This window comes from Antedon bifida, chromosome 10, assembly GCF_963402885.1.
Source record: "Antedon bifida chromosome 10, ecAntBifi1.1, whole genome shotgun sequence".
Classification (NCBI taxonomy): domain Eukaryota; kingdom Metazoa; phylum Echinodermata; class Crinoidea; order Comatulida; family Antedonidae; genus Antedon; species Antedon bifida.
Genome location: NC_136235.1, coordinates 1 through 121,569, shown reverse-complemented (window position 1 = coordinate 121,569; position 121,569 = coordinate 1). Strand labels below are relative to the sequence as shown.

Below are 121,569 nucleotides of genomic sequence, written 5' to 3'. Positions count from 1 at the left end.
TAAATCGACTTTCAATTTGAAAGGAGTTATTTTTGTGTTTGCCGAAACCAACATGTATTGTACACTCAATTCACAGCGTTACAATGTTCAGAACGTTTAGGATTGCCAACAGCAGCATGATACTCATACAAAATAACTTTTCTGAAAAAGCGTTTTATAATCTGATGCTTCCAGTTTATCAAAGGATTGACTTATAGATGCTGAATTAATAATGCAGAAGTTTTTATACATTTAAAGAAAATAATATATTCTTTAGAAATGGCGGAACAAGCTGAAACTGAAGTGAAACAAAGTAGTCAATTATGGGCACAAGCGGTGCGAAAAGCCTTAGAAAGTGTACCACAAGAACAACCTACGGCATCACCACTAACATCACTTATTAATGAAGCCGTAGAAAACAAAGGTGATATACAAAAATGGGACAAAAAAAGAAAAGAAATTGAAGATTGGAAAGACAAAAGACTTAATGCATCTGCAAAGGTATGGTTGGAGCTTATTTAATTTTAAAGTGTATAATCATTTATTAACTTTCAGTGAGTGTTTTATGACAACATGCCTATCTATTGTAAGCAAGCACACATTTTTAAATTTATTTTTTTATTTCAATATTATTATCCTGTGTAGTAAAAACATTCTTTCTGCAGATACGATAGTAGTTAAGCTAATCTTAATATCATTGCGTAGGCAATTGTCTGCAATACTTCTGGAATTCCCGAGTAAACAGTATAATTTGTTTACAATTATTTTTTGCTTCAATAATGGTGAAGATGAGAAGAAATCGACAACAATTGTTTAGAATTTCGTCATTTAACTAGCTTTAAATGGACCTCGATTTGTATACTGAACTGGTTCAAAATTGTCTCCTCCAATTCTTGTTGGATATTTCGACATTTACCTTATTGCCAAAATTTAGTAAAAGTCGTCAATGTCGTCTGACAAAATTGATCAAAACGTTTTTTTACGAACGAGTTGCGATAACCTCAGGTTTACGTCATGCTTTGTGGAAGTACAACTAATAAGTAATAATAAATTGCCATTAATGTGTTGCCATGGTAATATACTAAACTAAAACTAACCTATATAGCTATGTTGAACAATTTACTTAATAATAAATAAGATGATTCTATCCATTGTTGTAATTATTATGAGACATGATAGTTATTGAGCTAATTTTGTTCTAATCATGTCATTACAAATATTAAGTAGAGTAAAAGCGTGTCTCAGCAGTTGACTATTATTATTATTCCTTATAATTATGGGCAGAAATAAGTTAGGAACATGTTCCTATGCTGCATTATTCTCAACTTTAACAAATATATAAAGCAATCAACAAACATTCTCTCTCATCTTATCGTTTAATTTGGTTTTCACTTATTATTATCATCAGATACTCTCTTTATGCATTCCACGTGTTTAGAGTGAATGGTAAGGAGTGTCCATAAGAACCACCCTTAAAAGTCATAGTTTTCCAATTATCACAGAATGAACTTCAAGCGATTAAAGCATTTCAGAGAATGTTAACCAAACTTAAGGAATACTATTTTTTTCAGAGTGTGTTCATTATTATATAATTGATTTATTTGAAACACTCGCCTTTTTCCTGAAAGGAATAATTCAATACTGATTCTTCTTCGGAAACGAAATTTAGTGCCTTTGCCATTTCACTCTTTACTACCAATGTAAACGACAATTCTTTGTTGAGAATCAAAAAGGTTTTAGGAATGAAAAAAAATTAAAATGTCCACTTCACTTCCTTTTCATCACCATCATCACTATCAATCGATCGATCATATCAGTTTTAATCGTTCCTTGTAGTAATGGTAAAAACGTATGCTAGTACTTTTCCCCTTACGTTTCATCATCACTATCAATCGATCGATCATATCAGTTTTAATCTTTCCTAGTAGTAATAGTAAAAACGTATGCTAGTACTTTTCCCCTTCGGTTTCATCATCACTATCAATCGATCGATCATATCAGTTTTAATCGTTCCTAGTAGTAATAGTAAAAACGTATCCTACCTTACATTTCATCATCACTATTAATCGATCCTTAATTTGTATACACAAAATCATGTTAAATAGACAGATGTTTTGTTCAACATTATTGAACCAACATCGAACATTTAATAAATACTAATTATCTTAATTATTATAATAATGATTGCCATTATGTGTGTTAATTAATGATTGCCATTATGTGTGTTAATTACACAAATCCTGGACAAAAACATGCAAGAAGTAGGTGATGAGATAATGTTGCCATACACCGTACCAATGATATACTTGTTTGTTTTATCGTCAAATATAATTTAGTATATTTTTATAAATTATTTTAATTTTAATAATCACCCGTTACTTTATTTATATAGGCCCTATATATCTTTTATTTCCTAATTAATTGCTCCCGTTTGTTTTTGTTGTGTTGTAAATTTGTAGATTTGTAAATCACAGGTTTGCCCGCTTGGATTGTGTTGTTTTTTATATACCGAATAAAAAAAAAAATAAATAAAAAAATATATATACGTTACAATCCGAGTGAAGTAGTAGATTTGAATACGTTTTTTCTAAAGCGATTGGGGTATTGTTGCACATGCTTCGCTGGGATTACTATACATTTTGTATCATTTAATTATAGCTTCAACTATGAAATATAATTACATCTTTGATCGTGATAACAATAGGTATTATGCTAGATAATCAGTTCAATTATTTATCATTAACTGAAAAGTATTGAATATATGAATAATAGAATCACTAAATGAGATTGAATGGATGCAGGATTTTATCGTCATTATTATAATAAGGAACGGTGCAAATAATTAATATCAAAGTAGACGTCGGTTAGTATTTACAAAGTTACCGTCTTTTGCGTCATTATTATAATAAGGAACGGTGCAAATAATTAATATCAAAGTAGACGTCGGTTAGTATTTACAAAGTTACCGTCTTTTGCGTCATTATTATAATAAGGAACGGCAATATCAAAGCGGTTAATAGTAATGTAATCATGGATGACGAAGCGTCGTTCTTAAACAATTCATTTTGAGTATTACTAAGTATTATATAGGCCTCCCTATTGAGTTTCAAAATAAAATTGTTTTTCTGTCTAAATTTATTCAGTTGTAGCCTAGGCTAAGTTCCGGTCATTCGTCGTTTTTCATCAAACCTACATTTTATTTTCTAAATAATATATTTCTGTCTCATCAAATTGTAATTCACAACTGCACCTTACCTCACTTTTGATTTATTTCGTTTATTCTGAAACATCGCAATCGCAGTATTTAAAAAAAAGACCAATAAAAAAAACCATAACAATTCAAATATCAATATTTTATACGGTTGAAAAATGACGAAAACAAAAAATAATTATTTTATTTGCACTTAAATCAGTAGTGTGTTAATGAAGAAGAGTCCACATAACTTATAAATTAATTATATTAATGAGAAGAGGAGTATAATATAATATTTTGTTTTCCGGACAAATAAAAGGAAATCCAATATAGACTCAACTCTTCTGACAGGTGGTGGTAGAATCTGACCATACCCCTTTCGCAAGGCCGCCCTCTATAAGTCACCACCACCTTTTACAGAGTCAATCTTGGTATTCAAAGGAACAATCGAACCGTGACTAATAAATAAGCAGAGTAAAGTTACCAAATCAACTTCATTTAAGGTGTTATCTGTTATTAAAGTGGTTGTGTGATTCTACGACAATTGTATTCCATCGATTATTCTATTTGATTTAATCGAAGTTTAAACATCTTTACGGATTTTGCTTTGCTCTGTTTTTTCCATCACCGATTTACATCCCACCAGTGTTCCACAGACGTTAATTTGATACCTCTCAACCTCATTGTTTAGTGGTAGCTACCCACTTCCGATTTCGAAGATTCTGTCATTTTTGCGATGAATTCTTCAGCAGAGTTGTTGTAGGAAATTACTTGTTTATCGTCGTTATGACGTAGTCTCAAAGGACATACATCTAGATATTTGTTATTTTAACCCCTGATTTTACTTATACCATTAGTAATCAAGTAAGTACTTAATTTGTATTCCTCTTCTTTTCGTTTAATTGACAAATGCTTTATGTTCCAGTTGCCTGCCATGTTGATAAGTGTTGAATTTGACCTTTTCATAGATGTTATGCTAGTTTTAATATTCCATATAATACAAAGTATTTTTTATAGTAATGGGATTTAAGTTAATAAAGTAATTTTGTGTAAGATATTTTTCATTTTCAGACAATTTTATTTATCTTTTTTCGGTTGATATTAATTAAGCCAACTCATATATTAAAAGATGTATTGTCCCCTAAAAAAATGAAAAATAAAGATTAATAAAATCAGATTTTGAATAGGCCATTTTGCAGTTTTATTAAATAAAAATCAACAAAAATAATTATTTCACTTATAAAAAGACAAAAGAAATGGTTAATTTTAACCAAAAACCATTGTCTGACAGACAATTGTAAGTATATTTTGCTTTAATTTAAGATAAATTTTTTTCAGGGAAATTTTTTTTTCCGATCCAGTTGTTGGTCAAAGTAAATAACTATTATGTGACATTAAAATGGCATATTCCACAAAAAGAAATTATTTTTTAAGGGGACAATATATCTTTAATTATGATTATAAGTGGATTCGAATAAGTGGTTCATTTAATTTTTGTGCACTTTAGTTAATTTCTGGAGAGTCACTACCTATCAGTATCAACTGAAAAAAGAAGGTTTTATAGCAGAATTTCATGTTTGTGTTTTATGTTGAGCCGTTTTCATTAAAAAATGTACATTTTCTGAAATTCATGACTTTAGCTGTGCAGTACTTAAATTATATTAATCTTTTTTTATAATTTTGTTATTTTATTTTATTAAATTCATGACCAACAGAGACAAAACAAAGAATACAAAGAAATACAAACAAAGCCCCAAAACTCTGGAACACTCTACCCCTCGAAATACGCTCATCAAAATCTGTTTTCACATTTAAAACTAAACTCAAAACTCATCTCTTCAGAGAAGCATAATCACACGCTACTACTTGCACAGATCTTGGAAACACAGCGCTTTGAAACCTTTGTCTCTTGCGCTTTATAAATGTTATTTATTATTATTATTATTATTAATACAATAAGCATTAGAAGAACTTTTCGAAATTTTGGTTTTTACAACGGATAAACTACTAAAAATATTATAACAATATCATTATAAAATTCAAATCAAAGCTGAAATAAACCTCTTTTAATAACGTCTTTCTACTGCTCGCCCAAAAAGTACATGAATTAGATAACTTGAGCAAGTACGACCAGGAACATTGAATTTCAACCAAGAAATTGGGTCACAATCAAAAATAGATTATTACTCATTCAAATTCATACATTTATAAAAGACAACATGTTAGTGTCTGCTTACTTAATGAATCTAAATAAACATTGGACATGTTTAGCTGTTTCTGGATTCTGTCTTTTTCGTATTAAAAATGTGTGAATGCACCATTTGTGATCTGCATACAAAGCATGCATTCAATTCACCTGATTTGTTAGTAGACTTAAACTGTACAATACATTTTAATTAAGACCAAAATTAATCAAGTTCAAATTATTGTTAGAATTTAATAAGAATGTAATTATAAATCTTGAAAGTCCCAAAGATATGCAAGTCCCCTTGTAAATTAACTTAATGTTGGTATTATAGGACTTGAGGAAGATGTCAGCCAGTGCAAACCTTTCAGATACTGCATCTTTAGCATCAAGCGGTAGTGTACCAGGCGCTCCTGTAATGAACAGATTACTGTCACTTTGTTTCCGTGGTGAATGGAATAGTGTAGATCAAATGCTTAGATCCATGGAAAAAGGTGATGCTGATCTCTCTAAACCAGATGAGGTACGTACTACGTCATTTTTGTTCGTGTGTCTCTTCAGAAATAATAGCTATTAAAAATTGATTTTTCTGAATACAAATAGTATTTACATATTCTATTCTTTAAATTCAATAGCGTTCATAGCAATAAAATCCCTACCAAGAAAGAATGGACTATTGATGTTTTAAAAACAAAATAGTACTATTTAATTATTTTACACATCCATAATTTGCCAAAGCAATAATGATGAATTTGAAAGGTACCTTAATGGTGGGCTTTTATGTTTTATGATATTCACAATATCTGTTTTTGGGAATTCCTAGGATACTGAAGTTACACCGTTAATGTTAGCAGCAAAGGATAACAAGTTTTTTGCAGTAGAAAAACTTCTGGAATTAGGAGCTCCAGTCAATGACAAAGCAAAGGTAAAACCTAAATCTTTACTTTAGAGCTAATTTATTTTAGAACCAATCAATTTTTAAACCAATATTTTACCTGACCCACAAAACCAAGTGACAGAGGAAATGGCAACAAAATAGTGGAAAGCATCATAAGTTTTTATACAGGAATGAGTTTGGCTGCAGAATACCATAAACAAAAGTATGTTGTAATTCTTTATAACAAATCCAAATACCAAGCGGCATATATGTACATGTACTTCCCATTTCATAAGACAAGACACGTATAGAGGAAAACGTCATTTAGCAAGATGAGAGGCGATGATGATTATTTATTTCAAAAATATTGTATTTATGTTTTTTTGTTTATTTAAATATATATTACATTATGCAAATGGTTTTTTTGTCAATAACAGTTTATCAATTTATATTTATAAATTTTAATATTTTAATGCTAAACTTGTTGAATGTTCCTGTATTGTATTTCTTGTGTAAATTGCCTCCTTTTTTATATATAATTATCATTGGTTTTATACTTTTATACAAATTTTAATATTGAGAAAATGTAAATATCTTTGTAATTCAGCTAAGGCTGCGATGATGATAGTGAAATAAATGAAATGAAATGAAATGAAAAATCAATCAGCTTTAGATCTCAATTCATTAAAAATGAATTTAAATACTTAAATTACTAGATAAATCCAAACTATTGTATTTTAATAAAAAATAAATTAGATGTTTTAATATTTTTCATCTACAATTACTAATGAAAGAGATTAAAACAGTTATCATATTTCAAATTATTTACGCTCTGATCACTTTTCTATTATGACTGATGCAACAATTACAATGAGGAGTGTTTTAGTCATTAAGATCTTTCATTTGACTGTTGGTTGTGTAACAATTACAATTGTTAAAGATCTTTCATTTCTCATCAATATCGCATCTTCTTCCTTTTGTGGAAATTAGAAGTTTAGATTATATCATATTCAAATGAAATAACAAGTATATTTAAATTCTAATAACATTTTTGTATGCTTACTCGTTTTATTGAGAAAAACAAATTATGTGCATACAATGGAAACAATTGCTTTGGTAAGAGTGACACTATCAAAAAGATACTGAACAAAAAGTGCAAACACACTGTAGTGTAGGCTTACTGATTGACTCAATAATTGCTTTGGTAAGAGTGCTATCAAAAAGAAACAAAAAGTGCACTGTTTGCGTAGGCTTACTGATTGACTCAATAATTGTAATTATCTTCAATAAAAAATCTTCTAAAAACAAAAATTAATTTTTTTAGAATTATATCTGTACATTTGACCACTGAAATTTAATTAATTTTCTGTAGAATAATAATTCTGTGCATCGCTGACTGATTTACTATATGCATTTTGTGGTATTTATTAAATTTGTAATATCAAAAGTGTTTGAACAACCATTTAATAACATATTTTATTGATATTTCCAATGTTGATATAACATATAAAATGAATTATTAAAAAACGTAATTATTAATTATAATTAATTATGATCATAAATTAATTGCATTATTATTATTTTGATAACTTTCATAATTCATGCATTTTTAACAGGAAAACATGAATAAAAATGGTAGAAAGGATCAAATAGATGTACAAGAATGAACATTTAGTCAATAAAACCCTTTTAAGCACTTTGTTTAAAAAAAATGGCAAACTAATACTAATAGTTGTGGAATTTGAACCTAATTTGCATTTTCCAATCATCATAATATAAATGTGTTGTTATGGATGGATATTTACATATGGCTGTGTAAAGTTGGTATCCAGGTAATTTGGTTGAAATTATGGCTTCAGTATGCATTTATAAACAATGACGTAGTGTGCATATTGTTTGTAGATGGTTTTACTTAGAATTCATATGTTAAATATTAACTGGTTGATTAAGTCAATGAGTAGCCAAATTCTATTATTATATACAAATTGAAATCTTTAATTAAGAATTGAACTTATTTACTGCGTCTACCCGGTACTACTAATGTTGTTGAAATGCATATACACAGTACTACAAAATAAAATTAACAAAAATGAAAAATTCTGATCTTTGTAGGCCTACACCCTCTAGTGCTTTGTAGTATCGTCTTTTGTATATTAATTTTAAGTTAATTTGTGTTTTATTTATAAAAAGATAGAAATAATTCAAACCAAAAATTATGCAAATTATCATTTTGTTTTGTTTTGCATATAGGATGCAATAATACTGCGTAGTGAAAGGATTAAATGACAATAAAAAAGATAAAATAGGTGAAGATATTTGACATTAGATCAATGGACATTGGAAAAAGTACAATATGAGCAATTAATACAATAATTGGTTTATTATGAAAAAATCCATGAGGATATGTTTTAATTGCATTGATTGTAGAAATTGTTGTTTGTAACAAATGGTATTGTATTAATGGTATATTAAATCTTGCCAGTAGACTGTTGCCTGTATTCCTACAAATCAAGCATTGATAGTGTTTACTGTAGCCATAGCAACATAGCTTGGTTGAGCAGTAGTAATGTGATGTTGAATGCATTTATATTACTCTGTTCCAACACACTGGCAATATTTACTGCCTAAATTAATTTTCTGTAAAGCTCAAATTAAATTTTTATAAATTGTCTATATCTGGTATATGATCTAATTTTGTTTTCTTACAAATTGTACTTTGTACATTGTATTTTAGTTTTTGTAAATTGTTTTGGAATACTTGCGTCATTATTATTGATAATAAATAGATTCAATATAATCTGTTAACTATCCTTCTTATTTTAATGAAACACTCCTTAAATATCTGTTTTAATTAAAATGTCCAGAAGTAAACCTACTGAAGCTTATATATTTGGTAACCAAGCTTTTATCCTAGGAAACAGCATGTATGCTCATATTGGTAACCAAGCTTTTATCCTAGGAAACAGCATGTATGCTCATATTGGTAACCAAGCTTTTATCCTAGGAAACAGCATGTATGCTCATATTGGTAACCAAGCTTTTATCCTAGGAAACAGTCATGTATGCTCATATTGGTATCGCAATGGACATTGTATTTCCATACAAACCTATTATTCGCTGAGCTACTTTATGTTAAGAAGTAGTTTGGCAGATTACACATAAATATAACAATATAGATACTTTTGAAAAAAATAATTTTGAGAAAAAAACTCACAAATCATTAATTAAACTTGTATAATGTTACAAATTTGTATCTTTGTTAAATTACTTAAAAATGTTACAAAATGTAGTAAAAGTACAGATAAGTCGTTGTTTGTTAAGATGATCCCTAGCATTCTTAGAGGGGGTAGTGAACACACAATTCAGTGTATGTTCTCCTATGGGGTATAATTGATAACAAATGTTCACAATGACAGACATGTGTTTTATCCTTTTTAGTAAGAATAATTACAAACTAAAACAAAGTACATTTTATTTAAATTTGTAGATGTTATGTATAAATATAGTAGTTTTATTAGCGCAATTGACCGATTGAAGTCGAGTCACAATAGTATTTTAATGTTTTAATACACATTTTCAGGATGGTAAGGCAGCCATACACTTTGCAGCAACGAGTGCAAAAGAAGATGTCATCAAATTACTTTTACAGAAGAAAGCTGATGCCACTTCACCAGGAGGGGTAAGCACATTCAATAACAAATAGCAGAAAGTACTGTAGAGTCCCACACAATAATATGATACTACTGTACTAAATAGAAAAACAGAAAGTACTTTTACGATTTAAACAATGTGTAATTCCTTGTTCTAATGTTTAGCCTAAAAAGCAGTTACCATTGCATATTGCTGCTTTGAGGTCAACTGGAGGCGTTGGGGTCATTCAATTGCTACTCAGAGTGTCTGGTAAAGAAGCTAGACTTGCAAAAGACAAGGTAGTATTGTTATGTTATTCTGTTGTTAGAGCTTCATTTGAGTGGGCTGTAGATAAATTGAATGTATTAATTGTAATTAATTGTATCATAACTATAAAAAGTGTCACCGCCCACCCTTGATTTTTTTAGCCACCTCTGTTAAAATAAAAATAAAAATGGTAAAATTTGATTATTGCAAGTGTATGTACAGAAACAATTTTATTGTATTATATGCAAATTCTTGAAGTTGAAAATGTATGTAGTGATTCTTTTGTTTTAAAGAAATGGTGTTGTTAAAACTATTAAAATATAGTACTTTTAAGAATAAAAAAACCCTACCTCTGAAAATATATAATACCAATAATAATTCTCATAGTTCAAACAATCTAATGTTTGTAATTGACTTCTAGGATGGCCTGCTGCCTATATTTCTTGCAATAGAAGCTGGCAACAGTGGAATATGTAAAGAACTTTTGCTGCATGTTAAAGATGAACAATTGAAAGCCAGAAAGGGAGAGAGTGGCGATACTTTATTACATTTAGCATGCCGTAAAAAAGATATGGATTTGATCAAGCTATTTATAGAAAATGGATCTCATATTGATGTACTCAATGTATGTTTTATTTGCCTTTTTGTTGTTTTAAGCTGTTTAAGTTATATGCAAAATTTAATATTCATGTTTTGTGAAAATAGTGTAAAAGATGATTAGTGTTATTATCATCTTGTAAATGTATGTTACAGGATGATGGACACACACCTTTACATCTTGCTGCCTCGTTTGGTGATGAACAAATCGTGAAATATTTCTACCAGATGAAAGCAAATCCAAATATCTATGACAAGGTATTGTTTTCTAAAACAGTGTTTTGCTAGAATAATAATAATATATCACACATTACAAATGTAAGCATTTTTAGTAAGACTGGGATAGGATTGGTTTTTGAATTGTTATATTAATTCAAAAGAACTACAATAATTCATTCAGTTTGTTGATTTTTCTTCAGCTTGACAGATCACCTTTACACATTGCAGCTGAGTTGGGTCACACAATAGTAGTTGAAATTCTTATAGATAAGTTCAAAGCTTCAGTAGCTGCTAGAACCAAAGATGGCAGTACATTAATGCACATAGCGTCACAATGTGGACACCCAGAAACTGCACTTATGTTTCTTAAAAAGGGTGTGCCTCTCCACATGCCTAATAAGGTAATTTAACACTTCTAGTTCTCAAGTAATTTGATAATAAACAAATGCATTTAATGTATGTTCTCTATTTCAAGATACTTGAATATCAACATTCTTCAATTAAATGTTTATGTGACATTACCAAAAAAAGCAACAATTGGTATTATTTTTTCAATTAATTAACTGGGATTGATTTAAAATATAAAACTCTTGGAGTCATTATTTGGAATCGTTTGTTTGGAAACTCTTGATTTCAACCCATTTGCCATTTTACTAATCTGAGATGATCCCTTCTTAACATTTAAACTCTCCCTCATTAATCTTACTGGAATGCCACAGAAAACCTTATTTTGATATCCAATTTAATGTGAACCAATAAAACTTTTGTATTACATCATGTTTATTGGAAAATACTGTTTGTTATTTTCTAATATCATATTTATTGGAACATGCCACTATACTAACTGTTTATTGCAACATGCAACTAATTCTAACTGTGTTTGTTGGAATGCCGCTAAATATACTGTTACCTTCTAATATCTGTTGGAATACCATTAAAACTACTTATTACTCATTCGTAATGTTTTATTTGTTCAGTCTGGTGCTGTTTGTCTTCATGCAGCAGCTAAAAGAGGCCATACTGCTGTCGTCAAATCTCTTCTACAGAAAGGTGCCATGGTAGATGCAAGGACCAAGGTCATTGAACTACTACTATTTTTTTCTTATTTTATTTGTTTCTTCGTTTACTTTTTGAGACTATAGTTTCAATTTAGTTTTGATAGATTTGTCTACAATAATAATTAATTGTATATGAAATGTTTTTTACAATTTAATAATTGTTGTATTAAAACAACAGGACAATTACACAGGCCTACATGTTGCAGTGCAACACTGCAAACCATTGGTTGTACAAACATTGCTAGGATATGGTGCCCAGGTACAATTAAAAGGAGGAACTTCAATGGAAACACCATTACATATTGCAGCTAGAATTAAAGAAGGAGAAAAGGTGGCAGAAATGTTGCTAAAGAGTGGTGCTGATGTTAATGCTATCATGGCGGTAAGTTTTCAAACTAATAATAATAATATTTGAACAGAACAAGAAAGACATTCGTTAAATATTGTTGTCATTTTCTTCACTTATATTTGAGATGTATCTTGTAGAACGGTGAAACTGCAATGCACATTGCAGCTAGGTACGGTCATTTAAAAATGATCCAAGCTTTACTAGAAGAAGGTGCAGACCCTGTTCATCAGTCTAATGTAAGTGTAACGCATTTATTTTGATAGTATTAAATTAATATTTTATATTTCCAGAAAAGTAACAACATTATATTTCTCTACTTTATCTAGGGGCTATGCTAATAATATTAAAACTTTCAAATTAAATAAATGGATACAATTTATTTGCTTCTTATTTATTCTTATTGTGTATTTATTATTAAATACTTTAATTTACTTCTACCTACCCTTACGTAGGCATTAGGACCATTAGATCTTGTGAATAAGGTAAAGTACAGACTTAAAACCATGTGTGATGACTTTTATATGCAGCTTTGTGTTAATATCCTAGTCTGATTTGTATTTACTTGTACTCCTTATAAGCTGTATGATGTGGTGATGATTTACTGTCCCTGAGTGGCTGTTAAATGCGAGGACACAGGTTCAAGAAAGTGTTAATAATATCACCAAGTCTATAAACAATAAAATGTTCACTGAACTACAAAAGAATCAATATTAAAAATGACAATTTAAGCAGCATTCATGTCTATATGTTAATATAATAACAATAATACATATATAATAAACATATTTGTCTATTACTAACAACTTGAACCCAATGAACATTTCCATTAATAGTTATCAATCTGATATTTAAATGCCTCATTTCAATGCAATGAAATGTCTATAGACTATAATTTGATGGTGCTTCAGTATGAATATATTGATTTTCAGTACAAGGGCATAATTAATTGACGAGTAAATGTGGTTTACTTAGTATATTGATCTTCCTCCATTCAAGTTAACCTAATCTACATTTTTATTTGACACATATCTTAAGTGTTAATAATATTTATTTATATTGTAAAAATAGCTTTTTTTTTCGTATTGATCTGTTTGTCACAATCAGCCATTCTGAATCCATACAAAGTAGCCTACTTACCCTAACCCTAACCCTAATCCATACAAAGTAGCCTACTTACCCTCAACTAACAATGCTTGGACACTGTTTTTTAAATTATTGCGTAATCCCATTGTTTTGATATTTTGCCTTTATAATATTTTATTAAATGTGATTTTAGGTTTATCACTCACCAATACTAATTTGTAAATATATTTTTTTGAATGAAAAGTAATTTACTATTTGATCTTGTTTGCCTCCAGAGTTGTTTTATTGTGTATGGTCATCCATTGTCAATTTATATTTTTACTCTCTATACTCCTCCATGTACTGTTATTATTATTATTATATTTATATATAAAAAAACCAATAGTAATAATAATTATATAATCTTATCATAGTATTCTCACTGTCCCAGTAGTATAGTATAATTTTGTGGGAAAAAAACAAACATAGTACTACATAAAACAAAGTCTTTGGGAGTAGAGTAATGTTAATGTTTTTAATTGTAGAATGGTGAGAATCCTCTACATATAGCAGTACGTCATTGCCACTATGTTATAATCAAGGAATTGTTGACTTTCCTGCGAGTGGAAAATAACCATGCTGATGCAGTTATGGTTGTTAATACACAAAGTAATGTAAGTTACAAATAATGACTTAACACTTTTCTTAAAAGTAAATTAAATGTTAATTTGGTATAACTTATTTTATTTATATTCAGTATGTTTGAGAATGATTTTTTAAAGATTGCAGGTTTTGCTATAAATACACAACAACTATTAAAGTGGATGTTTTTTCACATACAAACAATTTAAAATTGAATTTATATGTGTTATTATTGTCATTAAAATAATAAGAATATAGAATAAAAATTATATATTAAAATACTATCATTGCATACATTTTGAATGTATTCATGTTATTTTACTAAAAATGTTATTTTGATATTAGGAAGGTGAAACACCTTTACACTATTCATCAGAGATCACCAAGGAAATGACCCACTACAGCGGAGAAGATGTTGATATTGTCAAGAAATTATTGGAGTTTGAAGCTGACCCTTATGTTTCTACTAAATTGGTACAGTATATCAAATATAATGAATTACACCTTTACATCAACAAAAGAAATGAGTATTATTAACAATTCACTATTATTTCAGTGAATTTATTGTTTTATGTTTTACATAGACACAAGAGACCCCTTTGCACTACTGTGCTAGATCAGGAAATAAGAACATACTTATGGAAATGGTAAAATATCTTGGACAAGACTCACAATTGGCACTTAATAAGCAGAGTAAGGTAAGTGCATTGTACAATGACACAAATGTAAGTTATGACTTATTGTGCACAATGTGTAATAATTTAATAATTGAGTAAAAGTTAAAAGAATGTTTATTTTGTTTTAGAATGGCTGGAGTCCTTTGTTAGTTACAAGTGAACAGGGTCACGTGGAAATAGTGAAAATATTGCTTTCATATAACGCACGAGTAGATGTCTTTGACGAGGTAAGTGATCCTTAGTAAAATTTAAGATCATTCTTATGTTACTCTAGAATTAATCTGCAACATATTATTATTTGCTACTGATTACTACCACTTCTAATTTAGTCTTCTAAATACACAATGGATTAAATGTATTGTTATTACACTTGTAGCATGGTAAAGCAGCTCTACATCTTGCTGCAGAAAATGGTCACAAAGATGTAGCAGATGTGTTGTTGTGTCATAAGGCATTTGTTAATGCAAAATCCAAGATTGGTTTAACACCTCTCCACTTAGCAGCTAGAAGTGGTCACAACGATCTTGTTAAACTACTTATTCATGATCATCATGCTTCTATTGACGCTCTTTCATTGGTAAGAGCATTTCACTTGTTAAACTACTTTTCATGATCATCATACTTCTATTGATGCTCTTTCATTGGTAAGAGCATTTCACTCTTGTTAAACTACTTATTCATGATCATCATGCTTCTATTGATGCTCTTTCATTGGTAAGAGCATTTCACTCTTGTTAAACTACTTATTCATGATCATCATGCTTCTATTGATGCTCTTTCATTGGTAAGAGCATTTCACTCTTGTTAAACTACTTATTCATGATCATCATGCTACTATTGATGCTCTTTCATTGGTAAGAGCATTTCACTTGTTAAACTACTTATTCATGATCATCATGCTTCTATTGATGCTCTTTCATTGGTAAGAGCATTTCATTCTTGATTCCTACTTATTCATGATCATCATACTTCTATTGATGCTCTTTCATTGGTAAGAGCATTTCACTCTTGATTCCCTTATTTCAATATTATCTTAAAGCCCCCTTCCCTACGTTTTTTAGATCTAATTTAAGATCACAAACTATATTTAATGTAAAAATAATACTATATGGTCCTATTGCGATAACTTTTTTCGTCTTTAAACGGTTAAAAATGTGAAAAATAAGTCGATTCTAATAATTATAGCGGCCCGCTATAAATCCCAAAATGCATTGCGCGCGGATTGATATTTTTGTTTTTCACCTGTAATTCGCCCACTTTTCGATCGATCGTGAGGCCAAAACAAATGGAAGACTCCTAACTTTTCAGCGAAAATACCGGGTTTTCCCCAATTTGTACCAACGGAGTCTGGCAAAAATAGAAAGACAATTAATGCAGCAACTATACAACGTCAGGCTAGGTATATAGCTAGCGTACGATGTTCGTACGTTACCGATGTTTACCAGCTAGGCCTACAAAACTAAGCCTAGCTAGGCTAGGCCTAAGACCGTCCACGAGAGGTCGATCACCGCGAGCTACTTAGGTAGTGCATTGTTTCTCACTTTTTATCATAATTTACCATAAAACGTACATTTAAGACAAGGAATGACATGGTTTAATGTTTTTAAAGTGATATATATGTATTATTTTCCAAAAAACGTCCAAAATTGCAGGGAAGGGGTCTTTAATTGTCAAAGAAAATAAGAATATCTTTGTCTTAATCTATGATAATGATTTTACTATTAATAATACAGGCAAAAAAGACACCTCTTCACATGGCTGCACAGTTTGGACAACTTGAAGTTTGTGAAACTCTTCTCCAACTAAAAGCAGACTCAAATGCTACAGATAATGTAAGTATATGTTTTATGTTAGTGGACATTGCATGTTTATATTAACAATGACATTTGAATTACATTTATCCATTGATTATGTCTAACATTTTGTTTTCAACATGTTGTTTTAACATTTTGTTTTATAATTTCTTTTTCCAGTTAAGATATTTCTCATCGTTAAAATAAATTGATAAAGTCTAAATTGTGTAGCAAAGTTACAGTAATACCAACATCAACTAATTCCTAAATTGTGCAGTTAAATAACAATATGAAAATAAAATTTAGAAATGAAAATCGAATACTATCTAAAACTACCTATATTATATCAATCAAAAACAAACACTACTTCATACTAAAAAAAACCTACATTACTCTGCAGCATATTGACTTTTAAACAGACTGCTAGAATTTAATAATAGTTATAGTATTCATGGACTTAGTGTCTGATATGATATATTATATATGTACATAGAAGTAAACTCCATGGTATGTATGGTATAATTATATTATACACCATAAAAGTGTTTGTTTGTTATCAAATGATTAACAAAGTTTGCAATTACCTATTGACCACCAAAGCTAATGAAACAATCAAGGACATTGGAAGCAGCTATCAGTGTAAGCATAGAGATATCATAGAGATATTATAGTCATAATATCTCTATGGTGTAAGCCATAGCTATATTCACTTTTCCTTCCTTTGTTTGTTGATATTTCTCACCTAACCATTGCCTGATTTCACATCTTTTCAAAATAGAATTATATAGTTACTGATTTTTGTTTGCACTTTCTTTTAGTGCTTCAGTTTTGGCTCAATTTTGTTGTGTATTTTCATAGCTGATGATCCGAATTACCTTGAGTTGTCTTCAGATCAGCTCTCACCTCTACACACGCTTCTGCACCTAATTTTAAACAGTGTATCATGGGCCAGGACATATTTTAAGGGATGCTATTTTTAGATAATCAGTTCACTTTCTTTATTTCACTACCCTGTTTTTTATTTTTGCTCAAAATATTTGCATATTTACCTCTAAATCACATTGCCTCTCATGCATGAAAATAAAATGTATAAGAAAAAGACATTTATGCCAAATTACAATTAAGCATTGTTAATTTGAACATTATTAATACACAATGAGTCACAGGTTTGTTTATTATACAAACTAACTGTTATGTTGTACTCAGCTTGAATCAACATTGGATACTGTGTCTAAAACTATTTAATATCATTAAGTGTGTTTTTCTTTATAAAGATAATATTTTATATTATTCATTTTGCATTAAAAAAAAAAGTGTCATTACATTACATTGCGTATATAGCACCTAGAATAATAACTCATGTTATAATTGATCACCATTTCACAGACAATCAAATGTTTAGATTCTGTAAGTTGAAATCTTTCTTCAATTGTATTGTATCATAATAATGTGCAGTCTGCTCAATAATGCTGCTTCATTCTTGTATTCATATCTTTCCATACATTTAATGTGATATATTATACTTTTTCCTTTGAAGACATTTTTCTATCCCTAGTGTTTTAAGCTGAGTATGTATCTTAATGCTGTTATGTCCCATCTTGTTTAGTGATGATGATTTTTTTTAATTGTTATATGGTTGCTAAAACAAACTCCATGGATATTTGCTTGGTACAGTTATACAGTACAATTACGTAATTAATTATAAATGTTGCATATAAAATAATGTGAATTCATTAGCATAAATTGAAAGTTGCTCTAGAAATCAATTAATTTTGCATTATTGAATGTTCCCACTCATTTTGAGCCTCTTAAGGTGCCATTATAACATCAGCTTTCCCCCTCTTTTGGTTGCTTGTCATGAAACAATGCAATATTAGTTTTATGCTTAAAGGGAATTTTGTGTCCTTTAATAAGCCCTTGTAGCGGTATACTCTAATTATCTTGAGTGTTGTCTACTTAAGACTGCAGGTAAAGTACAGTATCAGTACAACAGTAAAATTACAATGGAACTAGAGAGACTTAAGTATGGGCAGTGGTATAGTACTCACTTTCTTGAGAGTTGTCTACATAAGTTTGCTCAGAATGTTTCTATAGTAAAATGTATAAGTATGAACAGTAGTATACTCACTCTCTCTGAAAGTATATACTGTAAAATTACAATGGAACTTGAGAGACTAAGTTTGCTTTGAATGTGTCTACAGTGCAATGACTATGGGGCTAGAGAGACTTAACTTTGAGCATTGGTATGCTCTCTTCCAGAAAAATAAATTTTGTGTTTTGAATGTATCTACAGTGCAATGAATATGAATGTAAAAATACAAATATACATGATACTTAATTTACTGATTGGTTTACTACTATAAATATAGAATTAACAGGTCTTATGTGTTGTCTTTTTTCAGCATGGGCAAACACCTTTACATTTAGCTGCAGAGAATGATCATGCAGACATTGTCAAATTGTTCTTGCAACATAAACCTGACCTTGTTACCATGGCAAATGCAGTAAGTAAATCACAAATGTCTATTTTCTGAGATTCCTACCAGATACTACAATTACCGTTGTTTTCAATATGGACATCCCTCAAAAGGAAAATGGAATAATCCAGGCGGACCACATGTCTGATGGTTTGTGTAATTATTTAAGATTCCTGCTACATAGGTTTTGAACAAGCTGTAGTTTGTTAGCTTTGATTATAATATTTGATATTTTGTTTTGAATACAGGATGGATCTACCTGTGCACATATTGCCGCTGCTAAAGGAAGTGTTGCCGTCACCAAAGAACTCTTACGTTTCAATAAAGCTGGTGTGTGTGGTGCAAGAAATAAGGTTAATTTAAATATTTCTAACTTCAATTTAAAACTTGTAAATAATTGTACATTAAAATGCAGTCTAATCGCTCATTAAAATTAAGGCAATTGTTGTCTTAGTATGGGTGTCTAGCCTACTGCAGCCATTGAGTGTGAAATGTGTATTCTTGTAATGTTATATTATGAAATCCTTAGATTAGTATGGGTGTCTAGCCTACTGCAGCCATTGAGTGTGAAATGTGTATTCTTCTAATGTTATATTATGAAATCCTTAGATTAGTATGGGTGTCTAGCCTACTGCAGCCATTGAGTGTGAAATGTGTATTCTTGTAATGTTATATTATGAAATCCTTTTTACAGACAAATGATTCAACAGCTTTACACCTTGCAGCAGAAGGTGGTCACACAGAAGTTGTGTCTGTGTTGTTGGATGCAGGAGCATTACCCAATGAAGAAAATGCTGTCAGTCTATTTGTCTTTTCTTTATTTAAATTTTCAAAAGTCATTTGTTTCTTGTTATTTACTACCTATAAACCTATAACATGTATTTATCCCAGCAGAATAGTATGCATAATAACTATTACTATTAGGAAACTTTCAATTTTCAATGACTGACTAGGATTGACACATTGATGTGTCGTTTATGGCATCTGTACCTGGAAATCATGTGTTAAAGAAATAGAGTGAGGAAGCAAATACTTGGTTCCTCGGTTGTCTCAAATTATAATGATGTAATTGTTTTTGATTATTTGTTTTCTCATAATATTAATAATATTATTGTTGTTACTAACCAGGATGGCATGACAGCAATTCACCTAGCTGCTAAATCTGGTCATGTTAAAGTTCTTGATGCTCTCAAGAATCGCATAGACTTCAAGAGCCCTAGCAGGATGACGGGTTTAGGAGCATTACACATCTCAGCTCAGTATGGACAGGTTGACTTTGTTCGTGAATTATTACAGAAGGTTCCTGCAACAATTAAAAGTGAGGCTCCCTCTGGAGCTCTGAACAAAGATATGCCTCTAAGTGATGTGAGTACCTTTTTAAAATTATTTAATTACAGTGTTATTTTGTGGCTGAATGGCTACTATTTTCCCCAGACTTTTGATACACTTGAGTGATTTGTATTACTTTTCTGTTATTAATATCCTTGTATTGATGTTTGTTGTAATCTTCTTTTAGAGTGGATTAACACCATTACATTTGGCATCGTTTTCTGGTCATGAGGGTGTCGTTCGTCTCTTATTGAATTCACCTAATGTTCAGCCTGACACTCCAACATATAATACAGTAAGTATCTAGCTAATTTGCTATTCTCATAGATAGATACTGTAGTATAAGTAATCCATTATGTAGGGTTTCTGACTATTTTTCCTTTTTATTCCATGATACATCAGTAAGTTGTATGTTTTTTTTCTAGGGAATTATTCCTCTGCATTTAGCTTCACAAAGTGGCCATCTTGCAGTTGCAGGGCTCTTACTAAGCAAGTCTACAAACCAACTTCACATAAAAGATAAGAAAGGTCGTACATGCTTGCACATAGCAGCGTCCAATGGACATTATGAGATGGTGGCACTTCTGTTGGGTCAGGGGTCAGATATCAATACATGTGATAAGGTATTAAGCTTTGATTAGTTTCTTTTAACTAACCTTTTGTCAATGATGATTGTTTATGTTGTTTTTGTTGGCAACCAAGTAAAGTGAAACGTGTATATATTATTAATGTAATAATGTTACTTGTTATTTGTGATAAACTGTACATTTTAAATCCATTGAAAGTTTTTTATACTTTTATATTAGAATGGCTTGACTGCTCTACACTATGCATCAAAAGTTGGTTTCTTAAAGGTTGTTAAGTTACTTGTTGAAAGCGGTGCATCTCCCAAGTTTGAGTCTAAGGTAAATATAATAAGTACAGCTTGTTCACTTGCCTCAATTACATGTTAACATTTTTAGGTGATTTCAAGCAATAATTCATATTCTAATCAAGACAATCAAGTTGACAGTAAAATATTGCAAAATAATTGAAACTGTAAATTGCATCTACAGAATTTGTTGACTTATTTTGTGCAAACTTGTTAATAAGAAGTATCAATCATCATCAAAATAAAATATTTTTACTGTATTTATTTTTTTCCAATCCAATAATTGTTTGTAATAATATGATTTCTTTTGTTTTAGGATGGCAAAGTACCTATTTGCTATGCTGCAACTGCTCAGCATTACGATGTTTTGAGTTACTTGATGAAAAAAGATTTCAACTCACAGAATCTAATGGATGACAAAAAGGTAGAGTTCACCTAAGCTACATAGATATGTTTTAAGTCATTTTACAATTAAATGTATACATTATATTTCTATAATATTATTGATTAATTTTAAATAGTGTAAATAGTATGCATTGAACTATTTTCAGTTTGTTTTTGATCTGATGGTATGTGGACGCTATACTCAAAATTCATCAATTCAAGAGTTTGTCCTTCGTTCCCCATCTCCAATTGAAATAGCAGTTCGACTGTCTCAAATATTTGTGCAACTTTCTGCAAAAGAAAAAGAACGAACAAAAGACATCCTGGCAGCGGCTGCTTTTTGTGAAGAGATTGCGGTTGATTTGCTGTCGGTTACGACATCGCTTAAAAGTCCTGGTCAATTACTTCATTCCACTGATAATCGTGGAATGCCATTCTTGGATGTTTTGATAGAGTGCGAGCAGAAAGAGGTCATTTCACATCCATCAGTTCAACGTTATTTATCTGTCATTTGGATGGGTGGACTTGAATGGGCAAGTTGGAGAATTATTCTACTCTTCTTTACGTTCATCTTTCTTCCTCCAGTCTGGATTGTGTTTTCTTTGCCTCTAAAACAACGTTTTAATCGTCTACCAATAATCAAGTACATGTCATACTTGGTTTCGCATATTTTCTTGATTGTTTTACTTGTTCTGACAACAGTTTATACACAAAATATTGAGAATTTTATTGAAAAGCCAACATGTGTACCGCGTTGGTATGAGTGGTTACTTTTAGCATGGTTTTCAGGACTATTGATGTCGGAAATCACGAATCCTGGAGATCGGCAAGGATTGGGTTGGATACGTGTCATCATTTTGATCATAGCTGCTATTGGTTCAACGGTTCATCTTGCTATTATTCCTGTTCAGGACGATAACACAAAACGAGAAATATTTTATGCTCGTAATCAGCTGTATGCATGGTGTTTATTGCTATCATTTGCTCAACTTCTTGAATTTCTCTCTGTACACCATTTATTTGGACCATGGGGTATTATCATAAGAGATTTGATGATGGATTTAGTGAAATTCATGGTAATCTTATGCATCTTTCTTTTTGGATTCATGTTCCACCTTGCAGCTGTATATCAACCAGTTTATACTGACCAAAAAAGTGAATATGGTTCTGTATCGGATGCCCGTAATCTGCTAGATATTTTGGAAATATTATTCTTTGCTGTTTTTGGATTAGTTGAACCAGATTCACTACCTCCAGTCACCAGAAATCCAGATTTTACATTGACTCTCACAAAAATAGTTTTTGGAACATACTTAATTGTGACTTTAATTGTCCTGATTAATCTACTTATTGCTATGATGAGTGACACGTATCAACGTATACAGGCACAATCAGACACTGAGTGGAAATTTGCTAGAGCTAAATTGATTCGTAAGATGAATAAAACATTTGCCACACCTGCTCCTCTAAATCTGTTTACTAAAGTGATAACGTATGGAAAGCTTATGATAAGACATAAAGGTAAGGTCTTTATTCTTAATTTCACATTTCAAAATTATCAGGCACAACAAATTTTTTATGAATTATACGTTGTCATTCAGTAGTAACCATATTGTATATATCAACTAATAATGTAATACTTTTATTTTAGGTAAAATCTGTGGACCTCAAGCACAGGCCCACTTTCAAGATGAGGAGCATGATTTTGATGATAACATGTCAGATACACGTTCAATTGATCACACCACTCATCAAGGACAAAATAATCGAGGTATTGGTGGATTTTTTCGTAAAGTTAGACGCAGTCCTCAAGTGGTTCCAGATCGAGGTAGGCTAAAGTCATTTACATCAAATTACTCATGTCAGTTATTGGTAATATCATTGACTTGGCTGAAATACTATTTAAGGGAAATACCGCCAATAAAAATGATATTTTCCCTAATATTGTATTTTTATCGAGTGGTTCCAGATCGAGGTAGGCTAAAGTCATTGCATACAATTACTCATGTCGGTTATTGGTAATATCATTGCGTTGGCTGAAATACTATTTAAGGGAAATACCACATTGATTTTAAAATACATGATAAAAATGATATTTTCACAAATATTGTATTTTTTAGCACATATTCCAGTGCAGCACTCTGGACCAAAACGGATAGAAGAAGTGATAGACTGGCACATGGTTGTCAAACGCTATCGTGCAATTAAAGGAATTGAAGAAGAAGACCAGAAGAGTAATGATAATGAAGATGATACAAACACCAACAATTGAATTATGTAGCTAAACAGCTATCAAATGGTTTTATTGAACTATATTGTTCAGAGTTTTAATAACAATAATCTTCATTTATCATGAGCAACTCAACCAATGTCAGATTCTAGATGCATGTGCCTTGTACAAATGATTGTAAATAACATGATTGCAATTTGTATTAATTGAACATATTAATAATATTGAACATTTATAAAGCGCTCTTTACTGGAGTCTCACAGCGCAACATGAAAAGAATAACTATTGAAATAGGTGAGTTTTTAGGAGAGATTTTAATTGAAAAGGGAATGGAGTGTAACGGATGGAAAGAGGATGGAGTGTAACGGATGGAAAGAGGATGGAGTGTAACGGATGGAACGAGGAAATTGGTTCCAGATCTCTGGTGCCTGGGCAAAGAAGACCATAGACACAGATTAAAGTATAGTTCTAGGTGATGTTGACATAAGAGGATTCTTTTCAGAACGAAGACCTTTGAGAAGTGGGACACATGGTTTAATAAGTTTTATAAGATAATGCAGAGCAGTGCCATAAAGACGAAAAGGTTGCAATCTTGTACTGTATATGCTGTAACAGGCAACCAGTGAAGTTGTGTAAGCAAAAGAGAGACATGATCAAATTTACCTTTCTGAAGTAGTTGGAGACGCTATTTATCTTTCTCAGAGCAATCACAGAGTTGATTGATTTGGAGAGAGTAATCTGTCGGACATAGTTAAGCCCCCATCAAAAACTACCCCAAAAACCTTGATAGATTTAGACTATTTTACGGTTAAATTGCCAATATAATAACAAATATTGTATATTGCTAAGTTTGTAATGTAAATAACTTGATTCAAAATTATTATAATTAACCTTTATTATTTTGTTATAGAAAAAAAAGTAAAATTGACTTAATAAAATAACAATGTTTATTATACAAATAATGAATGTTTATGAGTGTAATGGTACTAATACCTGATATTATATTGACGAGAACTCGTATATTTTTTTATCTTTATCCTAATTTAGATTGTCGTATAACACTTTGGTTTCAATTTTACATATTTTACAGTATCTACTACTTAACTGTATTTCTGATACTACATATAACTTTTATGTGATGAAATTATTGTGTGAAAATTCTATGAAAACAAAGTCTTTGCAAAGTTAGTAAGAAGTAAAATCAAAATAGTATAATTGTTACTAGTCAGGTGCCAAACTCTGATTAAATTTACCGGATACTCTGTATATTTGAGAATGCATGTGAAAACATTTTAATGGTAAACACATCAATGTATTAAATTAATCACATTTTAAACATTTATTTTAAATGATACCTCAGGCCAGGTTATTTGTTTGATCTGATTATATTTGTTTTCAATATAGAATATGTATTTTGTGTTATGTTCATGACAACTCATTGTATCCATAATTGTAGCATACAATAATAATAAAACTTTACTGAGAGAGAAATGGTAGCACTTCACTTACCATATTAGTTTTAGCCCTATTTAAAAATGAAATTGTATAGAACAAAATCTTCTAGAAATAAAAGTGAATTGCATAATTTCTTGCTGGTTTTAATACACAGTATAAAAGTGATGCACCTGCATCGTTACTGATGCAATTTGTCAAAAAATAAAAAGGCCGAAATTTGGTCATTTTTCAAAAAATTCCTTTTTTTTTCAAAAATAGGCAAAATATCGACTTTTTAAAATTCACTTATTATGCAATAATATTGCCATATATGCACATATATTGCATTACCAACATCTTATAGAGTCATAGTAACCAGTTACATCAAAAAATAAAAGGGTCAAAATTTGGTCATTTTTCGACAATTTCCCTGTACTATAGTACAGGGATTTTTCAAAAATGTCCAAAATATCGACTTTTTAATAACCGTTGTTAAGTCGTTGAATTTTGTTGCTATGTAATGTTATTGTATTAACCTTTTAACTTTGAGCAATTGTATGTCACATGAATTTCCGTATGGACAAATAAAATGAACTATAAACTATAATGGTGTGCAGTATAAGAGCATAATGAAATAGTATGAGAGCATGACGTCACCGCATGTGAAGAGATTACTGGCGTTCCATAATGTTCCTAGGAAAGAAAGACTTTCTATGCTCCACTGACACCAAATTGGTCCCACACCACGAGCATGCAGCTAGAGTAAGTTTTATTTCTTTTTTAGAAGTTATAAAAGGCATAAATGACGCTCCGTAGAAGAGCCGTATGGTGAATGAGCCAATGGTAAAGGGCTAAATGGTAAAAGAGCCGAAGAAGGCAGTAACGGCGTTCCATACTTCTCTCTATGTTTGTGTTTGTTGTTATGGATATGATGTTGCGACGTGACGTAGCCTAAAATATTAATTCAGTGATAATTCAATTTGTCTACATTGATTTACCTATAATAAGTTGTTAGGTAGTGTATATGTACATGTGGATATGTATTAACATGTATTCTTAATCTTCAAAATTCAAGTTCGATTCGATAAACGGCGATAGTAAGTAGCCTAGGCCTGCCTAGATAGCCTACTACTAGGCCCTACTACTACTACTAGGCCTAGGCCTAGCTAAGCTAGGCCGGCATAGGCCTAGGCCTTCTAGCTAGAGTCGAGTAGATAGGTTTGGCCTAGCTAGGCCTAGCTAGGTAGCTTTTTTCCTAGCCTACTAGGCCTAGTTAGTACAAAGGGTTATCAGACGATCGGGACCACGGACGATCGGGCCCAGACGATCGGGCCCACTTCAAGACGATCGGGCCCAAATCGTGAGACGATCGGGCCCATCGAGGGTGAAAGACGATCGGGCCCAGAGACGATCGGGCCCATCAAACAAGACGATCGGGCCCAAAACATTCTCGGAAAATTAAAAAAAATAAATACGCGAATACAAACAACACAATAATAACAATCAAATCAATCACATTTATTCATAAATTGAGAGTTTGGTAAGAAATTCTTAAAACCAGCAGTAGTGTTAATTAGCGGAAAATTATGATAAAATCAGAACAAAATCTAATTAACCTTTTTAATTAAAATCTTAATTACGCAAGAAAAGCACGTTGACACTAGCACTAGGAATTAAAAATGATGAAATGTGGCACATTATTTTATATAACACAAACGACTATCGGGCCCAACGCTAAGACGATCGGGACCAACTGGTAAGACGATCGGGACCAACTGGTAAGACGATCGGGCCCAACGTGGTTCTGAAAACACTGGACGATCGGGCCCAACTGGTATGACGATCGGGCCCAACGCTGAAGACGATCGGGACCACGTTTTCTGGGCCCGATCGTCTTGGGCCCGATCGTCCGTGGTCCCGATCGTCTGTTCCCCAGTACAAAGCTAGGCCTAAGTAAGTAGGCCTAGGCTAGGCCTAGTTCTTTTTTTTATTAGGCCAGCTAGCCTAGGCCAGCTAGCCTAGGCCTAGCTAGTTAGGCCTAACTAGGCCTAATAAATAAAAAGCATTGACAACATCTATTTCTACTATTTTTAAAATTATGCATAGGAGGCTAGCTAGGGCTAGGCCTAGATTCAATTAATAATCATCATACACCCGATCTTAACTCTTATGTCTTGTGATGTTAGGTTTTTACATAGGCCTAGGCCTATATTGTTTAGTGAATAACTAAAGAATTTATTTTTGCGGACGGCTGCCCTCCCAATATAAAGAATATTGATTTATGTTTACTTTCAGGTTTTTTAACATGCGATTGATGATATGGAAATAACATCTAATATTTATTAAAAGAGTGCATTATTTTGTAATAATGAATCGATATCAAACAATGAGGCAATTGGGAGATGGGACCTATGGCAGTGTTCTTCTCGGTAAAAGCAATGAAACTGGCGAAATGGTTGCTATTAAAAAGTAATAATTTATTTAAAATGTTTCTTACAGTAGTTAGGAAATGTAATAATGGTCATACTAATCTATGCCCGGGAGGGTTTTGTGATATAAAAAGTACATGCTCCATCTATCTATAAAGTATAATTATGATTATTATATATTTCCAACATAAATCCCAAACCGGATGGATATACAGTACTGTATATCAACAATTTGTGAACAGGGAAGCAAACTTTCTGTCTTTCTCTAACTTAATACAGTAAACCTACTGTATACACTTTATATGAGTTTCTTTACTACTGTAGGGTAGGAGGCGCTTGAGTCCGGGATGATCTAGCCACAACTGGTTCTAGTTTCAGTTTCTTTACTACTGTAGGGTAGGAGGCGCTTGAGTCCGGGATGATCTAACCACAACTGGTTCTATTTCAGTTTCTTTACTACTGTAGGGTAGGAGGCGCTTGAGTCCGGGATGATCTAGCCACAACTGGTTCTATTTCAGTTTCTTTACTACTGTAGGGTAGGAGGCGCTTGAGTCCGGGATGATCTAGCCACAACTGGTTCTAGTTTCAGTTTCTTTAGTACTGTAGGGTAGGAGGCGCTTGAGTCCGGGATGATCTAGCCACAACTGGTTCTAGTTTCAGTTTCTTTACTACTGTAGGGTAGGAGGCGCTTGAGTCCGGGATGATCTAGCCACAACTGGTTCTAGTTTCAGTTTCTTTAGTACTGTAGGGTAGGAGGCGCTTGAGTCCGGGATGATCTAGCCACAACTGGTTCTAGTTTCAGTTTCTTTACTACTGTAGGGTAGGAGGCGCTTGAGTCCGGGATGATCTAGCCACAACTGGTTCTAGTTTCAGTTTCTTTACTACTGTAGGGTAGGAGGCGCTTGAGTCCGGGATGATCTAGCCACAACTGGTTCTATTTCAGTTTCTTTACTACTGTAGGGTAGGAGGCGCTTGAGTCCGGGATGATCTAGCCACAACTGGTTCTATTTCAGTTTCTTTACTACTGTAGGGTAGGAGGCGCTTGAGTCCGGGATGATCTAGCCACAACTGGTTCTAGTTTCAGTTTCTTTACTACTGTAGGGTAGGATGCGCTTGAGTCCGGGATGATCTAGCCACAACTGGTTCTATTTCAGTTTCTTTACTACTGTAGGGTAGGAGGCGCTTGAGTCCGGGATGATCTAGCCACAACTGGTTCTATTTCAGTTTCTTTACTACTGTAGGGTAGGAGGCGCTTGAGTCCGGGATGATCTAGCCACAACTGGTTCTAGTTTCAGTTTCTTTACTACTGTAGGGTAGGAGGCGCTTGAGTCCGGGATGATCTAGCCACAACTGGTTCTGTTTCAGTTTCTTTACTACTGTAGGGTAGGAGGCGCTTGAGTCCGGGATGATCTAGCCACAACTGGTTCTATTTCAGTTTCTTTACTACTGTAGGGTAGGAGGCGCTTGAGTCCGGGATGATCTAGCCACAACTGGTTCTATTTCAGTTTCTTTACTACTGTAGGGTAGGAGGCGCTTGAGTCCGGGATGATCTAGCCACAACTGGTTCTAGTTTCAGTTTCTTTACTACTGTAGGGTAGGAGGCGCTTGAGTCCGGGATGATCTAGCCACAACTGGTTCTAGTTTCAGTTTCTTTACTACTGTAGGGTAGGAGGCGCTTGAGTCCGGGATGATCTAGCCACAACTGGTTCTAGTTTCAGTTTCTTTAGTACTGTAGGGTAGGAGGCGCTTGAGTCCGGGATGATCTAGCCACAACTGGTTCTAGTTTCAGTTTCTTTAGTACTGTAGGGTAGGAGGCGCTTGAGTCCGGGATGATCTAGCCACAACTGGTTCTAGTTTCAGTTTCTTTAGTACTGTAGGGTAGGAGGCGCTTGAGTCCGGGATGATCTAGCCACAACTGGTTCTGTTTCAGTTTCTTTACTACTGTAGGGTAGGAGGCGCTTGAGTCCGGGATGATCTAACCACAACTGGTTCTCACCAGGGTTAAATTTAGACCGAACCCTGGTTACCGACAAGGGTGTATCCCATTACTTTCATTTTGGTTTAGGTTTTTTCCCCCAGTTTCTACTGTATGATTAGCGCTTACAGAGGTTTCACACATTAAAGCGCTTTCTAAATCCAGGATATTTAATATACTGTTCTCTGCGTACTGTATTTGACTCTCACAATGACGAGCAATATATACTGTACATCCATTTCTACAACATGTGTGCACTTAATTTGTCATGTTGCCCGTCCATTGTTATTGTGATATTTACTTGTAATACTAATAACTTGATGAAAACTATAGAATTATTGTTTAAATCCTTTTAATTATTAAAATTACTGTAGCTGAAAAAAATATATACGCTGTACATTTGCCCTGCTCTATGATAAGTGATGTTTTGTGGCCTCAAAGCTAACAGACTGGCTGTTGAAGCTTTGTAACTGATTTTGGATTTGTTTCTATTCAAAGTTAAATTTATCACACTGTTATTAACATGTACTACTTGATATCATTTTATATCATAAAACCCTACAGGGGATACCGGGTATAGACATTAAATCATTTATAAAATCATTAATTCATTCATCTTTATTTCGGAAAAAAAAGTAATTCTGCATATTTGTTGATTTTTAATTACATATTTGTAATTCATTAAGTAATTATTGTAATTTAAATTTTTCCTTGTCTGTGAATGTTCCAAATATTTTTTTCATTTAATTATTTTCATTTTATTAATTTCAATTCATTTTATTAATTTACAGTATATATTTCTAATGTAGATAAATAAATAAAACTGTAAAATGTGAAAAATTAATTTTAGAATGAAGAAAAAGTACTATTCATGGGATGAATGCATGGAACTAAGAGAAGTAAAGGTAAGGTTAGTCAATAAGGTCAGTTAATCCAATGTTGTAAGATAAATGATGTTGGTGCATGGACACCTGAACACATGGATATGCATCAGCAGTAAGGTCAAACCCATTGTACTTGCCTACTAAAGCACTGCTGGCAAATGCGGTAAGGTCAAACGGTTACCCAACGTACTTGCCTACTAAAGCACTGCTGGCAAATGCGGTAATGTCAAACGGTTACCCAACGTACTTGCCTACTAAAGCACTGCTGGCAAATGCGGTAAGGTCAAACGGTTACCCAACGTACTTGCCTACTAAAGCACTGCTGGCAAATGCGGTAAGGTCAAACGGTTACCCAACGTACTTGCCTACTAAAGCACTGCTGGCAAATGCGGTAAGGTCAAACGGTTACCCATTGTACTTGCCTACTAAAGCACTGCTGGCAAATGCGGTAAGGTCAAACAGTTACCCAACGTACTTGCCTACTAAAGCACTGCTGGCAAATGCGGTAAGGTCAAACAGTTACCCAACGTACTTGCCTACTAAAGCACTGCTGGCAAATGCGGTAAGGTCAAACAGTTACCCAACTTACTTGCCTACTAAAGCACTGCTGGCAAATGCGGTAAGGTCAAACGGTTACCCAACGTACTTGCCTACTAAAGCACTGCTGGCAAATGCGGTAAGCTCAAACGGTTACCCAACTTACTTGCCTACTAAAGCACTGCTGGCAAATGCAGTAAGCTCAAACAGTTACCCAATGTACTTGCCTACTAAAGCACTGCTCGCAAATGCGGTAAGGTCAAACGGTTACCCAACGTACTTGCCTACTAAAGCACTGCTGGCAAACGCGGTAAGGTCAAACAGTTACCCAACGTACTTGCCTACTAAAGCACTGCTGGCAAATGCGGTAAGGTCAAACGGTTACCCATTGTACTTGCCTACTAAAGCACTGCTCGCAAATGCGGTAAGGTCAAACGGTTACCCATTGTACTTGCCTACTAAAGCACTGCTGGCAAACGCGGTAAGGTCAAACAGTTACCCAACGTACTTGCCTACTAAAGCACTGCTCACAAATGCGGTAAGGTCAAACGGTTACCCATTGTACTTGCCTACTAAAGCACTGCTGGCAAACGCGGTAAGGTCAAACAGTTACCCAACGTACTTGCCTACTAAAGCACTGCTCACAAATGCGGTAAGGTCAAACGGTTACCCATTGTACTTGCCTACTAAAGCACTGCTGGCAAATGCGGTAAGCTCAAACGGTTACCCAACGTACTTGCCTACTAAAGCACTGCTGGCAAATGCGGTAAGGTCAAACGGTTACCCATTGTACTTGCCTACTAAAGCACTGCTGGCAAATGGTAATCATGGTCTACATCCATGTTACTGTATGTTGGGCATCCTAGGCTTTTACTGTAATTCAATTCTTTAAATATATTCCACATTACCTGATTTTTGTTTAACCTAATACTGCAATTATATTCAGTTTGTTTCTAATAACAAATACAGTTTTATTAAATGTATTCTACTATATTTTGTTTGCATAATAATTATTCAGTATAATGTTTTTATACAGTCTTTACGGAAATTAAATCATGCGAATATTGTAAAATTGAAAGAAGTGATTCGAGAAAATGATCATCTATACTTTATTTTTGAATTCATGAAAGAAAATCTTTATCAGTTGATGAAAGATAGGTAAGTAAAAAAAAAATAAAACTTGACCCCAAGATTACACTTTAAATACTAGAGATATTTGAAGACCACTTAAATAATACTAAGCTTTTCCAGATTTTAATGTTTACTCTGTAAATTAACCTACAGATATTTCTTTAGTGCCTGCTACAAAATAATGCCTATATGCCTTTTTCCACGAAACGAAAGACATCTTCGAACGATGAAAAACAATGCTGTGCAGGAAAGCCTAACCAACAAAAAATCTTCGAACGATGAAAAACAATGCTGTGCAGGAAAGCCTAACCAACAAAAATAACATAGCTTTCATTTGATTTCAGGATACCATGTTAAAGATGTATTGTCCCTTTGTCAAATTCCAAAAAAATAAAAAATAAAAGATTTCGAAAAAAAGTGGGTCATTTTGAAGTATCCTAATAGTTATTAACTTTCACCAAAAATTAGTCGGAAAAAAATCATTTAACTGAAATACAGACGTCTTTTGGTTCAAAAAATAACTTTGACTTCCAGTCAAAGTTTTCAATCAAAGCATACCTCTTAATGCAACGCGCTTATTTGGCTACTCTGTATGCATAATCATAAAAATTCCTCGCGATCTGTGTGAAAACACCTTCTCAACCGTGAAGAGTTGTAAACAATCCTAATTAGCATCATGCATAATGTATACTCGTGGTTTGAAATCTTTGTTTACTTTCGCTCGCGACGATTTTCCAGACGAAATGTAATTAATGAATTTAGCTTTTAATTACGTAAAATTGTTGTTTGTGACTCGAATTTTCGACTTAAAGTGAATAACTTTAATATTACTTTGATATGGCCAATTTAAATTTAGAATATTTTGACCTTCATTTTTTTGTGTTTCAAGCATGGAGTATCCATGGTTTCAAGGGACAATACATCTTTAAATAAAAAATTGTAATTCCTGAACGAAAGGTTACTTAATGATTTTTAAACAAATTAGAAAAGAATCGCCTGAAATCCCACAGAAAAAAAGACACAGTGTTAAAGCATATGCACACTGTCCACACAGTGTTATCGCGGTGCAGTCGTGGTGCGTACAGTATGCTTATACACTGTGTTTTACTTATCATCTTTTTTCCGTTGGATTTTAGGTGATCAAAACAATTTATTTATACAGTGGTGTAGGCTAATCTTTTAGTTTGTCCACAAGACTGTCCATTAAGGAATTACCATTTTTTGTCCTGGGAAAACATGCTCACCACGTTATGTTATTTCTGTTGGTTACACTTTCCTGCACAGCATTGTTTGTCAACGATCAAGGATGTCTTCCATTTCATGAAAAAGGCATATTGTTCAGCCTTTTGTTTACCGTGATGTTTGAAGAATTTGTCTTGTTTTTCTTCATTACCCTTTTTATGTTATGTTGTGTTACACCAACCCATAAATTATCCTGTATTTTATTAATTTAAAAAGAATGAAAAATTATTTTTAAAACCAAACCAAGTGTAAGTAGAGACTTTTCAATTTCACATTCACTATCATCGAAACGATCATAGATAGAAGTACTGGTCAACTACTCAATAAATAAGCAGAAACTCTACTGGGCTTTCTGATAAGTCTGCATATTCACACGCGAGCCATAAATACTGTATCCTGTGTATGTTGGTCCTAAATAATATCTGGTTGAAATAAAAAGTAGTTGATTTGATGCAATGATGATGAAAATCAACTGGACTAGTTTATTTATTTTCAGAGGAATAAAAGTTCACCAATGAAACAAAGGATTGAGAGTGATACAAATTATTGCTTACAGTATATTTCAATAATATTTTTTTAGAGATCGTTTGCTACCAGAATCTGTAATTCGTAACATCTTATATCAAATATTGCAAGGATTGGCTTTTATTCACAAGCATGGTAAGAATTATATATTTAGTTTGAATCAATAATATCACAAATCAAGTTTAAATATCATAAAAGAGCGTACTGTGTTTGAGAAGATTGCTGACTCCGAAATGTTTGTTTTCATTCCATGAGAAATGTATGCCTGGTCCTCACATGACCGTGTGTAAATTACAATACCCTGTAATGGAATCTTATTCGGACTATGTTAAATATTGTTTTTTATTGAGCTACAGTAGCTGTCTGTACCAATAATTCATAATAGCAGCAGTAGTAGTAGCAGCAGCAGCAGTAATAACAGCAATAGCAACAGTAATAATAACTAAGATTTAATTATAGGTTATATGCATTGATTTAAATAAAGATAATTTTTAAAAGATATATTGATTGATTTTTAGTGGTTGATTTTTGTTACGTTAGTGATTAATGTTACCTTGGTGGTTAATTGTAAGGTGTGTGGGTGATACAGGTCTCACTACATTAAACAAAAATAAATGTATGAGATTTTAGGATACATTGAATGACTTTATTGTACAGTATGTTAATGGCAGGCCTCACTACATTTTTTCCCTATGAATCAGGAAGATGTTTATTTTGTTTTTCAGGATTTTTTCATAGAGACATGAAACCAGAAAATTTGTTATGCACTGGGCCAGAGTTAGTAAAAATAGCAGATTTTGGTCTTGTTAGAGAAATACGCTCACGACCCCCTTACACAGACTACGTGTCAACTAGATGGTATGTTCAAATAATCAGACAAATATGTTGAAATCTGCTTATTACTTATTTAATTATTAAGTAATATTAAATAATTATGGTTTCATTCAGGTATCGTGCCCCAGAAGTATTGCTACGTTCGACTAACTACAATTCCCCTATTGATATTTGGGCAGTTGGCTGCATAATGGCAGAATTATACACATTAAGACCATTGTTTCCAGGAACTAGTGAGGTGGATGAAATTTTTAAAGTGTGTTCAGTGTTAGGAACACCAAAAAAGGCAAGTCAATTATAGATTTTTTTTCCTCTAGTAAAACTGTGCCTATCAATTTATTTTTAAAATTATTTCTTTCACCACCCACCACGAACTGATGCATGACGTATCTCATTCTTTGAACACTCTCATATTTAGTCCATTTGGATGAGGGAACACCTTGAATTGAATACATCATTATTTAGGGGTTCTCTGCTCCATTAGTTACCAAGGTGGATTTTAAGATGATATTATACATCATTATTTAGGGGTTCTCTGCTCCACTAATTACCAAGGTGGATTTTAAGATGATATTATACATCATTATTTAGGGGTTCTCTGCTCCACTAGTTACCAAGGTGGATTTTAAGATGACATTTAAAACTAGTGTATAATAAATCAAAGAATTTTAGTGTATTCATCTTAATAACATTGGTGTTGTGCAATTAATCTTTCCAAATGTTCAGTTTCTAGGTTTCTGCAGTAATCTGACTAACGGCACTCTGAGCATTATATATCCTCAGATAACCTAATTTGAATCCTGCAATGAATCAGTAATGAAGAGATTTAACACCAATTTTATCAACTGATGTGATTCATGTTAATTTATGTATTTTGAAACAGGAGGATTGGAATGAAGGTTATCAATTAGCGAATAAAATGAATTTCAAGTTTCCACAGTGTGTTTCTACACCTCTTAAATCACTAATTGGAAATGCCAGTCCGGAAGCAATTAATCTACTGAAAGATATGCTTCATTGGAATCCTCAGAAACGGCCAACAGCAACACAGGTAACAAAATAATTAAGTACTTACCCACACCAGACGAAAATTAGCAACACAGTAAACATGTTTCTGTTTTACTGTGGTCCATAGGGAAACCAGTCTTTTAAGCAAATTTTTATAAATTTTAAACTCTTCCTGAATCTAATTTAAAACATTCAACAATACTTACTAGGACATGGACAAAAATGTTGGTGATTCCAGTATTTAGAGGTACAGGCTTCCTTTATTCCATTCATACTACTATTCATAATACATATTAATAACACAAGAACATTTATAACATTTAATATATATTTTTTGGGAGGCACATATTCACAGTTCAACTTCTTTACATGTTCATTATGATTACAGCTATCTCAATCCACTTGAATATAGTATCAACCCCACAGAAATCTCTCCTCAATAGTTAGGATGTTAGGCTTATATCGAGCAAAGGCATGAATCTTCTCTATGACTACAGTTTTATCAGTGTCCTTTTCCCTTGCGCACATCGAACAATTAAGTAACATGCATCAAACATGTCACCTTGTGATTTGTCCATTTGAGGGCGATTGATTTGCATGCGACACCTGCTGCACGTCACCTTGTGATTTGTCCACTTGAGGGCGATTGATTTGCATGCGACACCTGCTGCACGTCACCTTGTGATTTGTCCACTTGAGGACGATTGATTTGCATGCGACACCTGCTGCACGTCACCTTGTGATTTGTCCACTTGAGGACGATTGATTTGCATGCGACACCTGCTGCACGTCACCTTGTGATTTGTCCACTTGAGGACGATTGATTTGCATGCGACACCTGCTGCACGTCACCTTGTGATTTGTCCACTTGAGGGCGATTGATTTGCATGCGACACCTGCTGCACGTCACCTTGTGATTTGTCCACTTGAGGGCAATTGATTTGCATGCGACACCTGCTGCACGTCACCTTGTGATTTGTCCACTTGAGGGCGATTGATTTGCATGCGACACCTGCTGCACGTCACCTTGTGATTTTTCCACTTGAGGGCGATTGATTTGCATGCGACACCTGCTGCACGTCACCTTGTGATTTGTCCACTTGAGGGCGATTGATTTGCATGCGACACCTGCTGCACGTCACCTTGTGATTTGTCCACTTGAGGACGATTGATTTGCATGCGACACCTGCTGCACGTCACCTTGTGATTTGTCCACTTGAGGGCGATTGATTTGCATGCGACACCTGCTGCACGTCACCTTGTGATTTGTCCACTTGAGGGCGATTGATTTGCATGCGACACCTACTGCACGTCACCTTGTGATTTGTCCACTTGAGGGCGATTGGTTTGCATGCGACACCTGCTGCAAATTTGATGCAATATGGCACATACTGTTACACTACACCTCATCTCTATCTAAATTATTATCATTTAATATTTAATTCCGATTTGTTTTTACATACAGTGTTTGAAGTATTCTTATTTTCAAGTTGGTCAAAATCTTGGACCTAAGACTCCTGTTAATACTAAACATGTTGAGTCAAAGAAGTTTAGTTATGAACTTGACAAACTGCAACCAGTAGATAATATTCCATCAGAAGTTGCTAAAAAAGAAGAAAAAATTGATGAGTTGGACAACTTTTTGGCATCACTTGGAAAGAAGAAAGAGCTCCCAGTCCAACAATTTGGAGCAGGAAACAAAAGCAGACGCCATTGGGATAAATTAGAAGGTACAAACATGGACAAAATTGACATGAACAAGTCAAATACTACAAAAACAAACATTACAGATGATGATTTTGATTTTATTATGAGTTCTATTAAACAAAAACCAGCTACAAAAGTAAGCAGACAACCCAAAGTTAAATCATCGTTTGATTGGGATGATGACGATCTGTTTGATGTAAAAGAGAAACAATCACAAAACAATATCAACAAAGTGCAATCAACAACAACAACACGACGTTTACTTGAATCTGGCAACTCATCTGCATCATCTGCTAAACAGTTTTACTTTAGACAGTCACGTTACCTTCCTGGTAAACTTTGTTTATGTTTTCTTTTAGTTGAATATTAATAATAATCAGTAATTATTTTTTCTATCTCCATTTAATACTTATTAGGCTAATAATCCATATATGGCCATGCAATAACTAGTAGAATGTTGTAAAAACAAACATGGCCTTTGTTAATGTTGTTGCTTTCTGATATCTTGTTTGTCAAAATTAAATGTATGATTCTTTCTAAATTGGACAAAAATGTTTTTTTGCTTTATTTTACTTCTTTCATTTTTTCTTTTGTATTTTTATTTCTTTTATTTTAGGGATGAATTCGAAAAGTCCTTTGAAAGATTCTTCATCAGGCAGAACTGGACCCAAGGCAGGTTTAGCAAGAACTAACAATATATTTGGTAAGTTATCATCAATGACTGGTGTACAGATGGAGTACACCGTTTCATTTTTTTTTATAGTAATGATATAAGTTCATAAAAGTTATTATTCAAAATTTAGCTAGGTTAATTGGTTAAAGGAGTATATACACATATATATGTCTACAAATTGTGTGAGGAGGATGCATTACATCCAGACAAAAGTTGCCTTTGTCCTCCAATGCCTACATATTGTGTGAGGAGGATGCATTACATCCAGACAAAAGATGCCTTTGTCCTCCAATGTCTACAAATTGTGTGAGGAGGATGCATTACATCCAGACAAAAGATGCCTTTGTCCTCCAACGTCTACAAATTGTGTGAGGAGGATGCATTACATCCAGACAAAAGATGCCTTAAAGTATAATGTCCTCCAATGTCTACAAATTGTGTGAGGAGGATGCATTACATCCAGACAAAAGATGCCTTTGTCCTCCAATGTCTACAAATTGTGTGAGGAGGATGCATTACATCCAGACAAAAGATGCCTTTGTCCTCCAATGCCTACATATTGTGCGAGGAGGATGCATTACATCCAGACAAAAGATGCCTTTGTCCTCCAATGTCTACAAATTGTGTGAGGAGGATGCATTACATCCAGACAAAAGATGCCTTTGTCCTCCAACGTCTACAAATTGTGTGAGGAGGATGCATTACATCCAGACAAAAGATGCCTTAAAGTATAATGTCCTCCAATGTCTACAAATTGTGTGAGGAGGATGCATTACATCCAGACAAAAGATGCCTTTGTCCTCCAATGTCTACAAATTGTGTGAGGAGGATGCATTACATCCAGACAAAAGATGCCTTTGTCCTCCAATGTCTACAAATTGTGTGAGAAGGATGCATTATATCCAGACAAAAGATCCCTTTGTCCTCCAATGTCTACAAATTGTGTGAGGATGATGCATTATATCCAGACAAAAGATGCCTTTGTCCTCCAATGTCTACAAATTGTGTGAGGAGGATGCATTACATCCAGACAAAAGATGCCTTTGTCCTCCAATGCCAACAAAATGTAAAAATCAAGTGAACCACATTGCATCAATATATTGGCCCCATTCCAGTCATATAATATTTCATAGTATTGTTTGTATTACTGTATTGTGTGTGACATGCACTGTGCTTCTGCTAGTAATATATTGTGTGGTCTTTTTTATGCTGTTTGAAACAGGTCCCAGTTCTAATAGAAGAGAAAAAAGTGGTTATAGTGGTAACTTTGCTGCGGGTGGGGCAAGTTATGTACCAACTTTTGGTCAGAAAAGAGACTTACAAGGGGCAAGATTACAGGGAGTGAGTGGTAAGTAATTAGTTCAGTAAAAAATTATGTAATTAAAAAATGTTACTTATTGTGTTAATTACATACATGATTACCAAATGATTTTGTTGTAAACTAGATTATAGTGCATGGAGGTCAACCAGGCCTGGAGCAAGCAATAACTCAAGCGGTTTAAGACCAGCTGCTCAAGCAGTACATGGACGAACAGACTGGGTTTCAAAGTATGTCTTTTTTTTTAGTTTCAATATTTGAGATTGCAATAAAAGTATACATTAACACTTTTATTGTTTAGAAGCATTGATTCACAAGCATTGATTCACAAGCTTGTAGTGAATTATTTTAGTGTTTATATACAGTAACACCTTGTTCTATTGTTTAGAAGCATTGATTCACAAGCTTGTAGTGAATTATTTTGGTGTTTATATACAGTAACACCTTGTTCTATTGTTTAGAAGCATTGATTCACAAGCTTGTAGTGAATTATTTTAGTGTTTATATACAGTAACACCTTGTTCTATTGTTTAGAAGCATTGATTCACAAGCTTGTAGTGAATTATTTTAGTGTTTATATACAGTAACACCTTGTTCTATTGTTTAGAAGCATTGCTTCACAAGCTTGTAGTGAATTATTTTAGTGTTTATATACAGTAACACCTCGTATTGTTTAGAAGTATTGATTCACAAGCTTGTAGTGAATTATTTTAGTGTTTATATACAGTAACACCTTGTTCTATTGTTTAGAAGCATTGATTCACAAGCTTGTAGTGAATTATTTTAGTGTTTATATACAGTAACACCTTGTTCTATTGTTTAGAAGCATTGCTTCACAAGCTTGTAGTGAATTATTTTAGTGTTTATATACAGTAACACCTTGTATTGTTTAGAAGCATTGATTCACAAGCTTGTAGTGAATTATTTTAGTGTTTATATACAGTAACACCTTGTTCTATTGTTTAGAAGCATTGATTCACAAGCTTGTAGTGAATTATTTTAGTGTTTATATACAGTAACACCTCGTATTGTTTAGAAGTATTGATTCACAAGCTTGTAGTGAATTATTTTAGTGTTTATATACAGTAACACCTCGTATTGTTTAGAAGTATTGATTCACAAGTTTGTAGTGAATTATTTTAGTGTTTATATACAGTAACACCTTGTTCTATTGTTTAGAAGCATTGCTTCACAAGCTTGTAGTGAATTATTTTAGTGTTTATATACAGTAACACCTTGTATTGTTTAGAAGCATTGATTCACAAGCTTGTAGTGAATTATTGTAGTGTTTATATACAGTAACACCTTGTTCTATTGTTTAGAAGCATTGATTCACAAGCTTGTAGTGAATTATTTTTAATTTATTGGAATAATAACCTAATGGTTACTTTCTGCACTTTCAGACAAAAGTTAACAATTTGAAATTCTTCAAACATTATTTGTTTGTACTGCTATTTTGTTACATATATCTATTGTATGTGATTGTAAAACTGTACACTTGTACTAAAAGTGTTGGTTTGCTTAAAGCCTATTGTTTGTACTGCTATTTTGTTACATATATCTATTGTTTGTGATTGTAAAACTGTACACTTGTACTAAAAGTGTTGGTTTGCTTAAAGCCTATTGTTTCTGCTATGGACATTACCTGTAGTTTCTTTTTGTTTCAGATATGGAGGTCTACGCTGAAATATGAATATTAGCTGATAAAGAACACAACGCTCACATTTTAACAGTTAACTTAACAATACTGTGAAAACAGTAGATGTGTAACTATTTTATATATTATTGATCAAATATTAGAACTAAATGTTGTATGATTTGTGTCTAGTAAGAATTGTAAAAATATATTTTAATAATAATATCAAGACAAACATTCCTGAAGAACAAGAAATAAAATTTGCTATAATCATGCTGGTCTGGCATTGTTTTGGAGTTTTTGTCTATTAAAATGCTGTACTGTAAAATTATTAGTGGACCCATGATTTATTTTGTACTGCTAGTATTATTTCGAAACATAACCTCTTATTGCAATTGCAATCATCTACAGTATTCTGTTTTATTTGTTATTAAATTATTATGAATATCAATTATTTGAAAGCTCTAGTTAGATTTTAGCAAATGACAGTGTGGGTGGTATTAAAGTATAAAGGTTTTGAAAGCTCTAGTTAGATTTTAGCAAATGACAGTGTGGGTGGTATTAAAGTATAAAGGTTAAACTAAAAGTAATTACTTTAATATCATTATTTAGTATTATTTTAAAAATAATATAATTTGCACTTTATTTAGAGGAGAATTCAAGTATACCTAACTTGAAGAAAACTCCCCCCTCAAAGTTGTATAGACTTATGACAATTTATATGGAAGGCAGTTACCTAATCTGTGTATGAAGATGGATCAATTTTAGTAAGAAAACTCCCCCCTCAAAGTTGTATAGACTTATGACAATTTATATGGAATGCAGTTACCTAATCTGTGTATGAAGACAGATCAATTTTAGTAAGAAAACTCCCCCCTCAAAGTTGTATAGACTTATGACAATTTATATGGAAGGCAGTTACCTAATCTGTGTATGAAGACAGATCAATTTTAGTAAGAAAACTCCCCCCTCAAAGTTGTATAGACTTATGACAATTTATATGGAAGGCAGTTACCTAATCTGTGTATGAAGACAGATCAATTTTAGTCAATTAGAACCTCACATTTCAGATATAAACATGCTTTGTTCACCGTAATAAATTAAGATGTCTTGTAATTAAAAGTTTGGCGTATCTGCTTATAAAACGCATGTAATTAATTAACACTATCTGCCTATATGTCTCGCACAATCATAAATCCCTCAATATTGACAAACCAATGAATATTCAGATGGGTTTAGAGAAAATGTTGGTGATTAGAAATTTGTATAAATAGTATCTATATTGTTATTATTATATTTAATTAAAGAGTATTGCATTTATAATTGTTTTCGAATGTATATTATTTCCACCACAACAATCAAAAGAGTAAATTTTGTCACTGCAAAGTAGTCAATGTAGAACGGTCAACAGCTAATGTAGTAACGGAAATTGCCTCACAGCAAATGTAGGAAATAATATTTTACAAATGTATGTACCTGTATGGCCATACATAGTAAGCAACCAATTTATTATTTGTTTCATATAATTTAAAATCATGTAAAGTGCTATTTTTCGGGCAGGAACCTATAGCAGCTCTATTGTTCAAAATTGTCTTTGCTCAGCCCCAAGCATGGTGGGAGTACAAAATATAGGTGTCATATTCCGGGGACCTTGCAGCTCTATTTTAAACAGTTTGGTATGCCGTGCGTTGTTATGCAAATGAGTTTGTCCAGGTGTAGTGAAGTTGGTATTGTTAGTCATTTGCGGTCAACACGCCACACTGTAAAATTTTGATGTTGTTAATCTTTATGAAATTCAAATCATGTAAAGAAACAATTTTCCGGACGGGAACCCAGCAGCTTAGTTTGCAAAAGTAATCTCGTAAAGAAGTCCATCTGGAAAAGAAGCCCACCCAAGAGTACTAAAAAATGAAGGAGCACATGTGCTTCTTTTTTAGGTTTTATGGTAGTCTATTTAATGGATAAATGAATGCCATACAACTGGTTTCTGATTTACAGCTCACTATGTCGGTCGATGGTCGGTAAACACTAATTCAAATCACCTTAAAAACTTCGGTGTCAATCAAGGACTTACGAAAGTTGGAAAAACTCTCGAAAAATCCGTAAAAGCAGAGGCTGATATAAACTACTTCAAAAATTGTAAAACATTCGACGTATTTCCAAAATGTATAAAAAAAAATATCCGTAGAGGTTCGAACCCACTCTAGAGCTTAGAGCACTCAAACCTGAGCATTACAGAGTACATGACTAATCAGCTGATAATAGTCTATTTATACGTGTATTACGTAATTTATCATTACGTCATAAATATAGGCCTACATATTAACAAAGCAAGATGACCGGTTAGCTCAGGCGACTGAGCGTCGTGTTAATACACGAATGTCGTGGGTTCGATTCACACGCTTAGTCGGTGGAATGGAGTTAAAGCTATTTTAACGTATAGTTATCATATTATACGGTTGTAAAAAGATGAGCAAAAAGCTACCATGCCTTGTTTACACAGAAGAGTATACGGGTGACCAATCTGTATGGGATAATTCTATTACTGGTGCTCCTATCAAGAGCGGTTGTAAAAAGATGAGCAAAAAGCTACAATGCCTCGTTTACACAGAAGAGTATACGGGTGACCAATCTGTATGGGATAATTCTATTACTGGTGCTCCGATCAAGAGCGGTTGTAAAAAGATGATCAAAAAGCTATCATGCCTTGTTTACACAGAAGAGTATACGGGTGACCAATCAGTATGGGATAATCCATCATTGGTGCTCCTATTAAGAGCGGTTGTAAAAAGATGAGCAAAAAGCTACCATGCCTTGTTTACACAGAAGAGTATACGGGTGACCAATCTGTATGGGATAATTCTATTACTGGTGCTCCTATCAAGAGCGGTTGTAAAAAGATGAGCAAAAAGCTACAATGCCTCGTTTACACAGAAGAGTATACGGGTGACCAATCTGTATGGGATAATCCATCATTGGTGCTCCTATTAAGAGCGGTTGTAAAAAGATGAGCAAAAAGCTATCATGCCTTGTTTACACAGAAGAGTATACGGGTGACCAATCTGTATGGGATAATCCATTATTGGTGCTCCTATCAAGAGCGGTTGTAAAAAGATAAGCAAAAAGATAGAAAGGATCCTGACGTAGTGGGCAAAGATCATGTCACCCCAAAATATATACTAGTAGGCCTATCATTAGAAATTGTGTCAAGAACAGAATGGTTAAAACTGTTTGAGATAAAGTTAGGTAAGATTGTAGTTCTTGTGTGTGGCTCAGCATAATTTATAAATTTGTTTATAATAACCGTCGTGAGCGCATGAGTTGCATGCCTCGCTGGCTTACACTTTGGCAAAACTCATTTTGTTCTATAATTAGAGGTATATTCAGAACGTCATTCTGACGACTGGAGCATTCTCTACTTCTCTACGGAGCGCCATTTATGCCTTTATTAACTTCAGAAATAGAAATAGTACTACGGTAACTGGTCCAGTGGATCAAATTTGGCACCAGGGTGCTAAATTGGGTCCACTTGAGCAGTTACCGTAGTACTATTTCTATTATTGAAGTTAATAAAGGCATAAATGGCGCTCCGTAGAGAAGTAGAGAATGCTCCAGTCGTCAGAATGACGCTCTGTATACCTCATAATTGACATAATTATATGTATCGAACATAGCGCCCTCTTTGGTTGTATTACACAGCTGATTGCACAATGTAAATAACATTATGAACAAGCCTGATGTACAGTATATTAACTGTATTTATTATTGTTTATATTAGGTTACTAAGAACACCTTTTTTCGAACGATGTCGCCTTGTACTGTTTATACATAGATATTTCAAAATAGGCTATAAATGTGTAAGTCTGTTAATTTGATTTTTGCAATTAGGTTAGGGCTAGTCTACTATTAATATAATTTTATAAATATAAGGTTTTTCCAGGTTTTAACTTAATCAATCATTTTTTCTGCAAGCTGTTTTACGTACACTCCTGATCCGTCCTGTGTAGTATAGTATAGGCTGCCTAGTAGTAGGCTAGTACTTAGTAATGTACCACTGACTTTTGTATCTATGTTATGTAAGATTTGCACAATTTGAATGTTTTATGTGAAAAAGTAATAATAAATGGGGGTGCTGAGTATTGTCATGACAAGGTCCGGTTTTATTTTGGGGCGCAGGTTGCATTTTCATGCGCACCTACTACTGAGATTGTCTATCAAGGCCGTAGCAAGAGGTTAAAGATTCTTTAAAAATTAAATACAATTATTGATATAAAATATAACCATCTGTGCTGGGAAATTTGGGTAGGTGGTGAAAATTGAAAATGTCAGGAGACGAGTGCCTTGTCTGCCTCATGCTGACTACGGCACCCAGAATGTGTCCATCAAAACTGATCCAACATGGACTTCTTTATTTATATACCTGGTTGCCAAAATGAACTGTTTTGTCATGAGTTTTGTGCCATGACAGGCAAGTATGTTGTATATATTATTAATATAATTATCAACCTTGTTAACGTGAAATGAAAATTAATTGTTGCACAACTTCACAATATGTATATTTTGACCAAGTTTTAAAATGTTCTGTTTACTTTTTGTTTATTTTTTATTTATTTTTTTTATTTGCTTTTAGTTTTGAAATAGAAAAATTCTTCTACCATAATTTAACATGATCATAATCAATATACCATACATGTATTTGAAATTGTTTAATTGCTTCCATAGTCATAGTTTTATTCATCAATATCTCATAATTTATTTTTCTCTTCATTTTACACTTACCATCCTTCTACTTTAGGTAAATACACCTTTTTATCATTAGTTATTATTTTGTACATTTTACATGGATTAGACTCATTTTTTATAGATTTTGCACGTTTTAACAGATTTGTATGCATGTCAAATCCATTAAAAATATGTAAAATCTTATACCCTCTGTATTATTTTTCTTATTTATTTTAATTAGCTGGACAGTTGGGAGGTCTTGCCGCTTTGTGAAATGGTTTTACTTTATTATGAAAACAGTCAATAAGAAAACCAATAGTAACCAGGTCATAATTGTTCATACACTATTTGAAGTTCTGTAATTGATTTTCAATTGCCTTTCATTAGAATTTACTCATGCAAATTATCAATATCAGTATACACAAGTTATGTATCATTGCTGCTATGACAACTAAATTAAAGACTGATAATACACAGTGTAACTGTAATGGATTTAATTGTTTATTTGGTTATTGGTTCATCTGCAACTAGTATATAGCAAATGATCTTTATTCTCTCTTATTCATGGAATATTTCTTGAAGATATCAAATTGTTTAATTTTTTTTCTATGAGTCTATTTGACTTTATAAATAATACAGTGGTCTCTCAGGCATTTGTACAATTGTACATTTTCTGTATTTGCGGCCTTTTATTTGAATTTGAAAAACGGATTTTAAAATAGTTAATAAGCAGATCAATTGATAATAAAACTAAGGTTTATTTATACATACACATTGTTTTTCAGTAAAGCTACTGTAGGCTCAAAATGAAACATTCAGAGAGTAGCAACCTCAGTTTTTCAAGGTTATAAAACGTGAAAACACAACCAAAATTATGAATGTATGAATACTTAAAATGGTCTAAAAATAAATATGTCCTTTTTAATGTTATCAGAAAATAAAAATAACAACTACTTTTTAAACAATGAAAAAACATTACAAGTTTATTGAAACCGCTTTGAATAAATGCCCCACCTCGAATAAATGCCCACCTCGAATAACGCCCCCATAGAACATCATTTGGAAAAAATTCCCCACCTCGAATAATGCCCTCATAGAACATCATTTGGAATAAATGCCCCACCTCGAATAATTCCCCATAGAACATCATTTGGAATAAATGCCCCAGCTCGAATAACGCCCCCATAGAACATCATTTGGAATAAATGCCCCACCTCGAATAACGCCCCCATAGAACATCATTTGGAAAAAATTCCCCACCTCAATGCCCTCATAGAACATCATTTGGAATAAATGCCCCACCTCGAATAATGCCCCCATAGAACATCATTTGGAATAAATGCCCCACCTCGAATAATGCCCCCATAGAACATCATTTGGAATAAATGCCCCACCTCGAATAACGTCCCCATAGAACATCATTTGGAATAAATGCCCCACCTCGAAAAACGCCCCCATAGAACATCATTTGGAATAAATTTCCCACCTCGAATAACGCCCCCATAGAACATCATTTGGAATAAATGCCCCACCTCGAATAACGCCCCCATAGAACATCATTTGGAATAAATGCCCCACCTCGAATAATTATGCCCCCATAGAACATCATTTGGAATAAATGCCCCACCTCGAATAATGCCCCCATAAAACATCATTTGGAATAAATGCCCCACCTCGAATAACGCCCCCATAGAACATCATTTGGAATAAATGCCCCACCTCGAATAACGCCCCCATAGAACATCATTTGGAATAAATGCCCCACCTCTAATAATGCCCCCATAGAACATCATTTGGAATAAATGCCCCGTCACATGCATAACACAATATTGTATTCATTTCTATTTGTAGTAGAATTCATTGATGGACATGATCTATAGTTTTTCAAGCATTTTAAACAACTTTTTCCAGTAGTTTATCACTTCTTGATATTAATTGTGTTGTATTTTTTCATATTTTTTGGGGTATTTATTTATGTTACCATACACCGAAAGAAATAAACGCCACCACCGAATAAATGCCTCCCCCTGGGCATTTACTAAAAGAAATATGTTATCAATAATACAATTTGATCTAACTACAAAAAAACATACAGTAAATAGGCTTATCATTTAAACTGTTTACAGTAATATTTAATAAGTTTTAAATTTAACAGTAATTGTTTTAAATATAGATGTTACTATTCAAGCAAGCTCAATTTATTGTTTCTGTTTTCCAGGATGACAACTGATCAACTCAAATTATAACAAAATGTATCAACCAATACCACCAGGTAAGGCCAAGAAGATCAAATTCTTCAAGAGTGGGGACAGCAATTTTGGAGGATTACAGTTAGCTGTATCAAAAAGGAAATATGGAAGTTTTGATGGACTACTTAATGACTTGACTACTAAAGTGTCCTTGCCCTATGGAGTAAGAACCATTCATACACCAGGTGGTATCCACGGAGTTCATTCATTGGAAGATTTTGAAGATGGCAAGTCATATGTTGTGTCATCCAGTCGCAAGAAAAAACCAATGGACTTAGGTCGTGTACATAAACCGAGAGCATGGCATAATTCTCGGCTTATGTCACCACAAGAGTCCATACTTAAGGGTAGTCCTACAAGCTCTCTCAGTCCCCGGAGTTCTCCAGATCGAACTGATGGTAAACAAGATCAAAGTCCTACTAGATTACCGCGAACGCCAAAGAAAATTATGGTAATGAGGAATGGAGATGTACATACCAAGCATATGATGCTAATGAATAGAAGAACAGCACAGTCATTTGAAGATGTACTTGCTGATATCAGCGACATATTTAAGACTCCAGTAAAAAAGCTATATTCTTCTGAAGGAATGAAGGTAAGTCTTATACTGTAACCTAATACAACAAGCAACAGAAAGATAAAAACAGGTGTTAGACGAATGGAAGCTAAATCATGCTTAGGCAAAGAAACCTCTAAGATAAGATTTTTTTATTTTTTTATTTTGATTTAGAATAAAGAATCTATTTCACAATGAACAGGGTTTCCACCCTTGAGAAGGACAGTGAATGTAATGGGTATTCTGTCATGTTTGTTGCAGAATATGAGATGGGCCTTCAATTTTGGAAACAATTCTGACTAGGGTTACAATTAAACACATAATAATAATGCATTGAAATATTAAATAACAAATGTATTAAACTATAAATTTGTTACCTACAGTTACCAAAAGGCAATAAAAACTTGCTTAATGTGATGGTTTATTTCATAGCATCATATTTGCCAGCAAAGTGCCAATTAGTGTTAATGTAGAATTTTTGCAGTATTAAACCTTAATATCTTCTATTCATTTGCAATTCCTTATTAAGGTTTTACAGCTATAGTGCAAGTTAATTAAAGTGCAACCATGAAAGCCTTCATTCATTTTAACTGCATTTTACTTGATTAAAGTAAATTAACATGATCATGTCATTTCAATTTCTTTTGTTACTTAAACTATAAAACTGTTTCTTGAAATAATTTCATTTGGATCATAATATTATAGAAGAGAATTTTTGTTTTTTTATGATACTTACAACAAGGTTTCGCAAACATTCAGTTTGTAATGTTTGCAAACGTTATTGTAAGTACCATTTTTAGTCCTTTAATCCAACCAATAATATTCAACAACCCTTGACTCATGATATTAAATTCTGTACATTGCAATGGCCTCTGATACAATTACATCATTGTGAAAAAAGATAGTAAGTGTTGACATTTTAAAAAGTGTTTGAATTGAGAAAAATTCCCTTCACTATTAATTTGCTTTCCTATAAATCATGTACCAGTGCACAGATATTAACCCCACACACCCCCTAAAATGTATGTCATCTTGACAAACAACACATTGGAAATATTAAAATTGATAAAATAGTAGAAAGACCAAAACATCCCTCTCCATAGAAAAAAATTATAGATCAATCCAGTATAGCCTAAAACAAATAGATTTGTAGAAATTAATTGATATACCACAAAACCTTGAAAAGAATCCCATTTCTGTGGTTTGCAAAAGTAATCATGAAAGAAGCCCATCTAAAAGAAGCCCATTTTGAATTCAAGCCCACTGGGCTTCTTTTCAAGATAGACGTCTGTATTATTATTATCGAAACAATCAAACCTCATATATTTATTCTAAAATTTATTGTTTTCCAAATGGTACTTTGAATGCATCTTGTATCTTCTTATCTGATTCCTTGTAAAATTAGCAGGTAAAGTCTCAAAAAACCATATTATTATTGTAGACTTACCAATTCACAAAATTTACAGCATTCATTTCCAATGGAAAAGCTCCTTCTTCAGTTTGCAAAAGTAATCTCGAAAAGAAAAGCCCATCTTGAAAAGAAGCCCATCTCGAAAAGAAGTCCACCAAAGAGTCCTAAAAATGGGCTACTGTACTTTTACTGCAGTAAACCAACCGATAATAATTTAATACATTATTTGTATTTGTTGTATTTCACTTCAAAAGGCAATACAAAATTATTTCAAATTAATTATAGAAATGTGGTTTTTTAGTGACTTTGTTAATTTCACAGATTGAGAGTCTTTCTGGATTATTTAATGGGCCAGAGCTTTTTGTTGCTGCCAAGTTGAATGAGAAATTCAAATCTCAAAACTACATAGACAACTCCCCTTTTAAATATGGGCGTCCTCGAAATAAACTTAGACGGAAATCAGAAGATTTTACAGATCAACCACCTGCAAAGATTTCTAAGAAATCCCGTAAGTAATATTTTGATACATTTTCAAACTACATAGACAACTCCCCTTTTAAATATGGGCGTCCTCTGAAGAAGCACATGTAAAATGGAGGTACTCTAGTTTTTGCCAAAGAGAGCAGGTATAGACAGCACACACTATATGTTTTGATTTGCTCACATTATTATTCTTATTCAGCAGCCTTTTACATTGACCAAAAAATGGTGTACATTTAATTGTTATTTTCTTCAAAGGTGGAAGGTGGAAATTTTCTGTGTACAAATGACAATCCAGCATCTTCTACTGATGCTTCAGTTTCATTAACTGGTGTACATTTAATTGTTATTTTCTTCTAAGGTGGAAAGTGGAAAGTTTCTGTTTATAAAAATGACAATCCAGCATCTTCTACTAATGCTTCAGTTTCATTAACTGGTGTACATTTAATTGTTATTTTCTTCTAAGGTGGAAGGTGGAAAGTTTCTGTTTATACAAATGACAATCCAGCATCTTCTACTGATGCTTCAGTTTCATTAACTGGTGTACATTTAATTGTTATTTTCTTCTAAGGTGGAAGGTGGAAAGTTTCTGTGTACAAATGACAATCCAGCAGCTTCTACTGATGCTTCAGTTTCATTAACTGGTGTACATTTGATTGTTATTTTCTTCTAAGGTGGAAAGTGGAAAGTTTCTGTTCATAAAAATGACAATCCAGCATCTTCTACTGATGCTTCAGTTTCATTAACTGGTGTACATTTAATTGTTATTTTCTTCTAAGGTGGAAGGTGGAAAGTTTCTGTTTATACAAATGACAATCCAGCATCTTCTACTGATGCTTCAGTTTCATTAACTGGTGTACATTTAATTGTTATTTTCTTCTAAGGTGGAAGGTGGAAAGTTTCTGTTTATATAAATGACAATCCAGCATCTTCTACTGATGCTTCAGTTTCATTAACTGGTGTACATTTAATTGTTATTTTCTTCTAAGGTGGAAGGTGGAAAGTTTCTGTTTATACAAATGACAATCCAGCATCTTCTACTGATGCTTCAGTTTCATTAACTGGTGTACATTTAATTGTTATTTTCTTCTAAGGTGGAAGGTGGAAAGTTTCTGTGTACAAATGACAATCCAGCAGCTTCTACTGATGCTTCAGTTTCATTAACTGGTGTACATTTGATTGTTATTTTCTTCTAAGGTGGAAAGTGGAAAGTTTCTGTTCATAAAAATGACAATCCAGCATCTTCTACTGATGCTTCAGTTTCATTAACTGGTGTACATTTAATTGTTATTTTCTTCTAAGGTGGAAGGTGGAAAGTTTCTGTTTATACAAATGACAATCCAGCATCTTCTACTGATGCTTCAGTTTCATTAACTGGTGTACATTTAATTGTTATTTTCTTCTAAGGTGGAAGGTGGAAAGTTTCTGTTTATATAAATGACAATCCAGCATCTTCTACTGATGCTTCAGTTTCATTAACTGGTGTACATTTAATTGTTATTTTCTTCTAAGGTGGAAGGTGGAAAGTTTCTGTGTATACAAATGACAATCCAGCAGCTTCTACTGATGCTTCAGTTTCAATAACTGGTGTACATTTAATTGTTATTTTCTTCTAAGGTGGAAGGTGGAAAGTTTCTGTCTATATCAAATGACAATCCAGCAGCTTCTACTGATGCTTCAGTTTCATTAACTGGTGTACATTTAATTGTTATTTTCTTCTAAGGTGGAAGGTGGAAAGTTTCTGTCTATACAAATGACAATCCAGCAGCTTCTACTGATGCTTCAGTTTCATTAACTGTTTATGGTAATAAAGGCAAAACAGATGATTTTAATTTAATACCAGATGAAGGAAAATTTGAATCTGCAAGTGTTGAGGAGTTTAATGTAAGTGAGTTTGTTACAAAATATTATTGACTAACATTAGAAATTGGTGATTGTCTACTTCTGATGCTAGTTGAGAGATTAACATTTTACAGTTTGTTTCTACTTTTAATGCTATTTGGTGGACTAAGTTTGTTGATGGCATCTATATTCTGGTGCTAGTTGAGAGATTAACATTACAGTTTGTTTCTACTTTTAATGTTATTTGGTGGACAAGATTGTTGATGGCGTCTATTTTCTGATGCTTTTGCCTTTAACACTTGATGATTATAATTCATTTAATGTAATTTAATTTGTATCTATAGATTCAAGTTGGGAATATTGGAAATATATACAAAATTAGAATTTGCCAAGATGATAGTACAGAATTTGCTGGATGGCTTTGTGATCAGGTATGATTATAAATTGTCTGTACCTTGCATTAGAATAGAATAAAATACGACCGTACGTAATCTAATTTAATAACTTGCTATTTATTTTATGCCTGCAAATTAATTCATGAAATTATGCTTCTAAATGCAAGTTATGTATTAAAATAAATATATTATTATTTCTTTTCCTAGCGAATAGTAACATCAAGGTTCAATGCACATTATACTAAACTACTCATAATACATAAAGAAATGATTGCTAAAAATTATAATTTAATTGTCTCCTTTTTTAAGATTCGTATGGAAGATGCACAAACAAATGAATTATTGGCATTTCCATGTCAACGATGGATGTCAAGAGAGGAAGAGGATAATGAAGTATGTCGGGAGTTGCCAGTAATGAAAGATGGCCATCCCCTGTTTCCTGGTAAAGAAGACGATGCAAAATTGTGAATTTTATCAGTTTAATGTAGATTGGCTTTCTTAATACTAGATTATAGACTGATTCATAAATAATTGTTATTATAAGAGGAGTTACCAGGCAGTCTTTCTTTCTTGCTAGTTGTGGTATACAAAGTTGATGTTTTTACTGGAAACTATTGGAATGCTGGCACAGAAGCAAATGTTTATCTTACAATAATTGGTAACCATGGTGATACAGGACATAGACTACTTTATAAGTCTAAAAATAAAAAGAAATTTGAGAAGGGAAAGGTTAGAACATTTTGGAGTTTTTATGATATTTTGTTCATTTATTCAATAATATAGGATGAGTGTCAAGCAACACACTTTTCTCAAAATGTTGTCCTCCGCTTATTTTTTAACATTTTTTTTTATACAAAAAAATGTTAATAGTTGGAATTTGGACTATTTTTTAAGGAAAAGGATATTGCAGGTGTTTCTCTCCCAGCTATTTGTTAATGTTAACTTTGTTCCTCTCCGTTCCATGTGTGTGTTAACAATTCTAAATTTGGAATCTAAACAAACCTCTCTAGCCCTTTTTTCATAAATTATATGTTCAGATTCTTTTTTTTAACACTAATAATTATATTTTGATAATAATTATATTTTCAGAGTGACACTTTTAATGTCGAAGCTGTTGCCCTTGGAAACTTGGAGAAGATCATTATTGGCCATGATACTACAGATTCTGGTAAGTTGACAACATTTACAAACATTTCTATATTCATTCATGATACTACAGGTTCTGGTAAGTTGACAACATTTACAAACATTTCTATAATCAATGTTGTGGACGATCATATTCTGGTAAGTTGACAACATTTACAAACATTTCTATAATCAATGTTGTGGACATCATATTCTGGTAAGTTGACAACATTTACAAACATTTCTATAATCAATGTTGTGGACATTATATTCTGGTAAGTTGACAACATTTACAAACATTTTTATAATCAATGTTGTGGACGATCATATTCTGGTAAGTTGACAACATTTACAAACATTTCTATAATCAATGTTGTGGACCATCATATTCTGGTAAGTTGACAACATTTACAAACATTTCTATAATCAATGTTGTGGACATCATATTCTGGTAAGTTGACAACATTTACAAACATTTCTATAATCAATGTTGTGGACATCATATTCTGGTAAGTTGACAACATTTACAAACATTTCTATAATCAATGTTGTGGACATCATATTCTGGTAAGTTGACAACATTTACAAACATTTCTATAATCAATGTTGTGGACCATCATATTCTGGTAAGTTGACAACATTTACAAACATTTCTATAATCAATGTTGTGGACAATCATATTCTGGTAAGTTGACAACATTTACAAACATTTCTATAATCAATGTTGTGGACCATCATATTCTGGTAAGTTGACAACATTTACAAACATTTCTATAATCAATGTTGTGGACCATCATATTCTGGTAAGTTGACAACATTTACAAACATTTCTATAATCAATGTTGTAGACAATCATATTCTGGTAAGTTGACAACATTTACAAATATTTCTATAATCAATGTTGTGGACCATCATATTCTGGTAAGTTGACAACATTTACAAACATTTCTATAATCAATGTTGTGGACCATCATATTCTGGTAAGTTGACAACATTTACAAACATTTCTATAATCAATGTTGTGGACCATCATATTCTGGTAAGTTGACAACATTTACAAACATTTCTATAATCAATGTTGTGGACCATCATATTCAGGTAAGTTGACAACATTTACAAACATTTCTATATTCAATGTTGTGGACAATCATATTCTGGTAAGTTGACAACATTTACAAACATTTCTATAATCAATGTTGTGGACCATCATATTCTGGTAAGTTGACAACATTTACAAACATTTCTATAATCAATGTTGTGGACAATCATATTCTGGTATATGACGATGTACATGTGTCATTCAAATATTAGAAACCTAACTACAATTTCACTAAATTTTCATCCACACATTTGTTATTCCTAATGTGTTGTTTATAAAGCATCTTAAATTACAGCAACATTACTAAATTGTAAACTATACTCAGTAATAAAAGTTATATTGAATCATTTTTCATGTCATAATAGATTGAAAACCATTTTTAACTCAAAGGTGATTATTTTACATTTTAGGTTGTGGTTGGTTCCTAGACAAGGTTGTAATAAATGATTCTTTACATTCATCTCAAGAAAGTATATTTCCCTGCTTCAGGTAATAACACTGAAAAGCTATGAAACTGAAGTTTATAAATACATTCATGAGGTCGAGTTTGATCTTACAAGTACAATTAAATATGTTTTAATTTCTTCAATCTTCTGTTTTACCTGGATGAATGATAACATTCAAGATTTGTCCATATAAGTTGACAACTGTTACATTACACTTTATTTATTTATATTATTATATTTATTTTTATTTTAACTGGTGGCCATGACTTAAAGATTCTTTGCAATCTTATTTTGATGACCTACCACACACTGTATTACTACTTATATACTTATATCTTTCAATTATTTGTCTATACTTTTTCAAATACTAATTCAAAAATGTTTTAAGTTTTCAATATTTTTACTTAAATAATGTATGCTATTTATAATACAACTTCCTAATTTTGAAAGAAATATGTTATTTAATAAAACGTTTTCTTAGCTGGCTTGATGGTGGCATTGGGGATGGCAAAGTTGTGCGTGAATTAGTGACTGACAACAAACCTCCAAATAGTAAGTAGTCACTAGGAATGTAGTCTGCACCTACTAGAGTGCTTGATCCTGTTTCAGTTTAAATACTAACTGGGTTAGCTTGTTTAGCTGTTTGCATGGTTCCCTTTGCATGCCACTGTTTGCAATGCTGTGTTGGGATATTTGCATTGTAACCTTTGCAAAGTATTATTTCCATTTTAGGAATTTTTTTGGTGAGAAAGATGTATTGTCTTTTTAAAACTGTATCATATAAAAAATAAAAATTATTACAGTCAGACATTGAATAAGCTATTTTGCAATTTTAATAAAGTTATTCACTTTTGTAGTGAAAAAAAGGAACAATATCTTGATTTCACTTAGAATAAGAACACAAAATAATTATATGGTTAAATCTAACCAAAAATTCATTTATTTGATTAAGTTACTGAAGTAATGACATGAATTAAATGACCTACATGAGTTGGAGATCATTTTCAATCAATAATAATAAGAATTTTTGTTTTTTGAAACAAATACATGTGTTTAAATGTACTATTGTATTGTGGCCTTTATAGGAAAATGTTAATATAATACAAAATAATAATGAATGTTTATGAGTTGAATGAAAATTCGGCAGATAAAAACATCATTCCTCCACACACCCCTGCACTAAATGGTAGAGTTTAGTGTGGTTATTTTGCTACGTTATTGCATGTACAACCTCTAACCATTCTCATTTTGTTGCTCATCTGCTTACAGTGGAAAAAGAAATGGTAAGCATGTTATAATAATACTAATCTGTCTTTATTATTTCAATTATATTCACTAATCTGTCTTTATTATTTCAATTATATTCTATGATTTTGTAAATCTTTTTTCAACTTGTTTATGTGCTTTGCATGTCTTTAATTTAGTGCTTTGTAGAGCAATGCAATTTATTAGACTTATTTTATGAAGTCATCTTGTGTGCTTTTTGCTATCATTTCTTTAGTTTAGTTTTAAAGGTGTGATTGTTCATATATTTTATTTAATTATATTTATTTTGCTGTGGTTTGATGCATTCATTGTTTGTTTCTATATAACAGATGGCTACAGGCATGTAGCAAATTGTCACCACACAACCCAATTCCCCAGCACAGATCGTCATATTTTGTATCAATAAATATATTTAAAGCATCTTTGCCTCGTCTGTTTTTAAGCTTTTTTATGGCTCTCTATAAAAATATATATAATATATATATTTGTAGTAAAGATAGAGAATTTACTTAGTAAACTCTGTCCAATTGATAAGAAATATGTGTAACAAAAAAAACCTAAAAAAATGATGAAACATTGGAGAGAAAGATCGATAATTATTGGAATGATCAATAGAATACTTGCACCTGATCTTTAAATATAAATTGATAGTATTCTGGTTTATAGAGTGGATACAATAGATGAAATTACCATAACATAACAATTGTAAAAAAATCCAATCCTGTTTTTTATCAAATATTTATTTTTTACATGAATATAGTGGGAAATGGATAAGTGGAAATTTAAGCGTGGTTCACAGCTTGTATTCTTTAGTAAGGGAACAGGAAAAGCAGTCAAATTAAAAGCTGATGGATCAGTGGAAGCATCTGGAGACATTAATGACAAAGACGAATCAAGTAAGTTTTTGTGTTTTGGTTTCAGTGATATTTACATTACATTACTGTTGAATATATTTAATATTGAGATGTATGATAATAAATTTGATAATGTCTATACAAATTTCTAACATTGTACATTGAACAAATAAATGCTATGTAAGTTTATCAAAATGTGAATAATGGTATTCATTCACACATGTTGTTACAGTTAACCACATTAAAATAGAGAAAGGAAGGTTCCATGGCTTTCAGTTAAAATAGAGAAGGGAAGGTTCCATGGTTTTCAGTTAAAAGAGACAAGTTCATCAATGCTATGTAAGCAGTGCATTCATTCACACATGTTGTTACAGTTAACCACATTAAAATAGAGAAGGGAAGGTTCCATGGCTTTCAGTTAAAAGAGAGAAAGTTCATAAAAATGTGAATAATGGTATTCCCCACAAATGGAATATTTCAAGATTTTTTTACCACTTTTGTTAACATTTTTGTAGCTTACTTTGAAGCTGAAAAAGTGCGAAACAATATCTACACTTTCAAAAGTGTTGCTTTTCCAGAGCATTATCTGTGCATCGAAACTAACAGGATTAGTGGCCATGTAAGTATTATGACATTATCACTATTAAATTTGAGATACATAATTACTTAAACGGATAAATACTACATAACTGCCATCATTTTCTTCAGGGTAAAGGAAGAATAAACTGTGAGTTTAAAATACGTATTCAAGAAGACAAGACTGTTATTTTAGAGGCCACTGCAAAAGGATCTAGTCAAATTGCTACATTTCTTCAATCGGGAAAACCTGGAGACTCTAGAGGGCCTTCTATTGGACCATCAAGAAAATTGCATTGTTATGTCAAGGTAATTATTATACAAATAATTAATGTAATATATATATATATATATACGGTATATACGAGTAAGAGATAACTAGATCTTCTGGTCTACATTGGTAGAGCTAGATATGTATCACAAATAAAAATAAAACTTGGTTACTTCATGGTACTTTATTGACTACAAATTTGTTTCGTATGCTAGCAAAGCTAACACACTCGTCAGGTCAAAAGGTATAAATACAGTATATATATTAAAACGTGATATGTTTTTTGTTCTTAGGGTGCTTTTCGTGAAGATGGAATTGTGTTATTTTATACATCCAGAACCCAAGTGCTCAGTATTGATAATAATGGTGAATGTATTGCAACTGGAGAAAAAAGTGAAGATGCTTACTGGAGGGTACACAAAGTGAACGCTGGAGGTGTCCGTATGTTTGAAAGTATCCAGTGGCCAAAACATTTTCTCCAAGTAAAGAATGGATACTGCAATGCGCAGGTTAGCCTTTTTAAAAAATAAAATTGTTATACTTTTTATCCATCATTATCAACAAAATGCTGTGTATGTCTTTCGCTCATTATCCTCAAAGACTTTCTTGCCACATTAATACTAATTAGTCCAAACGTAGGTTTTCGTTTCATTTTCATTGAAAACTCTCTACATATAACATTATACAAATTTCTAGTTGAAAAACATCATAGTAGGTTCAATTAAAGATATTATATTTTTGGATGATAATACAGTACATCTGTAAGTACTATAGACTTGCTATCATAACTAAGTTTGGTTTAAATCAACAGGGCAGTGGAGATGACTGTTGTCATTTTGTTGTAACAAAATACAAAGACAAAGGATTTGTAACTTTAACATCAGTGGATGCTAAAGGTCAGTGTGTGGGGTTTTTGCCAGATGGTGTTACAAAGCCAACTGTTGATACGGGTGAATCTAATGTACGACTGTATGCAGAAGTTATACAATGTAAGTATTACTCACAGTTACTTACTGTACTTGAATCTAATGTATGACTGTATGCAGAAGTTGTACAATGTAAGTATTACTCACAGTTACTTACTGTACTTGAATCTAATGTATGACTGTATGCAGACGTTATACAATGTAAGTATTATTCAGTTACTTACTGTACATAAATCTAATGTATGACTGTATGCAGAAGTTATACAATGTAAGTATTACTCACAGTTACTTACTGTACATGAATCTAATGTATGACTGTATGCAGAAGTTGTACAATGTAAGTATTACTCACAGTTACTTACTGTACTTGAATCTAATGTATGACTGTATGCAGAAGTTGTACAATGTAAGTATTACTCACAGTTACTTACTGTACTTGAATCTAATGTATGACTGTATGCAGAAGTTGTACAATGTAAGTATTACTCACAGTTACTTACTGTACATGAATCTAATGTATGACTGTATGCAGAAGTTGTACAATGTAAGTATTACTCACAGTTACTTACTGTACTTGAATCTAATGTATGACTGTATGCAGAAGTTGTACAATGTAAGTATTACTCACAGTTACTTACTGTACATAAATCTAATGTATGACTGTATGCAGAAGTTATACAATGTAAGTATTACTCACAGTTACTTACTGTACTTAACTGATAAGTAGTGATGCTATCAAATGTACACACAAGTAATACTTTGAAAGTGTAGGAATGTTTATTTCTTATACAATCACACATTATTAGTATTTTATTGTTTGAAGGTTTGCATGGCGAAATCGAATGTTGATATAAAGTTTGCGGTACACCACGTGTATTAGTTCTGAAAAGAACTGTTGAGTTTCTCGACGTTTCGATCAATATACTTTGATCGTCCTCAGGAGAAACATAATATAATTTGATCGTCCTCACTCCTGAGGACGATCAAAGTATATTGATCGAAACGTCGAGAAACTCAACAGTTCTTTTCAGAACTAATACACATGGTGTACCGCAAACTTTATATCAACATAGTATTTTATTATTTTCAATTTGTAAATAAAGTAATTATAAAATGAACTTTATTTGTACTGACATTAAATATTAATATTTTATTTCTTTCAATGGTCTAGTTGGAAAACCAAAGTGTATTTTAGAGGATGAGACACCAATAACAAAACGTAAGTGCTTTATTGGAACTTATCTCTAATTTATGGTTTATATACTTTCTAATTTTAATACTTTGTTGTTAAGTGGTTTAGCAGTGTTTACATTTACCTATTACCACTCTTGTATATCAAAGCCAGATATCTAGAAAGAACAGTGAAATCCTACTCTTACTGGAAAAGGTCTTTAAGTTCTAGAGCCATATACATGTCTTGACTGGTACTGGTTGGATGCATTGCTGTAATTATTATAAATTGGTCAAAACTGACCAATTAATTTATTCACAATAATACGTAATACATCAATAAAGCTTTGAAATTGTTTGAAAAAGAAACAAAAAAGATGATATTAATATTAACAGGCACAGAATAAATTCTACTGCCCAGCTGAGTGATATACTGAAAATTAATTAATTATAAAGATGAGGAAATATATAGTAATTATATTTATTTCATTCCATCCAATGTCTGTCTCAATCTTCTTCAAGTACTCTCACTTGCACTGAGGAAGGGCTAGTGTTGCCTGAAAGCTCTGCAATTTATTTCTGGCTGTTTTACTTTAAACCAAAATGATGAAATTATGACGAATAAAATTAAAATAGTTCATTATTAGATTGTTTGTATGATTACATTTTAACAACAGCAGTGAAGTGTAAATGTAATAATGATTATTTACATAAAGATAAAACTAAATATTTTATAATAGTGATCTATGTCACATAATGTTCACAGCACAGTAAATCCCTTTAATATTGTCATTTAATTTTAACACTTTTATAATAATTTCTTCATTTAATTTACTCGTTTCTGTATTATTTATTTTTTTATATATTCATAAAGCAACACTAGACTCTATATTAACCTCTGTGACACCAGCAGAACCGGCACTTCCAGGTAGTTCCACTCCTTCCCCTAGTATACCTACATTTCCAGAAATTGAAGAACAGGAAATTGAACTGCTTCAAATGGAAAGAACATTAACACCAGTAAAAGAAGAAAAAAAACCTTCACCACCAGTTGAAAAGAACACTACACCTATACCAGCCAAAGAAGAAATGTTGACTCCTGTTTATCTTATTGATGAGAGTAATCCACTAGAGAAAGAAAAAACACCAACCCCTGAACCTACTCATACACCTTTGAAAGAAAGATCACCAACACCAGTGAAAGAAGAAACACCAAAACCTCCTACACCTTTGAAAGAAAGAACACTTACACCAGTGAAGGAAGAAACACCAACACCTTCTACACCATTGAAAGAAAGAACACCAACCCCAGTGAAGGAAGAAACACCAAAGCCCTCAACACCATTGAAAGAAAGAACACCAACCCCAGTGAAGGAAGAAACACCAAAGCCCTCAACACCATTGAAAGAAAGAACACCAACCCCAGTGAAGGAAGAAACACCAAAGCCCTCAACACCATTGAAAGAAAGAACACCAACACCAGTGGAGGAAGAAACACCAACTCCTCAAATTGCACAGAGAATTCCAACTCCTCCACCGCCCCCACCAGTAAGGGTAATGATTCCAGTAATACTTAAACGAAAAAAAGAACTAACTCCATTGGTGGAAGAGGAAGATTTAGCTGCAGGTTATGACCAAGTATTATTGTTCTTCAATGTGTTGAGTTGTCAGCAGCTTTGCTTTGCAATACACTACAATATATACTTACTTATGAAAGGATGTAAATGATAGGTTGTCAGCTATGAATGTCTGCTAATAATTGATTGTTTTGGTTTTGTTTAAACAAAGATAAAACAACATGGATCAAACATCTATATAACTTATACAAAATAGAATAGACGAAATCAACCACATCAGCAATACAATGTAAGCTTAGCCTGCATATTTTAGCATAGGATGAGTGAAAGGTATTATTTAGATTAAATAGATTTATGTTATAGGTATTAAACCCAAGATGTTCTGCTAATACTGCTGCTGCTGTACTTAAGCCTAGCTTAATAATAAACATGATTATGTTGATGTAAACTTTTTTCATGTCTTTTATTATTAATTGTGCAGTAGGACTTGTTTCTTTTTAATTAAAAACATTCTTTTGTTTTATTTGCTTAAACAGGCTATTGTTTTGCTTTATAGACTTAGAAATAAATTGCATAATTACAATCAGTATCAGTAATATTTGATTTGAAAAAAGAACTCTTGGAAAGAGGACTAAACTTTAACAATAGTAATGATGATATTTTAATAGGTGCGAAAAGGACGCCTACACCTCATCCTGCAACACCCGTAGAAGAATTTGAAGGTAATTTTGGTTTCATTTTCTAATTGTTCCCAGTCTATCAAGTGTGTTGCTTGTAGTTGTTACATTTCGATTGGCGGCTTTGAAACAACTTGAGAGTGATGATTTTAGTCATTTTATTGACTTTTTTTTTAAACGTAACTATCACCAGAATGATATTAGTGCTAATTTTATTTCATGTGTTCTGGAAAACTAGAGTAAAATAATCATAAATTGTAATTATTCGAATTGATTGATCAATTGCAATGCTTCCAAGTGAATTAAAAGTAATTCACACACGCACACATCTATTTATACTCTACTTTGGTATCAAGCATTTTATCCTAATGGTCTGATATTTTAACTTGGATATATATAATATATATTTTAACAGATGGAGATTGGAAGGTATATGTAAAAACTGGGAAAATTGCTACCAATGAAATGGTGGCATTGACTGTATATGGCGACAAAGGCATTTCTAAACCATTTGAATTGGGCAGTGGAGGTGAATTGTTTCAAGTTGACAAAGAAGATGAATTCAAGGTAAGGAAAGGAATTTTTATTTGAATCAATTAATCTTTCTCAATTTAAATGTATTTTGATCATTAATTACATTTTAAATAATTTACAGAAAGAGACATTATATTTATTGAGCATTTGCACGGAACAGTTACATCTTTACAATATTGTTTTTTGTTTTACAGGTGAACTTATTAGATATTGGTGAAGTATATAAAATCAGAATAGGACTTAAATCGAAAAATAAGAATGCAACCTGGCAACTTTCTCAAGTAAAATTGAAAAACATGAAAACAAATGAACATTTGTTCTTCAAATTCAAGAATCATATTTTCTCCATACTGGAAGCAGATGGTGATTTATGGCGAGAATTACCAGCAGTTAGACCAGGAAAAAAGCCATTACAAGGTAACAAACAAGTTTGATATTAAATCATAGATTTTATGTTTTGTGTATTTGATGAGGACAATGTGTAAAAAATAATAGACAGGGACAGTATACATTGTTTCATTCTTATGTTTTGACTGTTTTTTTACTTTTTGACTTAGTTCATAAATATGTTGTTGAAGTGCACACCGGTGTTGAACCTGGCAGTGATACAGATTCCAATGTATATCTTAACATAGTTGGAGAGAAGGGCGATATTGGAAATAGACTTTTACATCATTCAAACATGGAAGAGAAATTCCAAGAAGGACAAGTATGTATAACAAAAAATAAAGGATGTACACTTCTATCATATATTGTCTGTAGGATTTGAAATTTGTGTAATTGTGTTCATAACATCATTATGCCTAAAATCTGTTGTGCATATGTACAATATTCATATTCCTGTCAAATCAATTTTAAATTTTTTAACATTTTGCATAAACAATCTTATTCTGCAAAAAATGGACTATGGTATTGTTGTTTTGTAGATTGATGTGTTTGAGCTACAAGCAGTGACTGTAATGAAACCTACAAAAGTTATTGTTGGGCATGATGGGAAAGGTGCTGGTGCAGGATGGTATTTGCATAAAGTTGTTATAAGAGAAAGCTCAGATTCTAAAACAGAATACATATTTGCATGCAACAGGTGAGCTCAAACGTGTGTATAAATTAACAAGCACAAAACAAATTGTTAAACCACCTGGTAATATAAATAAAAGTGTGCTTTTTAAAGATAAAGCTCAACATCTAAAATAGAATATATTTGCACAAAATGTATTAATGGTAAATTGTTTCCAAATTGTTCAGATGGCTTGATGAAGGACAAGATGACAATGCAATTGAAAGAGAATTAGAACTGACAGAAATTAAATCAATTAAAGGTTGGTTATCTACAAGCCTAATTACCTCTAATTTTATCTATTTTACTTAGTGTGTAACTTATTTGTTCTGTAATTTTATACCTATATTATAATCTTATGGTTTCCACATTTTTACAAGCCCTTGCAGGTTTCTGTGGAACCTTTCATCTTTATTTATTTATATTTGTTATTTTTATCTATTGAAAGTGTGGAAAGATGAATAAAGTTATTATTATTATTAATGTATCAGTTTATTACAGATTAATTAAAATTGATTAAAATACAAAAAATACTAGCATGCTTACTTTCATTGAAGGACTAAGTCTCTCATGAAGGAATTTTAGTTAGGTGCTGATTTGATTGCTCTGCAGCTTTCAATGAATTAATATTGCAGTCATCTTTTACATTGTTATGTTTGATTCATTAATGATATTCAAAAGATATCCTGTACATTTGGTGAAGCTGTTTTTAGTATCAATGTGTACTATTTTGCTTTTTAGCGACTGATTGGCAAATCTTTGTAACGACTGGAAGTAATGCAGATTCAGGCCGGAGTTCAAAGGTCACTCTTCATGTGTATGGGGATAAAGGTATGGATGAGTGTACGTTGCTTCCAGATCATGGCCGTGGTTTTCAACCAGGAACAACACAAGATTTTAGAGTAAGTATGATCTTATATATGAATGATCAATTAATCAAAATAATTAAGCTCCTACTATCCTGATTTCAGTAACTTAATTATTAGCTACAATTCTCGTTACTGATCTTGTTTATACCTATATAATTTAAATGTTTAATCACATATATCTGTTATTTTAGGTCAATTTATGTGATTGTGGAAATCCTTACAAGATTCGCATTGGATATGAAAACTGGAAGTCAGAGGATAGTTGGTATTTAAAGACAGTGGAGATGGTTAATTTACTTGCAGGCACAAAGCTAAACTTTGAGTTTGACCGTTGGTTATCAAAGGAACATGATGACCTGGACACATGGAGAGAACTTCCCGTAGTTATTCCTCCAAACAAACCACTTCCAAGTATGAACAATATAAGCCAATTTGTGTCATCTATGTATAAGTTATTCTTAATTTTGAGATATTCAATCCAAAAAATTATTGAAGCATTTAATTATATGTTAATAAAACTGGTTCATACTTATTTGGTTGTTTAATATTACAGTTACTAAGTATTACGTCATGGTGTGGACAGGCAGCAATGAAGAGGCGGAAACTAATGCAAATGTATTCTTGAATATTCATGGCAAATACGGTGATACTGGTAAAAGGCATCTTTACAAATCCAAGAATAATGAAGACATTTTCAGATCTGGTCAGATGGATGTATTTGAAATTGAGGCAGTTTGGCTTGGAAAGATATCAAAAGCTGTTCTATTACATGATGGAAAATCTCCAGATGTAGGCTGGTTTGTTGATAAGGTTATCATTAAGGAATCTAAAACTGCAAAAAATGAGGTTTATTTTCCTTGCAGGAAGTAAGTAATGTAGGCTTTCTATTCACATTGTTAGAGTTAGTTACATATTATCAGCAAAGAGAAAAACTACCCCACCAAAATTTTCTCTTTACAAAACACAATTATAAAAAAAAGGTCAAAAATGTCCATCAATACTTGATTGATTTAGAAGGTTATTCATTCTGATGTCACTAACTGCCATTTGATACTTGATTGATTGAGAAGGTTATTCATTCTGATGTCACTAACTGCCATTTGATACTTGATTGATTGAGAAGGTTATTCATTCTGATGTCACTCATTTGATTTACTTACTTTTTAGTTCTAAATTAGTAACTTCATCATTTCAGATGGTTTGATGTGGGAAAAGGTGATAAGAAAATAAGTCGAGAACTATTTCCAGGCAAACCTGCAACAAGTAAGTTTGTACATAATAGACAAGTCTTCAAGATTTGTTAGTGTTGTTATCTATAGTCTGCTGTTGTATAATGATTATAGCATTGTGTACACTATTTTGTTTTTACAATACTCTTTTTTATAAAATACTTACTTTAGTATTTAATAAATTGTCAACATCTTTATAGTTCTTCATCACTGCATCAAAGTGGCTCATGCCCCAATGTGGTTAACTAACTAATATTTTACTTTATTTTGTATTATGTTTTTCTTCAACAATATTTAAAGTGTGAATTAAATTAAATTAAATAGATCCTAAACCAATTTCTCAAGAAGAAGTAGAAGTAGGGACAACAACTGCAATTGTTAAATGGAGGAAACCTGCTGGTGACGTGACTGGTTACTGTGTAAAATGTATGCCAGCCAAGATTGACAAGCCGATTATTGACATTAGAAATCCAAGTTTGACTCAAGCAGAATTTACAGGACTAAATCCTGGTTATGAATACAGCTTTGATATAATATCACTCAATGAGGATTTAAAAGGAGATACTGTTACAATAAATGCTACTACTAGTAAGTCAATTCATTATAAATTATATTCTAAATAAGAATAATTCTAGAAATAAATTGTAGAAGTAGAGACTTGGTGACAGGGCCATAGCCACAATAAACATTCTAGTTGTTGAATCTCAAATACTTAAAAGAAAATAATCTGAGTTTTTATTCTTATGTTGCTAATTCACACTATTACATTTCTTAACATGGCAAATTCGTTTTTTTTTTCTTAATAGTAGTATATTATATACAGTTTTTAACAATCAACAGATTGTCCAAAAGTGGAATAAATGAAATTTAAAAAATAGATTGGTTTAAAAAGAACTATGTATCTACTATCTTGCAATAGAACCAAATCCTGCCATCGGTGGTGAAATTAAAGCATCATTTCGCTCAATATCTGTTACTTGGGATGCGCCAGATGAAGGAAATTGGACTGGATATAAAGTAAAGTTAACTCCTGCAGATTCAAAGAATTCTACACTTAAGTTAGATGTTACAAAAAGATCAGTTGAATTCCAAGGTTTAACACCAGGCAAGAAGTACCGTGTAGAGATTATGGTGTTATGTGATGATATTGAGAGCGACAAATTAGTTCTTAGAGAAACTACCAGTGAGTATTTAATTCTGCCTTACTTTGTGTTTTGTTGACTTTGGTATGGATCTGTTAATAGGTGTGTATACAATGTGTGTAAAACAGAGACTTTGGTATGGATCTGTTAATAGGTGTGTATACAATGTGTGTAAAACACAGACAGATCAGTGTAATTGTTATCTTTACTGGTTGTCTTCTATGATTTTACTGTTTTATGCTTCTATTTAAGAATCCGTTTTATTTATAACAGAAATTCCAGATGTTGTTTTGTTGCCTGTACTTGATGCTGTGTCTGTAGCAACAACTCATTCTATTGAGGTATCTTGGAAGCAACCAGATGGAAACATGAATGGTTATCAGTTAAAGTTGAAGCCACCTGATGGAGATGATCCTGAACAAACTATAAGCACCCCGGCTTGCACTGAGGCTACATTTACTGGATTATCACCTGGAAAAGTCTATGAGATTGATATTGTAACTGTATTTGACTTTAAAAAAAGTGATATTGTCAAATTAGATGCACGTACAAGTAAGTTTGTGGTTGAAATAGTTAATTTTTATAATATAAATATTTGATAGTTTAAAAAAAGAGGTCTGAATTAATTAATTGATGATATAGATGAAATTATATCTTCTAATTATAGATTTATCTACTGGTAGGCTGTTGCCTATATACTATATGTATAAAGAAACAAAAGTTATTTTTAATAATTCATTTATTAGAGTCAATGTCAGACCAGGTTCGAGATCCTAAAACGGATAGTACCAGGAGAACCATTGTTGTTGGCTGGAAAAAACCAGAGCAGAATTGTGAGGGCTATCGTCTGACAATAACTCCTGGTGATGCTGAACAAAACGAAGTAATTATCAAAGATGCAGATGAAGTTAAAACATCATTCAATAATTTAGCACCAGGTCGGGAATATACTATTGCAATATTTACTACAAATGGAGATGTGGAAAGTGAACCAGTTCAAGTTATCAAACATACAAGTATGATTATTTTTGTTTTGTTGAAATCATATCCCATGAAACCTAACTGTTATGAAACTGTACAACGTTAAAAAAACAATACACTAGTATACAAATATTGAATACTTATGAGTTGGATGGTGAGAACATATCACTTTTTCGTTAGGTAGGGCTAATTCCAAATGACAGTCAGGTGTGTTATAATACTAATTAGTATAAAATAAGAATAAATAAATCAATCCCATAGATTGATGCATTGCTATTTTAAAATATCGTTTGTATCATTAACTTGTCTGATTTGTTATATTTTGTCTTATATTTCTATTTTTGTAGAACCTCATGAAGTATTAAATGCTGCATCAGAGGCGACAGCCAAATCAATTACTGTAAATTGGGATCGACCTTCAGGGGAACTTACTGGTTACAAAGTTATTTGCTTACCACTTATTTCTGGTCCAAAACCTTCAAATAGATCCAACAGCGACCTGACTAAAAAACAACCAACTGGTGTAAAATATGAACGGAGTAATACTGAAATATCTTCTTCGGACAAACGAAGGAATAGTAAAGCGGGTGAACGAACAAAAGAAGACCGTAGAAAAAGTGATGCAGGTGACCGAAGAAAAAGTGATGCAGGTGACCGATCGAAAAGTAGAACTGGAGACAGATCAAAGAGTAGAACTGGTGACAGATCGAAGAGTAGAACTGGAGATAGATCAAAGAGTAGAACTGGAGACAGATCAAAGAGTAGAACTGGAGACAGATCAAAAACTGATGAGAAATCTAAAAACAAGCTTGATTCAAAAGGTGGCAGTAGACGGGGTAGTATAGCTTCTGTTGGATTAAATGAGAAACAACCAATTACCGTATATGTTGATGAGAAAACAACTAGAGCAAAGATAAGTAACTTAGAAGGAGGATGTCATTACATAATTGATATATTTACAATAGCTGGTGAACAAGAAAGCAAAAGTATTAACCTTAAACAGCGAACAAGTAAGTTTCATTGCATGGATATTTAGTACAAAAAACATACTTTCTGTATCATTTTAACTTGTTTTTTTTTTGTTCAAATATGTTTGCTTATAATATTTTTTTTTCATTTGCTTTTTCTTTTACTTTTTATTTTTATTTAAATTTTTGCTGTCTTGTGAAAAGTATTATTTGCTTCTATGTTCATTTTATTTGTTTGTTTTGTCAGTGATGTACATTTTGTTGTTTTTTTTTATATTAAATTTGTTGTCTCATTTGTGAACTAATAAGAGTATAAAATAACAAACGGATATAACATACATCTCAGGTCACAGCTTGTACAATTCAATTATAAAGAACATATCAATGCATTCAAGAAATTCAGTTGCATTTGACTATTAAACATATTGAGCTGTTGAGTAACCGGGTACTTTCAGTGTATATTTGTTCCTATAGGAATAATTGTATTATAATGAAGCCATGCCTCCAATTGTATCTTCCTTGTTATAATGAAACCAGGCATGAATTCAATACGTACATTAACATTTCCTTGCCTTTGCACTTCTTACTGAAGTTATCTGGGATGTCATGTTGTGGATGTTGCTTATTTTGTTACATGCATGTTTGCTTCGCTTAAATATAGAACCTGACGTTGTCCAGAATGCTAAAGTACAGCAAGTGAGCAATTCATTGATATTGTCATGGAAACCACCTGATGGCAAATTTACAAATTATCAAGTAAACCTAACTTCTTCTGGATCTGATGACTCTGAAATCAGAATACTAGATCCAGACAAGACCATGATAAAGTTCTCAGAACTTCAGTTTGAGCAAGAATACACAACTAATATTTTTACATTGGTTGAAGATGTCCAAAGTGAACCAGTTGTTTTAACTAACAAAGTAATGTCTCTTGAAAGTGAGTGACATAAACTCTCTACAGTATTTGTTTAATATTCCAATTCATTTTTTAGCTTTGTTGATTTTCATGGAGTTTGGCTTCAATGTTGGATTTATCTTTTGTATATATATGGTTCACATTCATTCATACTGCTTGTTCTCATGTTTTATACAATGTTAAAAATGTTCTAAAGTATGTAATCCTGTCGTACCTTTTTAAATGTCACAATAGGTCATTGCTGATGTATGTACCATTATTGTGATCTGAATAAGTTAAGCTTTTGTTATCACTGTTTTTGTTTGGTTATTTGATAATATTTCAATAGTCTTTTTTAAATTTTCTTTATATACTGCTTGTATTATTAAGCTGTCATCATGTTTTACATGTAAAGCCAATGGAATTGATTTACTCATAATGAATTTCAATTGCAGAGCCTATGGCAGTAATTGAAGCAAAAACAGAAACTACTCTAAATACAATTGTAGTAACCTGGAAAAAGCCAAATGGAAATTATACAGGCTTTAAAGTGGTATGTGTAATGGCAGATAATAAAGAGGCTAAACCAATAGAAAAGGTTGTAGCATCAGATGTGTTTAAGGCAGAATATGGTGAACTTGAGCCAGGGAAAGAATATGATATTCAAATTTGGTCTTTAGACAAGGATGTACTTAGTGAGCAAGTTAAATTGAAGGACAAAACAAGTAAGGATACCTTTAAATAATATCTGTCAACAAGTAGTTTCATACTGGTAATTATTAAAATTACTAAAGATGTATTGTCTGCCCTCCCGGCAAAGAGTGTTAGAGTACATTCATTATGTAGATAAAAGTGTTATTCTGGAGGTACCTCCTCATGTTAGGTGACTACCACTCTTCGACACATTATAAAAGTCCAATTGCATGTTGTTAGATGTCTAGAGTTTTGATTTCATAAATACATAATTGAACATCGTATATATTTGTGACTCTTTTAAAATACCTTTTTTCAGAATCTGACAAACCAGAGACACGTGAGTGAAAATATTTGTATTTAAAAAAATTGTTTTTAATTGAATACTATGAAATTTATAGCATTACTGTATGTAAAAATGTAATGGATAAGTAAAAATATATATTTATATGTTTTTATTTATTTTTAATTACAAAGTTGTTTGAGGTGGTAGAGCAATATTGTTGATATTTATACTTTTTAGATGGTGAATGGAAAGTTGTTGTCAATACTTCCAAAGATTCTAAACCAGTTGGTAATGGATTGATTCATCTGGTTGTTTATGGAAAAGATAACAAGTCAAAACAAATCCTACTAACTGAGGAAACAGAGCATAACTCTTTTGAGGCAGGAGCAACTGATGAGTTTGAGGTAAACTTTTCTGATATTTTTTTTAAAATGTACCTTACCTTGATTAAGCATATCCAAGTATGTTACATTTCTATTCAGACCAAAATACATAGTTTCCAAATACTTCATTTCTTAGTAACTCCTATACAGGAACAATATTGGTTAATGCATACAAATATAGAACAATGTATTGAACAAATTCTATCATGGGTTAAGTAAGACGATGCAGATAGTTATAACAGAAGTATGTTATTTCTTTATAGATTATATTTGTTTTAAAGTAAAATAGTTAAAATTGGGTTATGTGACATTTATATATTCATTAGGTAAATGTTGGTGACATTGTTGAAATTTATAAAATACGCATTGGTATGGAAGAAGAAAGGTGTTGGGAAGGTTGGCATGTTCATGATATTTCTATGGTGGACAAACACACTGAAGAAACATTAATATTCCACTTTGATCGTTGGTTGTCTCGTTATCAAGATGATTTTGATATCGTTCGTGAATTGCCTGCAATACGGGAAAATCAAGATGTGTTACCAGTAAACGTTTATCTAGTAAAATTGGATGTTGGAGATCATTTAGCATGTTATACAGATGCTAATGTTTGGATTACTCTTCATGGTGAACGTGGGGACACTGGTAGAAGATTACTATATAATGCATTGGAGAAACCAACATCAAAGTTTATGAAGAGCCAAAGAAATACATTTAAAGTTGAAGCAGTCGATTTAGGAGAGATTAAGAGGGTTAAAGTATCACATGATGCTATAGGCTATGGTAAAATCATTAAATTATTAATATAAAAAACATTTTTATTTATTAGAATTTAGTTGTGTCAGCAATATTATGCTTTAAAGTCATTATATTTGTTGTATTTATACCTCTTTAATATATTGTTTCGTTTTTAAGGTGCGGGAATGTTTATTGAACATTTTGAAATAAAAAAAAGTACTGATGCAAAGGAAGAATATTATTTCCAATGTAATGAATGGCTTGATGACCATGTAGGAGAGAGAAAAACAGAAATGAATTTTAAATTATTTGGTGCGTAACTTTAATTTTGATTGTTGATCTAAAATGAAATAGAAGCTACAATAGGATAATGGTGAAAAATCTCATGTTTTGATTTGATTCAAATGTTAATAATATACCATCAATGATTTTAAAGGTGTACGACCAGTTTTCAAAGAAGAGTTGAAGGAGGATAAGCCAGATTCAAGTAAATGTTCTTATTTTTACTACTCAATGTAACAGTTAAATAATTATTAGTTGCATCAAAGGTTTACAGACCACACATTCATTTACATTGCACATTTGATATATTTGATTGAATGGAAAAAATCATATATTTTCCATTTCTTTAAAAACAGAAGGAACATGGAAGGTAACTGTAAGGACAAGTGAATATGCTGATGCAGGCACAAGTGCTAAAGTTTATTTGACTATCTGTGGTGTCAAAGGTGATTCTGATCCACTTCATTTAGATATTGATGAATTTGTACCAAATGGACATGCTTCTGTAAAGGTAAGTCAGGTCTGGAATTACTATCAATTTACTATTTTATAATACCATATTAACTCTTATTTCATGATGCATGATGTTCTTTTGGCAGATATAAAAACAAGGCCCTTGCAAATCTAAAACAAAATTGAAGATAGCCTGTATAATGTGTATTTAATATAAATTGCAATTTTAGGTAGATGCTGGTGATATTGGTGAAGTTCAGAAAGTTCGATTAACACATGACAATTCAGGAGATAACCCAAATTGGCATGTAAATGAGGTAAATAGTTACCAAGTTATATCAAGTTTATAGTATCAAAATACATCTACAGTATACATGTAAAGTTTGTTACTTTCTAGAATTAAAAGTAAATCTTTAGATTTATTATTCACAGTATTAACAACAATCATTTGAATAGTGGATTGTTTATTGTTTCACAATCAGGGAATTCCATTGAAACATAATAGACATACATTAGATAGTTTTAAAAGTAAGGAGGCTTATAAACTGCTGACAATGATTGGAGTAAGCGAATTTAGACAAGCAAAAAGCAAGGTATAAATATTGGCTTCATGATTCTGGTGAAAGTCAATAAGTTCAATGTATTGTCTCGCTACATAATCTAGTAGTAATAATGAGATGATGATGTTGAATCCAATAATTATTATTTAGTTGTTTTTTTTAGAATTTGCTTAATAAATGTGTTCTTTCTACTAAAGATTATAATTGAAGATGAACTAAGCAAAGATGCTTATACATTTCGATTTGATTCTTGGTTGACTTATGATAAGCAAGGTTTTGATGTGTTAGAAATGCCAGTTCTTTTGCCTGATGTTGAACCACCACAAGGTGAGCAAACAAGTATTTGTATTGAACTGTTTATAACCCTACTCAGTGTTGTAGAAAGAATTATTCAGAATCTCCAATTTATACTATGTATACTGTAACCAGTCTAATTCTCTCAAAATGTAGTTATTCATTATAATATGTTGTACATTGCAGTTTTTATGTATGAATTACGAACAATAACAAACAAAGAGGAAGATGCGGACACAGATGGAAATGTTAGTGTTATCATGTATGGAGAGTTTGGAAACACTGGCAAAAGAACACTTGTGAAATCAAATAAGGAAACGCCATTTATGTATGGCCAGGTATATTGTGTTCACTTTATTCACGGTCTGTAACAATTAATTCCTTTTAAAATATGTTCTTTTTATCTATATTGATGTTTCTATATTTGCCATTATATGTCCTTTTAATCATTTATAAAAATTATTACTTTCAAAGGAGGATACATTTTTGATCAATTCAGTTTCTTTGGGAAAACTTGAGAAAATGGTCTTCTATTTCCAAACTGATGTGGATCAAGAAGCATGGCTGCTAGATTATGCAACAGTTCGTGAAAATAAGATTTCCTTGACAGAAACCCGGTTTCCTTGTCATGATTGGCTTGGATTGAACCCAACCACTGGCAATGCTATTTTTGAGAAAGAACTAAAAGTCGAAGGTATAAACATAATTATGTGAGCTAGTGAAAATATTCATGTTGAAGTTCAACTCCATCCCTTTTGTTGGACCATCACTAGCGTTTTTTATACTTATTTATTATTTTGGTGACAATTCATAATCTTCCACCTCTTGCCAGATTCAGGCATTCTATCATCTCCTCTTAGTAATTGAAATTAATAGAGTTGTTATGTCATCTATGTTGCCAGGACTCTGACCTCACAGAAACATTTTATATAGAAATTGCTACATGGCAAAATATAACCAGGCACAGAGAATAAGCAAACATTATAAACTTTAAAAAATGTTATTTTTCTAAACAAAAAAATAAAATATTGAGATTGTTTTGTAGGTGAACAATTTGTAGAAATTATTGAAGGCGATGAAGAAAAACCAGCCGATGACGGCGAGTCAAATTCTACAGGCAAGTGGTTAGTGTGGGTAACAACAGGTAGGGAAGATAATATGGGTACAGATGCAAACGTAACTATACAGGTTTATGGTAGAGAAGGCTCTAGTTGTATATTACCTTTGACTGAAGAACATACAAATGAAGATGATAAAGACACAGATAATGAAGAGATCAAGGAAGATGATAACAACAGCAAGACTGAAGATGAAAAAGATGATGAGAACAAGACTGAAGAAGATAAAAATGATGAGAACAAGAATGAAGAAGATAAAAATTATGATGAGAACAAGAATGAAGAAGATAAAAATGATGATGAGAAAAAGAATGAAGAAAAAGACGATGAGACCAGGAATGAAGAAGATGATGAAAACCAGAATAAAGAAGAAGGCGAGAACAAGAATGATGATAAATTTGAGAATGATGGAGAAGAGAACAAAGCAGATGTGCAACAAACAAGTACAGATTGTAAAAAGGCTTCCAGATTTCCACCAGGGTCTGTAAAACAATTTGAGGTAAATATTTCTATAAATTAAAATTACAAATTTGTGTTAAGCTATATTAGTTGGTTATAAAATGCTGTGGCTATCCTTAAGACGAGTGATTGTAAGATTAATTGACAGGCTATGCTTATGACGATTGAAGGATAAAGTACCCCACAAGGATAACACATTAAAGTCAATTAAACTTTGGTCATGGCATCTGAATTGGAATATTAATTGATTTGTTGTTTTTTATTCTGTTATTTCAGATTGATGTTGGTGAAATTGGAAGTCTTTACAAAATTCGAATTGTTCATGATAATAGTGAACATGACCCTGATTGGTTTATTGAAAAGGTTTGTTCAAAATATATGTAACAAAAATAAAAATTGAGTATTATATTTTCATATATTCTGTATATTTTCATGACTTTAAAATGGCTTTAGCTTCACAAGAGTGTTCTTATTGCAGTATAAATATATTACTATAACTGCCATTTTTGCAGATAAAAATGAAAGATAAAGATACACATCAAGAATTTCACTTCTTTGCTAATCGCTGGTTGAAAGAAGATGAGAATATCCATACTCTCAACAAGGAAGAAAAAGGAACATTAGATGAGGAAACAAAAGAAATTGAAAACAAAGATCAATCTTCAGTTAACGATATAAAGGATGATCCTGCTAAAGAAAACAAAGAAGACAATATGGATGTTATTTGTGATACCTGTTTAGAGATGGCTGCCATCAGACCAGATGCAACAATCCCATTAGGTTAGTGAATATTTTAAACAAAACCCGACTTTAATAACAGCCTTTTGACAATAAGTTGTTATTTACTAAACATGATTATTTACTACAGTATGTATTTCTGTTTTTTTTCTCATAGTTAAGAAGTACATAGTTGCTATTAAAACTGGTAATCGAGCAGCATCTTGGACTGATGCATCTCCCTTTATAGTTATCAATGGGGAGAAAGGTGACAGTGGTAAACGACAACTAAACAGGTTACACATACCATCATCTCCAGGGAAACAAAATTTTTACAAAAATCAGGTAAACGTTAACTCTTATTTTCAAGATCAAGCTTGGGATAAGGGTCACCTTAAATATTGTACAGCAATAGTAAAAGGTTTTGCTTTTCTTCATAGGTGAATATGTTTTCAATTGAAGCAGTGGACTTGATGAGACCAAACAGGTTGCTTCTGGGTCACAATGCAAATGGTTATGGTGCAGGTTGGTTTGTGGAAGAAATCACCATCAAGGAAGATATTCATTCTCAAACACAATTTGTTTTTCCTTGCCAGAGGTAAGTATCCTAAAGTGGATGCTTAAAAATGTTATAAATTGGATAAGAAAGATAAGGATGGTTGTTAAGAGAGAATACTTTGTATGATTATAATGCTGATATACACATTTAATCTAAACTAGATGGTTTGATGATGGTGTTGAAGATGGAAAATTGGAACGGGAGATTATGTTATTAGGAGAAGTGGAATGCAATGACAATTCAACAAGTAAAGGAAATTGGAAAGTTTCAGTAAGAACTAACATGAAGTCATCGGATGATATGTCATCTCCCGTAACTCTCATTGTGTATGACAACAGAGGGCAGTATTCCTGCCATGCCTTGCTAAAAGGAGAGGAAAAGGACAAGAAGTTGTTTGATCCTGGTACTGAGGATAATTTTATGGTAATAACAACTTATTGAGAACTGACTGTGATACTGTCAAATATGTCTTTTTTAGGTTTATTTGCAAAAAAATTACAAAGAGTTATATTTCAACTGATTTCTGACATACAATTTTTTTTTTTTGAGAGGAAGACTTAACTAGAATATTCTCTATAAAACAGTGCCTGCTGCATATTATTTGTTTTAAATCTAGAAGAAATTGCATGAATCCGTCTATCTATTTTATAGTCATAAGATACAGCTAACTGTACATTCAATTCCTTTCTTAGAAACAAGTTATTTGTCTATTTTACTTCATGTAGTACCTATGTACCTATTTGCAGTCTGAGAGACAAATTGATGTAACGTTGTCATCTTTTTGTTACATCATTTCACATACATCAACAAATATCTATGCACTTCCTGGCACACACATGAGTTTAGTTTTACATTGAAAGAGCCCTTTTATTATTCTAACACTGTACTTTGAATACTCCAAAGCTGTCTGTTATTTTCTGAATATAATGTTATATGTTATTTAATTTATATTTTAGATAAATGTTGGTAACATTGGAACTATTAGTAAAGTTAGAGTTGAAGTGAATCAGTCTCCAATCGACCCAAAACTTTATGTTGAGTGGGTAAGTGCAAACATACACATTCATTGGTTTTATTAGCTTACATTTGTATTTGCATTAATCTCAGATAGTAGAATTAAATAATAACTTTTGTACATTTACAGATAAAAATGGTTAATGAGCAGACAGATGAAAATTTGAAATTTAACTTTGATTCACGAATAAAAATGAGCAAAGAGGCTGCAGTTGTAAGAGGAGACACTATTGTAAAACCAGGTATTTGAATTAATATGTACATACCAAACAGCGAGTAACACAATAACACGTCCAGTCTGCAGTTTGTAATTTAAACTCTATTTCAGCATTTTAACAAACTATTTGTTTTCCACTTTAGTTTTAATATACAAGGTACAATGCCACACTGGTGACAAAGAAAATGCTGGAACAGAAGCAACTCAAATATATCTGACAATAATGGGAAGTAATGGTGACACTGGTCGACGACTACTAATGGATTCAAACAATTTTGAAATGTTCAAAAAAGATCAGGTTAGAAAAATATCTACAATATAACTGGAAATTATTAGGATATCTGTATTTTCAATTTCAGCAAATGGCCATGTAGCACTTTTATAGATCTCCAGTTTACACACGAATACATATATCTTCAATAGTGCATTTAAAAAAAAATAAATAGAAAATATCATTACAATCTTTTACTAGGTTGATAACTTTGAAATAGAGGCGATATCAGTTGGTAAAATACATACAATCAAAGTAGAGAATGAACACAATGACCCATGGCTTCTGGAACAAGTAATAATCAAACAAGAAGATGAGAATAAAGTTATAAGATTTGATTGTTCAAGTTGGATTGGAGAAGATCAACAAGACGCTGATAATGATAGTGAAAATGAACTCATTGAACCTATCAAGCCATTTTTTGCTCAAGGTATTTCAAAACAATGTGTGCAGATTGTTTTGTGTGTGATTGCATAATTTGTATTAGGTTGTCAAAAGTCAGAAAATAAAAATGTTGTTGTTGGTGTTATTGTGCATAATATTGTTTACATTTCTGTGGTCATTGCATAATATCAAACAACTACAATATTGTCTTTATCAAATCATGCCTTTCTTCTGGTGAAATACAAATCTGTGTACAATAAAATAACTCAAACTACCTTCATAATTTTTCTTAGAAAACTGGAAATGCTTTGTAACAACAAGTGACATTAATGATTGTGGAATGGATAAGGAGGTTCAATTGATTGTGTATGGCCAAAATGGAAAATCAAACACAATGCTTCTTGAAAATGGCAATAATGACAATTATCAACGAGGAAAAACAGCAGAATTTAAGGTTAATTAAAGCACCAGTACAGTACATATGGATTTACTGTAGTTCTTTCGTTGTTTATTTCAATCATTTTCATATATTTTTATAGGTGAACCCGGGCACATGGTTTGGTGATTTGGTTAAAATACGAGTAGCAGTCGTAGATTTAGATGAATCTGGTGAACAAACAGTGAATCAAACAGTGTCATGGCATCTTAACAGGGTACTATTCAAGTTTATTCCTAATATCATCAAAAACTTAATTCACTGTAAACTGGATTTTTACTAAGACATTTTTAGTGATTGACACATAACTAGCAGCATTTGTTGGTTTTTTCTTGCTTCTGAATTTAGGTTGTGATTTTGGATGAGGGCTCTGATAAAAAGCACATATTTGAGTTCAACAAATGGTTTTCAAAAACAGAGGGAAAAAGTGATGTCATCAATGAATTACCAGCTTTGATAAAGAATAATAATCCTTTACCATTGGTGGAATATAAATTAACTTTTCACACAGGGTATGATGAACAATCTGCAACAGATTCTAATGTGTTTGTCACTATATTTGGTTCAAATGGAGACACTGGATCAAGACAACTTTTGACAACTATTGATGGAGGAGATCAATTTGATAAACCAGATAAGGTAAAGAGTGTGTCTCTAAAATATCATTTTAATCTAGAACGTAATTTTATTTGTAGTGTTTTTTATTTTTTTCTCTCTTTGTGGAAAACCCATTTTGCAGAATGATTCGTTTCTGTTTGAGGCAGTGACAGTTGGAAAAATAAAGCATGTATTGATTGAAAAAGGTTCAGGAAAGCCGTGGCAACTAGAGAAACTAATTGTGAAAGAAGGTCAATATTCAAATGAGGAAATGATTTTTAAATGCAACAAGTATGTATTTATTATTTTAAAGAATTACTAATTTAAATTTATCATGACTGATTGATTATTTATATTCTATATATAAATCCAAAGGCAAATTACTGAAAAAATGACAATGCTGTGGGTATCAGTGGCTGGATCTCAATGAAGCTAAATCAAAACTATAAAGTAAAACAGCTAGAAAAGTTAGCAGAGCTTTCGGGCAACACTAGCCCTTCATCAGTGCAAGTTTTTTATAATATTCTATATATATATATATTTCTAATTTTTTTAAACCATTAATTGTATACATTTTTATTGATTGATTGTTCATTTACATGATCAACACAGCAATAAATGACCATTGCTTATTCCATTTTGTTTTGGATAGTTTATTGTTCACTCATAGAAATGGTGAAATATCTACCACCAATCATCATTACCTTAAGATTTTGAGAAAACATTATAGCAATGTATACTTAACTGACTTTTAATTTAATTATTATAATAGATGGATAGGGAGCTCTGAATTACCTGAAGACAATTCAACCATTTATCTGGAAGATTATCAAGTCCAATCCAGTCTCTTTGTAGATACAGAGATTGTTGAAGCCAAGCCACAAACAAGTAAGATCTATATCTTTCAGGTTTTTTTTTTAATATTTACCCACAAATAAGTTATAAACATAAATAAAACATAATATATCAAGGGAAGGGCTATATATATAGTATGTAACTATACATATGACACTAACATATAGAATTGAAAATCTTTCAAAAAAAGATATCAAAACATAGTTCATAATGTCATTTTAGCTGTCAAATTAACATTATTTTGTAGATGGTAACTGGAAGTTAATTGTAACTACTGGAGAGAGTTCTGAATTAAAAGAAATTGGTAAAATGACTTTGACTGTAGTTGGTACTGAGTCATGTTCTGAAGCAGAAGTGTTAGGTCAAGACAGACAAACCAAATTCCAACCAGGAACAACAGATGAATTTGATGTATGTATTGTATTATAGTGTTCATTTGTATGTTAAAACAATAAGAAAAATGATTCATCATCGTAATCATATGTGAATGTGATATATACATAAAAAAACAATAACAACTAAAATTATTTTAACCTAAATTTGTAATTTGTGATTTTAATTTACTTAAAATACATATGAAAATAAAATAATAATGATCATCAGTAACAACCAAAAAATAAACAACACTCTATTATATTGCTTTCCATTATTATAGAGAATATATATTTTGGATTTACAAATTTGATTTTAAATTCAATTTCAGTTGGTCATTTGAGGTTTTAACCAAATACTTATTATTTCCTTCTTCAGTTGTAAATTTAGTCTTGTAATTTTAAGCGTCATTCAAGCATTCTCCAAATTATTCTTTTTAATGTCAGTTGTTATAATGACATTGGCCAAAGTCAATACAAGCATCCTTTGATTTATTGCTCATACTGTAGTTGTAGTAGGAAAATCCGTTCTCGGGTTCGTTCCCTTTGGGGAAGGGTCTGCGGTACCACGGTACACTCGAATGAAACAAACAAATCAATTACAACTTGTGGAGTGACCTCCTTTATTCTTCTATGATTCCAAATTATTTGTAACAACCAATTATAATAATTAATAATTAAATTAGTTCTGCTATTACGCCGGACTTGAAACAACAGCGTAACCACCAGTAATGACGTATCCTCAAATAGTAGCGTAACCACCAACAATTGGTGTAACCTCCACAGCAACGTAACCACCAACAATGGTGTAACCTCCACAGCAACGTAACCACCAACAATGGTGTAACCTCCACAGCAACGTAACCACCAACAATGGTGTAACCTCCACAGCAACGTAACCACCAACAATGGTGTAACCTCCACAGCTACGTAACCACCAACAATGGTGTAACCTCCACAGCAGCGTAACCACCAACAATGGTGTAACCTCCACAGCAACGTAACCACCAACAATGGTGTAACCTCCACAGCAACGTAACCACCAACAATGGTGTAACCTCCACAGCAACGTAACCACCAACAAGGGTGTAACCTCCACAGCAACGTAACCACCAACAATGGTGTAACCTCCACAGCAACGTAACCACCAACAATGGTGTAACCTCCACAGCAACGTAACCACCAACAAGGGTGTAACCTCCACAGCAACGTAACCACCAACAATGGTGTAACCTCCACAGCAACGTAACCACCAACAAGGGTGTAACCTCCACAGCAACGTAACCACCAACAATGGTGTAACCTCCACAGCAATGTAACCACCAACAATGGTGTAACCTCTACAGCAACGTAACCACCAACAAGGGTGTAACCTCCAATACAAAACAGCGAGCGTAGCCTCGGGCTAACCTGTAACTTTCTCACTCTTTTTGTAACAAGAAATCACGAGATAAATTACACTTACTACTTACTGTTTCTATAATTCTCTCTTTTTATTACTCCACTTTAGTTTTCTCTTTGACACTTTGTTTTTTCAATCTCTTTAAATCTCTACTATTATTTATACGTCTGCTCTCTGCTTCTCCTCCTTTTCAACTCCCTGCTCATCTGCCGCCCTCTATCTTTTCTCCCCCAAAATCATTACATCACCCCCCTCCTAAAATGATCGGTCCCCGATAATAATCCAAAATAATCACCAAAAACAAACGGCAAGAGAACATAGCTGGTTATTGTTCGTAACGTGCCGGCCTCCGCCTTACACGTCTCCTGGGATACCTTCCCTCTGGGGGGGTTTGTTGAGGTACAGGCGTATTGCCCCGATCGCCGGGCTCCTCTGGGATAGTAAGCAACGGGCCTTGTTCAGGCGTTTCGGGACGTTGGAGTTCTCCGTCTACTTCTTCCGGGACTGTTGGCGTCTCGTTACCTTCGGCAAAGGCTTCCTGCGCCACCCGAGCCAACGGACTCTCGTCTCCGGGGGGGATGTCCCAGCGGGCGATCTCCTCACCCTCATAAGGTTTCAGTCGGTCCACATGCACGACCTTTGGTTTCTTCCTCGGTCCCTCTTGGATGCGGTACACCACCTCAGATAGTTTCGTTATAATTAGGTATGGCCCATGCCACTTACATTGAAGTTTCGGCGATTTCCCTACAGTTTTCGCCGAATTATATAGCCATACATATTTCCCTATCTCGAGATCCTGCTTCCGGGCTTTCTGGTCATAAGTCGCCTTCTGACGGCGGGCACTACTCTTAAGCGTTTCTCTGGCTCTCCCGTGGGCCGCCCGAAGCCTTGCCCTCAACTGCTCTGCGTAGTCGGTCTTCATTTCTCTGTCTTCTGTCTCCATTATTGGCATTGTCAAATCAACAGGAAGGGCAACCTCTCTCCCAAGGACCATCATGTTTGGTGTCTCTCCCGTCGAGGCATGCGGAGTGGATCGATATGCAAACGTGGCATACGGCACGTGAACATCCCAGTCTTTTTGGTTACAGTGGGGTTCTATCATGATCGCCACCATGTTGACCAAAGTGCGGTTGAACCTCTCGATCATCCCGTCTGATTTGGGATTATAGGGCGTCGTCCGAGTCTTGTCTATTCCCAATATCTTGCACAACTCCTTGATTAGGTCAGACTCGAAGTTCCTCCCCTGATCGGTGTGGAGCTGTCGAGGAACTCCGAATCGCAAAACAAAATTGTCCACGAAACATCTCGCAACGGTTTCCGCCCTCTCGTTGGGGATAGGGTATGCTTCTATCCATTTAGAAAAATAGTCACCTACGACTAGAATGTATTTGTTACCTCTGTCGGTCTCGGGCAGTGGGCCTAATATGTCCATAGCAACCCTTTCCATAGGGTTTCCTACGGGTTGTTGCTGGAGGGGGGCCTTCTTTCTTGGTTGTGTCTTCCGCCGAGCACAACCGTCGCATTTACGTATCCAACTCCGGACCCAGGCACCCATTTTTGGCCAGAAATAACGTTGGACCAACCTTCCGGTAGTTTTAGCCACTCCCAAGTGTCCACCAGTCCTTCCTCCATGGAGCTCTTCGAGAACCGTAGACCTCATTGCTTCAGGAAGCACCAGTCGCCAGGTTATCTCTTTGCCATCGTCGGATTCCCACCGGCGATATAACACCTCATCTCTTACTTCCAACAGGTTCCAGTTCTGCCAGTAACTCTTATAATCAGTTTGCAACCCGGCGATCTCTTCGAACTTTGGTCGGGGCTCCCCTCTCTCTAGGAATCCCATGACCCATCGAATGGCATCATCTGTCATCTGGGACTGTCGGATGTCTGCGTTCTTCCACGTCGGCTGAAATTGGACCAGCCGTAACGAGGACCGTTCCCTTGCTTCTTCCATCTCCACTTCTACTGCCTTCCAGGCCAGCTCTTTCTTCCTCGCCATCGTCTCGTCAATTCCGCACTGCACACACGGTTTTCTGGACAGCCCGTCTGCATTGCCATGTTTTAATCCGGGACGGTGGACGATCTTAAAATTATATTCTCCTAACACTTGGAGCCACCGGGCAAGCTGTCCTTCGGGTTCTTTGAAACTCGTCAACCAACGCAGGGAGGCGTGGTCCGTGCGTACTGTGATTGATTGTCCATACAGGTACTGTCGGAAGTGTTTGAGGTAAGTCACTACGGCCAGCAATTCTCGGCGTGTAGCGCAATAGTTTCTCTCCGTCTTACTTAGAGTCCGACTCGCGTAACATATTACGTGTTCTTCTCCGTCCTGTTCCTGGGACAATACAGCGCCGATGCCAACGTCACTCGCGTCGGTGTCGAGAACGAAACGTCCCTCGGGGCGAGGGTAAGCGAGAATTGGTGCCTGTACTAATCGGTCCTTTAACTCTTGAAAGGCCTGTTCACACTCCGGGTCCCAGGAAAATCGTCTGGACTTCTCTGTCAATTTGTGCAGTGGGGCGGCTATGGATGCGAATCCATTTATGAACCTCCTATAATAGGACGCCAATCCTAAGAAGCTACGAACGTCCCGGACGGTGGTTGGCGTTGGCCATTCCTTTACAGACTCTATCTTCTCAGGATCGGTCATCACCCCGGTATGGGAGACTCGGTGTCCGAGGTACGAGACCTCCTGTTTAAATAAGGTGCACTTCTTGGGCTTTAATTTTAATCCGGCCGTTCGTAAGCGGCAAAACACTTCCTCCAGGCGGTCGATCTCTTCTTCCACCGTCTTTCCATAAACAATCACGTCATCCAAATACACAAGAAGTACCTTCCACTGCAAACCGGACAGCACCCGTTCCATGAGCCGCTCGAACGTAGAAGGGGCATTGCAGAGTCCAAATGGCATTACCTTCCAACGATATAAGCCGCCTCGCACGGTGAACGTGGACTTATCCTTAGCATCGTCATCTAACTCCACTTGCCAATATCCTGAAGCCAAGTCCAGTGTTGAGAACCATTTGGCACCCGAAAGCGCATCTAAGGAGTCATTGATTCTAGGGATTGGGTAAGCGTCCTTGATCGTAACCGAATTCAGCCGCCGGTAGTCCACACAGAACCGCTTGGTGCCGTCTTTCTTAGTGACCAATACGACGTTTGACGCCCACGGGCTGTCCGAAGGTTCGATGAGTCCTCTCCCTAATAAGTCCTCGACCTGACGTTCTATCTCCTTGCTGGCTTCTGCCGCCTGGCGTCTTGGCTGTTCCTTGACGGGCCGAGAAGTTCCAACGTCAATGTGGTGTTTTACTTTATTCGTCCTTCCCAGGTCCGAATCTCCTTCCGAGAAGACGTCTTGGAACCTAGTTAGTAAAGACGCCACCTGCCTGTGGTATTGCGGCTCTAAATCGGTTACGCTTCGGCTTAAGAGGTCCACCAGGTGTTCTGGGAAAAGTCGCTGGCTAGGCTCAGGGTCCTCCGGATGAAGGGCATTAGCTTCGACCTGGTCTGCAGATACCGGATACAGCTTTCCGACTTTAGTCCCAGCGCGTAGTACCCTCTTTTCACCACCTGGATTAAAGATTCGTAGTGGTAGCGCCTGTTGCTTTGCATTCACTAGCGTTCTGGCCATGATGAGTCCTTGTCCGGCTAGTTCTCCTTCACGATCCGGCTCTATCAGGCCTGTCTCCGTGTCGGTAGGTTGTGACTGGATCATTCCCAGAATTATGTGTTCGTGCCCTGGCAGGATAACAGAAGTGTCCCGTACGATTATGTTAGGCGAGAACCGTGTCTCATCAGATCCCAGCAGTTCGATCACCTCTCCACCCACCTTCATTTGTAGCCTACCAAGGTCTAGTGCCGCTCCTGTGCCTAGGAGATAATTCATCCCCAGTACTCCCAAAACTTTTAAATCTGCGAACACCACTTCCGTCACCCTAAAAGTGTGGCCAACTTGTAATCCTACCCAGGTACGTCCTATAGTGTTTAAACGACTGCCGTCCGCTTGTTGGCATTCTCGAGAATCCCGTCTGAGCTCCGGTCGGCGTTCCGTCGGTATTTCGTAGTACAATCGGGATGATAGGACTGTATCCGACGCTCCAGTATCGACCAGTAGTGTTGTTCTCGTCCCGTTGACAGTGGCTCCTACGTATAGGCCTTCGCTAGGGTGGTATTTGGAGTATTCTGTTTTTTTAAGTTGGTTTACTGTCTGGGTGGAGGTGTGGTTTGTGGTTTGGGTGGAGGAGTAGCTCCTCTTTCTCTTTGGTTCACTGGGCCTTCGATCTCTTCCAGCCTCCTCTCGACCCCTTGAGTCGGCTGCTCTTCGTTTCCCGAGTCCGTCGCTCTATTTCGGCACTGTCTGGCGAGATGGCCCTTCTGTTGGCAATTATAACAGACAGTCTTACGCAATCTCTCCTGTCTTTCTTCTCTTGTTTCCCATGGTTTATCCCTCCTCCTCGTTGTCTGCTGTTCTGTCGAGCGGGGTAGCATGCGTGCCTCTACCTGGGCCATCCATCTCCCCATTTTTTCTTCAAAATCGTCCTGCCTTTGTCGAGGTTCGTTTGTGATTGGCCGTAGGTATTTCGGGGGTGCTCGTGGGTTCCGTTGCTCCTCCAGCTTGAGGAAACTGTCCGTGGATAGCGCTGCTCTGAGGGCATCATCCAGCGTGGCCGGAGACGCTTTGAAGATTCCTTCTCTAATCTCTGCTCTCCCCACGGCGTCGCTAAAGTGTCCTTTTGCCAACCGTTCTACTCCTGCTTCTGGAAATTCCGGGTATGCCAGGTAGGATAACTCTCGGATGGCCTGCCCAAGCTCTTGTAATGTCTCGTTGGGTTTCTGTCTCCTGAGTCTCAGTTCCATTAGGAAGTTTTCTGTTTTCTTTTCTGGACCAAATCTGTGTTCCAAGGCCGCTATCAGTTCTACGTAGGTTAACTCCCGCTCTGGGGCCACAGCCAATACCTTCAAGGCTGGTCCTTTTAGGCTGGCTTTGAGGAATGCTCCAGCTTGTTCCTCCGTCCATCCGTTCGCCTCCACGCAGGCCCGAAAGTGTTGGAGATAATCCCTCCAAGGCGCCTTTCCTTCAAACCTATCGGGATGTATGACTGGTCTCTGGCATCGGAGGTTCTTTCCAAACCTCTTCTGCATCGCTTCTGCTCCGCTTATCCTTGGTTCCCGGGTCAACGGCCATGGTGGAGTAAAGGTGTCAACTTCGGTCGGCTGCGACCTTCTCTTTCCTGTTGACTGTCCAACAGGGGACCCTAATATCTCCAGACTATCGGTTTCCTCCGCCCTCTGTTCCGAACTATCTCTCTCTAAAGGTGCACGTCCGCTACCACCAGTACTCCTCTGGGGCGGGGAGCCGTGTCCAATACTGGAGCTTAACGGCTGCGCCGGGTCCATGTCCGTCACCTCGTTCTCCAGTCGGTTTATCTCCCTCTGGATAGCATCTAATGACTCTTGTAATTGTTCCATCGTGTGAGTAATTCCTTCCGCAACACGACCAATCCCACCGCTGCCACCAATGTAACGAAAATCCGTTCTCGGGTTCGTTCCCTTTGGGGAAGGGTCTGCGGTACCACGGTACACTCGAATGAAACAAACAAATCAATTACAACTTGTGGAGTGACCTCCTTTATTCTTCTATGATTCCAAATTATTTGTAACAACCAATTATAATAATTAATAATTAAATTAGTTCTGCTATTACGCCGGACTTGAAACAACAGCGTAACCACCAGTAATGACGTATCCTCAAATAGTAGCGTAACCACCAACAATTGGTGTAACCTCCACAGCAACGTAACCACCAACAATGGTGTAACCTCCACAGCAACGTAACCACCAACAATGGTGTAACCTCCACAGCAACGTAACCACCAACAATGGTGTAACCTCCACAGCAACGTAACCACCAACAATGGTGTAACCTCCACAGCTACGTAACCACCAACAATGGTGTAACCTCCACAGCAGCGTAACCACCAACAATGGTGTAACCTCCACAGCAACGTAACCACCAACAATGGTGTAACCTCCACAGCAACGTAACCACCAACAATGGTGTAACCTCCACAGCAACGTAACCACCAACAAGGGTGTAACCTCCACAGCAACGTAACCACCAACAATGGTGTAACCTCCACAGCAACGTAACCACCAACAATGGTGTAACCTCCACAGCAACGTAACCACCAACAAGGGTGTAACCTCCACAGCAACGTAACCACCAACAATGGTGTAACCTCCACAGCAACGTAACCACCAACAAGGGTGTAACCTCCACAGCAACGTAACCACCAACAATGGTGTAACCTCCACAGCAATGTAACCACCAACAATGGTGTAACCTCTACAGCAACGTAACCACCAACAAGGGTGTAACCTCCAATACAAAACAGCGAGCGTAGCCTCGGGCTAACCTGTAACTTTCTCACTCTTTTTGTAACAAGAAATCACGAGATAAATTACACTTACTACTTACTGTTTCTATAATTCTCTCTTTTTATTACTCCACTTTAGTTTTCTCTTTGACACTTTGTTTTTTCAATCTCTTTAAATCTCTACTATTATTTATACGTCTGCTCTCTGCTTCTCCTCCTTTTCAACTCCCTGCTCATCTGCCGCCCTCTATCTTTTCTCCCCCAAAATCATTACAATATTTCCAAAAGGAAAAATATTTTAAATTTGAAGATACTGTAATGATTTTGGGGTAGAAGGAAAAGATAGAGGGCGGCAGATGGAGGCAGAGTTAGGCAGGAAGAGTAGCAGAGAACGGACGTGAGAAAAAGGGCAGAGAGGGATTGGAGAAGGAAGGCAATGGAGGGTTACCTCGAGCTGCGTTAAAAAGGAGGGAGATATTGGAGCTGGAAAAGCGGAGAAGCAGGGAGAAGACGTGTTAAAAAAGTAGGGACATTAGAGAAATTGGAAAACAAAGTGTAGAGAAGATTAGAGAAAAGAAAGAGAAAATTAGAGCTGAATAATAAAAGGAGAGTTAAGACACAGCAGGTAAGTTAGCCGGAGGGTACAGCCTACCGCTTGTGCTGCTGTTGGAGACATAGTGAGCCGGAGGTTGCGCCTACTGTACTGGTTGTATCACTATTTGAGACATAGTGAGCCGGAGGTTGCGCCTACTGTACTGGTTGTATCACTATTTGAGATAGCTGAGCCGGAGGTTGCACCTACTGGTTGTGTTACTGCTTGAGATACAGTTAGCCCGTGGTACACCCTGTGGTTGTGAAACTGCGTTGCTGGTGGGTACACCTTTTAGCCAGTGGTTAAGACTACTGGTGGTTACCCTGTTAGCCGGTACGTGGTTACCTGCTGTGGAGGTTACACCATTGTTGGTGGTTACGTTGCTGTGGAGGTTACACCATTGTCGGTGGTTACGTTGCTGTGGAGGTTACACCATTGTTGGTGGTTACGTTGCTGTGGAGGTTACACCCTTGTTGGTGGTTACGTTGCTGTGGAGGTTACACCATTGTTGGTGGTTACGTTGCTGTGGAGGTTACACCCTTGTTGGTGGTTACGTTGCTGTGGAGGTTACACCATTGTTGGTGGTTACGTTGCTGTGGAGGTTACACCATTGTTGGTGGTTACGTTGCTGTGGAGGTTACACCATTGTTGGTGGTTACGTTGCTGTGGAGGTTACACCATTGTTGGTGGTTACGTTGCTGTGGAGGTTACACCATTTGTTGGTGGTTACGCTACTATTTGAGGTTACGTCATTACTGGTGGTTACGCTGTTGTTTCAAGTCCGGCGTAATAGCAGAACTAATTTAATTATTAATTATTATAATCGGTTGTTACAAATAATTTGGAATCATAGAAGAATAAAGGAGGTAACTCCACCAGTTGTAATTGATTTGTTTGTTTCATTCGAGTGTACCGTGGTACCGCAGACCCTTCCCCAAAGGGAACGAACCCGAGAACGGATTTTCGTTACATTGGTGGCAGCGGTGGGATTGGTCGTGTTGCGGAGGAGAGCACTCACACGAAGGAACAATCCAAGATGGTCGACCTGGAAAAGCTCTTAGCAGAGAAGGTGAAGGAGGTCCGTGAGGAAGTGAGAGTGGTCGAATACAGGGCCGATGGAAAGCCAAAAAGGGAGAAGATTACAACCAGAACCTATGTGTTGAAGTTGAGGAATTCTTAAAACTTCGGACTTTTCTTTTGTTTTGTTTTTTGTTGTTGTTGTTGTTCGTTTTGGATCATTATCGGGGACCGATCATTTTAGGGAGGGGGTAATGTAATGATTTTGGGGTAGAAGGAAAAGATAGAGGGCGGCAGATGGAGGCAGAGTTAGGCAGGAAGAGTAGCAGAGAACGGACGTGAGAAAAAGGGCAGAGAGGGATTGGAGAAGGAAGGCAATGGAGGGTTACCTCGAGCTGCGTTAAAAAGGAGGGAGATATTGGAGCTGGAAAAGCGGAGAAGCAGGGAGAAGACGTGTTAAAAAAGTAGGGACATTAGAGAAATTGGAAAACAAAGTGTAGAGAAGATTAGAGAAAAGAAAGAGAAAATTAGAGCTGAATAATAAAAGGAGAGTTAAGACACAGCAGGTAAGTTAGCCGGAGGGTACAGCCTACCGCTTGTGCTGCTGTTGGAGACATAGTGAGCCGGAGGTTGCGCCTACTGTACTGGTTGTATCACTATTTGAGACATAGTGAGCCGGAGGTTGCGCCTACTGTACTGGTTGTATCACTATTTGAGATAGCTGAGCCGGAGGTTGCACCTACTGGTTGTGTTACTGCTTGAGATACAGTTAGCCCGTGGTACACCCTGTGGTTGTGAAACTGCGTTGCTGGTGGGTACACCTTTTAGCCAGTGGTTAAGACTACTGGTGGTTACCCTGTTAGCCGGTACGTGGTTACCTGCTGTGGAGGTTACACCATTGTTGGTGGTTACGTTGCTGTGGAGGTTACACCATTGTCGGTGGTTACGTTGCTGTGGAGGTTACACCATTGTTGGTGGTTACGTTGCTGTGGAGGTTACACCCTTGTTGGTGGTTACGTTGCTGTGGAGGTTACACCATTGTTGGTGGTTACGTTGCTGTGGAGGTTACACCCTTGTTGGTGGTTACGTTGCTGTGGAGGTTACACCATTGTTGGTGGTTACGTTGCTGTGGAGGTTACACCATTGTTGGTGGTTACGTTGCTGTGGAGGTTACACCATTGTTGGTGGTTACGTTGCTGTGGAGGTTACACCATTGTTGGTGGTTACGTTGCTGTGGAGGTTACACCATTGTTGGTGGTTACGTTGCTGTGGAGGTTACACCATTTGTTGGTGGTTACGCTACTATTTGAGGTTACGTCATTACTGGTGGTTACGCTGTTGTTTCAAGTCCGGCGTAATAGCAGAACTAATTTAATTATTAATTATTATAATCGGTTGTTACAAATAATTTGGAATCATAGAAGAATAAAGGAGGTAACTCCACCAGTTGTAATTGATTTGTTTGTTTCATTCGAGTGTACCGTGGTACCGCAGACCCTTCCCCAAAGGGAACGAACCCGAGAACGGATTTTCGTTACAATACTGTACAAGAAAAAAAAAGAATATCCCATGATAAATGTTATTTTTGCTTGTTGGCTTGTGATTTCTTAAAATTGCCTTTGAATTGATAATGCAATTTTTTTAAACATTATTTTAGGTTTTGTTAAATAATATTGGCCGTATTTGGAAGTTACGATTGCAACTTGATGAAGAATCTTCCAAATCATGGTTTGTAGAAAAGGTAAGTGTTTAGTAGAATGATGTATAAAAGCTATAAATGTTTAAAGAATATTGAAAGTGATAACATCTATGATTTGTTTGTTCCATAATAAAGCCTGAACTCAGATGATCTAGTGTTGGCAGAATTTGACTATTTTCCGTTTATATTGTGCATAATAGGATTTTATTACATTTGTAGATTAAAATGAAAGATCAAGACACTAATGAAGAATTTAGGGCAATGTTGAATAAATGGGTTGGTGGGAATTCCGGAAACATTCTAGAGATTCCTGCAATTTGGCCAGAGCTTGAAGAACCTCGAGGTAAGTCAAAAGATGCAGGAAGTATCTCAATTTGGCCAGAGTTTGAAGAACCTCAAGGTAAGATGCAGGAATTATCTCAATGGTCAAAGTTGGACTGTACAAGTCAAAATATGCAGGAATTATCTCCATGGTCAAAGTTAGATGGAATACATTCATGCAATTATGACTGAAGAGAAAGAAAATATAAATCCAAATATACTTGAATGATCTGGGAAATATTCTTGACATTCTTAATTTTGGTCAAAGTAAATAAATGAATTATTAGCCTAAGCTACCCAAGCAAACCTTACCTACATGAGCTGTCAACACGTGTTATTATACATTGCTACTATGTATGGATAATATTACTGTCAACCTTTTTGATTTAGTTATTGAGTACAAAATAGAAGTCAAAACGGGTAATGAAGAAGAAAGTGATACAACACAAAATGCCTACATTACCATTTATGGAGACAAAGGAGATACAGGAAAAAGATATTTCTTGAACAATCTGGAAGATCAATCTAAATTTCAGAAAGGCCAAGTAAGATTATACCTTTTCATTCATCAAAATATTTGTCCCAAAATTAAAGAAGAAAATAATAATAATAATAACAAATCATCATTTTACATAAACAGTAATAAATGGTTAATTGTTCCAACAGACAGACACATTTATTATAGAAGCAGTCTCTGTTGGTGATCTTACTAAGTGTGTCGTAGGTCACGATGGAAAAGCATGGTTCTTATCAAATGTCAAGATTACTAATGATTCCACAAAGGAATATGTGTTTCAGTGTAACAAGTACGTATTTGGAATTGTATTAATAATAATTATAATAATAATAATAATAATTAATCCTTTATTAATGCTAATATTTTTCATTTACACTACTAAAAGTGCAATGTCTAACCATCTTCAATATCTCTCAGGTGGCTTACAGCAAATGATGGAGATAAAGCAGAACAGCTCTTAACCATTGAAGCTGTTCAAGAAGATGATGAAGAAAGTGCTGAGGATGCTGATAAGAAAAGTGACAAAGATGATCAAAATGATGACGAAAAGGAAGATGATGGAAGCACAGAGAATGATAATAAGGATGACAAAAAGAACGATGATGAAAACAAAGATGATGATGATGAGGATGGCAAAAATAGTGATAATGATGATGATGGCAAAAATGGTGATGATGACAAAAATGGTGATGACGATGCCAAAAATGGTGATGATGATGGCAAGGATGAAAAGGATAATGGAAATAATGATAATTAATAGATCATAAAAGACAACAGTGCTGAACTTGCAGAATCAGTTGCCCTAGCTTAATCCAAAAAATGTGCGTAAGGCAACTAACGATCTAATGCTTCAAAGAGTGTTTCTCACATTTTGTCTATTTTAATCGTTTTATAGTACTATTATAGTTGTAGGATTGTTTAGTAACAATTTGTATAGTCCGTTGTACATAACCATTTGACAAGTAAAACCCCGGTATTGAACAAATCATTATAATACAATGTGTACAGTAGTCTTTAACTTGCTGTGTACTATATGTTACCAAAGAAACTGGTTTGTAGTCAGTTTTTAATCTCAAACATTGAAACCATAATCAACACGCACCCTCTGGCGCATATACCCATGTGGTCCTTCGTCAGTATCCAACCAGAACACACATGTTCTAGTATGTATGACCTACCAAGTTTCACGCATGTACATGGGGAACGCCGCAACACTTCGTCCGGAGAATGAGGCTATGAGAATAGTCTATATCGTCTTGTTTCACAAGACTAGACGACTCAGATGTCATACATGTTCTATTTTCGCCTTCCTGCATTTGTTATCAGTTGATACTATATAGTTTGTGGATTTATCTATAGTCTTTAGCTGTCATCACTGAATAGTAGTAGAGAACCTAGACATAATAGTAATTTAATGTACAGTAGCAACATGTTCTTATTTTCTCACAAATATAATAGTATTTATTTATTATGGTATGTTGATGTAAATAACCAGCATTGTTAATCGATCAAACTAAATGTTAAATAACCGGAAACAAAATAAATTAAACCTCCTTCATAGAGGACACTTTCCCATGAAACAACGAGAAGAAGTAACACCTTATGGGAACAATGGTTCTCCTTTAGTAACACTTTTTTTTTCATTATGTTAGATCAAAGTCTATAAGTGTTAATTGGATGGATATATGGATTCTCCCTTTCTTGGGGTTATGAAACAACCCGGAAAGAGGTGGAATTCCATGTAAAACATTAAAACAAAACAGTTTTGTCACATTTCTTTTAGAGTTCAAGTTATTAAAGGTAACGGTATTTATATTTGTCCTCAAGCTTAACTGGAAACTGAGGAAATTCGGATCAGGCCCTCCACGGACCCACAGCAGCCAGCAGTGCAGCGCCTACCAGATCAGCACACCGGGAGACGATCCCCTACTCTTTTTGAATAGTGTACCAAGTTCTTTAACATGCACTGTTAAGTACACGGAACCAAGGACGAGGCAATGAGAGTAAAGCATCTTGCCTAAGGATGCAATTAGTATAGTACAGATAACCTCAAACCCATGCCTATCACATGCTAGTCCGATATTACCATTACACCATCACTCTCCAGTACATACAGCATCTGCCGCTATTTCTAGACGGTCTCCCATCCAGAACGCAACCGGGCCCAACGTTGCTTAACTTCGGTGATCTGACAATAACCGGTGTTCAACGCAGTATGGTCGTATAATTATTATATATTATACAAAGGCACTCTGGATGTTTCTCCCTTTATCCGGAGAGTATGTGGGGTGAGGACGCACTCCCAAAAAAGCGACACTTGTCCAAAGAGTCCACTTGTTTAGACGTAGGCCAGACATTTTCAATTTTTTATAGTGCAATTTATGAGGACATGCAGCTCTATTTTTAAAATGTTCTTAGCTCAGCCAAGTGCACTTTGTTGTCAAAGTGCGAGCCAGAGAGGCATGCACTTCAAGCTCTGTCGAGTGAGTGTCGAGTTGATAACGTGAATGTCATGGGTTTGGATCAGTGGCCACAACTCACTGTTCCATTGTGTCCATTGAACATATAAAAATTGTTATGCCCATGTGTACTTAATTCTTTTTTCTTTGTTTTCTTGTATGGAGTGTCACAATGAGGAGGGCGACAGTGACGGACAATTGTCTCAGTAGTCAGCTATGTCGTCACTCGACCAAATGATATTTTTTGTTGTTTTATGTGTTTTTTTGTTATTTGTTTTGTGTGTGTATATTTTATAATTTTATTCTGTTGAATTACCGTGGTTGAATTGCATGCATTCCATGCCTCGCTGGCTCGCACTTGGAGACATGTATGTCCCCCCCCCCCCCCCCCCCCCTCAATTATGGTACGTTGGACTGAGGTATTGAAGACTCTTAGACTGCTAATCGGTTCATATTTCAAATTAAATTTGAAAAAGAGTTGAGTTTTATGTCCAAAAAAGAGCTTATACAGTAGTTAGATTGCATCACAAATTAGACTTTCGTACAGACGTCCTGTGGTTGAAACGTTGTCGACCATAATTTAATATGGTACCGATATGGTATTAAAGTTCTGACCGGCTATGATAAGTCTTTTAAAAAATACTTTAAAAATACCTCTTATTAATAAATTTAATTAATGTATAAACGCTTTACAGTAAAATAAATTATCGTGTTATAATTTGAATTTTTAACATAATTATAATTATTCTAAAAGTTAATATTTTAATTTAAGCCTATATAGGCCTAGATGGTAATATTTTGATAGGTGTGTGTGTTCTGCCATTTTAGCAAAATAGGATCATCGTCGTATCGAAAAAGTAATTGTAAATTGTATGCAATGGCAAAGAAAACCTATGATTTGTTGTTTAAACTTCTACTTATTGGAGATTCTGGTGTAGGAAAAACGTGTATATTGTTCAGGTTTTCGGACGACACCTTTAACACAACGTTTATATCAACTATAGGTAAGGTTCCTATCACTTTTTCTAGGCCCAGTTTTAATAGTAAGAAGGCTAGCCTACATAAGCGGAGAGGTATGGTGAAAAAAGGGTGGAAAAGACATAAAGTACGTCGTATAGCGAGGCGATCACGCCCTTACCTGAACGTTTTCCGACTGGCAATCATATACTGTATACGAACAAAATAAGAACTCTTTGGCATTTGCCACTACAAAATCATTTGAATTGGTAAAACAATCAACAATAGCATAGGCTACAAAGTGTTTTTAATTTTTAAAATAATAATTATTTTTTAGGCTAGCCTAAAAATAGATAGACCTAGGCTAGGCGTAGTTAGGCCTAGCCTAGAGGCCTAGCTAGGGCCGACCTAACTAAGAGGGTTCACCTAAGGCTAGGCCCTAGGCTAGATAGTACTACTACTAGACAGTCCACCTCCTGTGTTGACAGGCCATTGCCATTGTTTTTAGATACAGTGTTTACGTTATGGTATCGTTAGGTATCCTTAACATTTGTAAATAAAAAAATTTTGTGAAACAAGTACGAATCTATCTAGATTTTAAATACTTCAAATTAAACTATTACCATATTATGGTAGCGTATTAACTCATCATACAGTAGCAGAGTACAGTGAAAAATTAAATTAAAATGTATACAAGTAAGTAATTCTTATTCGTTTATTGCAAATGGAATCAAATCAACATACAAAAACATGCAAAAATAAATACTGGCAATGCTGCTGAGATGCTACTATAGTTACTTTCAGTTTTTTTGTAGCCGGTTTTTTCTGAAGACATATGGCTGTCATTGAACAGTATCAATCAGTTGACTTCACTGCTGATGTGTAACTGGAGATCTACGTTTATACCATGCTATACACTTTTATTTTAATTTTTGATTTATATAACATTGAGCTATGTTATTTATTAAACTATATTGTACATGTAGTAGTATTCTTTAGAGCAGCGTTCAGCAAAAAACCTTTATTTTGCGGCCTAAAATCCGTTTTCTGGGACCAAAGTGAGACTTTGGATTTTACATTTACATTGGTACTGTAGATTGGACACATAAATGAACTGAATCTGATGAACAGTAGAGGCCAATCACAATGTGGTTGATTCCAAGTCTAAAATGGTAGATGGGACAATAAATGAACTGAATCTGATGAACAGTAGAGGCCAATCACAATGTGGTCGACACCAAGTCTAAAATGGTAGATGGGACAATAAATGAACTGAATCTGATGAACAGTGGAGGCCAATCACAATGTGGTCGACGGCAAGTCTAAAATGGTAGATGGGACAATAAATGAACTGAATCTGATGAACAGTGGAGGCCAATCACAATGTGGTCGATTCCAAGTCTTTAATGATAGACGGGCATATAAATGAACTGAATCATATGAACAGGAATCTGTAGGTTGTATAATCTAGATTAAATTAAAACTATAGATCAGTATAATTGGCAGTTTTAACACTCTTACTCCTCGACCTGGTACTAGGTGGTATAAACAAATGTTGTTAAACTGACATACACCCCTTCTATAGTTTATAGCTATCAATTTTAGATCATTATTTTGAAATACTGTAAACAAAATGTTATGATTTTATGATCCTTGATTAATGTTTTCACTTATCTTCTTTATTATCCAGTGTAAAAAAAACATATTCCATAAGAAGTTTGATTGATGAGTATTGTAAAGAAACTGTATATCCAATAAATTGTGGGTAATGTGTCTGTAAACCTTTTCATTTCTCATCCATCAGTTTCTTGTTGATATGAATGGTCACCATCCCTGGGGTTTCTCAGAGGTGCCTCCGAAGAATCACTACAGAGTTCCATTTGAAAGTGGTATTGTTATTCTATGTAAAAGTCTGTTGTGTTACCAGACTGTATCTGGCAAAGTGAATAAAAGTAGGTTAGGGTAGGTAGTTCCAGGTTCTCTGAATTTATATATGTTTAGTGATATTTGGTGTTTGGCGCCCTCTAATTTGTGTTCTTGATAACTCTTTGCTTTAGACCAAAGTTCTAAATGTATTGTAGTTCTTACTCAAGTTGTGCCTATGTGTGTAATTATATAAGTAACAATTGCTTTCAATATATATATATATATTAACAGGTAGTAGTTTCCAATTCCCAATGTTTATATTCCAATACATTATTAATATCATCAATAATTCAGAATGTGTTTTATATTTCATTTAAATTTGTGTAGGAAGGACTGCTATAGAAGCATTTAATACTGTGTAGGATGATACGGTTTAAAATATGTCACTGGTCATCAATTAAATGACACAAGTTGGCCTAGTCATTTTCCATTGAAATTAGATTCCCCTTTTTTTTGTACTCTTTTTTTGTAAATCGTATTTTACCTGAATAATGAAAGGAAATACAGTAATGCACAATCACCACAGATGAATCCATGTTGACCTTACACTTGGAGAATTCCTGTTTGTGATTTTAAATAATACTTGCTTATCATTTTGTTCATTTCCTGTTTATAAGTTTCAGTTTTGGTAGATACACTATTGTCTGCTGTGTCATTATTAATATAACTTCAGTCTCAGCTTTTTTATTCTAGCAATTGGTACTTAAGGTCATAGGTTAACAGGATGAGGTAAATAAGGTCAGGGTCTTATTCCCATGTTGAGTGCAGAACCTGATAGAATTTGTTGGTGCGGAAGAAACTTTAACAATCGGAAGTTTTAAAGTTATGATCATATTTTGTGGAGTTGCTTTGCAGAATGTTAAAACAATGACTTCCTTATGGGAAAGAATTTGACAACAGTTTAATAATAGTACTGTAGCTTTGTCATATTGACTTTTGATGCTTGTAAAATGGTGGAGAAGGACAAGAACCGTAAAGATTATGATCATTTATTTAGATTTTTAATGGTAGGAGATTCAACTATTGGGAAATCCAGCTTAGTACGTCGATTTACTGAGAATGAGTTTAGCTTTGATTTTGTGGCTACAATTGGTATGTATGTATATTATTACAAAATATTATATCAATTTTCAATACACTTTTTGTAAAAATATAAAACTATATTAAATAAACTATATTTACTGAAGTCAATAGACAACTGTGCATGGTCTCATCAATTATGATGCCGTTACCCTGGTAACAATCACACTAATGTTTCCATACAACTTAAATCTGTTTTTTTTTTACATGAATACAATATCAGAATTTGCTGTACAATTAACATTAGTTAACATTAACAACTCCCTGGTTTTAGAAGAGAGCCATTTAGAACAAGTTTACATGTACGTATTAATCAATGTCATTGTCATATGACTCAACCAGTCTTAATTGGGTGTTTGCACTGGAGTACTATTTAGAAAATTAACTTTCAGATTCTACAGTATTTTATGAAATAAAATGGTGTGCTCTATAGTTGAATTTTATGTATTCTTGGCTAGCTATAGGCCTATGTGTTCGGCCAACTAGACCTTGGCCAATTATTTGATGTACTGTACGACGCTCTGGTCGTTCTTGGCGCCTTATAAATAATTATAGCCAAAAGGCCAACTAGACCTGGTCATACTACTGTAATAGCCTAACAAAATACCTGGCCAACATGTCCTACAGTAAATTATGTGCTTGACCAGAATACAGGCCTACTAAACTGTGTTAGGCCAACTAAACCTGGTCATACTACTGTAATAGCCTAACAAAATACCTGGCCAACATGTCCTACATTAAATAATAAATGTCAAAGGTCAATAATTACATTCATACTGTAGTAATGAAGTTTAGTATGAAACATGATTTAGTTGCTTTATTGGCCAAGATAACTTTCATTGTTAGTTTTACTTTCAAAACCAAAACAGCTTTGTTTATGGGGATTTTCAATTAGTCTACACTAGAATACTATACAGCTTAGAATAGATACTATCAGTATCAGTGGAAATCTTAAAATAAAAATGATTTTAAGTTTGCTTATGATTGGAGACTCAATTGTTGGAAAATCTAGCTTAATAATGAGATTTTTTGATAGACATTGTATAAACCCATTTACTACAATCGGTAAGTAACACAATTTGTGCATTTATGGATTCATAAGTTTTTAAGAATTTACTGAATATTAAAGGGAGGATGCAGAGAATACACAATTCTAAATAAGACTTTTTATTATTCAATATTTGTCTCATGCTGGCCACTATTAAAGACTATTTAATGTGATTCAAACGTGGACATTTGAGATTTTAGAGTCTGTGCTTTACATTACATTTTAATTTCAAATATTATTAAATATTTGGCTTTATTTTAAGACAACGTACTTCCTGCTTTGTGTTGTTCAACAAAAAAGTATAATGATTATATACAGAGAGTATTGCTGTGTGTCCCTAGTCTCAATTGTTTTTAATTTATTATTTGGAAAAAAATGAAGTAGCAAACTAAAAAATAAATGTGTTCGCCTACTTTATTGACATTTATAATTTGACACTGTGTGTCAATTTATGTTTGTGGTGGTGTCTAGTGTGTCAGCCTTTACCAACAAGAAAATACAGTACACAGCAGCTTCAAAGTGGATTGCAGAATTTAAATTACATAATTAATTACTCATAAACATCCAATGTCAACATAATGGTTTGATTATTATTATCTGCAAGTTATTTTTAAGCAATGTACTATGTATGACACATGTAGTTGTTTCCTTCTAGCAAAATATAATCAGGATCTTCAAAAGTACTTATTTCCTGTATATCATCAAGTTTAGTGGTGTTCCTACTGATAACACAATCTGTTCACTTTAAGAAACAGTATCCTGCTGTGGAGCTTTGTCATTTGATACCAAAAATGAATGTAGTGCCTTCTATCGGCAGCGACGACGATGGCTACAACAGGTCATGTTGTTTGAAGTGGTAGAAATCTTCAATTTCATGTGATATTATTTTAGGAAGCAGTGTGCCCTGTGTTGTGGATTTGTTACAATTTGGAACTCTTTTTTGTGTGCACTATTCATTTAAAAAACATGAACAATAATTTTGGATTCCAGTTTGTTTATACACTGATGGATGATACAATTCCAACAATGGAGACAAATATTGAAATACTGTAAACAAGTAAATTTCAGTATGTATGATAATAGACAGAAGGGAAGCTTGACTTTCCAACTTAGCCGTGAGTGGGGTCAAAATTGTAGACCTTACGACAAACTCTTAAAATTAATAATTATTGGCGATTCAAGTGTTGGTAAATCTTGTATTCTTGATCGATTTAGCCGGGATATTTTCCGACCTTCTGGTATTGAAATTCAGATAGGTAAGATAATTTATTGTGTAATGTAATTGATAATTTTGATCATTTTGAAAATGTTTAATTGACCGTCAAGTGTACTACAGTTAGTAGACTAAAATCTAGAGAGTTAGCCTAGTATTACTGTAGTACATGGCTAACACTGATGAAACTCATTGCTTTAAACCTTGGAAACAAAATGTAGCAGGTTACTCTATTACATGGATAATTTTACAGTACAGTACATTAAATAATCTATTAAACCTGAGAATCAAAATGTAGTTTTTGGTTGCCCTAATCATTTTACAGTACGCAAAATAATCTATTTATTAAATGTGAGAATCAGATGTAGTGGTTTGGTGTAGTATTACCCATGGATCATTGTAAATATTGTTCATTTGGTTGATTGTTCTAAAATGGGGTTTACGTACAGTTGAATTCAAATAAAGCACACCTTATTTTGAACATGAAAAACTAAAGTGAGAGGGTGTGAATCCAGAAGTGAAAGTACAGTATTATAAAGCGACAGACATGTAATGTTAACATTTTTCATTTAGTCGTTCTAAGAGACAAATATGGAACATTATCTCTTATTTTATTTCTTTATTTCAACAAGAAGATGGTCCATCCAGCAGAGCCCAAAGATAATCATTGGGGACCCTCAGTTAACAAGAAGATGGTCCATCCAGCAGCGCCCAAAGATAATCATTGGGGACCCTCAGTTAACAAGAAGATGGTCCATCCAGCAGCACCCAAAGATAATCATTGGGGACCCTCAGTTAACAAGAAGATGGTCCATCCAGCAGCGCCCAAAGATAATCATTGGGGACCCTCAGTTAACAAGAAGATGGTCCATCCAGCAGCGCCCAAAGATAATCATTGGGGACCCTCAGTTAACAAGAAGATGGTCCATCCAGCATCGCCCAAAGATAATCATTGGGGACCCTCAGTTAACAAGAAGATGGTCCATCCAGCATCGCCCAAAGATAATCATTGGGGACCCTCAGTTAACAAGAAGATGGTCCATCCAGCAGCACCCAAAGATAATCATTGGGGACCCTCAGTTAACAAGAAGATGGTCCATCCAGCAGCGCCCAAAGATAATCATTGGGGACCGTCAGTTAACAAGAAGATGGTCCATCCAGCAGCGCCCAAAGATAATCATTGGGGACCTTCAGTTAACAAGAAGATGGTCCATCCAGCAGCGCCCAAAGATAATCATTGGGGACCCTCAGTTAACAAGAAGATGGTCCATCCAGCAGCGCCCAAAGATAATCATTGGGGACCCTCAGTTAACAAGAAGATGGTCCATCCAGCAGCACCCAAAGATAATCATTGGGGACCCTCAGTTAACAAGAAGATGGTCCATCCAGCAGCGCCCAAAGATAATCATTGGGGACCCTCAGTTAACAAGAAGATGGTCCATCCAGCAGCGCCCAAAGATAATCATTGGGGACCCTCAGTTAACAATACAATTCGACATGACAATGTAACAGACAAACAATTAAAATAAAATTAAAATAAATATTAAATTAATAATGTATGTTTATTATTGTCAGCCTATCTGAGAATTAAACCTAATTTAAGTACAATAAATAACTTGTTATTGGGATATGTAGTATTAGACAACCAATCATAGTCATGTTTACACTACGGACAAGGTCATAATATTGTAACATAATAGCAGGCAGGAAGGGTCATGTACCATGTATTTAAAAGTAGCAATAATATAGGATGTCAAGTAAAGTAATAAAGGAAATGCATAATATACTGTACAAACAAAATCATTATTCTTAAAATAAAAAGAAATAAGCCTGTAGTCTGTTTCAGTATACAGTACTAAACACTATCAAGAATTGTGTAGATTTTGAGATTTGATATCGCCTGATTTGATATGCCACTGTTTGCTTTACCTCAAACTATTATTGTGGAATGCTTCCTCTTCTCACATTGTAGTAGTAGTATATACCTAGTGAAATCATCAAACAATTGTATCACAAAAACCAGTGGTTGTCAAAAGAGTTATAGTTGAATGGTTTTTTATAATATACCATCCCAACATTGATTAGCTGGCTGGTGTTTGGTATAATAGTAAAACTGGAAGCAATGAAAACTGGTTTTAACCGAGTACAAAGATAAACATGACCATGGCATTATAGTTTGAGGTAAGCTGGCCAGAGGCTAAGCCTCTAACATGAGGGAATCTATCATTAAATTGATGTTACTTGGAGACTCAACTGTTGGCAAAACGTCTATCATGTTTAAGTATATCTATGATGATTACGAGTTTACAAACTTAACAACTATAGGTAAGTACTCAGTTTCCTGGTAGTACAGTAGTTATGTCATTGTTAGTCTTTGATTTATTATAACTTCTTGATATTGTTGTTTGTAAAAGTCACAGTAATACTGTATAAATAAACATCAATGGCTGGGCTGACAATTCAATCAACTTGAACTTTGGGTTATAGCTTTATTATAATACAAGTTTGTACAGTGTTGAGAGCAGACCATGATCACTCCATTATGAAATGTTAAATAGATGTTGTTCAATAAATGATTTAAATGTAACTTGAAAGTCGGACATTAGCTACCCGGATTTTCATTGTTTATGCGCAAACTGGACTTGGCAAACTTGCCCGATACTAATATAGGCATGTTGTGAAAAGAATTATTTCCTATTGTCAGTTCTACTAAAACACAAAATAATAAACATACATCTACTGTACACAGAATCATAAAAGTGGAATTTCAAAATGATTGAGGTGTTTAAGGAAAAAACCATCCTAGAGCCCATCATTGTCTTCCCCGCCCACTTTAACAATGGTAGTGTCCACTATGGGTGGTTAAAGACACCTTCCCTACAATTTGTGACGTTTTGTAGGTAATTGAGGTAATTTCCCGATTGATCGTAATTTAGGCCTAAATATTTTTTAATACATTTTTGATATATTTGTTAGTATAAATTTAAAAAATATAGATATAAAGAAGAAAAGCTTTTCTTCTTTATTTTTAAAATTTATACTAACAAATATCTTTTTATTAATATAATAATAATAATAATATATCAAAAATGTATTAAAAAATATTTAGGCCTAACGCATAATATACAATCTATGATAATTTAATTAATTGATATAAAAAATCATTATACCCAACTACTATCTCCGTTTCTTATGCAGAACATCATTTGAATAAAAGAACAAATCACACATCTACACATAATCAAACATCGTATACTCTATCTCTAACCATTTTTTCAATCTTCTATCGACTAAAGCCAAAGTATAGTCGTTATCTCTGGACCGTTCTATGGCCACCACCAGGTAGGCTTACTTCATTAAGGCTTCTATGAATGGATGTACTGGTTGGGAGCAGGAACGCTAGTAGACCAAACCCAGTACCGGTTTGAATACGATCAATCGGGAAATTACCTCACGACAATTATTGTTGCAGTGCTCAAAGTACATGCATTACCCCACTTTAACAATGGTAGTGTCCACTATGGGTGGTTAATGTTCTGGTGTTTATTGTCTCTGTCCGTCCGGTGGTTAATGTCCTACACTTTGAAAGCAAAGCATGATTATTGTTGCAGTGCTCAAAGTACATGCATTACCCCACTTTAACAATGGTAGTGTCCACTATGGGTGGTTAATGTTCTGGTGGTTATTGTCTCCGTCCGTCCGGTGGTTAATGTCCTATACTTTGGAAAACAAAGCATGATTATTGTTGCAGTGCTCAAAGTACATGCATTACCCCACTTTAACAATGGTAGTGTCCACTATGGGTGGTTAATGTTCTGGTGGTTATTGTCTCCGTCCGTCCGGTGGTTAATGTCATACACTTTGGAAAACAAAGCATGATTATTGTTGCAGTGCTCAAAGTACATGCATTACCCCACTTTAACAATGGTAGTGTCCACTATGGGTGGTTAATGTTCTGGTGGTTATTTTCTCCGTCCGTCCGGTGGTTAATGTCCTACACTTTGAAAGCAAAGCATGATTATTGTTGCAGTGCTCAAAGTACATGCATTTTAACTACTTATCTTCTGTCTATATTTATCAAGATAAGATATTTGTTTTGGGGTGTGACGAAATGGAAGCCTCCACTTTTAAAAAGGGAGCTGAGTAAATGATGAAAATATAATTTACCTTTACAATATATTTATTTTTGTAGTTAAATTGAACAAAACAAATTCTTGAGAGCAGTTAATTGTTAATTCAATATGTTGCCACTGAGAGGCTACTTTGGTCTGGTATTGTGAAGGTTTCTATTGTTATCTATTGTTATCTATTATAGCTGTGTTTGGTTAACAGGGTCATAGAACACCTTTTCTTTTAGTCACAATGTACACTGTATTATGTCATCAATAGAACAAAAAGGCAGATACCACACATGTTTCAGCAGTTACACATTTGAAAATCAGTACCCAGGTTTGATTCATCTCTTAAATACTAGTTCAAGGCATCAGGACATATTAAATACATTCTGGAGCTGAAATAATCACAATAAGTGGATGTACAGTAATTACTGTAGAAGAATTCCAAAGAAGATATACCAATAAGAATTATAGAAGAGAATAAGATCAAAGAACAAACCAAAGAGGACCAACAACATTGCATTGGATTATATTAACAGGACCAAAGAACTTTGATTATACCAACTGGATCAACAGACTTTAATTCTACTGACCAAAGGGCAACAGGGTCAAAGGGCTTTGATTATATCAAAGGACCAAATAACACCACCTTTTCACCTGTGTTACAACCACATTTCAGTTGGAAATATTAGATCTAAAGGATTGTTTGGAATTTAGTACCAAATTAATTGTATTTACTTCGTAGTAAATTCAAGTGTACTTGAAAACTTACTAAAACTGTAGACAACATGGATTTGAATGCAAAATGGAATGGCTTATCTAAACCATTTGATTACATGTTTAAAATTATCATTGTTGGTGACAGTTTTATTGGAAAATCTAGTTTGGTAGCTAAATTTTTGAATGGAGAGAATGATGTGTGTGAATCACGTGTACCTACTGTTGGTAAGAACCTCATTTCTAGATTCTAAACTCATACGTTCCACAAGCACTTATTTCATGGGCCGAATCACCTTCTGTGTTGGGTCCCATTGTCTTATTCCTTGGACCCAATAGTCTTTGTGTTTTGATGCTCGTGGGAATGGCTAAACGTCTTTACTCACAATTATCTTTATTGAATACAAGGATTAGAGATGTATATTTCTTGTTTATCTTGTTATTTTTTATGAGCAAATTCTCAATATGGTATGCGCATAGTTTGATAACTGCAAGTGGGAAATCTACAAAATTGTTGGGCCTGATAATTTCCCACCTGATCGTCTTCAACTGGTTCCATGGTTCTGATGTTTGGCAACAAACACCAAATAAATAGAAATAGAAAAGATCCATATTTCTACCTCTCTAAAGTTTTGTAAAAAGTGCAGCAAACTTTTAAATTATTTTTACATTGGTAGAATTATAAGAGTGCAATTTCTGGCTTTTCGAACATTCTAAATATTGGGTATTTAATTTTAGTTTAATTAGGATTGTATTTCTGGACACCCATTGTTGGAGATTAGGTCTGAAACATAATCAACTGTGTGTTGATACAGTATGACCCTGCTATTTCTGTCGTACTAACTTGCGTATCCATTTTATGAAAGAAGAATTCATGATTTAGAATCGGGGTCGCTGTCAAAAAAGATAGTAGAAAGAATGCTAACAACTATAATACATTTTTATCTTAACAGGTATAGACTTTAAAATCAAGACAGTTGAGTTGAATGGGAAGAAGATTAAGCTACAAATATGGGACACAGCAGGCCAAGAGCGATTCCACACAATCACTACCTCCTATTACAGAGGTGCAATGGGAATTATGCTGGTTTATGATATTACACAAGAGAAAACATTTGATAACATTGCAAAATGGTTAAGGAACATCCAGGAAGTATGTCTCATCACTAGCTTCTCAAATACATTTTTTTCCGTCCATCTTATATCACCCAACTTCTTGTTCCATATCGTCGCCTTCTCCTCTAACAAATCATTGGTATCTAAAATGTGTTCCCTGTTTCTGGACTAAGACTTACGATTCTCCTCTTTTGTTGCATCCTTTCTTTGGAACAAACTCCCACATTTTGTAAAACTTTCACCCACTGAAATTTATTTATTTAGCAGATTTCAGGATACAATGCACACTTGATAATCCTTTTGGAATTGGCGCTATATAATGTTTGATTATTAATATTGTTATTCTTTTAATAAAAGCATTTCCTAATATTTATTTATTATCTTTTGAAGAATATTACATTGTAAACTGTGTCAATTTTCTGTGTATTACATTTAACATTTTAGTGTTTAATTCAGATTTTGTTTTCAATTGTAAATAGCATGCAAATGAAGATGTGGAAAAGATGTTACTTGGTAATAAATGTGATATGAATGACAAACGAATGGTGAGCACTGAAAGAGGACAATCTGTAAGTAATATACTCTACTCTTATAATTGCTTCATTATCTCTACTTTTTAGGCCAATCAAGTGGTTGTTGGGTTGTTGTGAGCATTTGTTTATAACATCTTGTGTGGATGTCGCCTGTACAATATATAGGACAGCGATAAAAATTGCTATTGACTTACTATGACAGTGTCAGTGCTGTACTCTCACTACAGTGTCAGTGCTGTACTCTCACTACAGTGTCAGTGCTGTACTCTCACTACAGTGTCAGTGCTGTACTCTCACTACAGTGTCAGTGCTGTACTCTCACTACAGTGTCAGTGCTGTACTCTCACTACAGTGTCAGTGCTGTACTCTCACTACAGTGTCAGTAGTGTACTGTGTTAACTACAGTGTCAGTGCCGTACTCTCACTACAGTGTCAGTGCTGTACTCTCACTACAGTGTCAGTAGTGTACTGTGTTAACTACAGTGTCAGTAGTGTACTGTGTTAACTACAGTGTCAGTAGTGTACTGTGTTAACTACAGTGTCAGTAGTGTACTGTGTTAACTACAGTGTCAGTAGTGTACTGTGTTAACTACAGTGTCAGTAGTGTACTGTGTTAACTACAGTGTCAGTAGTGTACTGTGTTAGCTACAGTGTCAGTAGTGTACTGTGTTAACTACAGTGTCAGTAGTGTACTGTGTTAACTACAGTGTCAGTAGTGTACTGTGTTAGCTACAGTGTCAGTAGTGTACTGTGTTAACTACAGTGACAGTAGTGTACTGTGTTAACTACAGTGTCAGTAGTGTACTGTGTTAACTACAGTGTCAGTAGTGTACTGTGTTAGCTACAGTGTCAGTAGTGTACTGTGTTAACTACAGTGTCAGTAGTGTACTGTGTTAACTACAGTGTCAGTAGTGTACTGTGTTAACTACAGTGTCAGTAGTGTACTGTGTTAGCTACAGTGTCAGTAGTGTACTGTGTTAACTACAGTGTCAGTAGTGTACTGTGTTAACTACAGTGTCAGTAGTGTACTGTGTTAACTACAGTGTCAGTAGTGTACTGTGTTAACTACAGTAATTATTGTTAATAATGTTGTAGATTGCACGAGAGAATGGTATCAAGTTTATGGAGACAAGTGCAAAGACGAATATTAATGTAGAACCAGCTTTTATGACACTGGCAGAAGATATTCTTAAAAAGGTAAGATTAAGAATTTAGTATTTTAAAATCTGCTCTTTCTACTGTTTTTCATTTCTAGTACTTTGAACCTGGAAATTGTACTGTACAGTGCTGGTACCGTACTAAGATGACTATTTCAGTACTACAGTGTCTCTAGTATTGACATACGGTTATAACTACAGTGTTGGTACCGTACTAAGATGACTATTTCAGTACTACAGTGTCTCTAGTATTGACATACGGTTATAACTACAGTGCTGGTACCGTACTAAGATGACTATTTCAGTACTACAGTGTTTCTAGTATAGACATACGGTTATAACTACAGTGCTGGTACCGTACTAAGATGACTATTTCAGTACTACAGTGTTTCTAGTATTGACATACGGTTATAACTACAGTGCTGGTACCGTACTAAGATGACTATTTCAGTACTACAGTGTTTCTAGTATAGACATACGGTTATAACTACAGTGTTGGTACCGTACTAAGATGACTATTTCAGTACTACAGTGTCTCTAGTATAGACATACGGTTATAACTACAATGTCAGTAGTGTACTATGGTAGTGTACTTTGATAAATCATTATTGGTTTTTATTCAAATTCAAACAATGTTAAAACAGCAGAAAATCTTCTACATTGAGATCCAGCCACTGATACCCACAGTATTGTTTTCCAGTAACTTTATAGTTACATACAGGTACTGTACTATTTTAATTAGATTTAACAGTGAGAATTGTTTATATTTTTACAGTATCCTGTGTCTAATAACACGCAAGCAACAAACTATGTGGATCCTTCTCAAGACAGAAATAAAGAAAAGAGTAAATGCTGTTAACTGATTTATGACATAATTTATTAGTCTATGTGACATTTATTTGATGACTGTAAAACATTAAGGCATTACAATAGAGCAATGTCATTGAGAGATTATAGATATGAAGCAGACTCATCGCACTATTTAGCCGACCAGACCTGCGCAAGACACTTGTATGTACAGATCCATCAACAATTTGAAGACTTATTAATGATAAACCTGGTAGGATGGATATTATTGCCCAAATCATGTAAACAGAACGCTACAGACATGTACATATAAGTTTATATAGGGAGTAATAAGTAAAATCTAGTTATCGCTCGCATGGCTTAATGTTAAAATATTGCCACTGTTCAAACCAAAATTGTACTATTAGCCAACCTTTTTTATTATTATTTAAAAGACAATACTAAATAAATATAATAAATTGGTTGGTTAATTTACAGAATAGTGTATTGGAATTGTTGGTATACTATTGCTATGTCAATCACATTGGGAATAGCAAGTTCATGTACAAACAGGTTTTTTTTTTTACTACAATATTTGAAATCTTAACATCATTAGTCCAACATTAGTTTCTTCATCCAGTTCACATTAACAAATGATTATCAACATTTGTTCAAATTTGATTGCTTTTGAGGCATTTTGGATATTTAATGTTAACATACAACGTTTTGAAAATACTAAAATTGAGATGAACAAACTACCATACCATATCTGTACAGCATAATTGCCTGTCGTTATATCTATGATGTGTTTCAACTACACAGAGATTTACAAGGAGTTGCAAGTGGTGATTTGTATATTTGCATTAATAGGTTTAGTAGAGCAAGTAACAATTATATTATTCAAATAATTCCCAAACATATTACTATTCACTTGTAAACTATTTTTGATGTTTGCTATATTTTCACAAGTAGTTTTTAATATTTGTTTCTTTTTTATTGAATTGTTACTACTTGATTATTATGTTTGCTGTCATGTGACTCTGTCATGTGACTCTCACATGAAAGTAAATCATTGTTTATCAAACTAATAGCTGGCAAGCTTATTTGTTACACAATTACTGACTGTGATGACTTTTATTTTTACACGATCAAAATGTAATATGTATTACACACTGGTGATCCATGACAGCAAACCTACTATTATGTATATGAATATATATTTACTTCACACACAAACAATACAGTAATAGTAATATTTTAATATAATAATAATAATAATAATAATAATATGTAGAATTGTATTAATAGAAGGAATTTTCAGCTACTTTTAATTTAAATATGTTTTTGTAAAAAGACACTAAAATGAAGGCAGTTAGCTAAAATACTACTATACTATACCGATAGCTTTGTCTAATGACTTGTAATTTATACCAAAACGTATCATTAAATGTTTGATAATGTTCATACATTTCTAGATATGTTCATAATAAGTTTAACATAGTCCTATACCTTCTTACTGCATTTTATAAGTGAGTAAAGTGTGTGTTTTTTTTTTATTAATTTGTTCTTTATCTGCAGACAGATTATAAATCTTAAAACTAATTGACAATATTACAATATTTTGTATAATTATATTTTGTTTCTTTCAATTTTACAGAAATATTAAAAATGCTGAGTGTAGTTGAGTTATTGTACTTTTTACCACAGACTAACATGTATTAAATGTATAAGTATTAAGTATTTTCTCATTAGATTAAAAATATCTATTTGAGATCCCAACTTAAATTTGTTCAATTTTATTTTTATTTCATAAACAATCATTTAGATAATATTAATGACATATAAACAAACATGACATAATACAATATTAATAATTACTCTAGTAGCTAGTCAACTTTCATATATAATTTGAGTTCCAGAGAATGTGACTTCAGAAATTAGTTAAGGGTGGTCAAACAATCATTTTTGGCTTGGTTAAACATTTTGAAAATGTGGTGAAAGGTTAGGTAAAATATTAGGAAGACCAAACACCAAGAGATTTTTAAATTTTAGCGACCATTTGCCACAACTAGGTAATATTACCACTGGTCACAACTAGGTAATATTACCACTGGTCACAACTAGGTAATATTACCACTGGTCACAACTAGGTAATATTACCACTGGTCACAACTAGGTAATATTACCACTGGTCACAACTAGGTAATATTACCACTGGTCACAACTAGGTATTACCACTGGTCACAGTAAGTCTCAAAATGTTCAGAAGACATGCATTAATATTCAGTTTAATGGGGCATTTTAGTCAAAATTGATGAGAAATTCAATTTCTAATCTTTGACCTACATACCAGGACATCTTCATATCTCCGTAAGAACTGGGCGTAGAAACTTAAATTGTAAATTTAAATGTATCAAATTGTTCGAAATATACATAGGCCTATTTACATTTATTGTAATAAAACATTTAGTTAAAAGAGGACCAGAAATACTACCACTAATGTTTAAAAAAAACATTTCTACACAACTTATCCTTAGATCGTAATGTTATGCAATAACTGATGCTTTCAATTGTATCATCATTATTATTACCCTTTACTCTAATTGTACTTTTGTTTATAATAATGCTAGAAAATATTGTTAAGTAAGACTCCTTTTTTCGAAAACTTTCTGTTCATGTTAATTCAAAATATTTTGATGAGGATAATGCAATATATGCGCATATTATTGCATAAAAATAGAATTTTAAAAAGTCAATATTTTGGCCATTTTTGAAAAAATCCCAGTACAGGGAAATTTTCGAAAAATGACAAAATTTCAACCCTTTTATTTTTTTATATAACTGGTTACTATGACTCTATAAGATGTTGGTAATGCATTATATGTGCATATATGGCAATATTATTGCATAATAAGTGAATTTTAAAAAGTCGATATTTTGGCCATTTTTGAAAAAATCCCTGTACTATATGTGGTTACTACACGATTATTTGGTGATGTCATCATAGTAAACAAGTATTCATTGTTTCATTGTGGTGGTATGTAATAATCTATCTGCACCAAAGTGGTTACTACACGATTATTTGGTGATGTCATCATAGTAACAAAGTATTCATTGATTCATTGTGGTGGTATGTAATAATCTATCTGCACCAATGTGGTTACTACACGATTATTTCCTCAACTTTTATTCAAGTGTATGGCTTGGTGGCCTTTATTTTTATTTAAATCAATGCATATAACCTATAATTCGTCATAGTGATGAATTAAATCTAGTTTCATTTGTTATGGTACATACTGTGTGCAAAACACATTGCACGATGTCCGATGCGATGACTGTGTGCAAATCCATTTTTTTCAATTTTAAAAATGAAGTAGCCCTTCAAGTTCAATATGTTGGATGTATGATAGCAGTTAATAGTGGACAAAATCAGCTCCCGTTTATTTATGTTATTTTACACCTTTTGGACTTTTATTGGGATATGGATTTACTAGTAATGAACAAGGAACTCAAATAAAGGAAAGTAACACTTTTTTTTATTACAGAAAATTACTAGATTTAAGTGATTAAGACCTTCTACACCTAGGCCCACGGATAGACAAAGCTTGTACACCATAAGGACTATACCTAGGGTTAGGGTTAGGACAATAATACCGCGTCTCTTCGGCCTTTAAATCGGCCAATCAGAGCGAAGCGTTGTTGTGCTAGGCAACACATAATATATATTTTCTTCTGCCTATAGAAATCGTACCACTATTCATTTATATGCAAATACACAAGCAAGCACGATAGCGTTATGGCAGACAAATCAAGTAAAAAGAAAGGAAAAGGGTAGAAAATCTGGGACTATATAGGTCATGGATCGAATGCCAAGCAAATACAGATATCTACCACGGAGCCCAATTTCCAGTATTTTTACAATATGGGTAAAGCCATCAAATACCAAAACGCTAACGATGTGCACGTAGATAAAATACACACTGACGATATTATTTTACTTATAAAGACGGACGTATACAGTAATACATGAAAATGAGGATACTGAACTACACAGAGCATTACTAGACTTACCACCAATGTTAAGCAAAGACTATCCCACATACCATGGTATAATAAATAAATGAATGAAGAACAAATCACCCCCGATTCATTCATTTATTTCGTCAAAATCACAAATTTCAAATACAATACATTATATATACACAATTCAAAATATTTAAAAAGTATAAAATTGCTAAAACAGAATAAAAAAAGTAAATCCGGAAGAAGTGTTAAAAGAATAAAGCACTAAAAATTATAAAAATTACATCTAAATAATGATAAAGGTAAAACAGAAAAGTAAGGGTAAAATAACAATAAAATATGCGTTAAAAAAGAGTCATAAAAATGTAAAAGTATTAAAATTGATTTTGAAAAAACCAATTACACAGGTTTATTTCCGTTGCGGTCCTGAAATAAACTAATACTAATTACACTAAAGCTTAAAAAAAGAATTAAATTCATCCAGTTTTCTATGCGACGATAAGTGGTCTTAAACTAGTTTTGTGAAGGCAGCGATAACTTCGTGTATTTTTTTTTATAACGCAAGGAATTTTATTCCATTCGCGTATGGCTGAGGCATAAAACGTACAGTCGATAGTTTTTGACGTTATTGGTGGGATAAATTTTACACCACTTTGACGTGTACTGTGATTATATTGATCGCAAACTTGTTTAAAGTTGGCGTTCAAATACGATGAGTAATTTAAGTACAATTTTATGAACAGTGTTTAATTTTCATCATTCAAAAGTCTTAATTTTGTCCAACATGGGTTCTAGGCCCTTCATTTAAAATTATAACCAACCATGTTATTCTGCATGGCTTATAATATTCTTTTACTTTTGTTTTATATAGAATACCATGATGCACATGCGTAATCAAATAATATTGATATTGACATTATCATTGAAACACAACATTACATTTACAATGTAGCTCAACAACTAGGGCTACATACAATTGCAAATTATTCCTGTCTAAAAAAAGGAAAAATTGATGAAATTACAAATTAGCGTCCGATATCAGTTTTACCCGTATTTTAAAAAAATCTTTGAAAAGTAAATGCTTAATAGAGTCTATGAATATCTAACCAAATTTAAAATGTTAAACCCAACCAATATGGGTTTCGTGCTAAACACCAACCACGCATGCCGCGCTTGAACTAATTAAAGATATACGTCTCTTATCCTTCGAATCCAATACAATTCTTGCCGGTGTTTTTATGAATCTATCAAAAGCTTTTGACGTAAATGTGAATCATGACATTTTGATAAAAAATATTCATCATTACATTATTAGAGGTACTTGTCTTGAATGGTTCACAAATTAATTGAAAGGTAGAACAATATGTATGCATAAATAATAATCAATCAATTCTATCAGAAATCAAATGTGGGGTACCACATGGGTCAATTTTATGCCCACTATTCCTACTATATGTAAATGATATAATATGTAATGTTAGTATTTTCCTACGCTGATGATACCACTTTCTATTATTCAAACACAGATATCACAAATCACAAAAACATCAAAACATTAACATAGAAAATATCTTAGGCCTAGCAACAACAAGAATTGTAATACCGAGACAACATTTTCCCATAAAAATTATTGGTACAAACCTACAAAGATTGGAAAATATTACTTTCTTTTATTTTATTGTTATAAACGAAAATTTAAGCTGGAAACCCCACATCAAATATATATAATAAGATTGCTAAGGTCATTGGTATCATCTGCAAAGTTAAATATAATATTTCCTGTACACATATTAATACAATTATATAACTCCCTTATCTCACATACTCTCACAGATTCCGTCTTCGTGTCACATCCGTGAGTGGCCCTACTTTCTGGGCCTTTCTAACTTGTCCTTACTACCGCGTGTGGTATCACTCGCCGATTCTTTCCATTTTTCACATTCGTTAGTGCCAAGCCCTACTCCGTTTCCATCCCTTGTTTTTATCACTCGCCGATTGTCACTCCGTCAGTGATAACTCTATTTCCATCCCGTGTTTCTGGTCCGTGTTGGTACTTCGTACTCGAACCACTGACGACAGTGGGTCACCATACCGAAAGACATGGGTCTTCCCTCTGAGCTACTAGGCTCGTTGAAAGTAGAAGTTAATATTTACCCGATAAACATAGCTTTCAGTAAATAAAAGAAAAGGTTAAGTGTCCTGTGTTTTTTCATCTGTAGGTCTCGAACCACTGACGACATTGGATATAACCATACAAAAAGAGATCTTCGCTCTGAAATACATGGGAAGTCTGAAGTTGGTTACTAGTTCCTAGTTCCTTATTCAAATTCAATTAAAGGGACAGTCACAAATATTTTTTAAAAACAGATTTTAATACGTAATAACTGTCTTATTGAGTTGTTATTCCATCAACATGTTAGCCTTGACCTCCTCTACTTCTTCCGGTCAAAGTTCAATAACATTTTATGCATTTACGCCCTCTACGGCGAATAAGTAACTAGCTTTTATGAACGTTATAACACTTGACCTACTTCATATTTTCAAAATATTTTGCTATAGATCGATGACCCTTGACCTACTCTACCATTTTCCACCCTAGTTCCGCGAATTTTTTTTTGCATCTACGCCCTCTACGGTGAATAAGTAACTGGCTTTATGAACGTTATAACACATGACCTACTTAATTTTTTCAAAATTTGTTGGTATGGATCGATCACCCTTGACCTACTTTACCATTTTCCACCCCAGTTCCGCGAACTTTTTGGCATCTACGCTCTCTACGGCGAATAAGTAACTGGCTTTTACAAACGTTATAACACTTGACCTACTTAATGTTTTCAAAATATTTTGGTATGAATCGATCACCCTTGACCTACTTTACCATTTGCCACCCTAGTTCCGCGAACTTTTTTGCGTCTACGCCCCTGCTGCGAATAAGTAACTGGCTTTACGAATGTTATAACACTTGACCTACTTAATGTTTTCAAAATATTTTGGTATGAATCGATCACCCTTGACCTACTTTACCATTTGCCACCCTAGTTCCGCGAACTTTTTTGCGTCTACGCCCCTGCTGCGAATAAGTAACTGGCTTTACGAATGTTATAACACTTGACCTACTTAATTTTTTCAAAATATTTTGGTATAGATCGATGACCCTTGACCTACTCTACCATTCCGCGAACTTTTTTGCATCTACGCCTTCTACGGTGAATAAGTAACTGGCTTTATGAACGATATAACACTTGACCTGCTTAATTTTTTCTAAATATTTTGGTATGAATCGATCACCCTTGACCTACTCTACCATTTGCCACCCCAGTTCCGCGAACTTTTTTGCGTCTACGCCCTCTACGGCGAATAAGTAACTGGATTTACAAACGTTATAACACATGACCTACTTAATTTTTTCAAAATTTGTTGGTATGGATCGATCACCCTTGACCTACTTTACCATTTTCCACCCCAGTTCCGCGAACTTTTTGGCATCTACGCTCTCTACGGCGAATAAGTAACTGGCTTTTACAAACGTTATAACACTTGACCTACTTAATGTTTTCAAAATATTTTGGTATGAATCGATCACCCTTGACCTACTTTACCATTTGCCACCCCAGTTCCGCAAACTTTTTTGCGTCTACGCCCTCTACGGCGAATAAGTAACTGGCTTTTACAAACGTTATAACACTTGACCTGCTTAATGTTTTCAAAATATTTTGGTATGAATCGATCACCCTTGACCTACTTTACCATTTGCCACCCTAGTTCCGCGAACTTTTTTGCGTCTACGCCCCTGCTGCGAATAAGTAACTGGCTTTACGAATGTTATAACACTTGACCTACTTAATTTTTTCAAAATATTTTGGTATAGATCGATGACCCTTGACCTACTCTACCATTCCGCGAACTTTTTTGCATCTACGCCCTCTACGGCAAATAAGTAACTGGCTTTATGAACGTTATAACACTTGACCTGCTTAATTTTTTCTAAATATTTTGGTATGAATCGATCACCCTTGACCTACTATTGACCATTTGCCAGGGTTAAGGGTTAAGGGTAAAGGGTAAAGGGTAAAGGGTAAAGGGTAAAGGGTAAAGGGTAAAGGGTAAAGGGTAAAGGGTTAAGGGTAAAGGGTTAAGGGTAAAGGGTTAAGGGTAAAGGGTTAAGGGTAAAGGGTTAACCCTTTCACTGCGGAGCATTATTCCTACCTCTGTGCGTAATATATATTTAAGAAAAACATATGATATTTTAATAAATTGCAAAAAAATACTAATTGAGATAATTGTGTAATTATTTTTGTGGTGTGTGATGGGCAAAGGGTTAGTCTACAGTTAGGTATAAAAAAAAAAGTAATTTGCATATTGATGACGTCATGTGACGTCATTACAGGTATTTTGGATTTCTTGTTTTTTATCGAATCAATGATAAAAACTATATTTTTTATAAGAATTCTTATGGAATACGTTTTTCCAACTGGATATTGATGAAGATACGTATAACAAATAAAAATATAAAAAAAAATTGAATTATTGTGATTGTTTTATAAAAATTATGCACAAATCAAAGTTTTGGGGCAAAATCGTGAAAATAATGACAGTTTCCAAAAATTCACTATAGTACAAATCTAACTATTGTTTCAGAATTTTTTTTTGGGGTGTTGTGATAAACACGATGTTGACCTATTGGGGCTGGTAAATTTTTGTTACTTTCAAAATTGCCGCCATTACGCTACTCAAAACAACTTTCCAAGATAGAAATACTATTATATATACTATACTATATATAATTAATTAATTAATTAACTATAGAGGGCGCATTATTTTCAAGACGATAATACAACTATAGAGGGCCGTTTTTTTTGCTGGAAAATTTTTTTAATGACTTGCAAAAATATTCAAGTTCATCGAAAGAATATAGAGGGTGCTATATATTATAGGCAAATACGATTAAATAATTGTTTTGCCCATACCCGGTATTACCGGGTATACGTATTTCAACGACGTTTGTTTACCGGGTATACGCAGAGAAGGGGTAAAGGGTAAAGGGTAAAGGGTAAAGGGTAAAGGGTAAAGGGTAAAGGGTAAAGGGTAAAGGGTTAAGGGTAAAGGGTTAAGGGTAAAGGGTTAAGGGTTAAGGGTAAAGGGTTAAGGGTTAAGGGTAAAGGGTAAAGGGTAAAGGGTAAAGGGTAAAGGGTAAAGGGTAAAGGGTAAAGGGGTATAGGGGTATAGGGGTATAGGGGTATAGGGGTAAAGGGGTAAAGGGGTAAAGGGGTATAGGGGTAAAGGGGTATAGGGGTAAAGGGGTATAGGGGTATAGGGGTATAGGGGTATAGGGGTATAGGGGTATAGGGGTATAGGGGTATAGGGGTATAGGGGTATAGGGGTATAGGGGTATAGGGGTATAGGGGTATAGGGGTATAGGGGTATAGGGGTATAGGGGTATAGGGGTATAGGGGTATAGGGGTATAGGGGTATAGGGGTATAGGGGTATAGGGGTATAGGGGTATAGGGGTATAGGGGTATAGGGGTATAGGGGTATAGGGGTATAGGGGTATAGGGGTATAGGGGTATAGGGGTATAGGGGTATAGGGGTATAGGGGTATAGGGGTATAGGGGTATAGGGGTATAGGGGTATAGGGGTATAGGGGTATAGGGGTATAGGGGTATAGGGGTATAGGGGTATAGGGGTATAGGGGTATAGGGGTATAGGGGTATAGGGGTATAGGGGTATAGGGGTATAGGGGTATAGGGGTATAGGGGTATAGGGGTATAGGGGTATAGGGGTATAGGGGTATAGGGGTATAGGGGTATAGGGTTAGGTATAGGGGTATAGGGTTAGGGTTAGGGTTAGGGTTAGGGTTAGGGTTAGGGTTAGGGTTAGGGTTAGGGTTAGGGTTAGGGTTAGGGTTAGGGTTAGGGTTAGGGTTAGGGTTAGGGTTAGGGTTAGGGTTAGGGTTAGGGTTAGGGTTAGGGTTAGGGTTAGGGTTAGGGTTAGGGTTAGGGTTAGGGTTAGGGTTAGGGTTAGGGTTAGGGTTAGGGTTAGGGTTAGGGTTAGGGTTAGGGTTAGGGTTAGGGTTAGGGTTAGGGTTAGGGTTAGGGTTAGGGTTAGGGTTAGGGTTAGGGTTAGGGTTAGGGTTAGGGTTAGGGTTAGGGTTAGGGTTAGGGTTAGGGTTAGGGTTAGGGTTAGGGTTAGGGTTAGGGTTAGGGTTAGGGTTAGGGTTAGGGTTAGGGTTAGGGTTAGGGTTAGGGTTAGGGTTAGGGTTAGGGTTAGGGTTAGGGTTAGGGTTAGGGTTAGGGTTAGGGTTAGGGTTAGGGTTAGGGTTAGGGTTAGGGTTAGGGTTAGGGTTAGGGTTAGGGTTAGGGTTAGGGTTAGGGTTAGGGTTAGGGTTAGGGTTAGGGTTAGGGTTAGGGTTAGGGTTAGGGTTAGGGTTAGGGTTAGGGTTAGGGTTAGGGTTAGGGTTAGGGTTAGGGTTAGGGTTAGGGTTAGGGTTAGGGTTAGGGTTAGGGTTAGGGTTAGGGTTAGGGTTAGGGTTAGGGTTAGGGTTAGGGTTAGGGTTAGGGTTAGGGTTAGGGTTAGGGTTAGGGTTAGGGTTAGGGTTAGGGTTAGGGTTAGGGTTAGGGTTAGGGTTAGGGTTAGGGTTAGGGTTAGGGTTAGGGTTAGGGTTAGGGTTAGGGTTAGGGTTAGGGTTAGGGTTAGGGTTAGGGTTAGGGTTAGGGTTAGGGTTAGGGTTAGGGTTAGGGTTAGGGTTAGGGTTAGGGTTAGGGTTAGGGTTAGGGTTAGGGTTAGGGTTAGGGTTAGGGTTAGGGTTAGGGTTAGGGTTAGGGTTAGGGTTAGGGTTAGGGTTAGGGTTAGGGTTAGGGTTAGGGTTAGGGTTAGGGTTAGGGTTAGGGTTAGGGTTAGGGTTAGGGTTAGGGTTAGGGTTAGGGTTAGGGTTAGGGTTAGGGTTAGGGTTAGGGTTAGGGTTAGGGTTAGGGTTAGGGTTAGGGTTAGGGTTAGGGTTAGGGTTAGGGTTAGGGTTAGGGTTAGGGTTAGGGTTAGGGTTAGGGTTAGGGTTAGGGTTAGGGTTAGGGTTAGGGTTAGGGTTAGGGTTAGGGTTAGGGTTAGGGTTAGGGTTAGGGTTAGGGTTAGGGTTAGGGTTAGGGTTAGGGTTAGGGTTAGGGTTAGGGTTTAGGGTTTAGGGGTTTAGGGGTTAGGGTTTAGGGTTAGGGGTTTAGGGTTAGGGTTAGGGTTAGGGTTTAGGGGTTAGGGTTAGGGGTTAGGGTTAGGGTTTAGGGGTTTAGGGGGTTAGGGGTTAGGGGTTAGGGTTTAGGGTTAGGGTTAGGGGTTTAGGGTTTAGGGTTTAGGGGTTAGGTTTAGG

The 121,569-nt window shown here is 34.2% G+C and overlaps 4 protein-coding genes across 11 annotated transcripts; all 4 read left to right on the top strand.

Annotated features, from left to right (window-relative positions):
- The first annotated feature begins 295 nt into the window (after positions 1–295).
- On the top strand, positions 296–25,337 carry LOC144853855 (uncharacterized). Of its 2 annotated transcripts, XM_078711705.1 has the most exons (29): positions 296–480; positions 5,692–5,880; positions 6,181–6,282; positions 9,815–9,913; positions 10,050–10,163; positions 10,553–10,756; positions 10,885–10,986; positions 11,148–11,348; positions 11,925–12,023; positions 12,184–12,387; positions 12,492–12,590; positions 13,962–14,090; positions 14,404–14,532; positions 14,643–14,756; positions 14,864–14,962; positions 15,112–15,312; positions 16,469–16,567; positions 17,129–17,167; positions 18,931–19,032; positions 19,254–19,358; positions 19,700–19,801; positions 20,134–20,370; positions 20,522–20,629; positions 20,760–20,957; positions 21,141–21,239; positions 21,522–21,629; positions 21,757–23,110; positions 23,241–23,417; positions 23,710–25,337. In XM_078711705.1, the coding sequence occupies exons 2-29, from the start codon at positions 5,704–5,706 to the stop codon at positions 23,859–23,861; spliced, it is 4,953 nt and encodes a 1,650-aa protein (XP_078567831.1). In that variant the 5' UTR covers positions 296–480; positions 5,692–5,703; the 3' UTR covers positions 23,862–25,337. The 2 variants fall into 2 exon arrangements, with proteins under 2 accessions (XP_078567831.1, XP_078567832.1); XM_078711706.1 differs by lacking the exon at positions 17,129–17,167.
- An 840-nt stretch (positions 25,338–26,177) lies between these two features.
- LOC144853647 (serine/threonine-protein kinase MAK-like) lies at positions 26,178–42,475 on the top strand. Of its 2 annotated transcripts, none has more exons than XM_078711391.1 (13): positions 26,178–26,268; positions 27,549–27,722; positions 30,508–30,562; positions 32,115–32,236; positions 34,032–34,111; positions 34,702–34,834; positions 34,925–35,096; positions 35,694–35,861; positions 37,284–37,857; positions 38,142–38,228; positions 39,421–39,546; positions 39,644–39,746; positions 41,184–42,475. In XM_078711391.1, the coding sequence occupies exons 2-13, from the start codon at positions 27,622–27,624 to the stop codon at positions 41,200–41,202; spliced, it is 1,740 nt and encodes a 579-aa protein (XP_078567517.1). In that variant the 5' UTR covers positions 26,178–26,268; positions 27,549–27,621; the 3' UTR covers positions 41,203–42,475. The 2 variants fall into 2 exon arrangements, with proteins under 2 accessions (XP_078567517.1, XP_078567516.1); XM_078711390.1 differs by having other exon boundaries at positions 26,211–26,350.
- Positions 42,476–47,890: 5,415 nt separating this feature from the next.
- LOC144854535 (uncharacterized) lies at positions 47,891–94,852 on the top strand. Its single transcript, XM_078712483.1, has 65 exons — positions 47,891–48,718; positions 50,412–50,598; positions 52,294–52,454; positions 52,757–52,843; positions 53,117–53,249; positions 53,385–53,536; positions 53,897–53,975; positions 55,442–55,520; positions 55,959–56,029; positions 56,747–56,760; positions 57,504–57,639; positions 58,113–58,216; positions 58,306–58,482; positions 58,738–58,953; positions 59,256–59,433; positions 60,542–60,589; positions 61,415–62,260; positions 62,705–62,839; positions 63,210–63,361; positions 63,523–63,745; positions 63,886–64,037; positions 64,255–64,412; positions 64,574–64,647; positions 65,127–65,287; positions 65,446–65,665; positions 65,808–66,120; positions 66,450–66,517; positions 66,808–67,071; positions 67,403–67,666; positions 67,899–68,177; positions 68,372–68,641; positions 68,954–69,616; positions 70,236–70,511; positions 70,925–71,194; positions 71,482–71,502; positions 71,686–71,852; positions 72,158–72,614; positions 72,747–72,881; positions 73,006–73,056; positions 73,208–73,362; positions 73,535–73,621; positions 74,062–74,191; positions 74,345–74,496; positions 74,633–74,852; positions 75,204–75,775; positions 76,012–76,098; positions 76,248–76,515; positions 76,631–76,797; positions 76,893–77,050; positions 77,173–77,434; positions 77,968–78,054; positions 78,156–78,267; positions 78,386–78,540; positions 78,715–78,943; positions 79,191–79,351; positions 79,437–79,550; positions 79,682–79,972; positions 80,073–80,221; positions 80,703–80,818; positions 81,033–81,196; positions 92,202–92,285; positions 92,463–92,586; positions 92,955–93,109; positions 93,231–93,370; positions 93,499–94,852. Exons 1-65 carry the CDS (start codon positions 48,125–48,127, stop codon positions 93,836–93,838), a joined length of 12,714 nt encoding a protein of 4,237 aa, XP_078568609.1. The 5' UTR covers positions 47,891–48,124; the 3' UTR covers positions 93,839–94,852.
- A 1,507-nt stretch (positions 94,853–96,359) lies between these two features.
- Positions 96,360–111,873, top strand: LOC144854714 (ras-related protein Rab-10-like). Of its 6 annotated transcripts, none has more exons than XM_078712665.1 (5): positions 96,360–96,544; positions 107,550–107,749; positions 108,192–108,281; positions 109,341–109,442; positions 110,178–111,873. In XM_078712665.1, the coding sequence occupies exons 1-5, from the start codon at positions 96,418–96,420 to the stop codon at positions 110,259–110,261; spliced, it is 603 nt and encodes a 200-aa protein (XP_078568791.1). In that variant the 5' UTR covers positions 96,360–96,417; the 3' UTR covers positions 110,262–111,873. The 6 variants fall into 6 exon arrangements, with proteins under 6 accessions (XP_078568791.1, XP_078568790.1, XP_078568793.1 ...); XM_078712664.1 differs by lacking the exon at positions 96,360–96,544 and adding an exon at positions 99,195–99,515; XM_078712667.1 differs by lacking the exon at positions 96,360–96,544 and adding an exon at positions 100,432–100,568.
- Positions 111,874–121,569: the final 9,696 nt, after the last annotated feature.

What these genes read in the sequence shown, in the direction of transcription:
- LOC144853855 (XM_078711705.1), top strand. Translation starts at nt 5,704, where the DNA reads ATGTCAGCCAGTGCAAACCTTTCAGATACTGCATCTTTAGCATCAAGC. An exon ending in CATTGGAAGCAGCTATCAGT is followed by an intron (nt 17,168 to 18,930) that starts GTAAGCATAGAG and finishes GTCTTTTTTCAG; the next exon opens with CATGGGCAAACACCTTTACA. An exon ending in ATATCAATACATGTGATAAG is followed by an intron (nt 20,958 to 21,140) that starts GTATTAAGCTTT and finishes CTTTTATATTAG; the next exon opens with AATGGCTTGACTGCTCTACA.
- LOC144853647 (XM_078711391.1), top strand. Translation starts at nt 27,622, where the DNA reads ATGAATCGATATCAAACAATGAGGCAATTGGGAGATGGGACCTATGGC. An exon ending in GAAATGGTTGCTATTAAAAA is followed by an intron (nt 27,723 to 30,507) that starts GTAATAATTTAT and finishes AATTAATTTTAG; the next exon opens with AATGAAGAAAAAGTACTATT. An exon ending in AAGAACTAACAATATATTTG is followed by an intron (nt 38,229 to 39,420) that starts GTAAGTTATCAT and finishes TGTTTGAAACAG; the next exon opens with GTCCCAGTTCTAATAGAAGA.
- LOC144854535 (XM_078712483.1), top strand. Translation starts at nt 48,125, where the DNA reads ATGTATCAACCAATACCACCAGGTAAGGCCAAGAAGATCAAATTCTTC. An exon ending in ATCTGACAAACCAGAGACAC is followed by an intron (nt 71,503 to 71,685) that starts GTGAGTGAAAAT and finishes TATACTTTTTAG; the next exon opens with ATGGTGAATGGAAAGTTGTT. An exon ending in TTTGTTTTTCCTTGCCAGAG is followed by an intron (nt 77,051 to 77,172) that starts GTAAGTATCCTA and finishes AATCTAAACTAG; the next exon opens with ATGGTTTGATGATGGTGTTG.
- LOC144854714 (XM_078712662.1), top strand. Translation starts at nt 101,561, where the DNA reads ATGATACAATTCCAACAATGGAGACAAATATTGAAATACTGTAAACAA. An exon ending in GCACTGAAAGAGGACAATCT is followed by an intron (nt 108,282 to 109,340) that starts GTAAGTAATATA and finishes ATAATGTTGTAG; the next exon opens with ATTGCACGAGAGAATGGTAT. An exon ending in CAGAAGATATTCTTAAAAAG is followed by an intron (nt 109,443 to 110,177) that starts GTAAGATTAAGA and finishes ATATTTTTACAG; the next exon opens with TATCCTGTGTCTAATAACAC.